The 117,036-nt window shown below is 34.0% G+C and overlaps 5 protein-coding genes and 1 long non-coding RNA gene across 7 annotated transcripts; 2 read left to right on the top strand and 4 right to left on the bottom strand.

Annotated features, from left to right (window-relative positions):
• Positions 1 to 27,135: 27,135 nt before the first annotated feature.
• LOC139513822 (heparan-alpha-glucosaminide N-acetyltransferase-like) lies at positions 27,136 to 62,984 on the top strand. Of its 2 annotated transcripts, none has more exons than XM_071302647.1 (17): positions 27,136 to 27,361; positions 33,069 to 33,223; positions 33,738 to 33,871; positions 34,131 to 34,246; positions 34,747 to 34,816; positions 35,850 to 35,922; positions 36,308 to 36,435; positions 37,498 to 37,605; positions 39,126 to 39,274; positions 40,185 to 40,297; positions 40,611 to 40,732; positions 41,377 to 41,503; positions 52,788 to 52,874; positions 53,832 to 53,906; positions 54,269 to 54,339; positions 55,227 to 55,339; positions 62,874 to 62,984. In XM_071302647.1, exons 1-17 carry the CDS (start codon positions 27,313 to 27,315, stop codon positions 62,891 to 62,893), a joined length of 1,710 nt encoding a protein of 569 aa, XP_071158748.1. In that variant the 5' UTR covers positions 27,136 to 27,312; the 3' UTR covers positions 62,894 to 62,984. The 2 variants fall into 2 exon arrangements, with proteins under 2 accessions (XP_071158748.1, XP_071158747.1); XM_071302646.1 differs by lacking the exon at positions 62,874 to 62,984 and adding an exon at positions 55,960 to 56,247 and having other exon boundaries at positions 27,148 to 27,361.
• A 40-nt stretch (positions 62,985 to 63,024) lies between these two features.
• Positions 63,025 to 67,891, bottom strand: LOC139513824 (perlucin-like protein). The gene is made up of 6 exons (XM_071302648.1): positions 67,861 to 67,891; positions 67,288 to 67,460; positions 65,555 to 65,640; positions 64,922 to 65,003; positions 64,235 to 64,446; positions 63,025 to 63,167 (listed from the first exon to the last, which is right to left on the bottom strand). Exons 2-6 carry the CDS (start codon positions 67,427 to 67,429, stop codon positions 63,159 to 63,161), a joined length of 531 nt encoding a protein of 176 aa, XP_071158749.1. The 5' UTR covers positions 67,430 to 67,460; positions 67,861 to 67,891; the 3' UTR covers positions 63,025 to 63,158.
• Positions 67,892 to 74,847: 6,956 nt separating this feature from the next.
• LOC139513825 (uncharacterized) lies at positions 74,848 to 77,244 on the bottom strand. The gene is made up of 3 exons (XR_011662519.1): positions 76,715 to 77,244; positions 75,903 to 75,971; positions 74,848 to 75,139 (listed from the first exon to the last, which is right to left on the bottom strand). It is a non-coding gene; the product is annotated as an uncharacterized lncRNA (long non-coding RNA).
• Positions 77,245 to 79,759: 2,515 nt separating this feature from the next.
• Positions 79,760 to 94,877, bottom strand: LOC139513826 (heat shock 70 kDa protein 12A-like). The gene is made up of 5 exons (XM_071302650.1): positions 94,830 to 94,877; positions 88,026 to 88,390; positions 87,135 to 87,362; positions 85,196 to 85,352; positions 79,760 to 81,354 (listed from the first exon to the last, which is right to left on the bottom strand). The coding sequence occupies exons 2-5, from the start codon at positions 88,077 to 88,079 to the stop codon at positions 80,339 to 80,341; spliced, it is 1,455 nt and encodes a 484-aa protein (XP_071158751.1). The 5' UTR covers positions 88,080 to 88,390; positions 94,830 to 94,877; the 3' UTR covers positions 79,760 to 80,338.
• Positions 94,878 to 98,322: 3,445 nt separating this feature from the next.
• On the top strand, positions 98,323 to 101,922 carry LOC139513827 (zinc finger MYM-type protein 2-like). The gene is made up of 2 exons (XM_071302651.1): positions 98,323 to 98,969; positions 100,699 to 101,922. Exons 1-2 carry the CDS (start codon positions 98,536 to 98,538, stop codon positions 101,669 to 101,671), a joined length of 1,407 nt encoding a protein of 468 aa, XP_071158752.1. The 5' UTR covers positions 98,323 to 98,535; the 3' UTR covers positions 101,672 to 101,922.
• A 5,288-nt stretch (positions 101,923 to 107,210) lies between these two features.
• On the bottom strand, positions 107,211 to 111,582 carry LOC139513828 (perlucin-like protein). The gene is made up of 5 exons (XM_071302652.1): positions 111,245 to 111,582; positions 109,903 to 109,988; positions 109,354 to 109,435; positions 108,651 to 108,862; positions 107,211 to 107,327 (listed from the first exon to the last, which is right to left on the bottom strand). Exons 1-5 carry the CDS (start codon positions 111,537 to 111,539, stop codon positions 107,322 to 107,324), a joined length of 681 nt encoding a protein of 226 aa, XP_071158753.1. The 5' UTR covers positions 111,540 to 111,582; the 3' UTR covers positions 107,211 to 107,321.
• Positions 111,583 to 117,036: the final 5,454 nt, after the last annotated feature.

Below are 117,036 nucleotides of genomic sequence, written 5' to 3' on the forward strand. Positions count from 1 at the left end.
CTGAGGAAATAATATCATGACTGGTCGTCGTGTGGTGCTGTTTCTGAGGAAATAATATCATGACTGGTCGTCGTGTGGTGCTGTTTCTGAGGAAACAATATCATGACTGGTCGTCGTGTGGTGCTGTTTCTGAGGAAATAATATCATGACTGGTCGTCGTGTGGTGCTGTTTCTGAGGAAATAATATCATGACTGGTCGTCGTGTGGTGCTGTTTCTGAGGAAATAATATCATGACTGGTCGTCGTGTGGTGCTGTTTCTGAGGAAATAATATCATGACTGGTCGTCGTGTGGTGCTGTTTCTGAGGAAATAATATCATGACTGGTCGTCGTATGGTGCTGTTTCTGAGGAAATAATATCATGACTGGTCGTCGTGTGGTCACGCTGTATCTGAGAAAATAATATCATGACTGGTCGTCGTGTGGTCACGCTGTATCTGAGGAAATAATATCATGACTGGTCGTCGTGTGGTCACGCTGTTTCTGAGGAAATAATATCATGACTGGTCGTCGTGTGGTGCTGTTTCTGAGGAAATAATATCATGACTGGTCGTCGTGTGGTGCTGTTTCTGAGGAAATAATATCATGACTGGTCGTCGTGTGGTGCTGTTTCTGAGGAAATAATATCATGACTGGTCGTCGTGTGGTGCTGTTTCTGAGGAAATAATATCATGACTGGTCGTCGTGTGGTGCTGTTTCTGAGGAAATAATATCATGACTGGTCGTCGTGTGGTGCTGTTTCTGAGGAAATAATATCATGACTGGTCGTCGTGTGGTGCTGTTTCTGAGGAAATAATATCATGACTGGTCGTCGTGTGGTGCTGTTTCTGAGGAAATAATATCATGACTGGTCGTCGTGTGGTCACGCTGTATCTGAGGAAATGATATCATGACTGGTCGTCGTGTGGTCACGCTGTATCTGAGGAAATGATATCATGACTGGTCGTCGTGTGGTCACGCTGTTTCTGAGGAAATAATATCATGACTGGTCGTCGTGTGGTCACGCTGTTTCTGAGGAAATAATATCATGACTGGTCGTCGTGTGGTGCTGTTTCTGAGGAAATAATATCATGACTGGTCGTCGTGTGGTGCTGTTTCTGAGGAAATAAATATCATGACTGGTCGTCGTGTGGTGCTGTTTCTGAGGAAATAATATCATGACTGGGCGTCGTGTGGTGCTGTTTCTGAGGAAATAATATCATGACTGGTCGTCGTGTGGTGCTGTTTCTGAGGAAATAATATCATGACTGGTCGTCGTGTGGTCACGCTGTTTCTGAGGAAATAATATCATGACTGGTCGTCGTGTGGTCACGCTGTTTCTGAGGAAATAATATCATGACTGGTCGTCGTGTGGTGCTGTTTCTGAGGAAATAATATCATGACTGGTCGTCGTGTGGTCACGCTGTTTCTGAGGAAATAATATCATGACTGGTCGTCGTGTGGTGCTGTTTCTGAGGAAATAATATCATGACTGGTCGTCGTGTGGTGCTGTTTCTGAGGAAATAATATCATGACTGGTCGTCGTGTGGTGCTGTTTCTGAGGAAACAATATCATGACTGGTCGTCGTGTGGTGCTGTTTCTGAGGAAATAATATCATGACTGGTCGTCGTGTGGTGCTGTTTCTGAGGAAATAATATCATGACTGGTCGTCGTGTGGTGCTGTTTCTGAGGAAATAATATCATGACTGGTCGTCGTGTAGTGCTGTTTCTGAGGAAATAATATCATGACTGGTCGTCGTGTGGTGCTGTTTCTGAGGAAATAATATCATGACTGGTCGTCGTGTGGTGCTGTTTCTGAGGAAATAATATCATGACTGGTCGTCGTGTGGTGCTGTTTCTGAGGAAATAATATCATGACTGGTCGTCGTGTGGTGCTGTTTCTGAGGAAATAATATCATGACTGGTCGTCGTGTGGTCACGCTGTATCTGAGGAAATGATATCATGACTGGTCGTCGTGTGGTCACGCTGTATCTGAGGAAATGATATCATGACTGGTCGTCGTGTGGTCACGCTGTTTCTGAGGAAATAATATCATGACTGGTCGTCGTGTGGTCACGCTGTTTCTGAGGAAATAATATCATGACTGGTCGTCGTGTGGTGCTGTTTCTGAGGAAATAATATCATGACTGGTCGTCGTGTGGTGCTGTTTCTGAGGAAATAAATATCATGACTGGTCGTCGTGTGGTGCTGTTTCTGAGGAAATAATATCATGACTGGGCGTCGTGTGGTGCTGTTTCTGAGGAAATAATATCATGACTGGTCGTCGTGTGGTGCTGTTTCTGAGGAAATAATATCATGACTGGTCGTCGTGTGGTCACGCTGTTTCTGAGGAAATAATATCATGACTGGTCGTCGTGTGGTCACGCTGTTTCTGAGGAAATAATATCATGACTGGTCGTCGTGTGGTGCTGTTTCTGAGGAAATAATATCATGACTGGTCGTCGTGTGGTCACGCTGTTTCTGAGGAAATAATATCATGACTGGTCGTCGTGTGGTGCTGTTTCTGAGGAAATAATATCATGACTGGTCGTCGTGTGGTGCTGTTTCTGAGGAAATAATATCATGACTGGTCGTCGTGTGGTGCTGTTTCTGAGGAAACAATATCATGACTGGTCGTCGTGTGGTGCTGTTTCTGAGGAAATAATATCATGACTGGTCGTCGTGTGGTGCTGTTTCTGAGGAAATAATATCATGACTGGTCGTCGTGTGGTGCTGTTTCTGAGGAAATAATATCATGACTGGTCGTCGTGTGGTGCTGTTTCTGAGGAAATAATATCATGACTGGTCGTCGTGTGGTGCTGTTTCTGAGGAAATAATATCATGACTGGTCGTCGTGTGGTGCTGTTTCTGAGGAAATAATATCATGACTGGTCGTCGTGTGGTCACGCTGTTTCTGAGGAAATAATATCATGACTGGTCGTCGTGTGGTGCTGTTTCTGAGGAAATAATATCATGACTGGTCGTCGTGTGGTGCTGTTTCTGAGGAAATAATATCATGACAGGTCGTCGTGTGGTGCTGTTTCTGAGGAAATAATATCATGACTGGTCGTCGTGTGGTCACGCTGTTTCTGAGGAAATAATATCATGACTGGTCGTCGTGTGGTCACGCTGTTTCTGAGGAAATAATATCATGACTGGTCGTCGTGTGGTGCTGTTTCTGAGGAAATAATATCATGACTGGTCGTCGTGTGGTGCTGTTTCTGAGGAAATAATATCATGACTGGTCGTCGTGTGGTGCTGTTTCTGAGGAAATAATATCATGACTGGTCGTCGTGTGGTGCTGTTTCTGAGGAAATAGTATCATGACTGGTAGTCGTGTGGTGCTGTTTCTGAGGAAATAATATCATGACTGGTCGTCGTGTGGTGCTGTTTCTGAGGAAATAATATCATGACTGGTCGTCGTGTGGTCACGCTGTTTCTGAGGAAATAATATCATGACTGGTCGTCGTGTGGTCACGCTGTTTCTGAGGAAATTATATCATGACTGGTCGTCGTGTGGTCACGCTGTTTCTGAGGAAATAATATCATGACTGGTCGTCGTGTGGTGCTGTTTCTGAGGAAATAATATCATGACTGGTCGTCGTGTGGTGCTGTTTCTGAGGAAATAATATCATGACTGGTCGTCGTGTGGTGCTGTTTCTGAGGAAATAATATCATGACAGGGCGTCGTGTGGTGCTGTTTCTGAGGAAATAATATCATGACTGGTCGTCGTGTGGTGCTGTTTCTGAGGAAATAATATCATGACTGGTCGTCGTGTGGTGCTGTTTCTGAGGAAATAATATCATGACTGGGCTTCGTGTGGTGCTGTTTCTGAGGAAATAATATCATGACTGGTCGTCGTGTGGTGCTGTTTCTGAGGATATAATATCATGACTGGTCGTCGTGTGGTGCTGTTTCTGAGGAAATAATATCATGACTGGTCGTCGTGTGGTGCTGTTTCTGAGGAAATAATATCATGACTGGTCGTCGTGTGGTGTTGTTTCTGAGGAAATAATATCATGACTGGTCGTCGTGTGGTGCTGTTTCTGAGGAAATAATATCATGACTGGTCGTCGTGTGGTGCTGTTTCTGAGGAAATAATATCATGACTGGTCGTCGTGTGGTGCTGTTTCTGAGGAAATAATATCATGACTGGGCGTCGTGTGGTGCTGTTTCTGAGGAAATAATATCATGACTGGTCGTCGTGTGGTGCTGTTTCTGAGGAAATAATATCATGACTGGTCGTCGTGTGGTGCTGTTTCTGAGGAAATAGTATCATGACTGGTAGTCGTGTGGTGCTGTTTCTGAGGAAATAATATCATGACTGGTCGTCGTGTGGTGCTGTTTCTGAGGAAATAATATCATGACTGGTCGTCGTGTGGTCACGCTGTTTCTGAGGAAATAATATCATGACTGGTCGTCGTGTGGTCACGCTGTTTCTGAGGAAATTATATCATGACTGGTCGTCGTGTGGTCACGCTGTTTCTGAGGAAATAATATCATGACTGGTCGTCGTGTGGTGCTGTTTCTGAGGAAATAATATCATGACTGGTCGTCGTGTGGTGCTGTTTCTGAGGAAATAATATCATGACTGGTCGTCGTGTGGTGCTGTTTCTGAGGAAATAATATCATGACAGGGCGTCGTGTGGTGCTGTTTCTGAGGAAATAATATCATGACTGGTCGTCGTGTGGTGCTGTTTCTGAGGAAATAATATCATGACTGGTCGTCGTGTGGTGCTGTTTCTGAGGAAATAATATCATGACTGGGCTTCGTGTGGTGCTGTTTCTGAGGAAATAATATCATGACTGGTCGTCGTGTGGTGCTGTTTCTGAGGATATAATATCATGACTGGTCGTCGTGTGGTGCTGTTTCTGAGGAAATAATATCATGACTGGTCGTCGTGTGGTGCTGTTTCTGAGGAAATAATATCATGACTGGTCGTCGTGTGGTGTTGTTTCTGAGGAAATAATATCATGACTGGTCGTCGTGTGGTGCTGTTTCTGAGGAAATAATATCATGACTGGTCGTCGTGTGGTGCTGTTTCTGAGGAAATAATATCATGACTGGTCGTCGTGTGGTGCTGTTTCTGAGGAAATAATATCATGACTGGGCGTCGTGTGGTGCTGTTTCTGAGGAAATAATATCATGACTGGGCGTCGTGTGGTGCTGTTTCTGAGGAAATAATATCATGACTGGTCGTCGTGTGGTGCTGTTTCTGAGGAAATAATATCATGACTGGTCGTCGTGTGGTGCTGTTTCTGAGGAAATAATATCATGACTGGTCGTCGTGTGGTGCTGTTTCTGAGAAAATAATATCATGACTGGTCGTCATGTGGTGCTGTTTCTGAGGAAATAATATCATGACTGGTCGTCGTGTGGTGCTGTTTCTGAGGAAATAATATCATGACTGGTCGTCGTGTGGTGCTGTTTCTGAGGAAATAATGGAGTAAATATTCACAATGGAATATAAACCTGCAAACAAGGGGGCACAATGAGCCCCATCAAAATACCAATCCACTAACTTTAAACTTTACAGCGCCCAATTATTTGGTGTCTGATATGTTTCATTGACAATCATGTCACACAATTTAATTATTTATAATTTTAAATTCGTAAGTGATATATGAATTCAAATCTCATTATCCCATGCATTTATTATTCACCTTTTTCATTTACTAATTATTCCCACAATGTTAAATGGACTTAGCGAATGGTCATTTGAAGGACACCATACAAACGCTTTCAGCATACGTATAGACTTATAGAGTAGAAGATATCAAAGTATACATTTGCGGGAATTTCTCGCTACATTGAAGACCTGTTGGTGACCCTCTGCTGTTGTTTTTTATTTGGTCGGGTTGTTGTCTCTTTGACACATTCCCCATTTCCATTCTCAATTTTATAACAACAAGTTAAGATCAAAATCCAAGTTAAGGTGCCAAAAAGGAACATCATAGCATGAATCAACACTAATTCCTGTGGTGAAACAAGGAATGTTACTACAAAATAAAACAGTTGTATGTCAATTATTCAAAGTAACTACAATTTTGCGACAAAATAGATATTTTAAAAATTTGAATATAATCATAAGAAGATGTGATATGATTTCCAACGAGACACCTCCCATATGAGACCACATGACACAGAAAAAAACCAACTATAGGTGATCGTACCCGGAGGCGTCCTTCAGCTGGCCCCTAAACAAATATATACTAGTTCAGTGATAATGAACACCATACTAAACTCAAAATTGTACACAAGAAACTAAAAGTTAAAATAATACAAGACTAACAAAGGCCAGAGGCTTCTGACTTGGGACAGGCGCAAAAATGCGGCGGGGTTAAACATGTTTGTGAGATATCAACCCTCCCCCTATACCTCTAGCCAATGCAGAAAAGTAGCATGCTTTTCAAAGTAAAAATATTAGCATACGCTATAAATGTAATTTTTTGGGATACCAAACTACATATTTTGTTAATACTAAATAAACAGGTAAAACATGCTACAAAGAGGAACAAGTATGCGGAAGATTCTTATTGACAACCTATATGTTGAATTTGGATGTAGAACTTGTTCAACAATTTGTCCGCATTCCTATAGGAACGAAATGTGTATCTCTCCTTTTCGACCTCTTCCTATTTTCATATCAAAAGGATTTTATTCAGACACTTGTCAAAAACAAAAAGACTAAATAGAAGCAAGACCACTGAATTTGCAATTCAAATATATTGATGCTGTTCTGTCCATTTCATTCTCAGTACCTCAAACTATGGCAAACGAGACAATTTTAAAATTTAAAAACTATCGATTTCCCGTCCTCATCTTAGTAGCAATATACCAACTTCGCCTGCTTATGGAAAATACCTTTTGCAACGAATTCGGCATTCAGGAGCTTCATTATTTTTGTGATTTTACTTTATGCTTCTCAGACATTATATAATATCCCCAGTATCTAAGCCGGCAATTGACGAACAAGGGTTATGTCAAAGAACGTCTCATCCTGTTTCTAAAAAAAAAGTTCATTGCAAGATACCAAGACCTTGATGATAATATTTCGTATCAACTTCACAAATAATACACGATGGTCTTGAAATATATGAAATTCTTGAACACGTGTTATAGTGTTCTTTTATTTGTTAACTATAGCCTGTTTAGTCCTCTTTTGGCTTGGCTATGTTCTCAATCATCCAGCCATTGTGCTATGCTCATTTTTGATTTTTTTTTTTTTTGTATTTCATTTTTTTCCGTTGTGCTCTGTCTAAATGCCTTTTATTATTTGGTTTTTTTACACATTTATTTATTTTTCTTGGTGATTAAGGTTAACACACTGCTGACTGACGTACCCATATTTTGACATTTTTACTTAATAGGTCTGTTTTTTGTTTTGTTCATACATTGTTGTCAATATAATGAAATTTTATGCGAATGTCATACCAGCGGGAGGTTTAGCTATCTTTAAAACTAGGTTTTACACACTTTTTTTTCTATATAAGGAATTGCCTGTATCAAGTCGGGAATATGACAGTTGATTAGTATTCGTTTGATGTGTTTGAGCTTTTGATTTCCCCATTTAATACGGGAATTTTCGTTGGGAATTTATTTAGAGTTCTGTTTTTTTGTATTGTTAATTTACCTTATTCTATATTTATGTTCTCCGATTGAATATATATATATACTGTATTTCTAATTTTCATATAAATAAACTTGTAATTGATTTGAACAGTATGTTTTATTAAAAAAAAACAGTAACAACATGCTTAACGCGACACGAAAGATGCAAACAAGATATCCAAAGTCATAAGTCGAAAAGTAACTGACAACACCATGGCTAAAAAGACAAACAGACAAACAACAGTACAAAAAACACAACATAGAAAACTAAAGACTGGGTGATCTCAGGTGCTCCAGAAGGGTTAGTAGATCCTGCTTCTCATGTTGAACCCGTTGTGTTGCTCATGGTAGTACAAACCCAACAAGAAGTCAGGTAGGTCACTTTCGGGAAATTATGGACGGGTTTGTAGTGTCGACATTATGGAACATATCCGATATCCTGTGTAAAACGGATATTCTATAACGACCAACTATAACTCGAAATTACGTCCGTAAAATTTACGAAGGGAAGATTTCAACTTGACCACTTGGAACTCTTGGTTTAATAGTTTTCTGGTTAGCAGCAGCCTTCTATCAAGGAAATCATGTTAGGAAATATAAACCCTTGACTATCGTATCAACAGGGAGATTTATACTCCGTATGCAGACGCTTCTGAAATCTTGCTTCATGTGAAGTTCACCTTTTGGAAGCTGAAAAGTCATTTATAATACAACTTTACATAAAATTCAAATTTGAATATCATACTGATAAAATTTGAAAATTAAGTATTTTAATTTAGTCCAAGCTGAATTGTCACTTTTGTTTGTGAAATAGCGCTTTTATTTGAAACATGCCGATAATATATTTGAAACAGTTTTTGCACATATCTATCCTGTTACATTGGTTTCTTGCGAAGAAGAATTACATCTGTTTTGATAATTTGTTGTTTTTTTGCAGAGAGACAGTATTTCTTTTCTCATTTTTCTGCTCATGCTAATGTAAATTATAAAATTTGATAGACATCCCAATAAAATGAAAATTCTGATACCTTCCACCAAAAAAGCAAATGTCATAAATCTGTTCCAATACGAACCATTCACTAGATCTGTATACTTTACAATTAAGCCAGCGAGAACACGTTGGCAGTTAACAACTAACGATATAGAGACGTCTGTATTGGTAATAATACTGATTATAAAATCACCTGCTATGTACTTCACACAAAACCATAAATACAAAATCAGGATTGGTACCTCCGATAAAAGAAACACCAAGAGGACGATAACTATCATTATGACAGATCGTCTTTCCTGTTTTCTTTGTTCTGTCATCCGACCTCGGAATTGGTTGGTGATCAATTTATAGCTGATGAATATTGTTGACATTATCATAATGAGACAACAACATGCGAGTATTAATGTTTGTATCAAGAGGTAATATATTGACGTGTATTCCAACACACCGGAGGACGCCATTATCATTGCACACTTGCCCTCAAATTGTTCTCCATTTTGGAAATTGATTGCAAAATGGCGAGGAAAACTAATTATAAATGGCAATAAAAAAGTTAACACGCTCCAAATGATAGTTTTGTTTTTAGTCAGATGATATTTTGTCCAAAATGGATATTGTATTGCTAATACTTTTTGCATCCCCAGGCTTGTAGTCATCATGTAGGCTATGGTATGGAATGTCATAGATAATATCGACAAATGTACAGCTACAGAACAGAATGGGTATGACAAATCACACATTTGACAATCACAACTTATATCATACTGGCATTTATACTGTGAGTGAAACAAAGGTTCAAGTCCGTAAGACGCAAATGTTGTAATACCATCAGCTACAGCTAAACCCTGCATAAGTATTGTTGCAGGAGAAAACAAGTTTTTACGATTCAATATTAAAAATGTTGCAATGTTAAAAATGATAGATACATATGAAATAATATATCCTACGGTAATTACGTCCAATAGATATAAATCCTTATCTATAGGAAATTGGTAGATAAAATATCGCATCACAAAATATCGTTTACGAAGATTCAAATATATTTTTTTTGTCAAAGGTAATTTTAGTAATATTTTTCCTATTTGTATTATCGTGTTGCATGGTCTCTATTATTCTCTTAGAGACAAAGTAATATTACTTCAATCACATTCAACTTTAGTAGGATAAGTGCTTTAACTAAACTAGTATATGCATGATTATTGATAATGAAATGGTCGTTTGAATTTAAATCCCATTTTCCCATGATTATTTCATATTTATGAATATTATTATCTGCAAAATCTTTTCAACAGGTCACTTTAGGTGAATACCATTAACCATAAAAGTAAATTACTAATGTACTGAAGGAAAACAAGGCTCGGGTATCAAAAGTAAATTACTAATGTACTGAAGGAAAACAAGGCTCGGGTATCAAAAGTAAATTACTAATGTACTGAAGGAAAACAAGGATCAGGTATCAAAAGTAAATTACTAATGTACTGAAGAAAAACAAGGCTCGGGTATCAAAAGTAAATTACTAATGTACTGAAGGAAAACAAGGATCGGGTATCAAAAGTAAATTACTAATGTACTGAAGGAAAACAAGGATCGGGTATCAAAAGTAAATTACTAATGTACTGAAGGAAAACAAGGATCGGGTATCAAAAGTAAATTACTAATGTACTGAAGGAAAATAAGGCTCGGGTATCAAAAGTAAATTACTAATGTACTGACGGAAAACAAGGATCGGGTATCTTAACATATAGTAAATTACTCATGTACTGAAGGAAAACAAGGATCGGGTATCTTAACATATAGTAAATTACTAATGTACTGACGGAAAACAAGGATCGGGTATCTTAACATATAGTAAATTACTAATGTACTGAAGGAAAACAAGGATCGGGTATCTTAACATATAGTAAATTACTAATGTACTGAAGGAAAACAAGGATCGGGTATCTTAACATATAGTAAATTACTAATGTACTGAAGGAAAAGAAGGCACGGTATCTTAACATACCTTTCTGCTTGGTGACCTTTTGTTGTGAATTGTATCGGAATTGCTTCCCTTCAATAGTAGAAACATAGTCAGACGTAAATGGTTGAGCTACGAAAGCACTTCATTTTTTCAGTCAGTTTGAGCGCTGTTTTGTAACAGAAAGGACCTGGGTTGGAATCGCAGCGGGAACATTGTGATTTTTTTTTATTAGAATCAGGTTTTTTATGGTTTCACAATATTAACTTATAAATTACCCTTTATTGACTTACAAAAAATAAAGGGAAAAGTACAGAAAAGTAGTGATAGATGAGGAGTATGACCCCTAAACCTCGGACGCGGGACCCGAGCTGCGCGCATGCGCTGACGCTATATTTGGGCCTTAGCGTGGACGCCGTAGTTGACTCTGAAATCTAAGGGTATGACTCACAGGCCGACGCCATATTTGGGCCTTCGCCCGGACGCGAGCGCTATAGTTGGACCTGAGCGCGGACGCGAACACTATATTTGGGCCTTCACGCGGACATCGCGAAACCAACTCCATATTTGGACCTGAAATCGGGACGAGAGACGTTATAGTTAGACCTGCGCGCGTACACTAACGCTATATTTGGGCCTCAGCACGGACATCAGAGTTGGACTCGACATTGGGATGCATACCTAAGGATGTGATTCACACGAACACCGTATTTGGGTTCAGAGGCTATAGTTGGGCTTAGGCGCGGACGCTTTACCAAAATGTTGGACCAGGCTACCCTCCAAGGTGGACACTATTAGTGACCTTAGAAAGTGGACGGTATACTCTCGAAAACGGACACCAATTTTTCTTTGCTAAACGCTTACCAAACCCCTAGATAATAAGTCTGTGATAATTCTCTAAAGAACATTCTACCTCTTAAAATAGTTACTGCTTATACATGCTTATAACAACTGTAAGAATTCTCCAAGATATACTATTTATATTAATCAGATAAAATGTCACTCAATCCAGTAGGCGGTACTATAAGTAGATGCACGTGTAAAGATAATTGGATTAAAATGTTTGATATCAATACATAAAATATTTATTTTCTTATTTCTAGTTTTTGGATTCACGGCCGACACTCGGCTAACCGAGAGATTGGTCGGTTAATCTATATTGAGTATGCGGCTATATCGGCGGTTGGTCTGTTAATCGGGTTGGCTAAAGTCTGTTAATCAGGTGTTATCGAGAAAATCATTGAAAGTTCAGCATGTTTCTTTTATTATTTTTCTAGCTTCAATGTACGATCTATAAAATGAAAAGGCGGGTTACTCATCAATAAATTTATACACATTTTACACACACAAACTGTACACAAAATGACACGTTGGTTGATTTTACGTGCATGCAATATTTTGAACATCGAGAAAAGACAGGCATTATGTTTGTTAACCATAATGAAATCATTGTGTGAAAAATTTTCACGAAAATCTGTATTTTGGTGACATAAATCAATTTTTATTTAAAACCTGGTCTGTTAATTGGTCTGTTAAGAGTTATGAATGGCAATAAAAGTATAATTTTATTGCTATATGGGGTGTTATCGGATCAAATGGGTAGGCTCAAGACGAGCGGCTAAAATATACGGAAACAACATATGAGCAATGAAACATAAAATATACGGAAACAACACATGAACAATGAACAATTTAAACAATGGAAATTGAAAATTGATAAAAACGGTTTCAAAAAGTGTAATATTAAAGTAATGTTAATTTCATCCAAGAATATGTCATGTGGATTCTGTTTAATTGACACCAATTTGTCATCTACATTGGTAACCAGTATATAGATCAGAGATAAATATCGTAATGTAACTAAACATCAGTAAGTAAAATATATTGGGATGCTAAAATATAAAGAATAGAGAAAGAATAATGAGTAAGATAAATAAAAGGTAAAAGGAAAAAAAGTCACGGAGGAAACGTGACATAACAATTTAAAGAATACAGAAATAAACACCCCCCCCCCCCCAAATCCGAACCCTCATGGTATACACGATAATCTGGATGGAGTAGCAGAATATAGAACAAATATAGATAAGGACAGTAGAGAGTGATGCATTGCTAAAAAAGAGAGAACAAATAATAATTGTTTAAGAAACATCCCTGGGTGTTGAAACAGTAACAGATTTCGATGTACTCTAATTGGTGACAAATGCTAGAAGTTTACATGCGGACAACTGCCGTTCTCCTCTACACTTATGAAGAAAGGAACTAAACGGAATAAAATGTATTAAAACTCAAGATGACCAAATGTAACTGCATTCGCTCATTTCCATTTACTACTTGAGAATGATTTGTAAACAACATATGATTAAGTAATAGAAATAAAGAACCAATTGGACGATGCTTACGAATTAGGGTTAAACGTCCAGTGACAAATATCATGTGCATATGAGAATGACAACACGTCATATGTACTCAGTGTTGTATTAGAAAGACACTTTCAGTCGGATTTGAGAACGTGCTACTTTGAACAGACACAAAAATTGAGGCTGATTGAAGACGTTAATAATAAATTCATGCGTATTCCAGCGGCCAATCCATATCACACTATATTGAAGTGACACACCCTTTAATAAAATGCAAAGAAAGTCAAAATAAAAATGCTCTTACTAGTAAATCACAACCGAAATGAATGACAGACGGACATTTTTTACAAAACTTAATGAACAATTAAAATCAAGATATTTGAGGTTTGCGTTATAACGCAAAGGTTTGTGTTACAACGCAAAGGTCTGCGTTTTACCGCAAAGGTTTGCATTATAACGCAAAAGGTTTGCGTTGAAACGCAAATATAGGACGAAAAATTTAAAAAAAAAATGTGTTGCGCTAATTCGCTTCCGTAGGATACTGTTGCACCGTATTATCATTTTTTTTTAACTCAGGAACATCTCATTCTTAACTTTTTCTATAGGAAAATATAAAGGTAGCAAAAATAACTGTGGCTAAATTACTCTTAACTGACACAATTTCAATTGTCCAACCCATTAACAGACTTTATTCCCATAATTTTCACTAAAACGTGGTAATATTCACTTTTTATTACAATTATGAAATATTTACCAATGTAAATTTATGTTTTAGAACCAAAGCACTATTTTGTGTCCTTTAGATGATATCTAAAATTGTTTGTTCCGACTTTTATTTAAAAAAACATGCTATGCGTATAAGCATAAATACTACATACTTGCGCGACGCCTTTTGATTTTACTGAAAACTGCGTAGACTATGAAATGTTTTTACAAGTGGAAAATGTTCTATGATAGATATCATTTTGTCAGACAGTTTTTTTTTTATTTGGTTCTTATAATATGCCAAAAATCTTTATATTTAATAGAGTTAAACATTAAATTGTGCGTTTTACTCTTAACAGACGTATAACCAACCCGATTAACAGACCAACCGCCGATATAGCCGCATACTCAATATAGATTAACCGACCAATCTCTCGGTTAGCCGAGTGTCGGCCGTGGGATTACTTATCTCATTAACAAGACAATCGTGAAACATTCAGTAGTATTGCTTTTCTATTTCTTTCAACCACTTAATTAATATCATATGGTGCTGATTAAGATGACACCTTAAATAATTAGAAGAAGAGATAAAGCACATCTGGGGCCTGTTTATCGAAATTGTCCTAAGTTCCTTCCTAAGAATTCCTTAGGACAGAATTTAGGATAAAGTTAGGACCGACTTACGACACGTCTCAGCATGCACATCGAAGCTATCTTAGGAATATCTTAGCTAGGACGTCCTAACCGATGTCCTAAGTATTGGCGGAAAAGAAAATACAAATTAAATATGATATTAGGATTTTCCTAATTTGAGACATGTTTGATAGACCCATTTAGGACTAAGATGTGTCCTAAGTTTGTCTTAGGACAACAAACTTAGGACACGTCCTAATCCTAAGAGAGCTTCGATAAACAGGCCCCTGGTGATTAAAAAATCAGTACCTTTATACACTTTTATCTGGTCCTAATTAAAGGACAGCAACTATAGAAATATCGTCTATGACATAAATTGCTTTAAATTAATTATCTTTCGTTTTTAGACTTCCTATCTTATAAGCCGTAACTATTCCGTAGTATTGCTTTCCAAATCATTTGAACCACTTATAATTAATATCAAATGATTAGAATTTCACCCCAAATGATTAACTAAGATCCACATCTGGTCATTAAAAATTGTTTCTCATTTATTAATATCTTATCGTCAACGGCCGTAATTGATTTTTATCTTCAAAAATACACGGATAATGTATTTAATCTATCTATATTTATATACGAGGTTTTGATGGAGTTTATAATAATGGAATAAATAAAAAATATAAATAAAAAAATAGACAATAGTGGACAAACAAATAAATAAATAAAGAATAAAGAAAGATTAAAAAAATATAAAGAATAAATGGTGTCTGCTAATCTGTATGGAATAGAGAAATATACGGCTGCTAAACTATAAGGAATAAAGAACTATGGGCTGTAAAATTATATAAAAAAGAATACAAACAAATATGAATAGTATGCTGTAAGATTTCTCTTTACTTATCCTTTTAGTTGTTGTGCACGTGAAGGAATTATGACTGTGCAGAGAAACCAGAACCGGTTTGAACAGGTTAAAATAAGCAGATACTGGCTCTGTAGGTGGGCGGCTCTTAGTATACGGTCCAATCAAACAATTTTGATCTCTATATATTACTCTACATAAAACTGTGTTGAAGATAACAAAATGCTTCAGGAAGAGAGATAGGTCAGGACGAGTACAGAAACGATAAAAGTTGTATTTATAATTTTTTTTCAACCCGATATATATAGTAGCTAAATTCGTCTACTGTATCACTATATTTATCCAGACACGATTTAGCCTGTTAACAAAACGTTTGTCTCTATCCAATGTATACTCATTTTCCGGTAGTCCAAATTTCCCTCGCTTTATCACAAGACCTATACCTATTGTATGTATTGTTAAATTGCATGAACTATTGGCCACTGAACGTTCAGCAACCAACTACTTTTTACGTTTTAACTACGGGGTTGGGTTGAATAAAGCTATAAGAGAGAGAGACTAAAGGTCAAACTGAAATGAACATTATGGACCAGTTTTGTTTATTTATTAATAGCGAAGACTCGCTTTCAACGTTTGCAATAAATGTAGGTGTCAATTTCAAAGTGCGGCTGTCCAAACGCTATACGTTAGATGGATCGTGGGAATTTGCATTATTGGAGGTGTCGTTCATACCGGAATTAGAAGCCCCAACCAGACGCATGTACTTTTGTTCCGATTTCGTGTACCAGTCGTACGTGAGGGAAACGGCTTTCTCTAATTTTTGTGCTATTTTCACATTTCCTGACCGGTGTGAGAAAAATATTTCTCCTCACTAGTGAAAAATCTGTTCTCGGCAAATGATTAGTCAAAATTTGATTATGACGTCAAAATGTTTTGTTTTCTTCTCAATTTTCCTATTGTGACGTCATGAAAAAAGGCGACCTTGCCTGATGACGTCGCATATAAAGAGCACAATTTTCTGAAAATCTTTGAAAAAGAACGATAAAAAGCATTAGAGAAACAGATTCCGACACTATAACTCGTGTATTACGATATTTCTCCACTCTCGACAGTTAAATTTTATTATTTAAAGGGCTCGGCAAGCCTCGCGCTTTAAATAATAAAATTTAACTGTCTCGAGTGGAGAAATATCGTAATACACTTGTTGCAGTGTAAGAATCTATATCTCCCTATTCTCCAGTCGATACGGATATTGAATGAAGATATAACGGACGTGACGTTTGAGAAACCAATCTATTTCACGGTCACCAGGAATGAATTGTATCACATCGAATTTGTGTTGAGAGACGATCATCTGCAAATATGTCGTCTTAAAGACGATCACGTATTTCTCTTGCTACATTTTCGAAAGAAGAATCTATAAGAGGAAACTACACACTCTCATTTAGGACATTACGAATATGTTTAGTCGCAATATTTGCCGTAAAGTATATGTGTGGCCGCACGATCTTCAAAGACATATGAAAAGTAAGCATTCTTCCGATGAGTCACTATACCACCCAGATGTTACCCAGCAGCAGCAGCAGCAGCAAAAGCAGCAACAGCAACAAAAGCAGCAGCAGCAGCAACAAGAGGCTTTCGTGTTTAGACATCCTTTCACCATGATCGTGTCCGGTCCCACTTCCTGCGGAAAAACTCATTTTATGAAAGATGTGCTTCAACTCATAAAAAGACTGTGTAGTCCTAGTCCAGACAGGATCGTTTGGTTGTATAAAAGGTGGCAACCTCTTTACGAGGAAATACAACGAACAGTGCTTCCACGCGTTGAATTCATACGTGGAATTCCTTTTAATCTCGAAAGGGACGATTTTTTCGATCCCAACATTTGAAACATGATCCTATTAGATGACCTCATGTCGACCTCGGCCAAAGATTCCAGAATTAATGATTTGTTTACGGAAGGGAGTCACCATAGAAATTTATCGGTCGTCGTTTTAAATCAGAATTTATACTTTGGCAAAGACCCCACCTGAAGACGAAACTGTCATTATCTCTTTCTCTTTAATAACCCCATTGATCGACAGCCCATCATGACTCTGGGCCGACATATGTATCCTTCTCGAGGAGACTTCTTTCTCCGTAAATTCGAAGAGGCAACGAGCACACCTTTCGGATACCTTCTGGTTGACCTAAAAGCTAGAACCCCGGAAGCCTCCAGATTGCGCACAGAGGTCTTGCAGATCGGCCAAGGAGAGACACCAGATCGAGATATGGAGGACACTCGTCTCTCCGAAGACGAAAGTTTGGTCTCGTCAGACGAAGATATGGCCGACGAGACAACAGACCTATCGTCAGACGATGCTGAAAGACGAGAAGATCTCATCGCCTGTCGGGATTGTGGAGTAGTGTTTGCTCACCTTCGTGGATTGGAAGCCCATAGTCAGCAAGGGTGTGGGAAGAAAAAACGGCATTGTTCTCCCGATGACCGGGAAAGATGTAGATGATGCTTTGACCGGATTACCCGTGACCGTGTGCTGTGCAGAAGACTTACCTAGGTATGTGAGCGACAGACCTAGAACGTTTGTGGTCAATACGGACAACTGTGACCAAAAGGGGAGTCATTGGGTGGCTTTTCATTTTCCCGCATCGGGTCCACCCGAATTTTTCGACTCCTTAGGACGATACCCGGAAACGTACCAACGCTATTTTAGAAATGTACTCATCGTGAATGGACCGGAATACTGTGTGGTTGGAAATCAAATTCAACCCGATGATTCAAATACCTGTGGCTTGTATTGTATTTATTACGTCAAATTGAGATGCCGAGGACTCGAGATGAAGGACATTATCAGCACCTTTTCATCCACTGACTTGATTAAGAATGACAGTAAACTCGTAGCCGTATTTGGTTAAAAAAAAGAAAAAAAGAATGATACAAAAAAATAAATAAATAAATAATAAAACAGGAAAAGAAAAGAAAAGAAAAAAATCTTAAACCACCTACATGTATATGTAGCAGGTCTCCAGTCCTGAACCAGATCTGGTATCTGGAAGTGTGAGAGAGATTTATCCGAACACCACTTTCTAGAGTGTGACGTAACGTCCACCTTGGAGGGTAGCTTGGTCCAATATTTAGGTATAGCGTCCGCGCCTAAGCCCAACTATAGCCTCTGCACCCAAATAAGGTGTTCGTGTGAGTCATATCCTTAGGTATGCATCCCCATGTAGAGTCCAACTCTAATGTCCGTGCTGAGGCCCAAATATAGCGTTAGTGTACGCGCGCAGGTCTAACTATAACGTCTTGCGTCCCGATTTCAGGTCCAAATATGGAGTTGGTGTCCCGATGTTCTAGTGAAGGCCCAAATATAGTGTTCGCGTCCGTGCTCAGGTCCAACTATAGCGCTCGCGTCAGCGCGAAGGCCCAAATATGGCGTCGGCCTGTGAGTCATACCCTTAGATTTCAGAGTCAACTACGGCGTCCACGCTAAGGCCCAAATATAGCGTCAGCGCATGCGCGCAGCTCGCATCCCGCGTCCGAGGTTTGGGGGTCATACTCCTCATCTATCGCTACTCAGAAAAGCACTTGCATAAGCGTTCTTCCCCTTGAGTGGAGGAGTTTAAATCTGATACAAAAAGAGAGACGAAACATACCAGATGGATATTCATACTTGAAAATAAACTGATACTAGTAATGCTATGGCTAAAAAAAGGCCAGCACTGGGTTGAACTCAGGTGCTCCAGATGGGTAAACAGAACATTTCACAACGGTGAACCAACTCGTGATGGCGTCCGTAAAATTTACGGACTGCTGATTTCAACTTCACCACTTGGAACTCTTGGTTTTATATCGTCCATGTGAGCAGAAACCAACTATCAAAAAATCATGCTAGGAAGTAAAAGCCATGGAATATCGAATCAACTGGGAAATATATTTTACGTACGCTGCTAGAATGATGCTACATAGAAATGGAAAGTTCACAATTAGGAAGCTGAAATCATCTCTTTGTCGTATTTTTGCGTTCAACATAGTCACCAAACTTTTGATTGTTTTCTGAGAGAAGATTATCTATATAGAGAAAAGTAAAAAAGTTAAGTTAAAAGATACTGCTTATTTCTTTTTTTTTTACTTCTTGAGAAGTTCCTGTACAAAGTCAGCCTCTTAGGCAGGACAAGGGGTTTGAAACATTTTGGTCTTTAAAGCATGTATAAAGATACTAGGTATAGGAAAATGTAGTATGAGTGCCAATGAGACAACTCTTTATACAAATAACAATTTATGAAGCCATTCACTTTCTTAATTCTGATTTGAAACAACAACCTCACAGAGTTACCCAATTCAAAAAGAGAATTTTTCGTCTTCTTTTTCGAGTTTTACCCATTGCCTGGACTGATTCCATCAATATTTGAAAGCTTCTGATACTAGTAACACATTTTGCAGAGAAGTTGTATTGACTATGTGAAGGTCACCAGTAATAACATGACCAGCCAGAATATATGTGAATGGGGAACTAGCACAGGTGCAATCTTGAGGTTTAGACTTCAAGCCGTCGTCAATATTGAGAACCTGCAACTCTGTATTTGTAATTACAAATTAAGTAGCAATTGATTTGGTACATGTTTTAGAAATAATAGGTACTGACGGATCTTTGAAAAAGATGGTATTTTCGATTGAGCTGATTTATGATGAAGATTGTTGCTCAAGTTGATAGCATCGAGTACTTTGTTGGCAAAGAAAGTTTAAGAAATAAAAATTTTCATATTTTCCAGTGCGTACTGTTTTGAAACGTTCGTGGTTTGCAATATCCGAAATGATAGTTGTGAGTTTTTATTGGTTCAAGTGGGGATTAGTAACAGTGGTTGGTTGCAAACATAAGTTGTACAGAATAAATCAAGTTTTGAAACGGTAATGAATAATATTGTGTGCGAATGGGATGAAATGCATAACGAATTTTGGCAGGTCATTAATAGAGAGTATGTGATTTATAATGATTATTCTTTTGACCATGATTTAGTCCAGACAATTAAAATGAAATTTTAGCATTGAAGAGTTAAATTTGATCCAAAATAAAACCTTAAATTTAATTTTTTGAACTGTAAGCATAACTTCATTCATTTTTTATATTGTTCAAAATCAAGGTTATTGTTAGAATGTTTTAAAAAAAAAATATTGTTGTTACTGTAACTAAAATTGCAAGTCATGATTATCAACATATATGATAACATTAAAGATAGATATTAACTGTCAATGAAAACGTAACATACCACCAGTTCGAAGGGTATTAAATCATAAGATCAATTGATATGTGCTAAACAACAGAATTATTTAATATCTCCAGAAAATATACAAATACAGCAAAATATGCAAAATAACAAGATGAAGTCTTTTGATTTTGTTTGATATACTGCTTATATCATGCTTCATTCTTAAGAAAGTTGAATTCCTGAAAGACGTTTTATATTTTTTTTAACGCTATGATTTTCTTAAACCACCTCGGGTTAAAGGCCTCAAGGGTATATGTAATGAATATAGGCAACAACGAAATCACCAAACAGGAATATTTAAATGGAAAGTGTCTTATAAATGGCAAAATTAAAACCTCGAAAACATCAAACGAATGGATAACAACTGTCATATGCCTTGCTTGGTACAGTCATTTCATTATGTAGACAATGGTTAATTCAACCTGATTTTGTAGTGCTAAACTGCTCACTTTTAAGACAATCCATGAAAGTCGCATATATATAATACCATTATATTGACAACGATGTGTTAACAAAATAATCAGATATAAGAGGTAATAATGTTAAAGTATGTTATTCAACATCTTTTGTAGATGCGGTAGAGCATATTTCAATTGATATTAAAAGGTACAGTTACTTCCGCTCTAAAACGAGAAATTTAATGTCTGAAGTTCTTGACTAAATAAGAGGAAAAGAGTAAGAAACAAATTCCATAGATAGAAAAAAGAATAATTTTATAAGCATTTTAACTATGACATTTATGTAATAAAAACATCATACTAAATAGTCTGTAATAGTAGTAGGAAAGTAAATCTGTCACATGAAATAAACAACTCCTTGTGTGAAATATAATAAAAACATCCATTATTACTAAGTATTGATCTGCCAATGACTTTCTCTATTGTTTTATTTAGTGGAATATTCACCTTTAGATATTGTATATATATAACCAAAACTAATGAAAAACAAATTCACAATCTCAGCCGGAAAAGAGTAGATGAAAAATCGAATTTATTTGGACTTTTATTTTTTGTAAGGAATACAAAACATCTGGTTATGTAAGTTTCTAATAACTGCTATTTCTAAAATAATGTCATTTATACGGTTTAGATATTCATTTTTCAATAGAATGTTTCGTAGTCAATATTGCCTAGTTATGCGTAATACCTTTTTAGAAATAGATACAATGCGTTATAGAAATAAAACTTATTTCTTTACTTTATTTTTCTTTCAATTACAGAGAGGAACTCAGAAAATTGTTTTCAATTTATCTCTGAATATCTTTTTTTACAGCGCTAACAGTTGCTTTTGAAAATATACATTTATTATTTTATAAAACCTTGCATATTTTTTTTTTATTCAACAATATATGATTTTAACAACTTTTTTCACTAGTCCAGCATTCTAGTAAAGGGTCGCTTTATTTTAAAAAGAAATCCAGGGTTACTCTCTGGTTATCAATAGTGCATTACAATTTATCTAAATTAAATCATTTCATTTTTAATCGTGAATAAAAAGTATTACAGTAATAGACACTACTCTACTATATTTTGTTTCAATATAATTCAATTTCAATTTAGGACGCCGTTCTTATTTTTTCTGATTTAATACAATTTTCTATTTGATTTTTTAATTTTTTGGTATTTATGATTTTGTTTTAAAGATACCAAATCTACAAAGATTGCAGGTTTTTGTTTTAAAGATATTAAATCTACAAAGATTGCAGTTTTTAGCCAAAAATTGTAATTTATTATTACTGGAGAAGTGGCTGCTCAGATTTTTAGTCTAATCTTGATTGAATAGTAAGTATAAAATCTAAGGAGCATCTTATACATATCTTGATTTTACCTATGGTTGCCTTTCTGTTTAGGTTTGGTATTTTGCGTACAGACTGTCGGTTATGTTTCGACAGTCTTTATTCCATGTTTATTAAGCATTGGACTTAATTTCCCCTAGATTTTGGTGGGGTTCGTGTTGCTTATTCTGTAGTTTTCTATGTTGTGTCATGTGTCCTATTGTTTGTCTGTTTGTCTTTTTTCATTTTTAGCCATGGCGTTGTCAGTTAATTTTCGATTTATGAGTTTGACTCTCCCTCTGGTATCGTACGTCCCTCTTTTACACAGCTAGCTATCAACTTTACACAAAGAATTATAATTCAATCAGTATTATGGTTATGATTATCCATTGTTTTGTTTCAGCATGGATTGTAAACTGTGGTCTTCATTTCTGATGTTAATTGTACCGATATTTTGTTGTAAGTACACTTTGAATTTGATCAACAATAATATGACAATAAGGTACAATTTAAAAACAAAATTGAACCAGCTATTGCTTTGTTTAATAACATGTGTTTCATCTTATTAAATTGGTCTCTTGTGAAGAGTTGTCTCCTTGACAATCATACCACTTCTTCTTTTTTATATTCACGGCGAATAAAATTACGATGATAAGTGATAAGTGATAAGACCACCATTACTCCTTTTTTCAATTTCTTGAACTTCTTAAATTGTATTTTGCATGTGGTTTGTGCTATAAATAGAAAACGTCATCTTGAGTTTTTTTTTATTGTTTGAAGGTAATACCGGAGATTTGAAATGTAAAGAGAGAGAAATGCTTGTGATATTAGAGCTATACAAACATTACAGAGAACTTCAGTTTTATCAAAATATATTACCACGTAAGGCAAGGGGTGAGTTAGTAAATTCAACCAGATTTGGCGATGTTTCAACGAATGAAAATGTAACAGAAACAGCCATTAAAAGCAGAAAACATTCCGAAAATATGCAACTAGATAAAACAATAAAGGAACTGGAATCCATCATAAAGGAAATTAGGAATATTCTTCTACTAATTTTATTATCGCCAGGACAGATAGGCGCCAACCAGCTAAAGTAAGTTTCTTTTTTAGTGAGAAGCCCAACAAATAATAACTGACTATAGATACATGTATTGCACGGTTATATATACTGGAATATTTTGAAGTGACATTATTGGAAAGAACGCTATGTCAAGGACTTACATTTATGTAAATGCCTTCGTTTATGTACATTGGGAGAATTTCAAACGCCATATATCAATATTTTCAGATTAAATCATCAACGAGTTGTAAGTGTCACTGTCAAGATTAGATATAAAAATATGATGAAAATACAACATTAAAACATTAAAAAAAAGTGCAGTACAAAATATATAAGATATCACATGCTTTAACTAATAATTGCAGTAATTTATGTAGTAAATGCAGAATGTAAAAGCTTTATAATTCAATAAGGGCTGACACAGGATTTATCAGGGGTATCACCAGTCCAGTAGTCAGCACTTCGGTGTTGACATAAATATCAATTATATGGTCATTTTTATATATTTCCTGATTACAAAACTTTGAATATTTCGAAATACTAAGGATTTTCTTATCCCAGGAGTATATTACCTTTGCCGTATTTGGCACAACTTTTTGAATTTTTGGGTCCTCAATGCTTCAACTTTGCACTTGTTTGGCTTTTTAAATGTTTTGATATGAGCGTCACTTATGAGTCTTAAGTAGACGAAACGCGCGTTTGGCGTATTAAATTATAATCCTGGAACCTTTGATAACCAATTTTTAGGTTGACTAAAAAATATTTGTGCAGAAATTTGTGATATGGAGAGTCAATGGGAGGACATTCTTTTATCGGTGTTATCCTAATAAAATGGAAATATCAAAATCTCAAACACATCAAACGAATGGAAAACAACTGTCATATTCCTAATTTGGTACAGATATTTATTGATGTAGAAAATTGCGGATTGAACCTGGTTTAATAGATAGCCCAACCTCTCACTTGTATGACATACAATACCATTATATTGAAATATGTCTCCTCAACTGATGTTGGTCATTTACGATCTTAATTTTCATGCAAATTTGCATTTCATAAATGTGAATAAAATTTTGTAATGTTTTCCAATAATCAAAACTAGGCAAAGTTATATTTTCGATACATTTTCCTGCAAACCTTATTTTATCAACGGTGTTGATGGCTATCAAACGTCTTGCCAAATTCTAGGTTTTAATTTTGTTTTAGAAAAGAATTTAAAGGATATATTTCCTTAAGTGGAATATTCTTAATATATTCCGTTCAAAGTACAATTGAGATAGGAAGATTCAATAAACACTGAAAGTTTTCGAAGAAAAGTGTGATATTCCATGCACTAGTAAAAGTAAAAATTGTCTTTTGGGTAAAACATTTGCGCCAGCCTTTCAATCATCTTGTAAACTCCTTCAAAAAATGACTACAAATGTAACATAATGTCAAAATTCTTTACCACGTTTCTAAACTGAATTTTGATTCATGCACTGCCTCAAAATAATTTAGCAATTTGAAGGAGTTTGGTTAGCCTCTGTTATTTATAGCTAGACATGCCGATTATACATGTAACGGTAGGTATACTCATTGGTTAAGTTAAGATAATATTACGGTTATATTAATTTCTATCGGAAATAGATATTATCAATTCAGCAAAATAGTAGTCTCATTATAGATATCAGGCTTACAGTGAGGTACAAAAGACGCTCATTTGATTTTCAAAAGTCTCATGAGTCGTGCTTGAATTGAAGTAAAAAAACTTAATAAATTGAAATAAATATGACTTTCATTGCTTCTTTAAGTATCTTTTCCTCAGATGTACTTTGTCTTGTGTGTGACTGCAATTTTTTAAATTGATATATATTTTTCAGTATGATTTTAGATGCGTTGTATAAGCCAAAAGAAAATAAATCGAAACCCACAGAGTCAAAAATTACAACTACTAAATCAACGATTGTGCCATTAGTTTCAACACCAATACCATTGCCGTCTACAACAACACAGCTTGTAACTACAGATGTAGTAAATACAAAATCTATTACTAAAAATCAAACCAATGAGGACAACTCGAAAAAGGTCAAAAAGAATAAAAAGAACAAAAAGAATAAAAAACAGAAAACAAAACGGAAGAAGTATCCAAAATATATCAGAGAAGCCATGAACGATTTCCGTGATATCTTGTCAGAGTATAATGAAGTATGGGCTGAATATCAAATGATGCAGAGGTTTCTGTAAGTATAAAACAGAATACAAAAATAAAACTATATTCAAGTATAAATGTATGCATTTGTTTGGTACCTCAAATTAACATAAGGATGTACTTAGGTGAGGTTAGGTAAAAATTAATAAATTAAGAAGTTAAAATTGATACTATAAGCTGGTAGAGCATCAATTAAGAATAAGAAAAAGCTAAAATATTGATAGATCATGGACCTCCATGTCGAGTTATATGAGATTTAAAATATGGCGGGAAAGTCTGACTCTGACTTTACCTTATATTTGCATTGGTACTATTTGGGTCTCAAAACAAAAGAAAGAAAATTACGAATCTTCTAAAATTTTGGTAAATGACCTTTCATGAGCTATTAAGTCTAATATGAAAAAATAAAAGGGTGTTATGGGGCAAAATATTTTACATTGTATTGTATGGAAAAACACCAAGGAGTCCGAACAATTTACACAAATTCCAAAACCTCACCTAAGTACATCCATAAGTATAAATATCTGCTTGTCATTTTTGTCATTTTGTTATCGTGAAAACAAGGTGATATAGGATACACTAGGAAAATTCAAAAAAACTTAAAAGATGGAACAGAAACATATTTCAAAAGACATGCTGAGGACTATTTGTCGAGAAATGTTGTTTTACGAAATGATCACTTACAGTGTATTCGAGGTAAATGAATACATTTGATGTAAAGTTCTTAGGTATACGTCAATAAGACAGCTACGTTAGGACTTTTGTAAACATAACGGCATCATTCTTAGAGCAACTAGCTCATTAAGAAACAATTCAGGCGACAGACCAACATAGATATGCTATTTTACACGTCATTGTGGTCATTAGTCGTGTAGTATTAGTGCTATCCTGTGCACACATCATAATTTAAATATAACTGGTGCAGATAATCGTTGACATTAATAAAATTGAATTTCACATGATAACTAAAGTTTGTTTTCTTTCTTAGTTTTAGACCTATGTTTGGGAAATAACATGAGAAGAGTTTACTTTAGAAAGACTGAATGTGATTATGGTTAATATTATGAAGTCTATAATCGTAAAACCTGTAACTTATATGACTCTTGGAAGGTGTAGTCTTATTTATATAAATAAAGTTGGACAAAAACAAAGCAAGTAGTATATAACAATGGGTAACGTGCAATATGACAATATCAATAAATGTATTTAGTACAAATTATAAATGATTACATGTTATAAGACCAAAAATAGCATAATAAAAATGACATATGATTATTGCGAATAAATACTCATAGAATTTTATATGTATCAATAACATTCATTGTATAAAGAAATTTCGATCGATTAAAAGGTGTGATTTAATGCGGTTATATTAATCGATGTCCCCTTCGTGTGAATGATTTCAAATGTTTTCATTATTTGTCTAAATATCTATGCAGAAGCCAAGCGTTCGGTTGTATGAAACTTTATCTTTTGTATCTTTTAACTGCAATGATTCAGAACAACAACCACCATAGTATCCTTCATCAAAATAACAGGTGACATAAAATCTTTATCATGTATGGTCCAAAGAGGTCATTCACTATAATTGAAATTTTGTGCTCCGTTTCTTTTTATCGTAAAATAGTAACTAAAATGCTGTCTTAACTTACAAGTGAAATCCTACTTATAGTACATCTTGTTTTAAAACACAAATCATGTTTTTCATTTCAATGGCACTTTAAACAAATAAGATAACCCATCACCTATATACATTAGATACATGTAAATGTTATATATCTTACTTCAAAAGCCACATATCTACGTTGTTGTAATTACTTTACTATTACTTTATCGAAACAGACTTTATGTATTCAAAGATGTAGTTATTTACGGTATCAGAAATATTTGATATCAACAAATATACCGGAATACTACTTTGTCAATGTGTAATATTAGTCCAGTTATGCTTGTTTTGATTTGTATGTTCTGTCGTAAGTATTTTTTTATTTACTGTTACAAATTGTGTATATTTTGATCATAGTATTTTACTTTTCTAGTCAAATATATATTTTAGTGGTTTGAGATGTTAATAAATTGTCAAATAATACACATATTTTATCTAAATAAAAACAATCGCTCAATTATCAACTATATGCTGCCTAAACGCCCATTCCACTATTTGATAGACCTTCCGCGATTCGTGAATACTTCATGACTGAACAATTACAAAATACGCAGCACAAGTTTTTGTTAAATCGTTTATAATCATACTAATTTCTTTAACTCTGCTAGCGAACTTTTATAATCCGAGGGTAACACCAGCTACATAGCCAGAACCTCAGTCCTGGCGTAAAAATATGAATATTGAGATATTGAAATGTGATATAACAAAAATGTCATAGAAGTAAGGGTTAAGCTAGCTATACAACCAGCTTTTATCTACCATTTTTTACAGAAGAAATGCCTGTACAACGTCAGGATTATGACTCTTGCTATCAATTCGTTAGATGTGTTTTATAATCCTGGTACCTTTGATAACTACTTACCCTTTTTGTTTTTTATTTGATTAGGGACTTTTTTGAATTTTTATCAAATTTCGGTATGTTTGTGATTTTACTTATTATATCATTTTAAATCATTGCATAATTTTTCCTACAGCTTCGAATCCTTGTTGGATTTTCAAACATGTTGGCCTCGAGTATCACTGAATAGATATTTTCGAAATACGCATCTGTTGCAGTCAACTTGGTTGGTTTCTTTTATTGTAGAAATGTCAAATTATGATTCAAATCATTTTAAACTGATTTTACAGTTTGGTAATTTATTATGTTGTTACTTTTTTGTCCTAGGTTTCGTTATTTTTATTGTTGCATTAGCTTTCAAAATATCTTTCATTTGTTTTGATTTTACATTATTGTTCCTGGCAAGGGGTAGGATTCAACAATGGAATGCATGTTTAACAACACCCCACACTGTATTAACACAATTTTTTGAATTTTTGAAATACTAAGGCTTTTCTACCTCAGGAATAGATTTCCTTGGCTGTATTTAGCATAGCTTTTAGGAATTATTGGTCCTCAATGCTCTTCAACTTCGTACTTTATTTGGTCTTGTCAATATATTTTGATTCGAACGTCACTGATGAGTCTTTTGTAGACGAAACGCGCGTCTGGCGTAAGTGTAAAATTTTGGCCCTGGTATCTATGATCAGTTTATTTGAATGTCCCAGTCATGTCAGGGGCCTGTTATTTAGTTGTTTGTACTTTGTGATATATGTTGTTTAGTTATTGGTGTGACATGAATTACTCTGTTGGTTGGGATATTTTCGGATGTACGTCTAACATTTTGTTTGTATCTGACTATATGGTTTTGTTATTTGACTTTGTTAAAGGTTGTACAGTAACTTCATGTTTGCTGATATCTTCGTTTTTTGGACTTTGTAACTTTATAAGTTGTCTCCATATAAATCATACCACATGTACACTCCTTATTTTATACCTATACAATGAAATCACACTATACAATTTGTTGCAATTTCAATACCAATCCGTAATAGACCGTACTTTAAAACTACAAGTATACATCATATGCCTGTAGTCAAAACGCATCCGACCATTGCAAGTACAAATAAATGTAAGGTCGCCTGTCCCACTGAAGTACTATGCCCTTGTCTTTTTTATATCAATTTGCATAAAGTCATGTAAAACAATAAATTTCAAGTGACTTTCATTTGTCTGAAGATTTATTATAAAGGTACATAAGTTAACTTGTTTACACCTGAAGTTAATATGTAGTCAAATTGATGTATAATTGGAAGTAAATGCATAAAGAGGCGTAAACATTTGTTTTTCACAATTTAAATATATGTTTATGCAAGACTAGTTGTATTGTAAATTACTAATATTTTTAATTAGATACAAATGCACTTCTATTTATGAAAAAACACTTTGGAATAAACGAATGAGTAGTGACATGATGATGGACACAATTTATATTTTATTATCTAAATGCATTATATTAATGAAAGAAGATGTAGTCTAATTGTCAAATAGAGATAAAAATGCTAAACAATAAAAAGACATCTAGAGGTCAATTGAAGTTCTCCTTTTAATGTCGAACTTGTTTCATACTCGCCGGAGTCTAGACAAGTTAACAGTTTATAAGAGTCAAAAACAAATAACCACAATCAATCCTGATTTTTGTTGGCGAAAAATAAGACATTTAGAAGCAATTACAACCCCGTACGAGAGTATTGACTTTAGACCTTTACATTAAATACATTCCAGTCTTATTTTCTTTTACGAGTAGTATCGTATCTGTCTGCGAAAGTTCACAGTTAACGTTCTCAAATTACTGATTAGGTAATGTAGGGATCACGTCCGCTCAACGCCACAATAGATATAAAACATACGTCTTTAACAGTAAAAAGAACCATCACTTTGTGCAATGTCTACATTAAGTTGTACATAATAAGAATATAAAGAAACATTCAAATCACATTTCACACAATAAATAAGTTATAGCAAATTAAAAACTTTCAGAGGTTTTATGTTAGTATTTCTTATTCTTTAGGCTGTATTTCCTTATACATTTTTGGTCCATTTATCTTTTTTGTTTATGTCTAAACATCCCATTATTCCCTATTATTCTTGAGTTTTTGGCTCAGTATATTCAATTTCATAAACCATATTAACATCCTTATAAGCCCAATCCGTGTAAATATATTTATAACGATGTTGGTTGAAACCTGGAGTAGATAAAAGAGGGACGAAAGATACCAAAGGGACAGTCAAACTCATAAATCTAAAACAAACTGACAACGCCATGGCTAAAAATGAAAAAGACAAACAGAAAAACAGTAGTACACATGACACAACATAGAAAACTAAAGAACCCCATCTAGGCAGTTAATACATACTAAAACATTCCAACCTAAACGAGAACACACCAGAAACTTTGCAAACACTGCAGTCAATTTACACCCAATAGTAAATCCTCAAGAAATATGACAAAGCATCCCCTACTTCACAAACATCCCGTCATACGTCCATGCATAGTAAATCCTTATTGCAAATACTAGTAGTAGGTAAAGCATCCCTTACGTCACAAACATTCCCCGCCACACTAAATGAGTATTCTTCAATGAATATGAACATCGCTATTCTCTCAAATATAACCCGTTAAAAGTCCATTCACACCTTATAGTAAATCATGGAGGAACAGAACAAAGAATCCTCTACTTAAAAACACAACGTCAAAAGTCAATTAACACCCAATAGTAAATGCCCAGAGAACAAACTGCACCGATTGCAGTCGTCAAACGACCAATCATATGTAAAAGTAAATGTTTTAAGGGTGAAGGTGAAAAAACAAAGAGGATCAAAGGTACAAACAGTTACATTTGGGGACTTTGTTCTAAAATACCTACAAATAACTAGCAAATTGGGAACACAAAATCGTCAAATGATCGTTTGAACTGCCACATGGTTATTTCATTTATTATTGTTCATATTCGTCATGAAAAAGGAATTGAATGATAACAGAGCTTTCAACTCTATAAACAGTTTATTAAACTGAACAGAAACATTCTTAACAAAACAATCAACCTTTTGGCTACATGAAATATCTAAATACATTTTGTTGTGGTTGTGAAATTTCTATTAGTAGTCAACTTCCTGATACTTGATGCATACCTCCACAGTTACAACAACACATACATCTATACGTTTATGCATTTACGTCTATGTTTTTTTGGTAAATAACACTTTTATTTTGATTAATTGATATTTGAGACGTAGGTGTATATTGGACCAAGACCAGCAACTCGTCAAGATGATGAATTTCTGTTTTTCTTTCATCTTTGATCATACTCTTTAGTATGCACGGAGAATAGCTGAACTTATAAGGATTTGCCAAGAACATTTGAAGTCCAATGTACAAGGGTGATATTCAGTTTTTCTTCATCTAAAGAAATGTTAAATCATTCTGTGAATTAATAAAATGTACACATTGAACTTGAACCGTGCAACAGAATTCAACAACTTTTGGAAAGATCATTTTTTTCTGAGAATAGCAGAACGTTGTTATTATTTAGACCAACAGTTACGAGAGTACTTCACAGTGAATCCTATTGTTTTGTATTCAATTTGATATTCTTCGTGCTTCGTGTTAAGAACATGCTTCTCTATGGTTTTTTTTTGTTGCAGCTCATTTTTATTTTGTATGTCATGGTCTTTTTACAAACTTTTTCTTTATGTTTTTTAATAGGTTTATCAACCACCTCTTTTGGGGCCAAAATCGTATCCTATTCCCTTTTAACGTCATGTTACGGCCAGTCTAGCAGTTTATATTTACATTAAAGGTTAAGATAATGCAGATATATCTCACATTCTTAAATATGGGCTTAATTATTTTCTCCGGATCATATTGCACTAAATAATGGCAAAGATTGGACAGAAATAAAACAACACTTTACGAATTTCATGCGTGCGAATATCTTTATTTTATTTACTATTATCAGGAACTTTCAGAGCCGATTATTTGAAAGCCAATGATGTATTAATCCGAATTATTTAGTCACTCTCCGTAATCAACATATCCTTCTTGCGAGGGCCTGAAATCCCAACACGAAAAAATATCTTTGATTGGTGGCCTGAAAAAGAAGCGATCAATCAGGAATCATCTCAATTTTATTGAGAAAGGTAAATCCCGGGCAAATTCTGAATTTCTGATGGAAGATTTGGCATTGTCTATTCATTCAGTCGTTAATGAAGTAATCGTAGATCAGCGGAACATAACGACACAACTATTCGGGTGGAGGATGTATAAGAACAGAAACAATTGAAGAGCTAAATAATCAAGTATTACCTTCAATAATAGCAAAATGCATTTATATATTTCTGACAGACAAAACAAAATGCATCTTTCAAAGTTCCTTAATTTCATTTTCGGATAAATTGATGGTGTTCTGTCACTCAATAACCCAAATAAACTCATCATAGATACCAGGAATGAAATTATATATTTACGCTAGACGCGCGTTTCGTCTACAAAAGACTAATCAGTGACGCTCGAATAAAAAAATGATAAAAAGCCAAATAAAGTACGAAGTTGAAGAGCATTGAGGACAAACAATTCCTATAATTCATATATCCCAGTAAACCTGTATTGAGATTAATAATACTTCCAAAAGTTGAAGAGGATTCATATCTTGAATTATTATCCTTGATATTGACACAGATGGAGTAAAATGAAACTAGAATCCATAAAAACTGGATGAATTTAACATCCCAATTCGCAGCAACAACATTCCCTATGCTCCATTGTACGGCATTTATATATCTTATGAAAAATAATAACGTGTGTGAATGTTCACAGTCTACGGACTTCACACATAGCAATCTGCTCCTTATACAAAAACTGATCCAACAGAGTTTTGAGGACGAACGATTTGAATTAACACAAAATTAAACTTTTGGTCATTGTAAGACTACAGGTTTTGATCTGTTCCAAATGTTGACATTTCGACTAAGTGTAGACTTGCATGGCGGATATCAGGAGACTTTATCCTAATTGTCGCAAACGGTATCGCCACATTTTGAGCACGCGATTTCCTCTGTTGTTTTACTTTGGTTTGATTCTTCTTTAAACATTTGTTATATTTGACCATCGATTAACTACTATTGTTTCTTGTTGTAGTTGTGTCTGTAGTGAACGCTGATCATCATATACGTTATGCAGAACTACACAGTAATGATTTTCCGGAACATGGGCTGGACGAGGGGTGGCTGACAATCAATGTCTCCTCTAATTGGATTATCCAGTTATATGCACTTAATGATGAATGCTGGAAGGTAATTATAACTAACGTGTCCAGTTACACTTATTTATGTAAAGCTTGAATATCAATAAAATCATATCACCCAATCTTACATATAAACTTTAATTTCATTGGCCACTGGATGCACTTATTAATCTGTTGTCCAGTTAGAACCCTTCAACGATAAATTCTTGGAGGTCATTATGACTATATAGGCCAATGATAATCACACACCGATGAAGCAGTTTGACTGATGCAATATTGAAAGCTGGAATATAAGGTCTTTCTTTACACGAAGAAAGACATTATTGTGTTTCTTATTGCAACTGTTTTTATTCTTAAGAAAGTACTTTTTCAGTATTTCACATTTCTATTTGAAAATCCTTCTACTTATTTTCACGATGATTACTTTTGCAAACGTTGTCTCCAAAAGGACTATTTAAAGTAATTCTAAATGTAAATGAAAAAAAAAAAAAACGAAATATTGAATAAAACAATATTGAAATAGTAAAATTTTGGAAATAACAAATCTTAACCATTACTTCCAGTGTCCCTTTGTTCACGTGACTACAATACCAGATACAGATTCCCAAATCACTTTACCAGTTAATACTACTTTTGGAACTACTATTGTCTTAAAACGAAAACATCCTGGTAAAGATATCGAGGAAGATTTCTGCAGGTAATTAGTTCTTTTATTCGATTGGTATTTCTTTTTAATTTTCTTAATATTTTAGTCGATGTTACATTACATTAAAAAGGTAGTCTTTCTCTCATTTCTTATTTTCATGTTATACTTTTGATCGAAAGCATTTTCTATGTTGTCTTACAGCAACAATGTGTAATACTTTGTTATGACACAAACAGGCCGATGATATGTAGTTTAACAGTATTTTACAATGTGTTTTAAAAATGAAAATATAGACACTGATTTAATGTAGGTTTCATCAGAAATTTAGAGAAGGAGGCAATTACTGGGTTTTTATAGATTTTGAAACATACAAGTCAGAAGAATGTGAAGTTCTCCTTATCAACCATCCATTACCTGCTGAAATGCGTACGTATAAATATGTCTTATTCTTTTAATATTCTTTACTAGCTAAGAAGTGTGAGTTTATATACTAAAGTTAGTATTAAAGATAATTTTCATAGCCACCGCTTACTTAATGATAAATGTGATTCAAGTATCGGTCCATACTGTACAAAATAGAGACGTATACACACTTGTGTGATCAATTAACCTTTTTAACAGGTTCAAAATTCTACCATTTAGGACGTTAAACTAGCAACAATTTATCTATTAATCGAACATACAAATTATTGTACTGGACACCATATGCTCAAATGCTGTCAGATTAAATATCACAAACAAGCTAGGATTCATCTATCTACACAATCAAATGCATATCTACTAAGCAGAATGCACACGAAAACAAACAAGTACTTTTCATTTCATATCTTTAGAATAAACTCATCATAGATACTAGGATTACAATTTCATATTTAGCACAGAAACCTTGCAGTTCAATTTTTAAGAAATATTAATTTGCTTTTTAGCAATTCTTTATGTGTTCCTGGTTCTATGTGCATTGCCAGTTCTAATCCTTCTAGCAAAATTCGTTTTTGGGTAAGCATTAATGTATCTTCACTTTAAAACTGTGATATCTAATTACTGTTTTATTTGATGATATTTTCAAATCTCTATAGTATCGTAATCACGTGTACTCCACCAGACATTTCAGCGTGGTTATATATCAACTTGGATACACATCGTTAAACTCAGCGGATATTACGCGGATGATAACATTTTTAAAAGTTTTATGGAGAACTTACCTAAGTTGTTTTTGTTCAATGTTTTAAAGTTGACCGACGGAAATCGATTAATACAATTTCAAAACAATAACATTTTATTTATTGTTATGTATGTATTGATTCCCAGTTATGGTTTCTATGTTTCATGTCATAGAGTCATAACTTTGGAATGTTACAGTAAATTTGCATATGCATATCAGTTATATTGAAATCTATGGATTTTTTAGAGTCAAGGAAGGGTAGTACATAGTTAAAACTCTTAGAAGTTCGGGATATAGATTACTTAACGCAAACAAGGAAACGTACACTGGTCATGATTAACTGAAATTTTGTTCAATAGATTATCTTAGCTGATCTTGGCAAAAACTTTTCGGAAATTTGTTTCTTTAACTTCTTTCTTTTTGCATTTGTGTTCCTACGTCGCTGATGAAACGCGGCTCTTGCGTTCGAACTCTTTGACTGGTATCAATGAGAATTAGATATAAGAAGATGTGGATGAATGCTAATGAGACAACTCCCAATCCAAGTAACAATTTGTAAAAGGAAAACCTTTATAAGTCAAAGTACGGTCTTCAAAAGAAGCATTGGCTCTCACCGAACAGCAAGCTATAAAGTCTATTTATTAGGTTCGCTTAAATGTCTAAACTTACCAGAGATGGATCATAGCAATTATAAACTTTAAGTCCCTGTGAGTTTATTTAAATGTTTAGTCTGGTGAATAATAAAGTGAATGCAATTGAGTAAGTCTACAATTGTTTGAATTGGACTACAAACATCTATAAAAGTGTTTTATTTAAATCTCATCGTTTTATATAGATCTATGTTACTTTTAATCTTTATTTATCTAGAAAAGCAAGAAAAAGTTCATCATTAGATGTAACCGAACCATCAACTAAATCGAAAAAGGATCTGAAACTATCGGTAAGATAGTCAAAATGTGTTGCTGTGGTGGTATATACGGTGTTTTTTGTTTAATCTTTTTCATTATTTAAATTTATTTTGTTAATAATACTTTTATCTATTAAAAGGTGAGAGATGAACAAAGAGTTAATTTGTTTACACTTTGGTTGTTCTTTTTCAACATTAATATTTTTATTGAATATTTGTAACGGCTAATGAAGAGAGCAATACTCTTTACTAGCAAATTCCTGAATATGAAGAATATAGACAGATAAATAGCTATTTTAGATGGAGAGTGTTGTCTCATTGGCACTTATACCACATCTTCCTATATCTATTTAGAATTTTCTTGCTTCCTTACTGACAACTATTAATCATATCCTACGTGGCATTATTTCATTTACAGAGTCATCACACAAAGAGTCAGTCACAAGACAATGGCCAAACAACGGAAGTTAAAATACAACCAGAAGAATCTTCCTCCACCAAGGATCACAAGAGAACTCGATTGAAATCATTGGATACATTTAGAGGGTACGTCACATATTCTCGTCGTTGGCTTTAAAAAAAACAACAACACCTTTTTCAATAATAAATACTTTTGCAGTATTCATTTTAAAAACTTTCATTTCATTATCAGTCGATTGATACTTTTCCCGAACGGTTTATTATTTGTTATAGCCATATATAATATTTTGGTCAAAATCCAATTATAAAACTTGGAAGTAGTTTTATGGTATTATTATTTTTAAATTAAGGTTAACACTAATGATATTTGTGATAATTGAGTTATAGTTTGTTTTAGAGGGGAACTAGCTGTCAAATTTATGGTAACTGATTTGACTCAAATTCTCATATTTGGTTTATAACAATGTAAAACATTTATTCAAACTATCAAAAGTCTAAAATAAACAGTTTACAGAGCATGGGGTAGATAATATTTAGGTTCGTTTCGTGTGTATTTTAGTCCAGACGCCATCTAATTAACTATCGATTTGACCTCAGATGACCACACAAGCGATGGTAACAAAAATAAAGATACGAATAGATTAAACCAACACGTGTATTTTTATAGGTCTGTTTGATTTTATTTTATAGATTAAAAATAGATGTTTCTCATTGTGTTTAACAGTGTAAGAATGATTTTATGTGCATCGAAATAGTAATCAAATGATTTACCGTAGTTTCACTTTCATTGTTGACACTCTTTTTCTTAAAAAAAAAAACAGTACACGTACATTGCATGCGTTGTCAATCTCTAGCTAGGGGTTAACTTGAATTTCACATGAATACGGATTTAAAGAGGTCGGCTCATTCACTTGCAAGTGAATAACTAAGTATCAATGTTTCTTAGCGTAATTTGACAAAATTGAACCCTTTTGGCTGCGAAAAGTGAATTGTTATTTCACTATTTCACTTTCATAATTAATTGAACAGAAAAAAATCAAACTTTAGATTTTTTATATATCTCGTAGCTAGTGCCCCTTTAAGATTAGCTTGGTTGTAATGGTTTTTGTGATAATTGAGTTATAATTTGGTTTAATATTAAGCTTGGTTGTAATGATTTTTGTGATAATTGAGTTATAATTTGTTTAGATTGAGCTTGGTTGTAATGATTTTTGTAAACTATGGTGGAGGAGGATACTGGTTCTTTGACCACCCGCCATGGAATGGACTGACAGTAGCAGATTTAGTGTTTCCTTGGTATGTTTATCGATGTCCCCGAGTGTATTATTTGCTCCGAGTCACCACTTAAACGTGCTGACAAGAACTATAATCGATATGTTTATATTCTGTAAATTGACTATTCACTTAATGTTGTGTTATTCGAAACACTAAGGTTTTTTTAACAACCCCTCTTTAAAAAAATCATCCTCCCCGGCTGAGATTGTCAAATCAATATTTGGCAAAGCTTCAAGAAATGTTCGATTTAAAATATTTTTAACTTCGTTTTAGATTAGTTATTTAATTATAGGCATGGTATATTCTTATATGCATATTTAGGAAGTATTTCTGTTTTATAAAATTTTATATAGTCCAAAAGATTATGAAAAAACGTCAAATTTTGAATATTGTGGATTTTTATGAATTTTTGATAGCTGTGTTATTGGTTTCACATTTAAAGTAACTACAATCCCCTTCCCTTTCATTAATGTGACCTACCGAATAAGACTATTTACCGGATTTCTAATCACATAAGCAACACGACGGGTGCCACATGTGGAGCAGGATCTGCTTACCCTTCCGGAGCACCTGAGATCACCCCTAGGTTTTGGTGGGGTTCGTGTTGTTTATTCTTTAGTTTTCTATGTTGTGTCATGTGTACTATTGTTTTTCTGTTTGTCTTTTTCATTTTTAGCCATGGCGTTGTCAGTTTGTTTTAGATTTATGAGTTTGACTGTCCCTTTGGTATCTTTCGTCCCTCTTTTTATACATATTATGTGTATTCCTAATCAAAAACTTTTGCATATTAGATTTGGATAATTTTGTATTAAATGAAAGTTAGGTATTCGTGCAGTTCAATGCATTACACAATTTAGAAAATATTTCACACATCTGATAAAAGATCTCAATTTTACATTTCTCATTTTTTTTAATTTTTTTTTTTTTGCATTTCCATTTGCATTTGCCTGATTTGTTTGAGTTTTGATTTTGCCGTTTGATTAGGGACTTTCCATTTTTAATTTTCCTTCGGAATTTGGTATTTTGTAACTTTACATTTGTTCGTGTATAAGTGTAAGCAGTTACATTTGACAACTTGTTTTTAGTTACTTGTGTATTTTATTTCTATTTACAAGATAACGTATATATCGTATTTGCGCTAGTTATAAAATGAAAAAATACATCCGTTAATATCAATATTCAAGATTTGAATATGCAGACTTTTCACCATAAAAGAGGGACGAAAGATACCAAAGGGACAGTCAAACTCATAAATCTAAAACAAACTGACAACGCCATGGCTAAAAATGAAAAAGACAAACAGAAAAACAATAGTACACATGACACAACATAGAAAACTTAAGAATAAACAACACGAACCCCTCCAAAAACTAGGGGTGATCACAGGTGCTCCGGAAGGGTAAGCAGATCCTGCTCCACATGTGGCACCCGTCGTGTTGCTAATGTGATTACAAATCCGGTAAATAGTCTAATTCGGAATAACGGTTTTGAAGGATTATATTGTATTAATATATATTACATTGTTTATGCGTTATTTTCAGGTTTATTTTCATTATGGGAACTTCAATGAATTTTTCATTTAAAGGAATGATCAGACGGAATAATACAAAATGTCAGATATTACTGAAAATAATCAAACGATCTGCGCTTTTGTTTGCCTTCGGTATTATTCTGAACACAAACTGGGGACGTAAGTATATAGATTTATGATCAATATTACTTAATTGAGTTGGGGTGTCTACATCATTGTGACGGAAAAGAAAGAAAACATAACCAAATGAATGCAACAGTAGTATACCGCTGTTCGAAATTCATCAATCGATTGAGAAAAAAAAACAAATCAGGATTATAATTTAATACGCCAGACGCGCGTTTTGTTTTCATAAGACTCATCAGTGACGCTCAGATCAAAAAAGTTAAAAATCCAAACAAGTAAAATGTTGAAGAGTAAAAACGGACTATAATATAACAATGGCCATTTTCCTGACTTAGTACAGGACATTTTAAGAAAAGAAAAACAAAACAAAACAGAAAAAAAATACATATTGAGAACAACATAGTTGACATGTATTTCATAGTACATAAGGTAGAGTGATTGGTGTTATTCTAAATTTCATTTCAGATTTTTTTTTATCTTTACTGTGTCTCATTTGAAATTATGAAAATATCTCACTTTAAAAACTTTGTTCAAATACATGAAATAATAAAAGCAAAGTGTTGTGAATGTTGACATATAATTTTAAGAGTTGATGAGAATACAAGACGTTAACATTATCTAGTCAAGGTATAATATTTACAAATTACTTTGTGTAAGGATATTATTCATGCAATGTGTCCTTATATTTACTTCAAGGAGTGGGTTTTTAAAATTTTATTTTACGGGCATGTATAATCTTATCATAATGGCTGTCTTTATGATAAAGCAATATGACCGCCATACAGATTAGTTAAGTACCCAAAATCTTGCCATACGTCATATACATACTTTGTTGGAATAATGCATACGTTTTCAAAAATACCTGGTAAACATGCGTTGCAATTTTGCCTGTGTACCGCTTCGGACAACTGAAATTTATAACGTGATGTTTTCATTTTTGTAGCTGTCGACTTGGAACATATTCGGATTCCCGGTGTATTACAAAGATTTAGTTTGACGTACCTTGTGTTAGCTATAATTGAGCTAATATTCATAAGAAATTACAATATTCCGAAGGTAAGACAAATTAAATAAAGTACTATCTAAAGATGAAAATTTTTTTTTGGATTAACAGCATATTATTCTTAGGGTAAACCCTATTAAATATAATTATAGATCCCTTATATTAAAACGAGGCAAACGAAAGATATTAAACGGATATCAAAAACCTTTAAATATGATAGGCAAAGCAACAATATAACCGAAATCGCTTCACTCGTGTTTTATTTGTATAAAACATTTAGAATTACTTGATATAATGATTTCATTAGATTCAATTTGTCCAATTTTATATTTGTTGTGTACGGTAATAATTGTGTATATGTTTCAGGAAAGAAGCTGTGCTCCACTTAATGATATCTTATCTTTGGCACCGCAATGGATTATTTCTCTTGGTATACTTGCTGCTTATCTTGGACTCACACTCAAGCTAGAATGTCCAGGATGTCCAACGTTTGTGTGATATATTTATTAATATATTTATTTGCGTTAAAAAAAAAAACCTCAAGCAGATACAAATGATGAAAACACGAATACGTTGTAAAGCTTGATAAAAACATATGCAATCGATTTTCATCTAAACTAGCAATGATTTTTAAATAAACTTCATCAGGCACGCATTTTGAGACAAAAATTTGGAGCACAAACAAAACCAAAAGGATGAAACTCATGTAACATATTTATATTCATATATTTAAAATTTTATAAAATCGTATTAAATAGATTGCCATGCATATTTCACATGTATCTTTAGATACATAATCTAAAACAGTATGAACACGTACTGCTATATAGAAACAGAGGCAAAAGTTACTAAGGGATATTTAAAATTCATAAGTTGACTGATAACCCCATTGGAAAAAACAAATACTGAGTAAAACGAACCTTATCAAAAACCGAGATGATCGCAGATCTCGTGGATGGGTACACAGAATTAGGCTTCACATGTGACGATGTTTACCTTCAAAAGCTGAAAAAAATAAAAACATACTTATATAACGTATTTGAAGGAAATAAAATTTTAATAAATAGAAAAGTATCCTATGATAGTAGTCATATATATGAAGCTCTCATGATGAAGTATTGTATTTATACAGTGGTTATATTGGACCTGGTGGGTTACATGATGGCGGAAAACACTACAACTGTACCGGAGGGGCAGCACAATATATAGACGTGTTAGTGCTTGGTAAAAATCATATCTATGGCAATCCAACTCCTAAGGTAAACACATAACTTGCACATGGGCAACACAGTACATCGATGTGCTAGTGCTTGACAAAAATCATATATATAACCATACAACTGTTAGGTAAGATCTAAATTGTTGTATTATACCGTGGATATATTGAGACTGGTAAATAAAACAAGGGAGCTGAATGCTGAACCTGTACAACATTGGCAGCACAATACAATGAGGTGATAGGTAAAATCATATCACTGTCATTTAGCCCATTAAGTAAATAATGTTACTGATCAGCAGGATGTGACACAATGCATAACAGAGAGGCGACATATATAAAGGAACATTCAAACTAATTAGTCACTAATTAAACAACAGCATTACACAACATAGAAAACTGAACAACAAGAACCAAACCTATAACAAGGATGATCTCAGGTGCTCGGGAAGGGCCAATATCTTTCCTAGTCTTATGTAGACGAAACGCGCGTCTGGCGTACTAAATTATAACCCTGGTACCTTTGATAACTATTCACATGTTTCACCGGTCGTGTTGCTCATTTAAGTATTTACCCGGTTATAAACCTAATTCGGTAGGTCACTTTCCACCTAAAACGGAACGAGAATGAAGTTAGGGTTATAAACCTAATTCGGTAGGTCACTTTCCACCTAAAAGGGAACGAGAATGAAGTTAGGGTTATAAACCTAATTCAGTAGGTCACTTTCCACCTAAAAGGGAACGAGAATAAAGTTAGGGTTATAAACCTAATTCGGTAGGTCACTTTCCACCTGAAAGGGCACGAGAATGAAGTTAGGGTTATAAACCTAATTCGGTAGGTCACTTTCAACCTAAAAGGAAACGAGAATGAAGTTAGGGTTATAAACCTTATTCGGTAGGTCACTTTCCACCGAAAAGGGAACGAGAATGAAGTTAGGGTTATAAACCTAATTCAGTAGGTCACTTTCCACCTAAAAGGGAACGAGAATGAAGTTAGGGTTATAAACCTAATTCGGTAGGTCACTTTCAACCTAAAAGGAAACGAGAATGAAAATAGGGTTATAAACCTAATTCGGTAGGTCACTTTCCACCGAAAAGGGAACGAGAATGAAGTTAGGGTTATAAACTAATTCAGTAGGTCACTTTCCACCTGAAAGGGAACGAGAATGAAGTTAGGGTTATAAACCTAATTCGGTAGGTCACTTTCCACCTAAAAGGGAACGAGAATGAAGTTAGGGTTATAAACCTAATTCGGTAGGTCACTTTCAACCTAAAAAGGAACGAGAATGAAGTTAGGGTTATAAACCTAATTCGGTAGGTCACTATCAACCTAAAAGGGAACGAGAATGAAGTTAGGGTTATAAACCTAATTCGGTAGGTCACTTTCCACCTAAAAGGGAACGAGAATGAAGTTAGGGTTATAAACCTAATTCGGTAGGTCACTTTCAACCTAAAAGGAAACGAGAATGAAGTTAGGGTTATAAACCTAATTCGGTAGGTCACTTTCCACCGAAAAGGGAACGAGAATGAAGTTAGGGTTATAAACTAATTCAGTAGGTCACTTTCCACCTGAAAGGGAACGAGAATGAAGTTAGGGTTATAAACCTAATTCGGTAGGTCACTTTCCACCTAAAAGGGAACGAGAATGAAGTTAGGGTTATAAACCTAATTCGGTAGGTCACTTTCCATCTAAAAGGGAACGAGAATGAAGTTAGGGTTATAAACCTAATTCGGTAGGTCACTTTCCACCTAAAAGGTAACGAGAATGAAGTTAGGGTTATAAACCTAATTCGGTAGGTCACTTTCCAGTTAAAAGGGAACGAGAATGAAGTAAGGGTTATAAACCTAATTCGGTAGGTCACTGTTCAGCAAAAAGGGAACGAGAATGAAGTTAGGGTTATAAACCTAATTCGGTAGGTCACTTTCCACCTAAAAGGGAACGAGAATGAAGTTAGGGTTATAAACCTAATTCGGTAGGTCACTTTCAACCTAAAAGGAAACGAGAATGAAGTTAGGGTTATAAACCTAATTCGGTAGGTCACTTTCCACCGAAAAGGGAACGAGAATGAAGTTAGGGTTATAAACTAATTCAGTAGGTCACTTTCCACCTGAAAGGGAACGAGAATGAAGTTAGGGTTATAAACCTAATTCGGTAGGTCACTTTCCACCTAAAAGGGAACGAGAATGAAGTTAGGGTTATAAACCTAATTCGGTAGGTCACTTTCCACCTAAAAGGGAACGAGAATGAAGTTAGGGTTATAAACCTAATTCGGTAGGTCACTTTCCACCTAAAAGGTAACGAGAATGAAGTAAAGGTTATAAACCTAATTCGGTAGGTCACTTTCCAGTTAAAAGGGAACGAGAATGAAGTAAGGGTTATCAACCTAATTCGGTAGGTCACTTTCCAGCAAAAAGGGAACGAGAATGAAGTTAGGGTTATAAACCTAAGTCGGTAGGTCACTTTCAACCTAAAAGGGAACGAGAATGAAGTTAGGGTTATAAACCTAATTCGGTAGGTCACTTTCCACCTAAAAGGGAACCAGAATGAAGTTAGGGTTATAAACCTAATTCGGTAGGTGACTTTCAACCTAAAAGGGAACGAGAATGAAGTTAGGGTTATAAACCTTATTCGGTAGGTCACTTTCCACCGAAAAGGGAACGAGAATGAAGTTAGGGTTATAAACCTAATTCAGTAGGTCACTTTCCACCTAAAACGGAACGAGAATGAAGTTAGGGTTATAAACCTAATTCGGTAGGTCACTTTCCACTTAAAAGGGAACGAGAATGAAGTTAGGGTTATAAACCTAATTCGGTAGGTCACTTTCAACCTAAAAGGAAGCGAGAATGAAGTTAGGGTTATAAACCTAATTCGGTAGGTCACTTTCCACCGAAAAGGGAACGAGAATGAAGTTAGGGTTATAAACTAATTCAGTAGGTCACTTTCCACCTGAAAGGGAACGAGAATGAAGTTAGGGTTATAAACCTAATTCGGTAGGTCACTTTCCACCTAAAAGGGAACGAGAATGAAGTAAGGGTTATAAACCTAATTCGGTAGGTCACTTTCCACCTAAAAGGGAACGAGTATGAAGTTAGGGTTATAAACCTAATTCGGTAGGTCACTTTCCACCTAAAAGGTAACGAGAATGAAGTAAAGGTTATAAACCTAATTCGGTAGGTCACTTTCCAGTTAAAAGGGACCGAGAATGAAGTAAGGGTTATCAACCTAATTCGGTAGGTCACTTTCCAGCAAAAAGGGAACGAGAATGAAGTTAGGGTTATAAACCTAATTCGGTAGGTCACTTTCAACCTAAAAGGGAACGAGAATGAAGTTAGGGTTATAAACCTAATTCGGTAGGTCACTTTCCACCTAAAAGGGAACGAGAATGAAGTTAGGGTTATAAACCTAATTCGGTAGGTGACTTTCAACCTAAAAGGGAACGAGAATGAAGTTAGGGTTATAAACCTTATTCGGTAGGTCACTTTCCACCGAAAAGGGAACGAGAATGAAGTTAGGGTTATAAACCTAATTCAGTAGGTCACTTTCCACCTAAAAGGGAACGAGAATGAAGTTAGGGTTATAAACCTAATTCGGTAGGTCACTTTCCACCTAAAAGGGAACGAGAATGAAGTTAGGGTTATAAACCTAATTCGGTAGGTCACTTTCCACCGAAAAGGGAACGAGAATGAAGTTAGGGTTATAAACTAATTCAGTAGGTCACTTTCCACCTGAAAGGGAACGAGAATGAAGTTAGGGTTATAAACCTAATTCGGTAGGTCACTTTCCACCTAAAAGGGAACGAGAATGAAGTTAGGGTTATAAACCTAATTCGGTAGGTCACTTTCCACCTAAAAGGGAACGAGAATGAAGTTAGGGTTATAAACCTAATTCGGTAGGTCACTTTCCACCTAAAAGGTAACGAGAATGAAGTTAGGGTTATAAACCTAATTCGGTAGGTCACTTTCCAGTTAAAAGGGAACGAGAATGAAGTAAGGGTTATAAACCTAATTCGGTAGGTCACTTTCCAGCAAAAAGGGAACGAGAATGAAGTTAGGGTTATAAACCTAATTCGGTAGGTCACTTTCCACCTAAAAGGGAACGAGAATGAAGTTAGGGTTATAAACCTAATTCGGTAGGTCACTTTCCACCTAAAAGGGAACCAGAATGAAGTAAGGGTTATAAACCTAATTCGGTAGGTCACTTTCAACCTAAAAGGAAACGAGAATGAAGTTAGGGTTATAAACCTTATTCGGTAGGTCACTTTCCACCGAAAAGGGAACGAGAATGAAGTTAGGGTTATAAACCTAATTCAGTAGGTCACTTTCCACCTAAAAGGGAACGAGAATGAAGTTAGGGTTATAAACCTAATTCGGTAGGTCACTTTCCACCTAAAAGGGAACGAGAATGAAGTTAGGGTTATAAACCTAATTCGGTAGGTCACTTTCAACCTGAAAGGAAACGAGAATGAAGTTAGGGTTATAAACCTAATTCGGTAGGTCACTTTCCATCGAAAAGGGAACGAGAATGAAGTTAGGGTTATAAACTAATTCAGTAGGTCACTTTCCACCTGAAAGGAAACGAGAATGAAGTTAGGGTTATAAACCTAATTCGGTAGGTCACTTTCCACCTAAAAGGGAACGAGAATGAAGTTAGGGTTATAAACCTAATTCGGTAGGTCACTTTCAACCTAAAAGGGAACGAGAATGAAGTTAGGGTTATAAACCTAATTCGGTAGGTCACTTTCAACCTAAAAGGGAACGAGAATGAAGTTAGGGTTATAAACCTAATTCGGTAGGTCACTTTCCACCTAAAAGGGAACGAGAATGAAGTTAGGGTTATAAACCTAATTCTGTAGGTCACTTTCAACCTAAAAGGGAACGAGAATGAAGTTAGGGTTATAAACCTAATTCAGTAGGTCACTTTCCACCTAAAAGGGAACGAGAATGAAGTTAGGGTTATAAACCTAATTCGGTAGGTCACTTTCAACCTAAAAGGAAACGAGAATGAAGTTAGGGTTATAAACCTTATTCGGTAGGTCACTTTCCACCGAAAAGGGAACGAGAATGAAGTTAGGGTTATAAACCTAATTCAGTAGGTCACTTTCCACCTAAAAGGGAACGAGAATGAAGTTAGGGTTATAAACCTAATTCGGTAGGTCACTTTCCACCTAAAAGGGAACGAGAATGAAGTTAGGGTTATAAACCTAATTCGGTAGGTCACTTTCAACCTAAAAGGAAACGAGAATGAAGTTAGGGTTATAAACCTAATTCTTTAGGTCACTTTCCACCGAAAAGGGAACGAGAATGAAGTTAGGGTTATAAACTAATTCAGTAGGTCACTTTCCACCTGAAAGGGAACGAGAATGAAGTTAGGGTTATAAACCTAATTCGGTAGGTCACTTTCCACCTAAAAGGGAACGAGAATGAAGTTAGGGTTATAAACCTAATTCGGTAGGTCACTTTCCACCTAAAAGGGAACGAGAATGAAGTTAGGGTTATAAACCTAATTCGGTAGGTCACTTTCCACCTAAAAGGGAACGAGAATGAAGTTAGGGTTAAAAACCTAATTCGGTAGGTCACTTTCCACCTAAAAGGTAACGAGAATGAAGTAAAGGTTATAAACCTAATTCGGTAGGTCACTTTCCAGTTAAAAGGGAACGAGAATGAAGTAAGGGTTATCAACCTAATTCGGTAGGTCACTTTCCAGCAAAAAGGGAATGAGAATGAAGTTAGGGTTATAAACCTAATTCGGTAGGTCACTTTCAACCTAAAAGGGAACGAGAATGAAGTTAGGGTTATAAACCTAATTCGGTAGGTCACTTTCCACCTAAAAGGGAACCAGAATGAAGTTAGGGTTATAAACCTAATTCGGTAGGTGACTTTCAACCTAAAAGGGAACGAGAATGAAGTTAGGGTTATAAACCTTATTCGGTAGGTCACTTTCCACCGAAAAGGGAACGAGAATGAAGTTAGGGTTATAAACCTAATTCAGTAGGTCACTTTCCACCTAAAAGGGAACGAGAATGAAGTTAGGGTTATAAACCTAATTCGGTAGGTCACTTTCCACCTAAAAGGGAACCAGAATGAAGTTAGGGTTATAAACCTAATTCGGTAGGTCACTTTCAACCTAAAAGGAAGCGAGAATGAAGTTAGGGTTATAAACCTAATTCGGTAGGTCACTTTCCACCGAAAAGGGAACGAGAATGAAGTTAGGGTTATAAACTAATTCAGTAGGTCACTTTCCACCTGAAAGGGAACGAGAATGAAGTTAGGGTTATAAACCTAATTCGGTAGGTCACTTTCCACCTAAAAGGGAACGAGAATGAAGTTAGGGTTATAAACCTAATTCGGTAGGTCACTTTCCACCTAAAAGGGAACGAGAATGAAGTTAGGGTTATAAACCTAATTCGGTAGGTCACTTTCCACCTAAAAGGTAACGAGAATGAAGTAAAGGTTATAAACCTAATTCGGTAGGTCACTTTCCAGTTAAAAGGGAACGAGAATGAAGTAAGGGTTATCAACCTAATTCGGTAGGTCACTTTCCACCAAAAAGGGAACGAGAATGAAGTTAGGGTTATAAACCTAATTCGGTAGGTCACTTTCAACCTAAAAGGGAACGAGAATGAAGTTAGGGTTATAAACCTAATTCGGTAGGTCACTTTCCACCTAAAAGGGAACCAGAATGAAGTTAGGGTTATAAACCTAATTCGGTAGGTGACTTTCAACCTAAAAGGGAACGAGAATGAAGTTAGGGTTATAAACCTTATTCGGTAGGTCACTTTCCACCGAAAAGGGAACGAGAATGAAGTTAGGGTTATAAACCTAATTCAGTAGGTCACTTTCCACCTAAAAGGGAACGAGAATGAAGTTAGGGTTATAAACCTAATTCGGTAGGTCACTTTCCACCTAAAAGGGAACGAGAATGAAGTTAGGGTTATAAACCTAATTCGGTAGGTCACTTTCAACCTAAAAGGAAACGAGAATGAAGTTAGGGTTATAAACCTAATTCGGTAGGTCACTTTCCACCGAAAAGGGAACGAGAATGAAGTTAGGGTTATAAACTAATTCAGTAGGTCACTTTCCACCTGAAAGGGAACGAGAATGAAGTTAGGGTTATAAACCTAATTCGGTAGGTCACTTTCCACCTAAAAGGGAACGAGAATGAAGTTAGGGTTGTAAACCTAATTCGGTAGGTCACTTTCAACCTAAAAGGGAACGAGAATGAAGTTAGGGTTATAAACCTAATTCGGTAGGTCACTATCAACCTAAAAGGGAACGAGAATGAAGTTAGGGTTATAAACCTAATTCGGTAGGTCACTTTCCACCTAAAAGGGAACGAGAATGAAGTTAGGGTTATAAACCTAATTCGGTAGGTCACTTTCCCCCTAAAAGGGAACGAGAATGAAGTCGGGGTTATAAACCTAATTCGGTAGGTCACTTTCCACCTAAAAGGTAACGAGAATGAAGTTAGGGTTATAAACCTAATTCGGTAGGTCACTTTCCAGTTAAAAGGGAACGAGAATGAAGTAAGGGTTATAAACCTAATTCGGTAGGTCACTTTCCAGCAAAAAGGGAACGATAATGAAGTTAGGGTTATAAACCTAATTCGGTAGGTCACTTTCCACCTAAAAGGGAACGAGAATGAAGTTAGGGTTATAAACCTAATTCGGTAGGTCACTTTCCACCTAAAAGGGAACCAGAATGAAGTTAGGGTTATAAACCTAATTCGGTAGGTCACTTTCAACCTTAAAGGAAACGAGAATGAAGTTAGGGTTATAAACCTTATTCGGTAGGTCACTTTCCACCGAAAAGGGAACGAGAATGAAGTTAGGGTTATAAACCTAATTCAGTAGGTCACTTTCCACCTAAAAAGGAACGAGAATGAAGTTAGGGTTATAAACCTAATTCGGTAGGTCACTTTCCACCTAAAAGGGAACGAGAATGAAGTTAGGGTTATAAACCTAATTCGGTAGGTCACTTTCCACCGAAAAGGGAACGAGAATGAAGTTAGGGTTATAAACTAATTCAGTAGGTCACTTTCCACCTGAAAGGGAACGAGAATGAAGTTAGGGTTATAAACCTAATTCGGTAGGTCACTTTCCACCTAAAAGGGAACGAGAATGAAGTTAGGGTTATAAACCTAATTCGGTAGGTCACTTTCCACCTAAAAGGGAACGAGAATGAAGTTAGGGTTATAAACCTAATTCGGTAGTTCACTTTCCACCTAAAAGGTAACGAGAATGAAGTTAGGGTTATAAACCTAATTCGGTAGGTCACTTTCCAGTTAAAAGGGAACGAGAATGAAGTAAGGGTTATAAACCTAATTCGGTAGGTCACTTTCCAGCAAAAAGGGAACGAGAATGAAGTTAGGGTTATAAACCTAATTCGGTAGGTCACTTTCCACCTGAAAGGGAACGAGAATGAAGTTAGGGTTATAAACCTAATTCGGTAGGTCACTTTGCACCTAAAAGGGAACGAGAATGAAGTTAGGGTTATAAACCTAATTCGGTAGGTCACTTTCCACCTAAAAGGGAACGAGAATGAAGTTAGGGTTATAAACCTAATTCGGTAGGTCACTTTCCACCTAAAAGGTAACGAGAATGAAGTTAGGGTTATAAACCTAATTCGGTAGGTCACTTTCCAGTTAAAAGGGAACGAGAATGAAGTAAGGGTTATAAACCTAATTCGGTAGGTCACTTTCCAGCAAAAAGGGAACGAGAATGAAGTAAGGGTTATAAACCTAATTCGGTAGGTCACTTTCCACCTAAAAGGGAACGAGAATGAAGTTAGGGTTATAAACCTAATTCGGTAGGTCACTTTCCACCTAAAAGGGAACCAGAATGAAGTCAGGGTTATAAACCTAATTCGGTAGGTCACTTTCAACCTAAAAGGAAACGAGAATGAAGTTAGGGTTATAAACCTTATTCGGTAGGTCACTTTCCACCGAAAAGGGAACGAGAATGAAGTTAGGGTTATAAACCTAATTCAGTAGGTCACTTTCCACCTAAAAGGGAACGAGAATGAAGTTAGGGTTATAAACCTAATTCGGTAGGTCACTTTCCACCTAAAAGGGAACGAGAATGAAGTTAGGGTTATAAACCTAATTCGGTAGGTCACTTTCCACCGAAAAGGGAACGAGAATGAAGTTAGGGTTATAAACTAATTCAGTAGGTCATTTTCCACCTGAAAGGGAACGAGAATGAAGTTAGGGTTATAAACCTAATTCGGTAGGTCACTTTCCACCTAAAAGGGAACGAGAATGAAGTTAGGGTTATAAACCTAATTCGGTAGGTCACTTTCCATCTAAAAGGGAACGAGAATGAAGTTAGGGTTATAAACCTAATTCGGTAGGTCACTTTCCACCTAAAAGGTAACGAGAATGAAGTTAGGGTTATAAACCTAATTCGGTAGGTCACTTTCCAGTTAAAAGGGAACGAGAATGAAGTAAGGGTTATAAACCTAATTCGGTAGGTCACTTTCCAGCAAAAAGGGAACGAGAATGAAGTTAGGGTTATAAACCTAATTCGGTAGGTCACTTTCCACCTAAAAGGGAACGAGAATGAAGTTAGGGTTATAAACCTAATTCAGTAGGTCACTTTCCACCTAAAAGGGAACCAGAATGAAGTTAGGGTTATAAACCTAATTCGGTAGGTCACTTTCAACCTAAAAGGAAACGAGAATGAAGTTAGGGTTATAAACCTTATTCGGTAGGTCACTTTCCACCGAAAAGGGAACGAGAATGAAGTTAGGGTTATAAACCTAATTCAGTAGGTCACTTTCCACCTAAAAGGGAACGAGAATGAAGTTTGGGTTATAAACCTAATTCGGTAGGTCACTTTCCACCTAAAAGGGAACGAGAATGAAGTTAGGGTTATAAACCTAATTCGGTAGGTCACTCTCAACCTAAAAGGAAACGAGAATGAAGTTAGGGTTATAAACCTAATTCGGTAGGTCACTTTCCACCGAAAAGGGAACGAGAATGAAGTCAGGGTTATAAACTAATTCAGCAGGTCACTTTCCACCTGAAAGGAAACGAGAATGAAGTTAGGGTTATAAACCTAATTCGGTAGGTCACTTTCCACCTAAAAGGGAACGAGAATGAAGTTAGGGTTATAAACCTAATTCGGTAGGTCACTTTCAACCTAAAAGGGAACGAGAATGAAGTTAGGGTTATAAACCTAATTCGGTAGGTCACTTTCAACCTAAAAGGGAACGAGAATGAAGTTAGGGTTATAAACCTAATTCGGTAGGTCACTTTCCACCTAAAAGGGAACAAGAATGAAGTTAGGGTTATAAACCTAATTCAGTAGGTCACTTTCCACCTAAAAGGGAACGAGAATGAAGTTATTGTTATAAACCTAATTCAGTAGGTCACTTTCCACCTGAAAGGGAACGAGAATGAAGGTAGGGTTATAAACCTAATTCGGTAGGTCACTTTCCACCTAAAAGGGAACGAGAATGAAGTTAGGGTTATAAACCTAATTCGGTAGGTCACTTTCAACCTAAAAGGGAACGAGCATGAAGTTAGGGTTATAAACCTAATTCGGTAGGTCACTTTCCACCTAAAAGGGAACGAGAATGAAGTTAGGGTTATAAACCTAATTCGGTAGGTCACTTTCAACTTAAAAGGGAACGAGAATGAAGTCAGGGTTATAAACCTAATTCGGTAGGTCACTTTCCACCTAAAAGGGAACGAGAATGAAGTCGGGGTTATAAACCTAATTCGGTAGGTCACTTTCCAGCAAAAAAGGAACGAGACTGAAGTTATGATTTTTGAAGCCTATCCGTTGCCATCTGGCATAACCGTTTGCTGCACGGTTTAAACTGTATCTATGTCAATCAGATCCTAAGGTAAATATTATAACATCACAACATGGACAACAAAGTACAGAGACGTGTTAGTACTTGGTAAAAATCATAGCTATTGCCATCCAACACTTGAGTTAAATTCTCTAAATGTACAGGACGGAAAACATAGTACATAAACGTGTTAGCACTTGATAAACAAACTTTGTTATAATTTCTTTGGTCTTACAATAGCTACGGTACAATACGGGTACAATGGAGACAGCACAACTCATCAATACAGAAGTGTTTATAGAAAGACCCTGTAAGTGAATCAATGTTAACATAACAAAAGTATGCCATCTTTAATGACCTGACAACAGTATTGAAACTATATCCTCTCTCAATAAGTCTGTTTAAATGTTTGGTTAGTTTTGAGGTGAATGTCGACATTTTTTTGCTTTGTGAAGAATATGACAAAAAGGATAGGATTTATATTGAAAAACAGTTAAAACACATGTAATAATGCTTTCAAATTTTTACAGAAGATATACCAAACAACCGCACCACATGATCCTGAGGGAATTCTAGGAACTTTGACGTCTATATTTCTTTGTTTTTTGGGGTTACAGGTAAGATCTAGACTTGGTTCATATTCAGCATATAAGTTTTAAGTAAATACATTACTACAACAAATGATTTTTTTTCATTGTCTTCTATGAAATAAAAAAACAGAAGTATAGCTGTTTGTGTGAGTAGCTGTCATATCAACAATAAAAGCAAAATAACATAAGAAAATAACAATACGCGAAAAAAACTAATCCAAAGCTTCATGATATGATAATAACTAAATAGAGTTCATGACTATTGGTTATGTATGATTATGATTTACATCACATAACGGGTTTTTCGAAAATGGATCGTGTCATTGAAATCTTTGTTTTACAACAACGTTTAATAATGTTGAATAAAATACTGGACAATGATCTGAAGGAAACAACGTGTATACACCATGCATCGAGCCAATTCGGAAATCTATTGTATCTACAACGTAGAGTTAGCACTTTTCTGCATTTATTATGGACTGTTTTGGTGTTGATTGTTTGACGATCTGGGATTCTAGCTGCACTGGTTGTAGCAAGGACTTATCCATAGCGCAGGTCAGCACCTGCTCAAAACCAATATTTGACTGTAGTATGGAGGCTTGATTGATGCTAAGCTGATCCTATTTGGCTTTAACGTTTTCAAATGTGTGAACGTTGAAAAAGCAGATGCTTTAAACAAAATTGGTTTCTAATGTTTTAAGCTTTTAATGCGTTGGTCAGTTTTTGTAAATCGGATAAGATATCTGCTCTTTTGTGCCTATCGGTATATTTTGGGGGTCCGATATCGAATATAAAAGCGTTCAGTGTTTTACATACATGTAACACATTCTTGAATTTGTTGTTATTTTTCTACTTATTAATTGTTAGTTATCATGCTTAAACTATAACAAACATTGGCTTTTTTAGATCTTGATACATTTGATTTGGTAACTAGTTATCAAAGATGAATACGGTACATCTTTAACTTAAAATTTTATTTTTCAGGCTGGCAGAATATTGATTTGTTTTCAATCACATAAAGAAAGAATCATTAGATGGATTATCTGGGGTGTACTAACAGTAAGTAAATATTCATACTATGTAGATAAAGAAGGAGAAAGGAGGCAAGAAGAGAGTGATATGGCGTCTATTTCGGGTCAATGATTATTTAAAAGAATCAGGAAGTAGGCCCAAACTGAAAAAGGTTCTCTCGTGATTCAAAATAAAACTAAAATATACACAGTTCACTTAACGGTGTAACTTTTATCTACTATCTCTAAGTTACAAATAGTGTCGGAATATACTAAAGGAGTATTCAATATAATAAGTCGAAAATAAACTGAAAACGGCAAGACAAAAAATTCAGAAAAAGTGCATAAGACTAGTTGTGACTGTTTAAAATCCATCATAGAAATTTGATTGCTACCATAACTATTTGACAGGGAGTTGTTGGTGCCGTGTTATGCAAAGGGTCACAAAATGATGGATGGATTCCTTTAAACAAAAATCTTTGGTAAGTTTTTTTGACATATTATTTATTAACGACAACTGTGAGATTTCAATAATTATCATTAGATAGTAAACTTAAAGACATATACCACTAGTCAGTACTTTTGTGTTGACATGAATTATCATTGATATGTTTACTAATAACATTTAACCATTATTTCTCAAAATACTATTGAATACTGCCCTAGGAGCTGTATTTGGCAAATTCTTTCGAAAATGCTTCGTAATTTATTTTGACTGTTTAACTTTTTTATTCGAGCGTCTTTAATTAGTTTTTTGATGACGGAATGGGAGTCTGGCGTACAAACTTGTAAGCCTGGTATCTATGATAAGTTTATAAACATGTTTTTTTTCTTCAAAATATACAGAATTAATAAAGTAGTTAATAAGAAAAAACATAGAAAACTAAAGACTAAGCAACATGAACCCAACTGAAAGAATAGCTACAAAAATAAATAATAGGACACACAGTTACAGCACTTAGAATCTGGATACCTTTTGATTCTTGAATAAATATAGCAAGCAGAGATACTACAATATCAATAATTTATTCCTCATTTACAAAAATATTTGACATTTAAAGATCACCAAATCATGTTTTTTGTAACTACTATTTAAACAAACCAGTATTACCACAACATCGAACTCAAATGAGGAGGTCCATAAACACGGAATGTAATTGGTCCAAGCAATTTTAGAAGAATGTTGAGGTTAACACCTGGTTTGACAGCTAGCTAAACTCCCACTTGTATGGACTTTTTTTTATTCGTTGACTGTTTGTACTGTATATAAAATACAAATTAAGTGAACTATTAAAACAAAGGAAATCATTATGTGTTCTTCATTTTTTTTTAAAGTTTATATCTGATTGAAAGTTTAAATATATTCCAGGTCAATATCCTTTATCTTAGTGACAGCATCCTTTGCCTTTCTGTTATTATCAGCAATGTACATTGCAATAGACATCTTGAAAATATGGGAAGGAGACCCATTTATTTATCCCGGTAAGTAAGATACGTCAATGGAAATAATGATGACACCAATTTATCTCACACAGCTACTTTAGTTCAATTAATGTTGATGTACAGTTCTAAAGATGCATATAAAATGTACATCTGTAAAACTGTATATAAACTGTGGATAGATATCGTATCACACGAGATGCAGTGGTAAAATCTATATGTTAAGCTTAAACACGGATTAAAAAATGTGCAGTTAATGTACAATTTTACAGAGTTTGCAATTTATAAACAGCTTTTAAAATGTACAGTTTATATACAGCTTTTAAAATGTACAGTTTATATACAGCTTTTAAAATGTATAGCTTATATACAGCTTTTAAAATTTATAGTTTATATACAGTTTTACTTGTACTAAAGTAGCTGCGTAGCCAAGTCATTGAGTTTTTTTTTCAATCTTTTAAAATTCAAATCGAAAAGTTTGGTGGACCAGTTGTTGTCAGTTAGACCTGCATTGCTGTCTCTTCTAGAATCAATTAATGTGAAATTTTCAATACTTCGTATATCGACTTTAGATATCCGTAAATACATAATTATACATAACACCACTTGGTACAAATCACCTCAAAAATCTTACTGTCTAATGTTTAGAATGAATATTTCAGGAATGAATTCTATAGTGGTTTACTGTTGCCATGACATTTTCTACAGATTTTTTCCAGTGAACTGGCAAATCCATGATGATCATTTAAGTCTTCTATTGAAGGCAGTATGGGATACGTCAATATATGTTGTGCTTGCTTATGTGATGTTCAAAAAGAAAATATTTGTAGCACTCTAAACAGCTACATGACATTGTTGACAACACAGTTTACAAAGTCAGCACATTCATTTTTATAATCTTTGCCGAACTTTGTTCATATATAGTTTGTGTCATTCTTTTATAAATATTGACATTAATAAATAATTCAATTTTGATTTGATTTGATTATTATATGATATTTTTCATGGAGGAAGATAGAACTAAATAAGCAGGTGTAGAATTTACGTACTCTTTCGGAGCACCAGAGGTCACTTCCTGTTTTTGATTGGTCAGTCTTTATATTCAACATTTGTGTTTTGTATACTGCTGTCGCTTTGACACATTCCCCATTTCTTTTCTCCTTTCTTTTTATGCTGTTAACCGTTTGGTCTGTTCCTTTCTTTTTTGCCATGTTGTAGTCAATTTCAACGTATGAGTTTGACTGGTATTTTTTGTCTTTCTCTGAAAAGATGTTGATAAAAATATTTTACTTTTTATGTAGATTTTGTTATGTCTGTAGTTGTTTTTAATTCGATTTTGGCTGTTCTGTTAGTTTAATTTGAATTAATAGTGTATGGGAATTTAAAATTCATGTGTTATTCAAGGATAAAATTTATTAGTGACTCATGTAAGATTGATCATACAGTATAGGAGAATTCGGAATGCGTTATCATGGTTGCTGCTTGCCTAACGTACAGTGCGAGTGTTAACTGCGAATTATGTCATTTGTCATATAGAATATAAAAAATCAAAAGGAACTTTATTTTTTTCCAAATTTGAAAAAAAAACCTGTTTTGTTGATGATGACATATTGGATGTAATCTTGTTTAGTTATGTTGATAGTTTCGATGAAGTCATGTTTTTTTAAAAGCTGGTATCTTTTATGAAAATACCAGAATAAAAAAAAACACCAAAATAGAATATTGACAAATTTAAGAGTTCGTATAATCATAATCAGATATAAAATCATATTACTGTACATTCAGAAAATATTGCGATTTCTTTTTTATTTCGAAAAATGCCACAGGTTTATAATCACAACAATTTCGCATTTTGAATTTTTTTTATGTGAATTTAACAGGATTTTTTTTTCAATATCGCAATGAAGAAAATAGTTTTTTAGTTTTAAATGGCAAAATCGCAATAATAAATGCACGTTATCATTCCTGAATTTACAGTATTTGATTTGATGAAACAAACAACAATTGCACTAGTTATACACTACTCATACATTTAATCCTATAATGGTATAACAACTCTGATTACTGATTACCTGGTCTATATAATTAAACAATACATATAATGTTAAAGTATAAAATATCACCGAATACCCAGATTGCACCCATTTAACAAAAATGGCAGCGGGAATCCTACAAAATTTCGTACAGACTAAACAATTTATAATTTTAATATTTGACATTTTGCATTGTCGAAATGCGCATCTGGTGCAAGAAAATTGATACCGTTAATTTTATTACTATCACTGGGTCGATGCCTCTGCTGGTGGACTATTAGTCCCCGAGGGTATCACCAGCCCAGTAGCCAGTACTTCGGTACTGGCATGAAAATACGGATTTTTTTTTTGTGTTATTAAAATTTGCTGTTACAAAATGATAGAAATTATTATAAATTAAGGAATGTATCTCCCTCATGCAAAGCTCTGATTCCTTTCACGGATTTGGCTATACTTTTTGGACCTTTTGGATTATAGCTCTTCATCTTTTATATAAGCTTTGGATTTCAAATATTTTGGCCACGAGCATCACTGAAGAGACATGTATTGTCGAAATGCGCATCTGGTGCAAGAAAATTGATACCGTTAATTTTATTACTATCACTGGGTCGATGCCTCTGCTGGTGGACTATTAGTCCCCGAGGGTATCACCAGCCCAGTAGCCAGTACTTCGGTACTGGCATGAAAATACGGATTTTTTTTTGTGTTATTAAAATTTGCTGTTACAAAATGATAGAAATTATTATAAATTAAGGAATGTATCTCCCTCATGCAAAGCTCTGATTCCTTTCACGGATTTGGCTATACTTTTTGGACCTTTTGGATTATAGCTCTTCATCTTTTATATAAGCTTTGGATTTCAAATATTTTGGCCACGAGCATCACTGAAGAGACATGTATTGTCGAAATGCGCATCTGGTGCAAGAAAATTGATACCGTTAATTTTATTACTATCACTGGGTCGATGCCTCTGCTGGTGGACTATTAGTCCCCGAGGGTATCACCAGCCCAGTAGCCAGTACTTCGGTACTGGCATGAAAATACGGATTTTTTTTTTGTGTTATTAAAATTTGCTGTTACAAAATGATAGAAATTATTATAAATTAAGGAATGTATCTCCCTCATGCAAAGCTCTGATTCCTTTCACGGATTTTGCTATACTTTTTGGACCTTTTGGATTATAGCTCTTCATCTTTTATATAAGCTTTGGATTTCAAATATTTTGGCCACGAGCATCACTGAAGAGACATGTATTGTCGAAATGCGCATCTGGTGCAAGAAAATTGATACCGTTAATTTTATTACTATCACTGGGTCGATGCCTCTGCTGGTGGACTATTAGTCCCCGAGGGTATCACCAGCCCAGTAGCCAGTACTTCGGTACTGGCATGAAAATACGGATTTTTTTTTTGTGTTATTAAAATTTGCTGTTACAAAATGATAGAAATTATTATAAATTAAGGAATGTATCTCCCTCATGCAAAGCTCTGATTCCTTTCACGGATTTGGCTATACTTTTTGGACCTTTTGGATTATAGCTCTTCATCTTTTATATAAGCTTTGGATTTCAAATATTTTGGCCACGAGCATCACTGAAGAGACATGTATTGTCGAAATGCGCATCTGGTGCAAGAAAATTGATACCGTTAATTTTATTCAACATAATATTTAAAAATGTACAAAAACAGTACGGGAACGTTATCATACCAAATCCACAAAAGATAAAATTTGAAAAAAAATACGAAATAAAACATGTCACAGGAATCCAATTCAAAAGAAATGAATGATAGTTATGGCATATTGTCTAGTTGTTCGAAATGTTTGGATAAACCAAAACAATCTATTTTTTACCGGATGTGATTAAAGCGTGGATACTCGGCATTATAGAATCATGGACCATTTGGAGGTGGGCCAAACCTTTTTTTCTATGATTCAATATGGATTCAAAATTAATTTGTTGGAACTATGATGTAATTTGTGATACATCAACAAAATAAACACCGAATGGAAACTTTTGTCGGGATCATAAATAAACGTAGATGAAAAAACAGTTCAAAATAGCTGCGATTAGGGAACTCTCACATTATTTATATGTAATGATAATTTCAATAATTTACCCTCATGGTAGTATTATATAAAACTAGAGGCTCTAAAGAGCCTGTGTCGCTCACCTTGGTCTATGTGCATATTTAAACAAAGGACACAAATGGATTCATGACAAAATTGTATTTTGGTGATGGTGATGTGTTTGAAGTTCTTACTTTACTGAACGTTCTTGCTTCTTACAATTATATCTATAATGAACTTTGCCCATTAGTAACAGAGAACTATATTTGGTAAAAATTTACATAAATTTACCAAATTAATGAAAATTGTTAAAAATTGACTATAAAGGGCAATAACTCCTTAAGGGGTCAATTGACCATTTAGGTCATGTTGACTTATTTGTAGATCTTACTTTGCTGAACATTATTGCTGTTTACAGTTTATCTCTATCTATAATAATATTCAAGATAATAACCAAAAACAGCAAAATTTCCTCAAAATTACCAATTCAGGGGCAGCAACCCAACAACCGATTGACCGATTCATCTGAAAATTTCAGGGCAGATAGATCTTGACCTGATAAACATTTTTATCCCATGTCAGATTTCCTCAAAATGCTTTGGTTTTTGAGTTATAAGCCAAAAACTGCATTTTACCCCTTTGTTCTATTTTTAGCCGTGGCGGCCATCTTGGTTGGTTGACCAGGTCACGCCACACATTTTTTAAACTAGATACCCCAAAGATGATTGTGGCCAAGTTTGGATTAATTTGGCCCAGTAGTTTCAGAGGAGAAGATTTTTGTAAAAGATTACCTTAATTAACGAAAAATGGTTAAAAATTGACTATAAAGGGCAATAACTCCTAAACGGGTCAATTGACCATTTTGGTCATGTTGACTTATTTGTAGATCTTACTTTGCTGAACATTATTGCTGTTTACAGTTTATCTCTATCTATAATAATATTCAAGATAATAACCAAAAACAGCAAAATATCCTCAAAATTACCAATTCAGGGGCAGCAACCCAACAACCGATTGACCGATTCATCTGAAAATTTCAGGGCAGATAGATCTTGACCTGATTAACATTTTTACCCCTGTCAGATTTGCTCTAAATGCTTTGGTTTTTGAGTTATAAGCCAAAAACTGCATTTTACCCCTTTGTTCTATTTTTAGCCGTGGCGGCCATCTTGGTTGGTTGACCAGGTCACGCCACACATTTTTTAAACTAGATACCCCAAAGATGATTGTGGCCAAGTTTGGATTAATTTGGCCCAGTAGTTTCAGAGGAGAAGATTTTTGTAAAAGATTACTTTAATTAACGAAAAATGGTTAAAAATTTACTATAAAGGGCAATAACTCCTAAACGGGTCAATTGACCATTTTGGTCATGTTGACTTATTTGTAGATCTTACTTTGCTGAACATTATTGCTGTTTACAGTTTATCTCTATCTATAATAATATTCAAGATAATAACCAAAAACAGCAAAATATCCTCAAAATTACCAATTCAGGGGCAGCAACCCAACAACCGATTGACCGATTCATCTGAAAATTTCAGGGCAGATAGATCTTGACCTGATTAACATTTTTACCCAATGTCAGATTTGCTCTAAATGCTTTGGTTTTTGAGTTATAAGCCAAAAACTGCATTTTACCCCTATGTTCTATTTTTAGCCGTGGCGGCCATCTTGGTTGGTTGACCGGGTCACGCCACACATTTTTTAAACTAGATACCCTAATGATGATTGTGGCCAAGTTTGGTTTGATTTGGCCCAGTAGTTTCAGAGGAGAAGATTTTTGTAAAAGCTAACGCCGGACGACGACGGACGACGGACGACAGACGACGGACGACGGACGACGGACGCCGGACGCAAAGTTATGAGAAAAGCTCACTTGGCCCTTTGGGCCAGGTGAGCTAAAAAATGAAATAACGAAAATATCGTTCTTCGATCATTATCAAACGCGGAAAGTCAAACGAATGAAGAACAGCTGTATTAATCTTGACTCGGTACAGGTTTTTTTCTTATGTAGAAAATAGATGATTAAACCTTGTTTTATAGCTAGATGAACGTGTATGAACGTTACATAAAATTCAATTTTTAAGACAACAATGTGTGAACCAAACAAACAGACATACACGTAAAAATGTTAAAAATAGGGGTACAACAGTCAACATTGTGTTATAATCTTAAACAAAATAAAAACAAACAAATATGTCAACAAAGAAAAACAAATAGCATAAAGATAAAGCATTTAAGCAAAACTGAAAGACAAGTATTTAAAAAAATTACCATGACACAATAACACAATAGGAGGATGTAAAAGAAACGAGTCAATCCAAACGGATATTACCAAAAAATTAACTTAACTAAGCAGGTAAACAATTTATATAGATAAATAAAAGAACGATATATTACGTGATTAAATTAAGTTGATAAACAACGTCAGTACTTAGAATCTGTACTTCAAGACCATCATGTATTATATGTGAAGTTGATAAGAGATATTCATCAAAAAATGTTTGGTATCTTCCAATGAACTTTTTTATGAAAAGGTAGTTTAAAGTGCTTTGACATTATCCTGGGTCAACAAATTTGTGTTCAGACACTGGTGACGTTGTATAAAGTCGGAACAGCAACTTTATTGTGTTATAATCTTAATCACTATAAAAACAAAATAAAAAACAAACAAATATGTCAACAAAGAAAAACAAATAGCATAAAGATAAAGCATTTAAGCAAAACTGAAAGACAAGTATTTAAAAAAATTACCATGACACAATAACACAATAGGAGGATGTAAAAGAAACGAGTCAATCCAAACGGATATTACCAAACAAATAACTAAACTAAGCAGGTAAACAATTTATATAGATAAATAAAAGAACACTATATTACGTGATTAAATTAAGTTGATAAACAACGTCAGTACCTAGAATCTGTACTTCAAGACCATCATGTATTATATGTGAAGTTGATAAGAGATATTCATCAAAAAATGTTTGGTATCTTTCAATGAATTTTTTTATGAAATGGTAGTTTAAAGTGCTTTGACATTATCCTGGGTCAACAAATTAAGTTCAGACACTGGTGACGTTGTAAGCTTTTGAATACCGAATTCATATAATATTGTAGAAATATATTTTATAATCATAACTGGACACCAACAGCTTAAATAACAATAATTTGATAGTCATTAGGATAAATCTAAAACCAAAATAACAAAGAGTTCTAAAATTTGACACTGCAAAACCTCACTTTATTGGTAAAAGCCATCAAGAAAATTTACCTATTAGCGTTATTCAAAGAGGAGAGGCAAAACATACCAAGGGATATTCAAACTTATGAGTCGAAACCAAACTGACAATGCCATGACAATTATTCGTCATAGGCATACAACACAACTGACTTTAAAAAAAAAAGTACATGCATTTTCCAAGAAAAACTGATTTTACGGTTAGCTGTTTAGTATCATTTTGTTTGTATCTTTGTAGTTTATATCTTCTGCCATTGAAAGACCAGTCCGTTGGGATTACCCACTCTGTGACGGCTTTTGGAATTTCTTTGAGTATTTGTGGGCATTTTCATAAATACGTTAGATGGAAACAAATTAATCCTATACTTCTGTTTATTAATACAACAAAGTAAAAAATTATTTCTTTATTTTTCGTAAATTCATAATTTGCAGTATACATGATATAAATAAATATTTATAAAAATAGCTGAGGTAAAATTTCAGGTTGCTTCAGTGACAAGTTGTTGTTGTATACCAAATCGTATTACTGTCCCTGAAATAGAACAAACAACGCATAATATGTTATTGTCTTAAATGCAAAATGCTTGACCTTATCTGGGGCAGCATTAAATAAATATCACCAACATTTGCTATTTCATTCACAAATTTATTTCAAATAAATTCCTTTCATCTGGGAATAATAATGAATATTTACTATTCCATTTATTAATTGATTAAAATCACTCATTTGATTTCAAAATGACATTTTAATGATATAAATAATAACCTATTCATCAAGTGCGTTCGAAACCTTTTCTATATTATATTTAACCAGGATAAACAAAACCAGAAAATTTCAAAGCCGATATGTGAACACTTAGCTTGAACACTTAAACTATTTAACGAACGGGATATCAAAATAACATAGTTCAAGTTTGTCAGGGGACGTTGGAGCCTAAGTTTTGTTACAACTACATGTATCGTTAGATAGTTAAACAAATAGGTAAGTTTAAAGTGATTGCACTATCGAGGCTCTAACTACTAAATTTCTTTTAAACTGAATTAACTGTAATCTGTAATTTATGTATATTTATTGTATTCTCGTGTTAAACAAACTAATATACCAATTTGTGTTCACAAAATCTTTCATCATCATTTAAACTAGGAATGATTTTTACCAAATGTATTTAGAGGCAAAAGCCAATATAACCCGAGAAATTCAACAACATACAGTGATACACGAATGTAAAACTGTAACCGTTTTGTTTCGTTGGTTGACTTTGTCGATCATATGGTTTTGTCAGGTATCATGGACTTTCCCATTATTTTAATTTACCTTGGGGTTCGATATTTTTGTAAATACTTTTTTTGTTTTTAGTAGAAATTTAGATTATCATTACAACTTCTAGATAATTGATGATATCTCACTGTAACGTTGTACAATGTATACACAAATGTTTATTAGCTTGATTTTCGTGAGAAGAATGAACATTCTGATTTTTTTTTGTTTTGTTTGTTTTATCCGTTTGTCACGTCTCCAGATTAATATTATGTAAATTCACATGTAGATAAGTGTATATCGTGTATATGTAATGAGTTTATTTGATTCTTTAAACTTACGGTTGATTTCTCACAAATAAAGTGGAAACGCTTGCTACACTTAATATCATTCCAGTTGTATGAAATGATCTTATGAATATGGGCACAGTTTTCCTTTGCATTATTTGGTTCATCTACATCCCATGAAGTAAATGTCAGTGGAGTTAAATCGGACACCCATTCCCATTGTCCATTAACCTCACGGGCGCCTATCCATCGTTGCTCATGTCTGACTGGAAATAAAATCATCGCTATCATTATTTCTTCCCATAGTTAAGTTCGTACCTTATATAGATAATTTCAACCTGTGTTTGCTAGTTGATTAGTTTAGCACTTACTAATATCAAATTCAAGTTATTCGCAAAATTTCTAATATGTGTATGCATGGAATCTATAATTTCGATGAAGGTTGTCAGAAAGAAATGATTTTCCTTTCTTTTTTTGTAATATTGAAAATATTACATTTTTTCCTTTGAAATATATCTATAATCATTTATGACTCAACTAACTAAAATGAAAAATTAAATGAAGTATCATATTAATTGCTAATAGTTCGTTTCTTATTCAGCTTATTGTTATTATCATTATTATTTATTTCTCTTGAATGTTTTTTTCTATGAATAATGAAAGCAAAAAACATCAAGCAGAGAAAAAGTAACACGTGTAACACTTCAGAAATCAGTAACTCTATATAATTCCTCAACAAACCTCTAGCCTGTCGTTTGATCCAAATATTTTCTGAGGCACTGTCAATTTTTACCAAATTACTTGACTTCTGTTTACATTCACGCTGAAAAAACCCCATCGTTATTAAGATTTAAAATACAGACACACACACACACTTATATTCAACATATACCACCAAACGTGTCTAGTTCCGTCTATTTCCTAACGTTGACCTACCGAATTGACTTGATTTGTACTATCACGAGTAACAAGACAGACGCCACAAGTGGAGTAGATTCCGGAGCACCTAATATCACCCTCGGTTTCATATTGCTCAGTTTTTAGTTTTCTATGTTGTGTTTTGTGTATTATTGCTTGTCTGTTTTGGGTTTTTTTTCAATGATATAGTCACATTATACTAGTCTTCAAAGACAAAACAAATATGAAAACTTTTAATCAATGACGGCAGGAAAGAAGGGTAGAATTCCCGAGATATTTAAGATCGCATTGGTTAGATCATTGACGTCACATGGTCCCGTTTGGTGGATGTTTTATACAAATATGTAATTCTGCTATAATCATGAATCTTTTTTTCTATAGATCTTTTGAAATAAGAAGTAAATGTGCACTATTCCAATGTAAAGAAGTTTGTAAGTGAGCGATTTACGTGTTTACCTCAGCATTTATCCAAGTGTTGGAATTCTTACTGAAAAAGTAACAGCTTCCTTTGTACTTGAGCCATCCCGGTTCACATGTCTTTTCTGTATATGAGAAGGAAAATTCCGTATTACTTTAAACTAAAAAATCTAAAAGTTCATACAGAAACACCATATGTCCATTGAATAAATGGAATTTTATAATACATTAAATGTATCTGCAGTTAACAATGTCCAAATCTATTTCAATGTAAAAACCACCTGAAGTAATAGCATGTACTCCAAGTGCGTCGACATCTCCTGCCGCGCCTGCATCGTTCGTCATCCACATCCACGGAAAGCTGTATTGGTACCTCATGGTTTGTATAGACACTAGCGAACGTTTTAAATATAAGGATCTGTTACAAGAGTAATAAACTCAAATGTTCTATAGTTCATTATCACCTGCCGCGTAAGATCACTTTTCGCCATCATGTATTTGACACATTCACATTTCCTTTCTCAATTTTATTGCTTTATTATATCATACTCTTCTATAGAGAAATCATTACTCTGCAAAGCATTGTATGCATAAAAAAATAGGGAGCAGTGGTATGATTGGCAGTGATACATGTATCCATCTGAATCCAAACGACGAGGGTGTAAGCCACTTAGGGTCCCAGAGCGGAGGAAACATATATACACATTTAGTTATCCATGGCTGTGGAATATTAATAACTGCAACTATTATTACTTGATATGTCTAATATGTGCAATTTAAATTGTTCACATTTTCGTCCATCTCGGTTTCAATATTACTTCCATGATCATACACACATATCAAAAATACAAATTATTTTTCTTGAAAATTTCGTATGTCTTCTAATTTTGTTTTTATTTAGATCGCTAAATTCTAGCCTTATATGTAAATGGGATTCAAACAGAAGAATTGAAATTTGGTATGTGGCGTCAGAACTGACAATACGCTGCTGCTTTTGATATTACACCGTACGATGACCTTTAGGTATTTCATAGAAGGGACATATACTTAAACCCTGAGGTTGGTTACTTTATACATTATTTATCGATATAGTGTTATTAATAAGTTCATTTATTCATAAATAAATATAAATGCATATGACATTTAAGGAATATGAATAAATAACATAGAGAATGTGGGCACACTGAATCTCTCACGTAGCGGGCTATTTTAGAGTGTGCACCACATTTTTTTTAATTTTTTCATTCATGAAGAATCATGATGATAGATTATTACCTTTGTTTCGATAAGATCATCTTTACCTGGTTTTTTTTATCATTTGTTTACAAAATATCATAATATTGATCATTCTTTCAATAAAATGTTATACAATTACTGTCTTTTGATGAGGTGAATTTGTGGTTTTATTGACTTTTGAAAAAACTGATATTCACTGAGGCCAACAGGCCGAAGTGAAAAACAGATTTTCAAAAGTCAATTAAACCACATATTTACCGAAACAAAAGACAGTAATTGTTTTTTATTCCATATTTCGAGAGAAGTGTATGTAAACGAAAATATTTACCAAAACTAATTGTACATCAAAGGTTTTTGTAACAAAATTAAACACGTAAAAGCAATCGACGTTTTGCGCGGTGAATATACTTTTTTCCGCAGGTCATTATGCTTATTTATTCAAAAACACATTCATATAGAAAAACCTACTAAAGTTTTAGCACTTTTTATTCCCCACTTCAGCATTGCTATATTATATGAGAATTTTATTTACTTACTTTTGAGCTTGTTTTCGATTGAAGTGAGTTGTTCTCTTACTTGTTTCAAAGTATCAATTACTGTTTCGTCTACCTTTGAAATACTGGCGGCAAGCGGAAATATTGCACACAGAACTAATGTTAGTATTCCTATAGCACCCATGTTACTACTCTAGGAGGTGTGCAGGGTTTATCTAAAATCAATTGATTAAAGTTAAAACATAATTATTCATTTATATCTAAATGACATTTGTATAATTCTGATTTTAAATAATGCTCTTTAATGCATATTTTGTTCGCTGGTCGATTTTAACAGGGAAAGGTCGAGATACGAAAAAGCTCATTTAACCATGTCATATATTAATAAACTTGTTTAAATTAGAAATCACAACATAAGTTGTCTCAGGTCAAGTCTTAATGTGTAACTCGAAGATTACGCATCAATCAAAGTAATGAATTCTGCAACATTCTACGAAGAGAAACACTTTGGCCGCAGTTTTAAACAAAGGACAAATTGACGTAATTTTGGTTCTTAAATTTCCTTTATATTTCATTCCTTTTATATAAATCAAGTTATGAATTAAGTAAGCTTACCTTTTCAGTTTATTCTGTTGTTAGAAACGATATGTTATGGTTTTATTGAAACATTTTCCCTTTATATATATTTTTTGGGGGGACCATCCCCCTGATTTATGTTTTTTTGTTGGTTTTTTAAAATGTCGTTTATCTTTTTTAAGAAACAATTCCTGGAAATGTTTTTATCATAGCAATATTGTCGTTATTATTTAATTATGTTCTTACCTTCACCTACATAACAATGTATGTTTATTACTTATTACATACAAACAAAAGTACATGTTTATTGTTTCATAAACGAATTTATAGCGTAAGTACTAAATCTCTGAAGATATGTTGGTCATTGAAATTTGAAAAAGAAACAAGCAAAGATTTTCTTTAATTTTTGGTTTTTTTTATAATCATAATAGTCTGTGGCGTTTTAAGTGTGTTACTTTGGGTCCTGTTGGCTGCTTCTATTGTAATGCTGTGATCCTGCTTTTGCCATAGGTTGCGATTTGTAAATACTTATGTTTCTCAAACCAAGCCTCTTTTGGGGAGATATATAATATTCATGGATAATTAATTTTGTGTAAGTACTGGTTCCCAATTAGAAACTGTGATTCTAAGTGTGTTATGATAGAATTAGTTTTTCTCTTATATCCCTATCTTTAGTTTTTTGAAATATAACATATACAAGAAAAAATTGTCGGTTTATCAAGATAGCTCTGACTTTTATCTAAACTGAAGTAAAACTGCAAATATAAATTTAATTTTACTTACAAAAAAAAAGATAGAGCTAACTGGATAAAGAGACACATTTCACATTTTCTTGTATATATTTCTTTGATTTGCTCCCTAGTAACATATAAAACTACAGAATTTAACGACTTTATGATAGGGAAGAAGTGATAAAAGGTTCAATTGAAAGGTTTTAAGCACTGGGATCGAATATCTTCAATTTGTACTAATATGCTTGGTCTGTATGCCATTTTGTGCTTCTTTGTTACATATTTGTATGTGTGTTTTTTTTTGTTTTTTTTTTTGTGATTAGGATTAAAGCACTATATTGGCTTCTGTTTTATTGATATTTGTACCTATTATGTCTGTTTGTGTTGTACAAGCATCTTTGTTGTAATTTAATTATATGCACCTGCCAGCATCTTTGTTGTAATTTAATTATATGCAACTGCCATACAAGTGAGAGGTTTAGTTAGCTATAAAACCAGGTTCAATCCACCATGTTCTACATAAGAAAATGCCTGCACCAAGTTAGGAATATGACAGTTGTTTTCCATTCGTTTGATGTGTTTGAACTTTTGATTTGGCCATTTGGTTATCCCAATAGTCAGCACTTCGGTGTTGACATGAATATCAATTATAAGGTCATTTTAATAAATTTCCTTTTAAAAAACTTTGAATTTCTCGAAAAACTGAGGATTTACTTACCCCAGGAATAGATTACCGTAACCGTATTTGGCACAACTTTTTGAAATTTTGGGTCCTCAATGCTGTTCAACGTTGTACTTGTCTGGCTTCTTAACTATTTTGATCTGAGCGTCGCTGATGAGTCTTATGTAGACGAAACGCGCATATGGCGTACTAAATTATAAACATGGTACCTTTGATAACTAGCTAGGGACTTTCCGTCAGAATTTTCCTCGGAGTGCAGTATTATAAGTGGTATAACAGTACAACATAAGAACGAACTATAAAAATCAGTTGAAAAAGGCTTAACTCATCATCCCGACACAAAAAGACACAATGAACAGATCTGAGAGTACTCGCAGTTATCTGACAGCTAGTTCAAAGCAACTAAAGTTTGTTTTTATTGGTATTAAGATACTTGTGGTACTTGTACATTCTGTCATTATTGTTTATGATGTTCTCGTATTCTTTCATATTGCTAATGTGCTTTGTACATATGCTTTTGGGTGATACTTCGAAAACTTGTTTGTTAATCGTCTTTCATTTGTCTATGTGCTTTGTCTATGCCTTTTTAGGCTTCTTCGTTACATAGATGACGTGACTCTGTACGTATACACCCCGTTATTGTGTTATTGTAAATTTGTGTATTTTTGTCTTTATTTTTTATTTATATGCTTGGTCTGTATGCCATTTTGTATTTCTTTTTTTCATGCTTGTATGTTGTTGTTTTTTTGTGATTAGGTTATAGCACAATGTTGACTGCTATATTTTGACATTTTTACCTGTGATGTCTGTTTCGTTTTGTTCACGCATTATTGTCAATGTAATGAAATTTGATTCAACTGTCATACAAGTGAGAAGTTTATCTGGTTATAAGACCAGTTTAAATCCACCATTTTCTACATACAAAAATGCATGTACCAAATCAGGAATAAGACAGTTGTTAGTTTGTTATCCCGATTTTGTTTTTTGTCCATGGATTTATGAGTTTTGAACAGCGGTATACTACTGTTGCCTTTATTTACCCATTCGTTTGGTGTATTTGTACATTTGATTTGGGACTTTCCTTTTTGAATTTTACTCGGAGTTCAGTGTTTTTGTGATTTTATTTTTTGCTATTCTGTGTCATCTCTTTTTGAGAACGCATTCTGGTAAAACCTGTCTTTTCGTACTTGTTCATTAATTTATATCAACGTTTAAATGAGCGATGAACTTTGCTTAAATTTTTAAAACTATGTAGCTGGTAACGCAGTTATACCTAAAATATAATTTCTATCGTTTTCAGTATTATATTTGTTTAGCATATTATAATCATAATCTTTCAGTCAGTTTAATTGAAGTCTGGAGCTGGCATGTCAGTTAACTGCTAGTAGTCTGTTATTATTTATGTATTATTGTTATTTTGTTTATTTTCTTTGGTTACATCTTCTGACATCAGACTCGGACTTCTCTTGAACTGAATTTTAATGTGCGTATTGTTATGCGTTTACTTTTCTACATTGGCTAGAGGTATAGGGGGAGGGTTGAGATCTCACAAACATGTTTAACCCCGCCGCATTTTTGCGCCTGTCCCAAGTCAGGAGCCTCTGGCCTTTGTTAGTCTTGTATTATTTTAATTTTAGTTTCTTGTGTACAATTTGGAAATTAGTATGGCGTTCATTATCACTAGACTGGTATATATTTGTTTAGGGGCCAGCTGAAGAACGACTCCGGGTGCGGGAATTTCCCGCTACATTGAAGACCTGTTGGTGACCCTCTGTTGTTGTTTTTTATTTGGTCGGGTTGTTGTCTCTTTGACACATTCCCCATTTCCATTCTCAATTTTATATATGGTTTATGTATACACATGTGAGTGTTTGCAGTATTTGGTCGACAGAGCTGAAGTAAAAGGTCTAATAATAAATTCTTGCAAATATTTTACTAAATTTTAAAATACTGAAAAGATTTTCTGTCGTCTAAATTAATGTTGAATATAAGCATTACTTTCTATTTTATATACTTGTTTAGTAACGATATTACCGTTTAATATGAAAAAGGTGATGTTAGGTAATCATCAATTACACAAGACACTAAAGGACATTGGCCATGTCAGTCACTAAGTGTACAATAACATGTCATAAGTGACTCAATAAGTGACTGAATAGGTTTTCATTTCTTAGAATTGTTTTCCATCTTCAGAAAGATAAGTAGATGGATGAATCATAAATGATTTCTTCTAAAAAGTGATATTTTTTTATCCGAAGTTAAAAAAAACAACATGACTGTCAGTTCATTTTACCTTATTCCTACGCATTGCCGTCAGAAATCCTGTGCTGATGGGCTATGTAACTAATGAGCCCAAGTTGTCTAATTTCACTTCTTATTTAGTCTCGGCATCCTGAAAGTCTACCGTCAGATATTGTCAGTTTTATGGACACCTTCTTAAATTTACGTTTGCTTTCGGTATTTTTGTTTTTCTTTTAACCTCGTACTAATAATTTTCTTAAATATGTCTTTTTGTTTCCTTTGATCATCTATGTTAGTTGAATGCTTAATGGCTACAATAGGAAATCATTTGTTTTATAAATAGTATCATAGAGAAAAGTCTCCTAGAGAGAATTTCCTCTTTGTTCATTAAGAATCCATGTGAGGTTCCACTTAATTGTCTCTACGTATATAGCTATTTCATTTAAGATGATAAAAAGTTATAGAGCTACAGTTTTTTAACTGAACCCTTATGTGATTCATTGACATCTGAAATTCTTTAGGTAAGCATCCTATTTTTTTATCTTCTCCATTTGACTTTATAAACAAAAAAAAGCATATCGTATTATAAAGATGTGTCATCATGTGGAAAATGAAGCATAATTGGTTAAACTCTGTCATTAGAATTTAAATGGGCCATATAAGATGAATTTAAGGAAAGTAGAAATGCACTATTATAGAATTAAGAAAGAGATTCTTCTTTTTGTTTATATTAAATAACAATTCATCTACCATGCAATCAAATGTATTGGTTAAGTGTGTTCCCTCATTAAAAAAAGTACTGCGCCTCTGACGTACATAATTGTAACCCTGGTATCTATGTTGAGTTTATATATTGCTGAAGACTGCATGTTAACAAGCACTACACACTTTATTGACACATATTTATTGTTAAATACTGCAAGTTAACAAGTAGGTAAAATAATTGCAATATTATTCATTGAAAAAGTGTCCATCTTGTTTCTAAACTAATTCAATATCGTCTAACGCTAGACTACAGAACGACAACATAGTCACGATTGATATAAGAAAGTTTTTATTTAGGTAGGGTGATGTGATCTGTCAATTATAATTACCTTGAATAAAGGAAACAATTGTATACCTCGGTTCAAAAGTCATAAATCAGTTGAGAGAAAACAAATCCGGGTTATAAACTTAGGCCGAGGGTAACGCATGAACTATAAGAGTCAATCAATTGAACAACAGAAACAATGAAGTCTATCAAAAACAAACGCTAACATACATAGAAACGAAATATTTGAAAACAACAGCCATATTCCTGTCTTGGAACAGGACATTTTAAGATAAATGGTGGGTTGAATCAGGAACATATATATTGACTAACGAAAAAAATCATACTTATAATGAAAATTTTACCTTAAGATAAAACTTGTGTATGTAATTCTTTGGTAATAATGTGGTTAATTTATTGAGTAATCTCGATGGTTTTGCTGTCAGACGTTTCCAAAATCAATAAATCTTGCAAAGTCTCAAGAAGTTCTGGGTTTTATAGTTCTTTTACTGTAAGCCTATCAGATTCATTGCCAGATAGATATACTGTTTCCAGATGGAATCTAGTTTTATGGCTAGCCAAACCATCCGCTTATATGGCAATGCTAAAACATATCTCTTAAATGAAAACACAAACAAACAAATGCAAGAACGCTCAGCACAGCGAAACACATAAATGAATAATATAATAGTACATTTCAACATGTAAAATGCAGGATAACAACGGATATCTATGATATGTTAAACATATTTTTAAAAGCCAGATAGGAGATCAATGGTTGACATTGAGATATTTAATGAAAGAAGTAACGATAGTTGATGTCATACAAGACTTATTAAAAACATTAAAACATTATTTAGAAATAAGCAACAAAAAGTGTTTTGGTTGGTCAAATAAATGTTTGGATGTTAGTCCCCGAGGGTATCACCAGCCCAGTAGCCAGTACTTCGGTACTGGCATAAAAATACGGATTTTTTTGTGTTATTTAAATTTGCTGTTACAAAATGATAGAAATGCATCTCCCTCATGCAAAGCTCTGATTCCTCTCACGGATTTGGCTATACTTTTTGGAACTTTCGGATTATAGCTCTTCACCTTTTAAATATAAGCTTTGGATTTCAAATATTTTGGACACGAGCATCACTGACGAGACATGTATTGTCGAAATGCACATTGGCGGCAGGAAAATTGGTACCGTTAATGTTATTTGATTTATCTACATCACAATATTGTTTGATTTGTTTTTTGTCAATAAATCCAGAAGAAATTACACTATTTTGACAAGTCAAATTAATGATGCAATAAGTCACGTATGCATAACTATCAATTAACGATACACATTATTGCTATAATGAGCAAAAATAATTTCAAACAAAATTTATAACGGTAGTCATATTTTTTGTCAAAATATTGCAGTTTTGTGAGATTTTAATTACTGAAACGTTATGTTTATTTCTCCGGAGAATCCTTGAAAAGATATTCGTACAAATTGTATCAATGTCAATCTATTTTTAGAGTAGCTAGTGTTTCTCTGATGGATGGTGTGTCTGTTGTTAGAGTAGCTAGTGTTTCTCTGATGGATGGTGTGTCTGTTGTTAGAGTAGCTAGTGTTTCTCTGATGGATGGTGTGTCTGTTTACTACTGTTATGGTAAAATAAATAATTCAAAGAGAAACAATGTTCTGCTTAATCTAAAATAACCATAATAGGATTAACGTGAAAGATCTGTTTCTATCTATTTACAGGTAAAAATGCTAGTTCTGATTTTAGTATGTGTATTGAAAACAGGCATGGTTCGACCACAGGGAACCGATTTGTTATCTGAAACAACAAACCTTTTTCCGCCCAATCAAAACAATCACTCACGGATCAATAGTTTAACAAGTATAAAGGCCGAGGACAAAATACATTTAGAATCAACCACTAAACTGAGTCTGTCAACGGACACACACTGTCTATCTTCAACTATCATTGTAAATCTGACCTCGGAAGATGTCGCGATTTCCTTAATAGCAAATGATTCAAATAATGGACTGATAGAGAAAAATGGCAATAGAAAAAAAGGAAACGATATGAATGGCGTAATTGGGTATACATTTACAATTAATTCTCCATAGGCGGTAATGGTAACGATTTCCTCCGTTGCTCAGTCCATATCGTTTACTTGAACATGTATGATGGCTCATATCGAAGCTGATACATTTATACATGTCTGGTTAAATTTTCGGGGTGGCAAGTGAGATTACTTTTTTCGCAAATTGATGGACCCCGGAAGATGGTGAAAAATGTCACTCTCCTCATGAAATAATCCCAAAATTCTGATCATAAAATTCAATAAAAAAATTGTCCTTTCTAATAATTTATTTCAGGTCAAATCTACATCTTTCTTTTCTCATCACACCAGCTCTATAAAACAGTTCTTATTGTTCATTTATGTCCATTTTTAAAATCACAGCATCCACAATTGTATGGCGGACTAATATTTTTTTTAATTACGTCATCTGAGTTCCTCATCTCAAGGTCTATTAGGGATCCTGACCCATATTGAAATTCATACTTCTGATTTTTCCAAATATTTTTATGTGATCTTCATCGGTATAACATTTTGAATAAATCTGTGTATTTTTGTCCATTTCTGAAAAAAAAATAAAGTTGTTTTAGCACTTTACGGCAATGACACTTTCGTCGCTATATTCATTTATTTTGAATACAATGTGTTTGTATAATTAATTTCTTCCAGAATACCTTCACTAGTCAAAACAAGGACAAATCTTCTGATTATAACCTTTAATTACAATACACAGACCCTGTTAAAGCATTCTATAAAATTTTCTTGTGCCTTAAAGTGCATTTTGACAGAGAAATTATGCAAAAATGAAGATTATATAAAAAAACCAACACCAAAATAATTATTCTTACTAGTGGAAATCTGGTATTTAAAACTGTGGAAAGCACTCTTAACTACTTGGAAAGTCATCCTTATCATATAATTAGAGTGCAATATAGTGCAAATTTTCAAAACTTGTCCTTTCACATAATTCTATTTGAGAAAAAATGTTTTTAACATGTATTTCAGTGAAAACCTTTTATTAGTGAGAAATCCACATGAGGTTTTAAAGGAAACATTGTGACATCACATGTATTATGGCGTCATTAAATAACGACAGATCAAAATAGAGCTAAATATAGTTTGCAGTGTTACGTGAGAAACAGTTGCCGCAAGATTTAACTCGAAATATTGAGTCGAAACGATCTGTAACTAAGCCTTTTCATTTAATACCAAGACCATAGCAACAGTTTTCATATTTGCATATTTTTAACATACCGACTGTAATTTCAATTGCATAAATACCATAAATAAACAATTTAGAGCTTGCCTAATAAAGCAAAATGCTTACCAGTTATTCAGGACTTTTTAAAACCTCTAGTTTGCCATCTCAGGTTAAAAAGTAATGATATGTCTGGAACTGAAATAAGACAAAAAAATTACTCAGGCTGTGTTATCATTTGATTTAAATACAGAAGTACTATTGAGAGAGAAAAATCTAATTCTTGAAAGTTTAATCACAAAGAAAGACAAATGCTTCTCCCTTGTGGCTTAGCCACCTTCATTTAAACCTTTTATTTTAGAAGCAATGGGTAGTAGCTAACTAGCTTAATAGTTGAATAGGTGCAGAAATATTGTTTTCAAAAAGGTTTGACCCTCCCCCTTTTTCACTGAGAAATGACAATATCTATTGTTTTGCTCAAGTGTATTAAAAATATTAGTTCATGATTTTCTTAAAACATGTACATGTTTTTTCTGTTTTTTTGCATATGATATCTACTGACCAGGGGTCAAATCATTGGATAAAAGCACATGCGATGATGTATCTCACTTTACTCGTATGAAGTGTGTTATCTCCCTTGATTATCAGGTATTCCTGTAGACCGAAGTGATAATTGCATAACAAAGACTATATTGTGTCATGTTTACTTACAATTTAACAATATTTAAAAGTTGTTTCTTGCCTTTTTCAATATAGTAAACAAATTCCTTTCGGATCTCTCGGAAGTAAACAAAGTTATGATTGTGCCTAAAAAAAGTGTTCAGCCCCGTGCTAGTAATGCATTTTAAAAGCAAAGTTTCATTGAGTTTTTGCTGATCTTTATCAATAATATTTATCTTAAACCATTTATAATAACTAGGTATAAATGAAAAACTACTAACCATCATTTTCGGAGGTGTACAAGGTGAAATCATCCATAAATCAGCCTGAAAACTTCTGGAAATAAGCTTCTAATTTGGGTATACATTTACAATTAATTCTCCATAGGCGGTAATGGTAACGATTTCCTCCGTTGCTCAGTCCATATCGTTTACTTGAACATGTATGATGGCTCATATCGAAGCTGATACATTTATACATGTCTGGTTAAATTTTCGGGGTGGCAAGTGAGATTACTTTTTTCGCAAATTGATGGACCCCGGAAGATGGTGAAAAATGTCACTCTCCTCATGAAATAATCCCAAAATTCTGATCATAAAATTCAATAAAAAAATTGTCCTTTCTAATAATTTATTTCAGGTCAAATCTACATCTTTCTTTTCTCATCACACCAGCTCTATAAAACAGTTCTTATTGTTCATTTATGTCCATTTTTAAAATCACAGCATCCACAATTGTATGGCGGACTAATATTTTTTTTAATTACGTCATCTGAGTTCCTCATCTCAAGGTCTATTAGGGATCCTGACCCAATTGATTATGCAAAATATGTACAGAACGTGTATGTCTTACCGCCACTCTGCATGGCTAGAATAGCGGGAAACACGGTCGTTGGAACAGTTTTATTCAAACAAAGAAGCCTGAATTCGTCTTTCATTTACATGTTTTCTATGGTTGTCGCTGACATATTAAGTTTGATATCAGATCTGTTCATTTCCGCAGGAACTATAATCGAACAGTTTACCACATCAGAACGTTTGCGGAAACATTCAATTGAAATGAGCCATTGGAGCGGAGCGTTAGTGTCGTTTACATTTCGCTGCACGGCTATAAATATTGTGTGCATTCTTTCCATAGAAAGATTCATTTCAATATCTTATCCATTTCATCTCAAATCCGCCTTAACCGTCAGATTCCCTCTTACTTTTGTTTTCCTTGCGTTTCTCGTTGGTATTTTTGCTAATATAGCAAAACCGATAAATATTAAATTCATGGATATCCAGAAAGGCAATACAAGTGTTTATGGAGCGGTTAGAACGGACTTTTATGTAGCCAATAAGAAGATCATGAATACAGTGGTATTTTCCCAACGACTCATAATACGCGGCATGCTTCGAAGTCGAAAAAACATGGGCGTAATAAAGGCTGTAAATTCAACAATGATAAGTGATCGGAAGCATTTACAGGTCAAGCTTTGCAAACTATTCCTAGTTCTCTGTGCTTGGAACATACTAGCATTTTTACCAAATTCTATTTTATTGATTATTGCAAGGTTTTTCCCAAAGCTTGGACTAAGTAATTTAAGATCGTACACAGCATGGCTTATTGGGGACAGTGGTGATATTCTCCGCATTATAAACAGTGCGAGTGTTTTCATTGTTCTTATTCTTATGTCATCAAATATTCGAAAATCCTTTTGTAGTAGATTTAAGCGCAAAACTATTTAACTTAAGCAATAACTTTTATCACTTTCAACATTACAGCTCGATCATTTAACAATAAGCCATCAACTATAGCATGTCTGGGCATATATAAACCCAATTGATGGAATAAAATTTTTGATGCGTGGAGCTGATGTGAAAATGAATTTCGTATCAAGCTAGCAATTGTTGACACTGTTCCAAAGTAAATGAAGAGATATACAAATGTTCATGGATGTCGTAGTTTTTTAGAGAAAGAAACAGTAAGAAAAAGTGTCCATTTGATCTGCAGTATCACATTTCTATTCTCATATTGAATTTGGGTATAACTTATATGTCCAATGGCTGTTCTTAGTGAGAAAAAATTGTAGTTCATAAATTCTTCCGTATACTGTGTAGATCAATAGTTATGCCAGTAATGTTTTGTATGTTGAAGTTGTTTTTGTGTATGATAATAAATGTTGTAAAGCACAGAATAATTCAAATATATTTTTTTGTTAATTTCCTACATAAGAAAATACCTTTACTTAGTTAGGAATATGACAGTTTATTCTTCTGATGTGTTTGAGCTTTGATTTTGCCATTCGATTAAAACCTTTCTGTTTTAAATTTTCCTCAGAATTTCGGTAGTTTTTGTTATTTTACTTTTTTTCAAATAACATGTTGTTGACTAAAACAGAACAGTGAAGCACGATTTTACAGTTATCATAATCAGATAAAGTTCAACAATAACATTTTTTGTCTCGGTTCATTTGTTGATATGGTATTATCTTTTATAGATTATAATTACCGTTGTTTGTCGTGCGTGGTGCCAGTAGCTCACTTATAGAGGTTTGTGTATTAAACTAGTTTAATTGTTTTCCTCTTATATTTAATGTGTTTCCCTCAGTTTTAGTTTTTAACCCGGATTTTTTTTTTCTCAATCAATTTATGACTTTCGAACAGCGTTATACTACTGTTGCCTTTAATTAACCCCTCATCATGTTTATGTGTCTGTAAAAAGTCGGGAACTTGAATGCCTTTTTTTTTTTTAAATCAAGCATTTCTTGTGGTGTTTTTTTTTCTATGCATTATTTTAACGTTGTTATGGAGATTACATTATTGTATAGATGTTTGATTTTATACGGAAACGATATAACCTATTATGCTTGTTTGTTTTGCTCTAACATTTCTGTTTATCTAATGGAATTTTATGCGACTTTCATACAAATGAAAGGTTTAGATAACTATAGATAAAGGCAAAAGTAGAATACAGCTGTACGAAATTCATAAATCGATTGAGAAAAACCAAATCAGGGTTATAAACTAAAACTGAGAGAAACACATCAAATATAAGAGGAGAACAACGAAACGATAGAAACACAACACTAAAATGCAACACACACAGAAAACAAGGTTAAATCCACCATTTTCTACATAAGAATAATTTTATCAAGTCAGGAATATGACAGTTATTTTCCATTTGTTTGATGTTTTTGGGCTTTTGGTTATGCCATTTGATATGGAACTTTTCGTTTTGAATTTTCCTCAGTATTTTTGTTATTTTACTATATTCAACTTTTGGTATCCATCAGTCAATCAAAACTAGGAAATTGTGTGAAATTAATTAGGGAACAACAAACTTACTTAGGATCAATGTTTATTCAAAATAATAAATATATACGTCTTGGTATTAGAAAATCTCGAGACACGATCCCGTGTACACAATTGGCAAGAACTCGTAGCCATATACAGTTTAGAAAAAAAATGTTTTGTCTGAACCAGAATTTACAATCGCCAGACATCCCATTTGTATGATCGTCGACAATCATGTATGTCCTAGTTATTTGCTTAAAGTCATTATGCGTGTAACATCGTATCTACATTCCACAAAATTCAAACAAACTTCCATGACAAATTAAAGGGCTTCGTGCTTTCTGGCATTCTCTCACACATATATACATTTTAACATTCAACAAGATTTATCGTAAAAAAATTAATATTAGAACTACAATTGTGTGTATATAATAAATATATAAAGCAAAATGTCCTGACATGAAAATAGATCATTTTTACTCATTTTTATAAGACAATTTGAGTTCATAGGATTGTAAGTTCCAGAGGCTAATACCATCAACGTCTTGCATTACTAATATAGCATATTTCATTACATTAAGCATTCAAAAGTAACTTCAGCTTTCCTGTTTGTGTCTTCCTCAGATGCTGTCACCTGTAGTTCTGTGTACCCAAAATGCATTTGTACTTTGATACGCCTTCTCTTTCCACGATCGACGTTCGGAATTGGACAGTAAGCATGCCTAGACAACGAACGCCTTTGTCAATAGTGTATACTGGGTTTACCTTTTCAGATTCATACACTTCGACCGTTGCCTCGGTGTCAGTTGACCTAGTCGGACTGCACAGGATTGTATACGTAGTTTTACCTACTGTGAGAGGATCACCTTTCTTTGCGATTGTTTTGAATATGTCGCTGCATATTTCTCGTCCTTCAATTAAACATTTTAGCCTTTCTGGATGTTTCTTGTCGTCGTATGGTACGTTTACAGTTATTCCATATGTACGTGGACAAATGCGCTCACTGATTAGTTCCGGATTATGTCCGAACATAACAGCTCCTTTAAGTACAGCCAAAACTGCATCTTGTGGGCAAATAATTTCAAGATAATGAAATTCCTTTTTGACTCGTTCAAATAAAAATGGCGAGTCAGAAAACCCCCCTACCATTAATATAGAGGTTATATGTCGTCCCTGTCTCTTTTTTAGTGTTGGTGTTAAGAGACTTTGAACATGTGAAATGATAGAATCCACTGATTTCAAAAAGAACCTGTTCACAACTCCTGGCTCATATCGGAGCTTTTCGTTCGTAGCAGTCACAGTTTTGCAATGAACTGATTTCTTTAGGTCTTCTGGAAAGGATTGAGATTTGCGGATTTTACAGTATGTTTGATATAAAGATTGTGGATATGGAATAGTTGTCTTTGGTTTTTGTGATTCTTTTATACCCCTCTTCTTTGCTTCAAACTTTCTTTTGATATCTAAGAAATCTTCCGGGCATTGTTTAATATATGTTTCCCATACATCCTTTCCAAATAAATCTTTCAAAAAACTTTCATATTCTTGATCTACAAAAGTTCTACCCCAAGGACCTCCACTTGGTTCACTTAATTCCTTAAGTTCAGAATCATTTTGTACTTCATATGACGTAACGTCGATTGTTCCACCTAAAATAATTAGAATAATTATATATGATTGGAAACAAGATCGAATGTGGCTTTTGAAAAAATTGTTTGTTTCAAACAAGAAGGAACCTTTATCGCTTACTTGTGGTCTGAGTAGTCTGTTTCACTAGCCTGTCAACACATATGTTGTGAGTACGAATCCCGTATACGAAGGCAGGTGCAAATATAAACTGACCGCCTCGCAATAGCATGATAGTGGTGAAATTTGCGTTTATCCACGGCCGACACTCGGCTAACCGAGAGATTGGTCGGTTAATCTATATTGATTATGCGGCTATATGAGCGATTGGTCTGTTAATCGGGTTGGTTATACTTCTGTTCAAAGTAAAACGCTTAATTTAATGTTAAACTCTATTAAATATACAGATTTTTGGCATATTATAAGAACCAAATAAAAAAAAGAAAAGTGTCTGACAAAATGATATCTATCATAGAACATTTTGCACTTGTAAAATTATTTCTTAGTCTGCGCAGTTTTCAGTAAAACTAAAAGGCGTCGCGAAAGTATGTCGTATTTATGCTTATACGCATAGCCATTTTTTTAATAAAAGGCGAAACAAATAAATTTAGATATCATTTAAAGGACAAAAAATAGTACGGTGGTTCTAAAAAATAAATTGACATTAGTAAATATTTCATAATTGTAAAATAACGTGAATAATACCACGTTTTAGTGAAAATTAATGGGAATAAAGTCTGTTAATGGGTTGGGCAATTGAAATTGTGTCAATTAAGAGTTATTTAGCCAATAATTTTGCTACCTTTATATTTTCCCCTTAAAAAATTAAGAATGAGATGTTTCTGAGGAAAACAAAAATGACAATACGGTACCACAGTATCCTAGAAAGAGCATTTTTATTTTGACTTTCTTTGCATTTGATCGAAGGGTGTGTCACTTCAATATAGCGTGATATGGATTGGCCTCTGGAATATGCATGAATTTTTTATTGACGTTTTCAATCAGCCTTAATTTTTGTGTCTTTTCGAAGTAGCACGTTCTCAATTCCGACTGAAAGTGTCTTTCTACTACAACACAGGGTACATACAACGTGTTCTCGTTCACATATGAACATGATATTTGTCACTGGACGTTAAACCTTAATTCGTCGGCATCATCCAATTGGTTCTTTTCTTCTATTACAAATCACGTTAAAGAAGTAAACGGAATGGAGCGAATGCAGCTACACTTGGTTATTTTAAGTTTCAATTCATTTTATTCCGTTTAGTTCCTTTCTACATAAGTGCAGAGGAGAATTACAGTTGTCTATAGTGGCCGGTGAAGTCCATTTCGCGTTTTCGCGATTTCGCCTTTCATATTCTATAGGGCGAAAACGCTATATCGCGAAAATGCGAAATCGCGAAATCGAAAACGAGAAATCGGTTTCGCGTTTTCGACTTCGCAATTTAGCGTTTTCGCCATATAGAATATGTAAGGCGAAAATGCTAAAGCGCTAAAACGCAAAATGGCATTAACCTGCCACCATAGTTGTCCGCATGTAAACTTCTAGAATTTGTCACCAATATAAGTACATCGCAATCCGTTACTGTTTCAACAGCCATCGGTGTTTCATGTGTGTATTCCTAAACAAGTATTATTTTTCTCTCGTTTTTAGCAATGTATCACTCTCTACTATTATTCTATATTCTGCGTTTCCATCCAGATTCTCGTGTATACCATGAGGGTCCGGATTGGGGGTATTGTTTATTTCTGTATTCTTTAAATTGTTATGTCATTTTTTTCTACATTTTATTTATCTTACTCATTATTCTTTCTTTATTTTTCATATTGTGTCATCCCAATATACTTTACTTAGTGATGTTTAGTTACATTACGACGTTTATCTCTGATTTATATACTGGTTATCAATGTAGATGACAATGTGTTGTTTCCGTATATGTTGTGTTTTCATTGCTCATGTGTTGTTTTCGTATATTTTAGCCGCTCGTCTTGAGCCTACTCATTTGATCCGATAACACCCCATATAGCAATAAAATTATACTTTTATTGCCTTTCATAACTCTTAACAGACCAATTAACAGACCGGGTTTTATACATCCGACCGATTAACAGACCAGGTTTTAAGTAAAGATTGATTTATGTTACCAAAATACAGATTTTCGTGTAGATTTTTCACACAATGATATCAATATGGTTAACAAACATAATGCCTTTCTTTTTTCGATGTTCAAAATATTGAATGCAAGTAAATTTAAACCAATGTGTCATTTTGTGTACATTTTATGTGTGTAAAACGTGTATACATTTATTGATGAGTAACCCGCCTTTTCATTTTATAGATCGTACATCGAAGCTAGAAAAATAATAATTACACCACTAAATTCAGTACATTGAATTGTTTTGTTAGACATGAATACTGTTTATGATGAAAATATATTTAGAAAGTTATACAATTAAACATGAACTTTCAATGATTTTCTCGATAACACCTGATTAACAGACTTTAGCCAACCCGATTAACAGACCAACCGCCGATATAGCCGCATACTCAATATAGATTAACCGACCAATCCCTCGGTTAGCCGAGTGTCGGTCGTGTAATCGCCAATTAATCAAAAAAATAATCAAACAGTTCAAATACATATGACAGTTCTTGTCCATTCGTCTTTGATGTGTTTTGCTATTTGATTTTCCATATGATTATGAACTTTCCGATTGGATTTTCCTCTGGGTTCAATATTTCTGTGATTTTACTTTTTACATGTATCATTGATATGGTCATAATTATAAATTAATAGTTAACAAAAAGTTCTTAATTTCCATTTTTAATTGATGGGGCTTTTGTAGACGAAATGTCTGGTGCATATACAAAATTCCAATCCTGGTATCTATGATGAGTTTATGTCCATACCATTATATTTGTGCATGAGAAGAAAATCTTATTGTTATTAAAACAAACATGACATTCAAAAGAAAAACAAATAGTACGTACCTTAATCCTGTTTACAGATCACGAGTCTATGGTGTATATATGAGCGGCTTACCTTTAATGTTGCAGGCTACTGTTAAGTTTAAGCTGTATAACAAATGCACAAAACGTAATAAAAAGCTGTGCACAAAATGTAATGCATCGAGTTAGCACGATAGTGCTGAAAGTGGACGAACGACGATGATGATAGACGACCGAACACTAAGTGATGGAAATAGATCACACCTGCCATATCGGCCATTTGAACTTCAAATATGTTAGTTGAAACAAAAGAACCCTTGCATAGAAATATGTTTTTAATTTTGTTACTTGATTCGTAATAATAGTTATCAAAAGTACCAGGATTATAACTTTATACGCCAGACGCGCGTTTCGTCTACATAAGACTCATCAGTGACGCTCAGATCAAAATAGTTAAAAAGCCAAACAAATACAAAGTTGAAGAGCATTGAGGACCCAAAATTCCAAAAAGTTGTGCCAAAAACGGCTAAGGTAATCTACTCCTGGGGTAAGAAAATCCTTAGTTTTTCGAAAAATTCAAAGTTTTGTAAACAGAAAATTTATAAAAATGACCATATAATTGATATTCATGTCAACACCGAATCGCTGACTACTGGGTTGGTGATACACTCGGGGACGAAACGTCCACCAGCAGTGGCATCGACCCAGTGTTGTAAATAGTTATCAAAAGTACCAGGATTATAATTTTATACGCCAGACGCGCGTTTCGTCTACATAAGACTCATCAGTGACATATGCTTTCTCACCTCGAATGACAGAGCCGTATAAACAATTTTACTTACACAACAATATAATTTCGTTCAGATACTTCTTCTTTACAGCTACTAAAAAAATGTCAAACATGTAAAACCTACCTCCACAGTCTAGAACCAAGAACTGATGACCTGCGTCAAAAGATTGAAGACTACATCCCTCTGTTCCTTCTTTCCTCTGCACAGTTGCCTCTTTACAATAAATAGCAGCCGCTTCCGGTTCATATGCAAGAGTTAAAAAGTCTTCATCTATACCAGCCTTCAAAAATGTATACAACTTACACTTAAAGTTTCACTTTTAGACAATAAACATTTCGTTTAAGCACTCTCTGAATGTGAATGCCGTTCGTGCCGATCTGATGAGTCTAGCAATTTCAAAAATAATTTTTACAGTTTGATCTTATGTTGCTGTTACAATTTATCCCCAGGTGAAAGGAAGTGTTTCGTGCTCACAAAGGAGTTTAACCCTTCAACAATACATAATGACTGACCCAAGTCAAGAGCCCGTAATCCAGTGGTTGTCCTTGGTTGCTGTCTTCTATATTTGGTTAAATCTGGTGAATGGCTTTTTAAACAAATTGTCGGCATTCCTATGAAAACGACATGTGAGCCTCTCCTTGGCGACCTCTTATTTTCATATGAATCGGAGTTCCGTTAGACCCTTAACAACAACAAGAAGGTCAGAGAAGCCAGCTCATTTAAATGCACATTCAGATTTATAAATATTGTTCTATCCTGTAACAATCCAAACTTTTCAGAACTAGATATTAAAGACAAAACAGACACGGCTTTCTTCGCCTCACTTTTAGACTTATAATTCGAATTTGACTTACGCGGTCATCTCAGTACAATAATATATGACAAACGAGACGATTTTAGTTTTGAAATTATCAATTTCCCTACCTTAGTTGAAATATACCAACTTCACCTGCATCTTGGATATATATTTCCCACCTTAATCGGTACTCAAAAGCTTGCAGCTGCTACTCAGACTTTGTAAAACGTCACCAGTGTCTTAGTAAAAAGTTGATGAACCAAAAGTATGTTAACGAGCGTCTCTCCCTTTTAATTAAAACAATAAACTGAAGCCCTACATACAACTCCAATTGATTCCGTCTAGGAATATGCCTTCGAAAAACTATTACGTATATGAAAAAGAAGATGTAGATACCATTTCTGAATTGTTAATGGCTGTGAGGTCACTGATACTAATAAAAATTTAAACAGGCTTATGAACTCTCATGCTTTGTATATATATAAAAAAAAAAGATATGGTATGATTTCTAGTGAGACAACTCTTTACATGAGACCAAATGACACAAGAGTTAACAATTATAGGTCACCATTGCACATCTAATGCACTAGTTAACTGCCCTTTATTCTAAAAATGTTGGTCATTTTTCCGAGTCAATAACTGACCCTAGTAAACCAAAGAGGCCGACACAGAGGTGTTAGGGAATGTGCAGTTAAGGGTACATACATCAGAACAGGGGTTTTACATTTAAGATTAAAGAAACACAGTTTATATCGCTATCTATTCCTCCCCGTGTCAACTTTTAATGAACAGCTTGATAAGAGAAATTATTATCATGATACTTTTTGCAAATATGAATATTCACATCCAGTTCTGTTGCCAATTGTAATTGGCCCAAAGACTTATAACGGTGCCCTATATTATTGGTTAAAGATAATCAATCATACTTTTTGAGCAACTCATTCACCCATATATATTCAATGGTCTGCACAAAAAACCCTTTTTTAGCACCTGAGTTTTGTTTTCATGTTTAATTATTTCCCATTAGTCTAAATTTTGTATTGAATGTCATGCTATTTCATTGATTAGTGTATATGTTGTTTCTATCGGCTATTGTCTTGTCTATTCTTTGTTCTGGAACCCGTGTGATCATTGCTCACTTTCAATTTAGAAGATAAATGAAATGTAAACATCATTGTCCATATTGGAAATTATTTTGTTTAAAATAAAAGTTCGTTTAAGATATTATACATTTCTTGTGTTCCAAATATCAAATCTAACTATTACCTCCGTTGCAGCTTCCCTCATAAATTGTTTTGCGTTGTCTTTCCAAATCGCCGGTACTGTTAAGACCCAGTGAATATCGTTTTTTGTCAATTTAAAATTGGCTACTTTACATGACTTCTGGAAATGCTCCTTCAAAAATCGAATTGATTCAGAGAAAACTTTGAGCGCTTTCATTCCTTTACCAGTGATATCTTCAAGTGTGAGATCCCTTGATATTCTGGTTTTTCGCTTAAAAACAAAGTTGCATATTAAATAACATGGCTGCTAAATGCAAATGACTATCTTATGCTTCTGGATCAATTCCAATCAAAACATTATCCTTTTTATATATGTGTATGACTGCATGTATCAATTTGCATGGTTTTAAAATTAATTGACGATTACAATCATAACGATGACTAGACGACGATGATGATGAAGATGATGTTGATGACGACGATGACGATGATGCCGCTGATAGTCGAGTTTTTATTCCACGAGGTTATAACCAGCTCATTAGTCACATTTTGTGTCGACTTGCATTATCGTTTATATAGTCATAATCGTAAATTAACTGTTTACAAAATTAATTTGGAAATACTAAGCCTTTTTTACCTCATGAATAGATTAATTTAGCTGTATTTGGCAAAACTTTTCGGAATTTTCGGTCTTCAATGCTCTTCAATTTCGTACTTTATTTGGCCTTTTTTTTATTCGAGCGTCACTGATCAGTCTCTTGTAGACGAAACGCGCGTCTGGTGCAAATACAAAATTTCAATCCTGGTATCTATGATGAGGTCATGTATTTCATATAATCTAAAGATATGTATTTTTTACCTTTTTATCTTCTTATTTTTTGGAATTGTACATGTATGTCCATCAATTTTCTTGCTCCCTCACTGTGTTGCTTGCCTTTAATTCTGGATGATGTACAGTAGATATGGACTCATCTTGAAACAATTTCATTTTAAATCTTGTGAAATAGCTGTATTCGTCAGCTTCGCCACTCTCTATGAGCTCTGTGTATGTCTGTTCTGCTTCATATCCAAAACTATGAAACTCTCCATCCTCGCCAAACAATATGGTTGTTGGTGTTTTTGTTGTAGCAAATCCGCCTTCTGTTCGCCATACGTCGTTACTATATATTTTGTGTGATCTTTTTTGTATTCATCCCGAAATGAATAAGCATATCCAGAATAAGTAGTACCAAAATCAATCGCTACAACTACTAATGCGTCATCTTTTCTCCCCATATTATTAAAAACAAATACTATTTTCTACAATACATAATTCTAAAATACTTCACTTATAAATATTTTAATAAAATATATTTAGTTGCAAAACATCGCGTGCTTGAATTATTTCAGATTCTACTAGTATATTCCTAGAAGGGAGTGCTAAAGAGCCATTAACTATAATTTAGCTACCAAAATCTAAGAATGATAACTTTTGTTTCAAGTATTAATAAAAGCGGAATTTTGAAACGGCCTTGTTATAAACATTCAAGATTGGCCATAATTTGTCAAAAAAAAGCGTTAAAATATCATTTATGTATATGATTGATTTGCAAGTCAATATTTTACCTCACTGGTCCGTATCTATGTGATCCTCAATTTATTCCTTAAGCTAGAGATTGTTTATTGATGTACTATAGACGCATTCAAACAAATTCTTTTATAGATAAAACCGATGATTAGTACATTTCAAAACCTTTTATTATCGTATGAAAATAAACCGATCTAGAAAAGTCAAACTCCACATGCTGAATTGTATGTTTATGTTATGTTTCTATCGGGTAACATTACCATTGAAATTATTCGAGGGTCATTTCGGTGGTTAATAAGATGGGCTCTAGACTAAAATATACACAAACTGCTGATACATATTATCGAGTGAGTGTATATTTAATTGTTTATTCTAGACTTTTTGCAATTTTGATACACGTTTTAGTATGTTATAAATCAAATATAAAAATTTGAGTGAACTCGGGGAATGTGAATTTGACAGTAAATACCCTTTAAACATCACTATGTACATTGTAAATATTTTATCAAACAAAGTTTATAATTTCAAACCAAAAATCAAGAATAAGTTTTTTATTTATAAATCAGTATGCAGTGCTTCGGAAATAACAAACTGTTCGTGAAATCTCCGTTGATTAATTCAGAAATTATTAAGAAGCAAAAATTCCAACTTCTTCTTAGTTTTTTCTATTATGTAGGCTATCAATGCTAGTAGATACAGAATTTGTTGACGCACTATTTGATTCTGCTTTTGTTCAAACTGCTTATTTCAAACTGGCAAGGAGTAAACGATAACCTGACGGACAAGAGATGTGTTTTGAACATCGGTATACTACTGTTGCCTTGATGGTTTTAAACTTAAGTGTGCAGTTCTTTAAATTTCTGCGTAGAAGCCTAATTATTTATTTGCTCCAATAAATGGCATATCGTAAATGTCATGTTAAATGGTAACACCTCATTGTCTGATTCAGATATTCACTGGGGTAAAGCTGATGACCGTAACTGCATTCACGGTCATCCCAAGATGTCGGATGAAAAATTAGGTCAGTTTCTGTATTGTCTGTTAAAGTGTTTCTATATCATTTTCTTTACAAATCATACATTGAAACGATGTAAATTTATAAAAGAATCACTCGGAAATCACTAATTACTTCTAAGAAATGTGCATGAAACGGGAAATTCGATTTGAAAAAATCGCCAAGATGACCGTAAATCACAACCGAGATGACCGTAACAGAATCAGCGATTCATAACAAGGCTGACCGTAACTGCTTTTAAGATGACCGTAATTTGTAAATGATGACCGCAATTTTTAAAGGATGACACTCAATTCTAAGAAATATCCGTATTTATATAACTATCTTTTTGTATCAAATGATTAATCGTGTTGGTATACACATATTAATATGAGAGTTTTGTCCTATAGGTAGAAGAAAATAAGACGTGCTTCAAATGACAAGATTACCATATGTATCTTTTTTACAGTAGAGGGTTTAATTTTTAAAATGAATTTGCCAAAAGACATGCAAATGAACAGGAAGGGAAAACATGCTACAAAAGCGCGATAAACTGACACCTTACAAGCATAATGAAAAAAATGCGGTGCACAGCCTTCAACTGCTCGACAAAAGATTTTTTTTTTGTTTCTGGGATTCCTTTTAATGACATATAATAAATACACATTTTTAAAAATGCCAAAAAATTGCATGTACACCCATTGATATTATATCGTCTTTCATTTTGTCGTGCAAATAAAATAACAGAAATATTTTGAAAATATCATTCGAATAAACTAGTGAAGGTGAGCTCGGCTCCAGCAAAGTAGATCCTTAAAATAGTATTGTACGAAAAGCGTATCACAAGGCGGAACGTTGTCAATTTGTATATATACAGAAATGTTATTCATACAGTCAGGATCCTACTTCTTCAAAATTATCTCCCCATTACGCGAGTTCATGCTCACAATCGTAGAAATGGAAGCCATTGTAGGGATGACGCTTTGCCAATTTTGCTCTTGAAAACTGATAAATTTATTCACGTAGCACCATTACGATCGATCGTTATATGTCAGTTATATTCTAAAAGACAAATGTATCTACTAGCTAATGAGCATTAGTTAATGATCTTGTCTGCATTGATTAAACTTAAAAATATTGTCTGTTCGGATGTCAGATGGAATTTTTGAAAAAATTCTAATTTAATATTTCATGGAAGGGCAGACTAAACATTTTCAGTGGTTGAAGATTATAAACCCTAGTTATCACACACAAGAAAATCATATTTTTTCGAAGATATCCATTTTCATCATCCAAATTAAAAGACTGTCGTCAAGTACTTTTAGAAAAAATAGCTATTCGAACACACCTACTCTGTTTTTGTGATTCATTAGATAAGTATCTCACTTGACCCATATATTTCATCTTTTCGTACTGTCATTTTTTAACGTTATAAAGTCAACCTGTAGCTTTATATAATAATGATAGAATCTGAAGCGAGATGCTATATAAAATACTCTTGCTTTGTACGTTTTAAAGACAAAATATACACCCCAAACATGCCCTAACATAAAAAGGTGCACTCGATTTTTCTCTTTTCGATACAATCGTTACCTGTTTTGGGGAATTTTTTCTTGATTCACATAATGGAAGGGCAGACACGAAAATTTCTGAACTAAAAGATTGATATGTTCTCCGTCCGTGATAAAAAAAAAATCGGAGGTTATGCATTTTCTACATCCAACTTATATATACTATATATAAAAAAGAAGATGTGGTATTATTGCCAATGAGACAACTATCAAGAAAAGACCAAAATGACACAAACATTAACAACTATAGGTAACCGTAAGGCCTTCAACAATGAGCAAAGCCCATACCGCATAGTCAGCTATAAAAGGCCCCGATAAGAACCATGTCGTCGACTTGATATCTTATTGTTTTGCATTACTATGTAATAGATACATTGAAAACTTATGCAAATGGTGTTTTTAAAATAAGAAAATTGTCGTTTTATTTGTTTCTATTAACTTTTTAAAATTTTGTTACTATATCAAACATTACAGTTAACATTTATCGCTTTCTCGATAAACACAGAGCTTCGATTCTTTTGTTCTATTTCAAAAGTGTTTCCGCCTGCATATATCAAGACAAATTAAGATTTTAATCTGCTTCCTCTGGATTCATACACATGGGCTCGATTACCAAATATTTGTATGTATTATTAATGTTTTTAATGCTCCATTTATTGGCATTATGTTTTTCTGGTCTGTGTGTACATTCGTCCGTTCGTCTGTTTGTTTGTCCGTTTGTCCAGCTTCAAGTTAAATAAAATTGAAACTTAGTACACATTTTCCCTATGGTATGATCTTTTTACAGTTTTATCCCATTTTCATAGTCCACTAAACATACAAAATGATAGTGTAGATGAGGCATCCGTGTACTAGGGACACATTCATGTTTCTTCAAATTTTCGTCGTATCGCTGTCAATTTGTGTTAACATTTTAACGTCGATATTAATAAATATTTCATTGTTTACGAGAAATATGCAATTTACTATCATTGTTATAAATCCTAAACATGGCCAATTATATTATAGTTTAATAAAAGAAATTTATGAAACATATTTATATCCGCTAACCGCTATATAAATTACAGTCAGTCTTTACAAATTACGGTCATCCTTTACAAGTTACGGTCATCTTTTTACCAATCACGGTCATCCTTGTTTTATGTTACGGTCATCTTGAAAATATTTTGATTATGATTTACGGTCATCTTAACGATTTTTTCAAATCGAATTTCCCGTTTCATGCACATTTCTCGGAGGTAATTAGTGATTTCCGAGTGATTCTTTTATAAATTTACATCGTTTCAATGTATGATTTGTAAAGAAAATGATATAGAAACACTTTAACAGACAATACAGAAACTGACCTAATTTTTCATCCAACATCTTGGGATGACCGTGAATGCAGTTACGGTCATCAGCTTTACCCCAGTGGATATTGTTATGTAGAGTAATTGTTACCAATGATGGACGGTATAATTCGAATGATTTAGTAAAATGAAAATAAATATATCAACTTCTTTTCAATTTGCCAAAGACTAAGCAAAAATATGAATACTCATAATAAGTATAATAATATCTAACTTCGAAAATCGTGCTGCCTGTCATATGATACAATTCTTATTTTTTGCCGCTGGACTTTAACCACACTGTGGTATTATTATAGGAATAAACATGTGGGTTCGTCAATCAATTTAATGATTTATTGGCACAAAAATTTCTCACTTCAAGAAATTTAAAAGGTGAAGTGCATATAAACTGATAAAATCATATGCTATTAATAAATGGAACAATTAAAAACAAACTGTAATATTGATAGTCATTGATGATTTTGGATATGCTTTTTTTTTTAAAGAAAAGGGTGGGTGAATCTGGTTTTAAAGCTACCTATACCTCCCTTATGTATGGTAGGGCAGTTGTTTGTAGGTTTGTAATATCGAGAAAAAAAAGTACTACATGTAGTTGATTATACTGAACTGATGATACCATTGGGGACTGATAGGCCAACATCAGTGGTAACAACCCAGTACTATATAAAAAGATAAGTTTATTGTTTTTGACTTCTTGTCTGTTATTGTCTTTTAGGTTGTAAACTCCGAGGTATATAAGATAAGGCTTAGTTATCCCCACAAACTTGGTATGCATTAACTTTCAAATTATGTGGTCTCTAGTACAGTATTTATTAAACGATCAGTACGCAGTGAAATGGTATGGAATGTTAATTTAATTCATGACAATCTTATATTTTATAGGGAAAACGGTAGTTTTACATTTTCCCAGCATTAGTTTGGCCTTTTTGTACCCAAGACAGGTGAAAGAAGTCAACTTAGGAGCGCTGTGATTGGATGTAAGGGTACAATATATTTTTGCAATGTCGCATGTTTATATAGTAACACCACTGACCCTTCAGTAACTCCAATAACACAAAAGTATCACCAATGACATCACATTTCAAATTTTACCTTTATCAAGTACTGAACACAAAGCCAAGATCACCGAGCAAAAGAAAAAGATGAAAAAATAATTCTTAGGCTAAAAAATCTCAAATTATATAACATAACAGCCATTACTAAACATGTCAATAGTGTTACTAAATAGTGTCATTGGTGTTACCAGAATACATCAGTTTGTGAAAACTGTGTATATGTAATACATGATATTGTTAAAACATTGTTAAATAAGTATTGTTTATCATAAATAATATGATGTTTAGCTTGTTAAACATGAAAGAAACACAAAACAATGCTGATTGTCATGATGTATTCAGTGGTGTTTCTAAACTGGTCAATGGTGTTATTTTATCAAAATGGTCTCACCATTGACAGTAACACAAATGATTTAAGGTGTATTTTAAGATTCAGTTACGAAATAAGTGCTCCATTCCCCTTTTCTATATGTTTTTACTGGTGCATGTTTCTATAATCAATATGTTTCATTATTCAAAGTTAAGGAAATGTTTTAAAGGGTACACCATGGACACTATTTCCAATTACGATATAACCTTTACTTACTTTTACGATTTTTTCACTAAATCTTCAACATAATTGTTTGTTTTCTTTTGCATAACATGCTTACAGGTAACATTGCTAAGGGAGAAACTGTTGTAAATGCACAAATCTTGCGAAAGATAATTCTTATCATACTAATTTGTCCTTTGGTTACACCATTGACTTAAAAAATGTTACATTTCCTTTTGGTGAACATTTTTATTATAAAACCAACATTCACCTCCCAAAATCATTAAAAAAATGTTTGTATGTATCAAAATGCAATAAAAAGTGATAAATCATAATAACAAATGAGATGAATAATAGTCCTATTTCAAGTCTGAAAGGATTTATAGTAAAAAAATAACAGTTAATTCTGGCTATCTTCAAGGGTTTAAGAAATCATTAAGGATGTTTTTATAACATTTCATACAGTAAACAGTATATTGTGTATCACAAAACATTCATATCTAACATATGCAAGTGTTATTTTGATATATTTTCATGTCTGTGACTTAAAAAGACCCAATAACATAGTTTTGCATGTTTGTTTATAATGACCCATATCACCATTATCATCTCTTTAAGAATAAAAACAAAATGCCTCAAGTTGAGTAAAATCATAATCTTATCGAAATACCTGAATTATCTGAATTACTTCCTTCCTGTGCTTATCTTTTACTAGTAAGAATTGTCCCCCTTTGAGAGAAAATTAATCAGCAATAAATCCTTCAAAAAAATGATTGTCGGACTCAATGTTGAAATCTGACGCATAAAACAAAGACATAGATAAAAAAAAAATATGTATAACAATTTTTTTTTAGGGAAACGGAGATGAACACAGGTCAGTGTGGAATTGTTCAATAAAAAGGTGTAAGCAGGTATTTTTCGACTTTCATACTGTAATTTGCAATTATGTAAATAGCAATATTATTATTGTTGTTGATGTTGTTTGTGCGGTTTGTTTTGTTTAGTTTTAACTTAGTTATAGATGTCTCTTCTGAGAGATCAGGCTTGTAATTTCGTATGTACGCCAGACGCACATAAAGTCCAGCACACAAGACTCATCAGCGGTGCTAGAATCTTAAACCGCGTTTTGGATATTTCGACGTTTCGCACAATAATCGGTCTAATAGTATTTTTCATTTGATTCATGTCTTAATGCGTACTAAATAAGTTTAAAACAAATTAATTCTTTGAAGAAAAAAAGTTGGTAAAATGTATTGCTTTATCGTTTGGATCTAACTCAGATCAAAACCAAATTAAGTAAATTATAGATATGTTTCATTATAGTATTGAACCGTGTCGATGATTCCGTGTTGATAGTGATGTTTTTGCCATGTATAAGTTGTAACAACAATAACCAACAATCCAACTCAATACAAAGAAAACCTTACATACTCCTGATTTTTATCAGGTTTGTCAAGGTGGGAAATAATATTATCGTTCTCATAACGTTAAGCTGTCACATTAAGCGTCATGGAAGTTCGAAGTCGAGAGGTCATTTTAAAAATTCCATAGAACTATAAGATTCAAAAATTCAAAGACACAAATGTAGCAACAAGCTTTTCGTTGTTAAAAATTTTTCACATCTATTATAGAAAAAGTATGTCGCTTCAACATAAAAATGCGTATTTATTGTAAACATACTATAAACCATTTTATCTTCTTTTTTTCTGTGTCTCCTTTAAAAGAGGGACGAAAGATACCAGAGGGACAGTCAAACTAATAAATCGAAAATGAACTGACAACGACACGGATAAAAATGAAAAAGACAAACAGGCAACAAATAGTACAAATGACATAACATAGAAAACTAAAGAATAAGCAACACGAACCCTCTGTACTCTGTATGGTACACCACTGTACTGGTGCTGATCCTGTTCTTGCCTTTTTTACCACCTCACAAACTTCCTTCCATGTTGGTTCCTTCGTTTCAAATTATATTGTTGGTTGTTCTTCTTCTTAAACTATTGTGCAATATCCTAAAGGTGTCTCTCTTTCTATGTCCCGGTAAGTAAGACACGTCTAAAGGAAATAATAATGACACCAATTTATTTCACACAGCTACTTCAGTACAAGTAATCTTGATGTACAGTTCTAAAGATGCATATCAAATGTACATCTGTAAAACTGTATATAAACTGTGGATAGATATCGTATCACACAAGCTGCAGTGGTAGAATCTATATGTTAAGCTTAAACACAGATTCAAAAATGTGCAGTTAATGTACAATTTTACAGAGTTTGCAGTTATATACAGCTTTTAAAATGTGCAGTTTATATACAGTTTTGCTTGTACTAAAGTAGCTGTGTAGCCAAGTCATTGAGGTTTTTTTTCAATCTTTTAAAATTTATATCGAAAAGTTTGGTGGACTATTTGTTGTCAGTAAGACCTGCATTGCTGTCTCTTCTAGAATCAATTAATGTGAAATTTTCAATTCTTCGTATATTAACTTTAGATATCCGTAAATACATAATTATACGTAACAACATTTGATACAAATTACCTCAAAAATCTTACTGTCTAATGTATAAAATAAATGTTTCAGGAATGAATTCTATAGGCCTTTACTGTTGCCATGACATTTTCTACAAATTTTTCCCAGTGAACTGGCAAATCCATGATGATCATTTAAGTCTTCTATTGAAGGCTGTATGGGATACGTCAATATATGTTGTGCTTGCTTATGTGATGTTCAAAAAGAAAATATTTCATGACATTGTTGACAACACAGTTTACAAAGTCAGTACATTTATTTTTATGATCTTTGCCGAACTTTGTTCATATATAGTTTGTGTCATTCTTTTATAAATATTGACATTAATAAATAATTCAATTTTGATTTGATTTGATTTTTATAGGATATTATTCATGTAGGAAGATATAACTAAATAAGCAGGAGCCGAATTTACGTACTCTTTCGGAGCACCAGAGGTCACTTCCTGTTTTTGATTGGTCAGTCTTTATATTCAACATTTGTGTTTTGTATACTGCTGTCGCTTTGACACATTCCCCATTTCCTTTCTCAATTTTATGCTGTTAACCGTTTGGTCTGTTCCTTTCTTTTTTGTCATGTTGTAGTCAATTTTGACCTCTGAGTTTGACTGGTATTTTTTGACTTGCTCTGAAAAGATGTTGATAAAAATATTTTACTTTTTATGTAGATTTTGTTATGTCTATAGTTGTTTTTAATTCCATTTTGGCTGTTCTGTTAGTTCAATTCGAATTAATAGATCTTAATAGTGTATGGGAATTTAAGATTCATGTGTTATTCAAGGATAATATTTATTAGTGACTCATGTAAGATTGATCATACAGTATAAGAGAATTCGGAATGTGTTATCATGGTTGCTGCTTGCCTAACGTACAGTGCGAGTGTTAACTGCGAAATATGTCATTTTTCATATAGAATATAAAAAATCAAAATGAAGTTTATTTTGTCCAAATTTGAAAAAAGACCTGTTTTGTTGATGATGACTTATTGGATGTAATCTTGTTTAGTTAATGTTGATAGTTTCGATGAAGTCATGTTTTTTTAAAAGCTGGTATCTTTTTATGAAAATACCAGAATTAAAAACACCAAAATAGAATATTGACAAATTTAAAAAAAAGACCTGTTTTGTTGATGATGACTTATTGGATGTAATCTTGTTTAGTTAATGTTGATAGTTTCGATGAAGTCATGTTTTTTTAAAAGCTGGTATCTTTTTATGAAAATACCAGAATTAAAAACACCAAAATATAATATTGACAAATTTAAGAGTTCGTATAATCATAATCAGATATAAAATTACGACATATTACTGTACATTCAGGAAATATTGCGATTTCTTTTTTATTTCGAAAAATGCAACAGGTTAATAATCACACTAATTTCGCATTTTGAATTTTTTTTAAGCGAATTTAACAGGTTTCGTTTTTCAATATCGCAATGGAGAAATTCGTTTTTGAGTTTTAAATGGCAAAATCGCAATAATAAATGCACGTTATCATTCCTGAATTTACAGTATTGATTTGATGAAACAAACAACAATTGCACTAGTTAAAAACTACTCATATACTTAGTATATGTAAGAACATGATAATCCTCTTCTTCATGGTTAAGTACGAGCGTCAGCGAGTACTTATCATGAAGAAGAGGGTTATCATGTTCTTACAAACTTAGAACATATAAACTCTATTCTTGATTAATTATATGTACTGTGTTAAATGGTATACATGAACACAGTTCTTGAAAATATGGCCAAACAAATAACCCCTCTAGCTAACTGTCTTGCTCTAATGACTATTAAAAGTATTATTATTTTCAAGTCAGTAACATGTATGCATCTTTAAGTCTAAAATGAATCAACTTGTTGGAATTGGAACTTTTGAATTAAAAGAAGAAGTGTCCGAGAATGATTTAATGCTTTTACCTACTCAGGACCTTGTTAAATATGAAAACGAGCCGGTCGTGTGTGAGGCTGCGGCCCCGCGTAGATTTTCTGTTCCATTGTCGGATTCAGACTTACAAGAGAGAATTCTTAAAGCTATTCCGAAAAAGACTAGAAATAACAACAAGTGGGCTTTAGGCGTCTGGGTTGCGTGGACTTTAGAAAGAAATTTGTATCAAGAAACAATAACTGATGGTGGTAATGCAATACCAAGTGATCCGAATTTACTCTCAAATGAACTTTTAAACTATTGGATGGCACACTTTATACAAGAATGTAGACGTGTTGATACCAGTCCTTATCCACCAAATTCATTGGTCCAGTTAGCATCAGGCATTCAAAGGTAAGTTACAAATTTTAAATTTCAATATATATAACACCAGGACAGCCGTTACAAGTAAAATCATCAAAATCAACATTTTATTGGAATTGTAGTCCACAGCTTCCACAATACAGTATATAGCGTTTGATGTAGATGTTACATTGTACTAAAACTATGAAAATGTAATTTTATGATTTACATTTGTGTTGATTTTGATATTTGTTTTTGTAACCGCTGTCTTGGAGTTCGGTATAGTTAAACGGGTTGGTGGAAAGGGGGGGGCAACAACTGTTGAAATACGTTCGTTTACTTGTTTTAAGGGAGCAAACATTTGATTTCGAGTGGAAAAGGGGGGTTTGCATTCTGGGTTTTTCAATACATATTGGAGACGAACTTTTACCTGAATCCTCATTTTACATTTACTGTGTCATATATATCTTGCCTTTTTTTTTAACTTTTTGTCATGGGTCATACTGCTTTTTTTTGCAAAAGGTTTCACCTGTCCTTTTACATTTGATTTTAGCCCCTCTCCTTAAAAATAGTTTACTTTTAAAATGTATCGTAACTTGTTTTGTGGATGCAACATTTGAGGCAGGAATTCTAGGCAGGGGGCTTATAAAAAAAAAAAAAAATCATCAATTGATTTTTTACTGCATATCAGAAAACCTTTCTCCTGCATTTTCGTTTACAAGTACTGTCAAAAAGGACAAGCCTGTCATATTCATCCTACCAGTTTGATTTTATAACACTGCTCATTCTGCATTTTTTTCCTAAAATGTTCGATCGTATTTTTTTACTTAAAATATCTTCCCCTCCCCCTCCCCTCCCCCAAACCTCCAAAAATCAAAAGGGTGTTCCCTTGTTTTTTTTAAGGTAAAATCCTTTCCTTTTGTGTGTTTTTTTCTCTATTCGATACCATTTATATACCCCAAACCCTTCAACCAAAAAATATATTATAAAAAGGTGTTATTTTAAAACTACTATTATGGACAAAAAAAAATACAATAAAATAATTTGACAGTTATTTTTCGGATATTCTAATAATTTTATTCTGCTTGCCAATAATTATGTATCCCAATGTTATTATTTCAGTTATGAGTCAACCTATACTTTCAATATACTGTTTTTAATAGATAATTGAGATATGATGTATTCGTGAAGAGACAGCAAACAAACAATAATTAATTCTAAGACATACTATTACAGTTTAAATTAGTCTAGTTTTAACATGGCTAATTTCATTTTGTATTGATTTACTAAAAAGCTGTATATTCAACTCATTCGGCCAATTTTGGAAAGCAAACTCATACATGTATACATTTCTTGTCTTCTGGGGTCGTCTCCCACCCCCTCGCTCGGGAGATAAAACTCGCGTTTAAAAAAACACGAATGACAATTTTAATCTCAATTTTAACTACGTTTTTAAACTACAATGAAACCAGTGTAAACAGAACCTTGAATGAATCGAAAACCCACCTAAACTTAACATATATGATCCTAAGTCCAGTCATATAAAATTTTATGCGATGTGAATCTGTTAAACTGAACAACTAACAAATCTAACAAAAAATTGAAGTACCAAGGAGGTCGTACTAGACAGGTTTCACTGTATTGCAATTCGTCGTCGGTTATTTTACTTTTCTGAAAAATAATTTCTTCGTCAACCAATTCATCTTTAAAAAAGTTCTACTAATCCTTTATAAGTCTTTATATGTATTAAAACAAAGAGTAAAACCACCACTTTTTGTAGGTATCTGAGAACAGATTGTAACAGAAATGACGTGAGCCTCTTTGAAAAGGATTCATCTACATTTGCGTTTTTTAGAAAATGTCTTGACAGTCGAATGAAAGAACTAACCAATAATGGTATTGGAACTAACGTAAAAAGGGCAGACCCTATATTAACAACAGACGAGGAGGCCATGTGGGATAGTGGAGTTTTTAATTGTAACACTTCAAATGGGCTAACCAATATAGTTTTTTTCTACAACTGCAAGTTATTTGGATTTCGTGCTTTAGATGAACACAAACAACTTGATGCTAGTCAATTTCGAATTTCTGTGGACACAATTGGTAATAAATTACTCCATTATACCGGGAGGCCGTGTAAGAATGTACAAGGTGGCCTGAATAACAGAAACGTTGATGTCAAACGCATAACTCAGAAAAGTGACCCAACAAACCCAAGATGCCTAGTTACAATTTATGAGAAATACTTGTCACTTATTCCACGTGAAGGTAGGTTTTACCGTAAACCGCTACCACATAAAGCTAACGATGGTTCTATTCGCTTTAGCGTCCAGCCGATTGGTATTAACACATTGTCTAGCAAAATGAAGGAATTATTTAAGGCTGCGGGAATTTCAACTACTGATCGTAATATCACCAACCATTCTGGGAAAGTTACATGCTGCACCACACTTTTCAATGCCGGATTTTCCGATTCAACTGTAAAATCAAGAAGTGGTCACCGATCAACGGCCGTCGACACATATAAACGCCCGTTAGAAACATTACAGGATAATGTAAGCAAGGCATTACAGCCGCCAGTACCCACAAGCAAAAACGTTAAGCAAGAAAATGACTTGTCCATTGCCAAAAGTAACCAGCACAGTTTCGAAGACAAAGAAAACGATAATAGTACCATGACAATAAATGTGCCAAATTGTATAAACAAAGTTGTCATTTTCAAAAATGGAAAAAGATATTGTTTAGAAATTTGAACTGCTTGTGTATTAAAGAATATTTATTACAGTTAAATTTATACAAATAATTGAATCTTGATTAAAAAGCCTGGGGTCATAACTATTTTTTCAGTACACTGTCCTTGCGAATTGCCTCTAGGCAATATTGGCAACACTAATTGGCCCTTTGTAATTCAGAGCATAACAATAAGATAATCACTAAATAAGAACATGTTTTGTGTCATTCTTCACTATTAAGAGGGTGAAAATCCTTGCATTTCATTGGTCGAAAGCACTTTACTATGTTCTAAATCCTATAATGGTATAACAACTCTGATTACTGATTACCTGGTCTGTATAATTAAACAATACATATAATGTTAAGGTATGAAATATCACCGAATACCCAGATTGCACCCATTTAACAAAAATGGCAGCGGGAATCCTACAAAATTTTGCACATATTTCAACATAATATTTAAATACGTACAAAAACAGTATTTATCAAAAGATGGAGTGTTCACCGGAAGAAGCAAACCCTACAGGAACGTTATTATACCAAATCCATAAACGATAAAATTTGAAAAAAAATACGAAATAAAACATGTCACAGGAATCCAATTCAAAAGAAATGAATGATAGTTATGGCATATTGTCTAGATGTTCGAAATGTTTTGATAAACTAAACAAAACATCTCTAAATCTATTTTTTACTAGATGTGATTAAAGCGTGGATACTCGGCATTATAGAATCATGGACCATTTGAAGGTGGGCCAAACCTATTTTTCTATGATTCAATATGGATTCAAAATTAATTTGGTGGAACTATGATGTAACTTGTGATACATCAACAAAATAAACACTGAATGGACACTTTTGTCGGGATCATAAATAAACGTAGATGAAAAAACAGTTCAAAATAGCTGCGATTAGGGAACTCTCACATTATTTATATGTAATGATAATTTCAATAATTCACCCTCATGGTAGTATTGTATCAAAAAAAATAAAATAACGAAAATATCGTTCTTCGATGATTATTAAACGCGGAAAGTCCTTATCAAATGTCAAAATTAAAAGCATTAACCCATCAAACGAATGGAGAACAACTGTATTAATCTTGACTCGGTACAGGTATTTTCTTATGTAGAAACAAGAGAAAAGTAGAACTGAAGGTAACCCAGTGCTATGGATCAGAAAACAGTTCATATAATATAATACTCTTCTGTTGAAATATATAATAAAGCGTATAAAACATGGCAAAATCCGTATCACATGCCGTATCACCCTCGACCAATATCATCTCTCGGGCCTTAAGGACCTTGGGATGATATTGGTGTCTCGGGATGATACGACATATGATACGGATTTTGCCATGTATTATTCTCTATATATTATATACATGATATACACAAGGCTGGTGTGGACGAATGAACTTCAGCTAGACATAAGGTCTATGCAATTTTGATAAATATATACATGTATATACACGAGGCTGGTGTGGACACACTTGCTTGAATGCACAAAAAATCTAGATACATGAAGAGAGAGAGAGAGAGGTATTGATGATTTTATACAGAGTTTTATGTATATTACTTTCGAAAAAAAGACATACCAATGAAATGGATGTATCAGACATGTCAGATGCAGAAGCTAATCTATTTAACTCTCCCAGTCATCCATTATGGAGTCAGAGTATCGTGACAGTACTCATGTACAACTAAAACTATGCCTAGTAATTCATCTGATTCAACAAATGCAAGTACTGTGAAATGTTTCAAAACAGCCTATTAATTGTGAAGTAATTGCAGGTCTCCCCATTTATGTAAGGTATAACAAATTGACAAATAATTAGATGACCATTAGTCCAAAGCAAGGTGTTACAGAAAAAAAATAGCTAACAAATTGACAAACAATTAGATAACCGTAAGTCCAAAAGAACGTGTCACAGGAAAAAAATAAAACAGCCTTTCAACATGGTAAAGACGTCATAATTATTTGGTTTAGATGACCATTTGATAATTTTGGGGGCCAGAAGTAATATTTTCCAAATTGAATATTCATTTTTATCTGTTATGCTTATTTTATTCAATGGACATGTGGATATGATATTCATTTTCAAAATCATCCTCCCCAAAAATCAAAGAATAATCCCCCTTCCTTTCAACTTTATACCTATATGTACTACCTCTGTACTCAGATCTAATCCTCTTGCACACTGTTTTTGTTGCTCTCAAGAACATATAACTATATTAAGTTTAGCTTCTACAGACCCCTTACCCCTGGAATCTGGTAAATGTCCTACTATAGGGAGAATTTCTTCTTACAATCAATAGGGATTTTTGTTTGGGGTCAAAGTTTTGAAGTTATGTGTTAAGGGGAGGTGGTGACAATTTTGAACATACCCTTCAGCTGATAAACAATGACCGTTCCCTAAGTTTAGGTTCTAGATACCCCTCTACTTCGTGAGTATTTTTCCTCGCGTAGGGTTCCAGTTCTCATTATTAAATCCGACTGAAAACATATGAAAAAGCATTCCGACCTGGGAGTCCTTGCCTTCACCTCTTAAACCTGACAGTCAAGAGACAGGTTATTCCACTGGTCCACTAAAAACAAATTTCACTGACGGCAATCGATAGGGATTTTTGTTTGGGGGTCAAAGTTTTGATGTTTTTTTGGGGTTTTTTTTGGGGGGGGGAGGTCAATAAATATGAACATACCCCTCAGCTGATAAACAATGACCGTTCCCTAAGTTTAGCTTCTACAGGCCCCTCTACTATAGTGAGAATTTCGCCTCGCGTAAGGTTCCAGTTCTCATTATTTAAATCCAACTGAAAACATATGAAAAAGCATACACCTTATCGCTATTTGTCCGCCATTACTATATATCACACAGGTTCCCGTAAATTTTTGACGTCACAAAACAAAATATCTGACGCCACAATGGAAAAGTGATTGTTGTATGCGTCAGAAGTTCAAACGGCCGGGTCAGCCGGGATTAGCGATATGGTGTATTCCGACCTGGGAGTCCTTGCCTTCACCTGTGATAAATCTTAGTGTCAAGAGACAGATTATTCCAATGGTCAACTGAGAACAAATTTCACTGACGGCTAGAAATGTTTGCATATATACTAATGCTTACCTTTTCTTTGATGCAAAATATCCAAAAGAAATGATAAATGTCCAGCTGGCGATATACGAAGACCTAATTTTGGGAGAAAATATAAAATAGAGAACTCTACCAAAATTTCACGGAGCTGAATTTCCGGATTATATAAATTGAACGTTTTGGAAAATCTCTCAGGTTTCCCACACAAAACGAAGGTGTCAAATTAAGAATTTTGAAACAAAAAGATCATTTCAGCGGTACAGGCCTAATCTTTATGTATGTTTATGTGTTTCGTGTCAACCCCATAACAAATTAAAAGTTTTAAAATAATACACTTCTGCCCGCCTTGATCCAGTAAATATTTTGTTATAAGTGTAGTTAAATAGTAGATTAAACCTTGTTTTATAGCTAGATGAACGTGTATGACAGTTACATAAAATTCCATTTTTAAGACAACAATGTGTGAACCAAACAAACAGACATACACGTAAAAATGTTAAAAATAGGGGTACAACAGTCAACATTGTGTTATAATCTTAATCACTATAAAAACAAAATAAAAACAAACAAATATGTCAACAAAGAAAAACAAATAGCATAATGATAAAGCATTTAAGCAACACTGAAAGACAAGTATTTAAAAAATTACCATGACTCAATAACACAATAGAAGGATGTAAAAAAAAACGAGTCAATCCAAACGGATATTACCAAAATATTAACTGAACTAAGCAGGTAAACAATTTATATAGATAAATAAAAGAACGATATATTACGTGATTAAATTAAGTTGATAAACAACGTCAGTACCTAGAATCTGTACTTCAAGACCATCATGTATTATATGTGAAGTTGATAAGAGATATTCATCAAAAAGTTTTTGATATCTTCCAATGAACTTTTTTATGAAAAGGTAGTTAAGTGCTTTGACATTATCCTGGGTCAACAAATTTGTGTTCAGACACTGGTGACGTTGTATAAAGTCGGAACAGTAACTGTAAGCTCTTGAGTACCGAATTCATATAATATTGTAGAAATATATTTTATAATCATAACTGGACACCAACAGCTTAAATAACAATGATTTGATGGTCATTAGGATAAATCTAAAACCAAAATGACAAAGAGTTCTAAAATTTGACACTGCAAAACCTCACTTTTTTGGTAAAAGCCGTCAAGAAAATTTACCTATTAGCGTTATTCAAAAGGGAGAGGCAAAACATACCAAGGGAAATTCAAAATTATGAGTCGAAAACAAACTGACAATGCCATGACAAAAAAGAAAAAGACGAAAAGGAGAAAAGACAAACAAAACACATAACATAGGAAAAACGAAAGACTGAAATAAAAAAAAAACGCCAAAAACCGAGAGAGATATTGGGTGCTCCACGGGTTGCAACCATGGTGGTGCTCATGGAAGTACAGATCCGGTGATCATTATAATTCGGTAGGCAACATTGGATTTATATTCTTAATAATTAAAATAGTAATTAAATTGAATATATCATTGAAGTGTATAATAAAAAAGAATCTTTATATTCCACCAACAAAGACATTTTTATGCAAGCGAAACATTATGAAAATATTTTTTGTAACTTCTGTACAAAAGAACGTTTGAATAATGTGCTTTTAAAAATCTTTTGTAATTAAAAATATAAAACTTTACGGAGAAGTAAAATAATTTTTATGATAATATTAAAACATTTATTTGAAGAATAGTTGAACCGAAATTATTTATGTTAGATATTCAGGGCTTATATATTATTAATGAGGAGTGCTATATTTCTAAGCAAAAGACACCCAGATGTAATCTTGGTCTTTCAAAGAATTCAACAGAAAAGAAAATATAAAGCTTTACCTTTATGGCCATTCAACAGAATTTGAACGATGTATGATCAAAATAAGGATTAATAAAAAAATCCAAGTTAATTTCAAAAAGATTGATCCATCAAATCAACATTAGACATGTCAATAAATGGAACGAATATACATCAGCAGTTAACTCCTGACTTGGTACATACGTTTGTGGGTTAAACCTGGTGTTATAGCTAGCTCAACCTACCACATGTATGACAGTTGTTTATGATACTTCTATTGCAAAATTGGGCGAGAAACCCATACTAACATATCAACGTGACAATCATTGGGATCAACAAGCCAACACTGTATAAACTAATTATTCGTCATAGGCATACAACACAACTGACTTAAAAAAAAAAGGTACATGCATTTTCCAAAAAAACTGGTTTTACAGTTAGCTGTTTAGTATCATTTTGTTTGTATCTTTGTAGTTTATATCTTCTGCCATTGAAAGACCAGTCCGTTGTGATTACCCACTCTGTGACGGCTTTTGGAATTTCTTTGAGTATTTGTGGGCATTTTCATAAATACTTTAGATGGAAACAAATTAATCCTATACTTCTGTTTATTAATACAACAAAGTAAAAAATTATTTCTTTATTGTTCGTAAATTCATAATTTGCAGTATACATGATATAGATAAATATTTATAAAAATAGCTGAGGTAAAATTTCAGGTTGCTTCAGTTACAAGTTGTTGTTGTATACCAAATCGTATTACTATCCCTGAAATAGAACAAATAAAGCATAATATGTTATTGTCTTAAAAGCAAAATGCTTGACCTTACCTGGGGCAGCATTAAATAAATATCACCAACATTTGCTATTTCATTCACAAATTTATTTCAAATCAATTCCTTTCATCTGGGAATATTAATGAATAGTTACTATTCCATTAACAAATTGGTTAAAATCACGCATTTGATTTCAAAATGACATTTTAATGATATAAATAATAATTTATTAATTTGGTGCGCTCGAAACCTTTTCTAGGTTAAATTTAACCAGAAAAAATAAAACCAGAAAATTTCGAAGCCGATGTATGAACACTTGAACAGTTAATCTATTTAACGAACAGGATATCAAAATAACATAAGACAAGTTTGTCAGGGGAGCCTAAGTTTTGTAACAACTCTACATGTATCGACTATCGTTAGATAATTAAACATAGGTAAGTTTAAAGTCATTGCAATATCGAAGTTCTGACTACTAAACTTCTTATAACTAAAATTAGCTATAATATGTAATTTGTGTATATTTATTGTATTTTCGTGTTAAACAAACTATTATACCAATTTGTGTTCACAAAATCTTTAATCATAATTTAAACCAGGAATGATTTTTACCAAATGTTTTAGAGGCAAAAGCCAATATAACCCGAGAAAATCAACAACATATAGTGATACACGAATGTAAAAACTGTAACCGTTTTGTTTCGTTGGTTGACTTTGTCGATCATATGGTTTTGTTGGTATCATGGACTTTCCCATTATTTTAATTTACCTTGGAGCTCGATATTTTTGTAAATACTTTTTTTGTTTTTGGTAGAAATTTAGATTATCATTACAACTTCTAGATAATTGATGATATCTCACTGTAACGTTGTACAATGTATACACAAATGTTTACTAGCTTGATTTTCGTGAGAAGAATGAACACGCTGATTTTTTATGTTTTGTTTGTTTTATCCGTATGTCACGTCTCCAAATTAATATTATGTAAATTCACATGTAGATAAGTCTACGCGAATCGTGTATATGTAATGAGTTCACATTGCGATAAGACGTGTCACGGTACTTGTCTATCCCAAATTCATGTATTTGGTTTTGATGTTATATTTGTTATTCTCGTGGGATTTTGTCTGATGCTTGGTCCGTTTCTGTGTGTGTTACATTGTAGTGTTGTGTCGTTGTTTTCCTCTTATGTTTGGTGCGTTCCCCTCAGGTTTAGTTTGTTCCCCGATTTTGTTTTTTGTCCATGGATTTATGAGTTTGAACAGCGGTATACTACTGTTGCCTTTATTTATTTGATTCTCTCTTTTAAACTTACTGTTGATTTCTCACAAATAAAGTTGAAACGCTTGCTACACTTAATATCATTCCAGTTGTATGAAATGACCTTATGAATATGGGCGCAGTTTTCCTTTGCATTATTTGGTTCGTTTACAGCCCATGAAGTAAAGGTCAGTGGAGATAAATCGGACACCCATTCCCATTGTCCATGAACCTCACGTGCGCCTATCCATCGTTGTTCATGTCTGACTGGAAATAAAATCATCGCTATCATTATTTCTTCCCATAGTTAAGTTCGTGCCTTATATAGATAATTTCAACCTGTGTTTGCTAGTTGATTAGTTTAGCAGTTACTAAAATCAAATTCAAGTTATTCAAGTTATTCGCAAAATTTCTAATATGTGTATGCATGGAATCTATAATTTCGATGAGGTTTGTCAGAAAGAAATGATTTTCCTTTCTTTTTTTTTTTTTTGCAATATTGAAAATATTACATTTTTTCCTTTGAAATATATCTATAATCTTTTATGACTCAACTAACTAAAAATGAAAAATTAAATGAAGTATCATATTAATTGCAAATAATTCGTTTCTTATTCAGTTTATTGTTATTATCATTATTATTTCTTTCTCTTGAATGTTTTTTCTATGAATAATGGAAGCAAAAAACACCAAGCAGAGAAAAAGTAGCACGTGTAACACTTCAGAAATTAGTAACTTTATATAATTCCTGTACAAACCTTCAGTCTGTCGTTTTATCCAAATATTTTCTGAGGCACTTTCAATTTTTACCAAATTACTTGACTTCTGTCTACATTCACGCTGAAAAAACCATCGTTATTAAGATTTAAAATACAGACACACACTAATATTCAACATATATGTAATATTCTTAAACGTGCCCATACCACCAAACGTGTCTAATTCCGTCTATTTCCTATTGTTGACCTACCGAATTGACTTGATTTGTACTATCACGAGTAACAAGACGGATGCCACAAGTGGAGTAGATTCCGGAGCACCTAATACTAGGCTTCAAAGACAAAACAAATATGATTTTTTTCAATCAATGATGGCAGGAAAGAAGGATAGAATTCCCGAGAAATTAAAGAACTCATGGGTTAGATCATTGACGTCACATGGTCCCGTTTGGTGAATGAGTTATACAAATATGTAATTCTGCTATAATCATGAATCTTTTTTTCTATAGATCTTTTGAAATAAGAAGTAAATGTGCACTATTCCAATGAAAAGAAGTTTGTAACTAAGTGAGCGTTTTACGTGTTTACCTCAGCATTTATCCAAGTGTTGGAATTCTTACTGAAAAAGTAACAGCTTCCTTTGTACTTGAGCCATCCCGGTTCACATGTATTTTCTGTATATGAAAAGGAAAATTCCGTATTACTTTAAACTTAAAAATCTAAAAGTTCATACAGAAAAACCATATGTCCATTAAATAAATGGAATTCTATAATAAATTAAATGTATCTGCAGTTAATAATGTCCAAATCTATTTCAATATAAAAACCACCTGAAGTAATAGCATGTACTCCAAGTGCGTCGACATCTCCTGCCGCGCCTGCATCGTTCGTCATCCACATCCACGGAAAGCTGTATTGGTACCTCATGGTTTGTATAGACACTAGCGAACGTTTTAAACATAAGGATCTGTTACAATAGTTATCAAAGGTACCAGGATTATAATTTAGTACGCAAGAGTAATAAACTCAAATGTTCTATAGTTCATTATCACCTGCCGCGTAAGATCACTTTTCGCCATCATGTATTTGACACATTCACATTTCCTTTCTCAATTTCATTGCTTTATTATATCATACTCTTCTATAGAGAAATCATTACTCTGCAATGCATTGTATGCATATAAAAATAGGGAGCAGTGGTATGATTGGCAGTGATACATGTATTCACCTGAATCCAAACGACGAGGGTGTAAGCCACTTAGGGTCCCAGAGCGGTGGAAACATATATACACATCTTTAGTTATCCATGGCTGTGGAATATTAATAACTTCAACTCTTATTACTTGATATGTCTCATATGTACGATTTAAAATGTTCACATTTTCGTCCATCTCGGTTTTTCTGAATCTTTACAATTGTCGTACATTGAGGGCGATTGTATACGACAAACTTGTTTTGTCTCATATATATGAATGTGATACAATATTTTTGGAATCATCTATGTAAATGCTCTGTGACTTCGTTTTATATTCGGCCTTTTAACTGTTTAGAGTCGAGCGTCAATAAAGAGTCTCATGAAGACAGCGGACGGAGAAGGCGAATGCAACGTAGTCAAACTTGAGTATTTTGATTATGTTTGGCAAATTTAAGGAGAAATTGATAAATGATAACTTTCAGACATTCAAAACCGGAGTAAAGCAAATTATATATTTGTATTTTGTTATGTTTTTGTTTTTGTCTGTGCATTTATGTTATTGATAATTGTGTGTATATATGTGAACTAATCTCAATATAAATTAATTTGATTGTTTTAAAAATTTCTTCAATATGTTAAATACATATACTAATAAGAAAGACAATATGCTGTGTTTATTTATAACTTTTTTAAGGTAGATTCATGGTATACCGCCATCTTGGATTGTACTATTACCATTTGCCCTGTCTTGGTCTTTCTGCTTTCTACTTTGTCCATCTTCATGTGTGTCTTTTATTCTTGGTCTCTTGCCTTTGAAAATTTTCTTTCCTCTTCTTGACGCACTCCTTGCCATTGTCTTTGCCACTAACTTTGCCACGTGTCCCCAAATAGCATGAGCTCCAGGCAATAAGAGACCGGAATTCTGTGACATCATTTCTTGTCCAGTCCATACCGAATTTATAAGATTGCCAACATCACCACAGAAGGCAGAAATCACAATTAAAACAACGATATTCTGATAAAGCTTCATTATCTTTTTTGTATGCAATATGTTTACTAAGGTATCTTCCTCAGTTCCTGAAAAAGATTGACATGTAGTTAACTTAAAACATAACTAGAAGATAACCACGAAATTGCGGTACAATTCAACAAGTGCTGATACAAAGAGTTTCAAATTTTCGCGGGCAGTACGTCGACTGAGCATGCGCTAAAGCGTATAAGAAACAGATCAATAACGGTCTTCGAATTGGGTTTTTTTTTTTTTAAATGGCGTTTTATGTGAAAAAAGATTGTTTTAAAGACAAATGTAGGGAATACAAAACGCTACATTTATATGTCATATATTACACATAATTCCGACTTTTTATGGTTTCATAGGAGATGCGGCTCAATGAAAATAGTCTCTTCCTTTAGTAGTAAAGATATAAGGAATGTCATACAATTATACATATCTGAAGTTATTGAACAGCTAAATATTAAATTTTTAAAAAACCGACGCACCTGTTAAGATTTAACTTAAAAGTTTTCAGAATGATCACGCTTACCAACAAAATATTGAAGTCAATGGTAAGCAAATACAGACAGGTCTACTGAAGCGTACGGAAGCGCCACACATTTTTTTATATCATCTTCTGCCTATCTTTGCGTTCTAACGCAAACCTTTTGCGTTCTAACACAAACCTTTGCGTTACAACACAAACATTTTCGATATAACGCAAACCTTTGCGTAATAACGCAAACATTTGTTTTATCTTATTTCTTTTTTAAGATTCAAAGAAAACAGCATTTATTAATGGAGGAGGCTGTATATATTAAAATTTATCACCTTTTTAGTCATTGCAAAGTAAAATACTTGAATAATTAGAACATATCATTGACTAATACCGAGTAGAATAATATAAGAAGATGTGGTATGAGTGCCAATAAGAAAACTCTCCATCTAAGTCACTATTCGTAAAAATAAACCATCATAGGCCAAAGTACGGTCTTCAACACGGAGCATTTGCCCACACCGAACAACAAGCTATAAACGCCCCCAAAAACGATATCCATGTTACTACTAGTATGTACATGTATGTTAAAAAAAAATTGAGTAAATTGAAGTTATACCGAAGAAAAAATCAACCCCGCTAATATAGCTATAACCGAATATAAATATACTTCCAAAGAAAGCTTTCGTTTGAGAATTGTGTAAATTTGGTTAGATTCAAAAAGGCTACCCTTTGGCAATAAATGTATAGAATGAAGATGTTTTATTAATAAAATTATGTTCCCTCCATTCAAATTGCTACCCAAGCATCTTAAAAATACTTCACTATATTCAAATGAAAATTCAATGACTTTCTACCAAGAATCTTTATCATATTCTGAGATGAAAATCTAAAAAAAAAGTTTCCTACTTAATAATTCATTTTAAAGAAGAAAGATCATTTTGTCTATTTGACTTTGTATGACATTATTTTTATCTTTCAATTTAAATATGCCTATATACTATACTATATCTATTTTCTTGTTAAATTATATACTTTTCTGATGCACAAATCAGTCTGAATTGATGTATAATTGCACTTCAAGTATTCCATTATTCCTATGCATATTTATTATGATGATCTGGCCTTGTATGTATGTTTTTTTTATCAACTAGTAGATCACAACCGAACTGAATGGCAGACGGACATTTATACAAAACTTAATGAATAATTGAAATCAAGGTATTTGCGTTATAACGCAAAGGTTTGAGTTATTTCTCAAATGTTTGCGTTTTTCCGCAAAGGTTTGCATTTAACAAAAATGTTTGCGTTATTTCGCAAAGGTTCGGGTTACAACGCAAAAGGTGAGGGTTTTAACGCAAATGTTTGCATTATAACGCAAAGGTAGGAAGACAAATAACAAAAATCACAACCTTATTATATGTTTTTTTTCCTTCTTTCCATCTAATGTAACATTGTTATTTTTTTTTTACATTTTACTCCTTGAGTATTACAATATGAAATGTTCTTATCAGGAAACAGATTAATATAAGCTAACAGCTTGTTTCTTGTTTTCCTACTAATTATTTCACTTGTATTATTATGTAAATGCCTATGTATGTACCTGAATATAATTAATAAAATTGCTCATGAACACACTGATCATGCACGAGTGATTCTATTCATAAAAAGTGTCCGTGTAACAACTAAAAAGAGTCCGTGTATCGTCTAAAAGGAGTCCGTGTATCGTCTAAAAAGAGTCCGTGTAACACCCGTTAATGTACTGTAGTATCCGGAGGATTAGTTTTAGGTCATCAGACAGACCATCTAGAGATGTCCGAAGCACTACCCAGAAACCATCCTCTTCCGGTTGAAATAATGGCTAAAATGCAGACGTCTATTCATACTATATAGAAGAGCAATCGGCCGTTCCTGACTGCAGGAACGACCATCCAAGGTATATATCGGTCTTAAGATATACTCGGGATCACAACAGTGGCGCTGCGAGCAATCAGCGGGCAGTGTAACGTCTTTAAGGGACATTTTTACGTTTTTGCCGTGCCGGTTGTGGACGGCAAAAATAGTAAGACAGGAAGGGAAAGGTGATTTGGTTAATTCCAGCGAGGGAATAAGTCATTTCAGGCACTCGTGGAGTATTTTGGAGGAATACTTCACGGTTGTTTAGGAGAAAGGATTGTCCAAGTTGACATCATATTACCTTGCTGATCCTGAAGGGACAGCTGGGTACCAGTCATCTTGTAATTGTTTTGTTTACTTCTGTTAACCGTAGACCAGAAGGACGGGTTACCAGTCGTATTGTTATTGTTTTTTTGTTCACTTCCGATAACCGCAGACCAGAAGGACGGGTTACCAGAAGCAGAAGTATTTCTATTAATAAATAAATAAATTGTGGTATTGAGTGTGTTGTTTGTTGTTGTTTATTCTCTAAATAAATAAACTTTGTTATAAATTATTGTTCAGAGATTTACATTTACAAATGTCGGTTGTAAACACCTGTAGCTTTCAAGAGTTACTCCAGCTCCCAGGTATAGGCATAAAAACTGGGGAGCAAATAATGGACATTAGGTAGAGCAAGGGCTTTGTGACCGAGTCAGACTTGGCCACTATCTCCCATCTACGAGTAACAAGGGGCCTCTTATCCAGGCTGGACTTCAGCTCAAATGGAGGTGGCCAAAATATTGGGCCACCACCTCAAGTCAGGCATGGTGAGATGTTAGACAGGGGACACATTGCCCCACAGGGCACACCATCCCAAGTACAAGGCCAATCTGCATTTAGGCAAGAAGCATGGCACCAGGGGGCAAAGTCCCGGGACCTTGAAAGGGCCCAGACAGATGGACTCTGCCTTCCTTGAATATAGTTCATATCCCGGTGAGGCTAATGCTAGACCTGAACTCACAGGGAATTGGGATGGGGGCTACAGGGAACAGTTACAGAAAAAAGAGTGGAGTCACCATGATATTGGTGACCCAAACCAATGTAGTCTCCCTCACCACATGTACAGGGGTAGTATTGGAAACAAGCCGTATTGGCCAGGTAAAGACAGTGCGTGGGACAAACTTACCCTGAACTATTGGGGTACACCTTCACACCCCATGGGTCATGCAAGCAACTATACAGGTCAGGGGTCAGCACCCTGTACCCAACCAGCTTACACTGGTGGGGGACAGTATGAGATGGCCTGCAGTAAGTATGACAAGAGGCAAGACAATAGGGGTGCGAACACAAGGCAGATCCCATCTCGTGACTATGGAGGCAACCCAAGAACCAGTATAATCAAGAGTAAACAGCGGTGCCCCCACAAGGGTTCATCGCAGGGGTGAGCTATGGACAACAGGCCTACCCAGTACCATATAATGAGGATAGGCCTATGAAAAACCCAAGTGGACCTGACAACAGTGATGGGCACGAGGAACTTTAGGTGGCGTCTCTAAAGTTACCAATGCCCCAAAAAATATTAAGTATGACGGAAAGGGCAACTGGCAGGCCTTTTTCACAAAATTTGCAAGGTACGCAGAGGTTTGTGAATGGGGTCCCCAGGAATGTAATGACCAACTTTGCTGGTGCCTTGAGGGAAAGGCCAGCGAATATTATGCCCTTTTAACAGAAAGAGACAGGGAGGTGAGTTATAGAGAGCTTGTGGAGAAGCTTCAGAAGCGCTTTGGTTTCAAGGCACTGCCTGAGACTGCCAAGGCCCAATTTAACAATGCCCGGCAAGCCCCTGCGGAGTCTCTCGATGACTGGGCTGATCGGGTGTTGTCCTTGGCTACCAGGGCATTTAGAAACCTCCCTGACGATTACATGTACGAGCAAGCTGTAATGCGACTGTGCCAGGGTATTGAAAACAGTTGTGAGTGCAAATCTCTAACCTTCAGCCCCGACGTATTGAGGAGGCCATAGATAAAATACGGCTATTCCAACATAACACACAGGCGATATATAGTAAGCCAAATAGGCGTGAGGTTAGACAGGTAACTGATGGGCAGTATGGAGACCACCATGAGGCCTTCCGTGAGTATCAGGGGCCCCATGTAAGGGATACCATGGCCATTGAGAGGGCCTTAGCCAGTACATTGAAAGTAGAGTTAGAAAAGTCTGATAAGAAGTTTGAAAACAAACTTGGTCAAGTCCATGAAAAATTAGACGACATGATGGACCAATTCAAGCAACTCCTCACAAGCCCCATTACAGGCAGCTACTTACCTGGCAGACAGACAGGAACAGAAAGTTGCCACCACTGTGAGGGGAGGGGCCATTTCAAAATGGAATGCCCAAATGTAATGCCTTATGGAGGTAAGTCCGTATTAGGGGGTCCCTCCACTGATAGAGGGCCTCCATGGGAGGGAGTGTGCTACCATTGTCTTAAGCCTGGACATGTTAAGAAGGACTGTCTGGATTTACAGGAGAGGATTTCACAATTCAGTCAAGCAGAACAGCAACAGGACCATTAAACTTAAACGGGACTACTCAGGAGGCCGGAGTGAGTCCCCGCAAATGAAGTTAGTCCTCTCAGTAGTTGAGTCTGTACCCCAAGGCAGAGTAGCTGAGGTAGCTATAGTGGGCCCAGAGGTAGGTGCCAGGGACAGAGAGGGGAACAGAGAACCCAGAGTGTCGGTGAAGGTTAGAGCAGAGATTGAGTCAGAGCAGTGCTCCAATTCTGACAAAGAGGCAACTCCTTCAGGCGGATTGGACTGCTACCTATTAAAATGTCTCTGGAACATATTGGGGCATGGTGAACCGGAGTTGGGCCACAGCCTTCTCCCAGGTGGGTATTTGTGGGTTGAGGAAATCCTTAAAAGGGACCCAGGCTTTGCCGGGTACTCTTTACCTGATATTCATAAACTGATCAAGGTTGATGTGGACAGGAGGTTCACTTTAATAAAAAAAACTCAGACAGTGGTTGTTGGAAAATAAGGGCCAACCAGGGGTATTCCTTGTTGGTGGATACCCCAGCCATATATCATTAGTAGAGAAATGCGAGGTGCCCCAAGGCAACTTAGTTACTGCAGCATTGCGCACAGGCGACCAGGAGGGTTA

This window comes from Mytilus edulis, chromosome 2, assembly GCF_963676685.1.
Source record: "Mytilus edulis chromosome 2, xbMytEdul2.2, whole genome shotgun sequence".
Lineage (NCBI taxonomy): Eukaryota > Metazoa > Mollusca > Bivalvia > Mytilida > Mytilidae > Mytilus > Mytilus edulis.

Bases quoted from the DNA above. Each gene is read 5' to 3' on its own strand.
- LOC139513822 (XM_071302646.1), top strand. From the start codon at position 27,313: ATGTGTAATATTAGTCCAGTTATGCTTGTTTTGATTTGTATGTTCTGT. The intron at 37,606-39,125 runs GTATGTTTATCG...CGTTATTTTCAG, and splicing joins GCAGATTTAGTGTTTCCTTG to GTTTATTTTCATTATGGGAA. The intron at 52,875-53,831 runs GTAAGATCTAGA...TTTATTTTTCAG, and splicing joins TTTGTTTTTTGGGGTTACAG to GCTGGCAGAATATTGATTTG.
- LOC139513824 (XM_071302648.1), bottom strand. From the start codon at position 67,429: ATGGGTGCTATAGGAATACTAACATTAGTTCTGTGTGCAATATTTCCG. The intron at 65,004-65,554 runs GTAAACACGTAA...GGGTTTTTTCAG, and splicing joins ACACTTGGATAAATGCTGAG to CGTGAATGTAAACAGAAGTC. The intron at 64,447-64,921 runs GTTTGTTGAGGA...TTTTATTTCCAG, and splicing joins GATCAAACGACAGGCTAGAG to TCAGACATGAGCAACGATGG.
- LOC139513826 (XM_071302650.1), bottom strand. From the start codon at position 88,079: ATGAAATTGTTTCAAGATGAGTCCATATCTACTGTACATCATCCAGAA. The intron at 87,363-88,025 runs GCAAGCAACACA...TTTGTTTTTAAG, and splicing joins TACATCATCCAGAATTAAAG to CGAAAAACCAGAATATCAAG. The intron at 85,353-87,134 runs GTAATAGTTAGA...ACATTTTTGAAG, and splicing joins TGAGGGAAGCTGCAACGGAG to GCTGGTATAGATGAAGACTT.
- LOC139513827 (XM_071302651.1), top strand. From the start codon at position 98,536: ATGAATCAACTTGTTGGAATTGGAACTTTTGAATTAAAAGAAGAAGTG. The intron at 98,970-100,698 runs GTAAGTTACAAA...CACTTTTTGTAG, and splicing joins TTAGCATCAGGCATTCAAAG to GTATCTGAGAACAGATTGTA.
- LOC139513828 (XM_071302652.1), bottom strand. From the start codon at position 111,539: ATGAAGCTTTATCAGAATATCGTTGTTTTAATTGTGATTTCTGCCTTC. The intron at 109,989-111,244 runs GTAATAGTACAA...TTTCATATACAG, and splicing joins AGACCAAGACAGGGCAAATG to AAAATACATGTGAACCGGGA. The intron at 108,863-109,353 runs GTTTGTACAGGA...TTTTATTTCCAG, and splicing joins GATAAAACGACAGACTGAAG to TCAGACATGAACAACGATGG.